Raw genomic sequence first — 121,068 nt, 5'->3', positions numbered from 1 at the left:
ATGCCACTAAGTGGCTTAAGTGAGAGCAAACTCTGTGGGAATAACTTCAGAGGAGATGCATGTGTAGGACTGCACTGTGAGAGACTGAGCAATGAACGTCGACATGAAAAGTTCAAAAATTGCCATGACCTTATCATATCCCTAATATTGGCCCCAAAGCCACTATCTGCAGTAGCCTTTCCCAAACTGGTGCCTCAAGAGGTTTTTGACTACTAGTCCCATCATCCCTGATCATTGGCTATGCTGACTATGGCTGATAAGAGTAGGAGTCCCAAAAATCTGGAGGGCACCAGATTGGAGAAGGCGGAGCAATGTTTGTTCTTCTGGATGTGGCTGGACTCCAACTCTCATCAGCCATTGCCAGCATTGCCAAGAGCCAGGGATGATAGGAGTTGGGAGTCTAGCAACTTCAGGAGGGTCACAGAGTCTCTCTCACTGATGTAGTGTGGTTGTATAATTCTGACTTTTCTGATTTATCTGCCAGGGGTTGTATTCAACATAGCACAAAGGACAACGTTATGCAATGCCATCTCTCTACCGCCCGCCCCCCTCCCGGGTGCTCTCCCCACACCAAAAATATGATATGGATCCCATTCTCTCCAGTTTTGTTTTGTTTTTTTATAAAAATTTTATTGGTTTTTCACAATTTTTATAAACACAAACATTACACAATACAAACAAACACACAAACAAACACGTATAATTTCAAATCTTTTTTTCTTAAACCTTACTTCGCCGACTTCCCCATACCTCCCCTTTCTGCATCCCGATTTCCAAATTTGTTTCAGCAAATCCTACCCCTTGGTTTTATCAAATTTTCCCTTATTTTTTCTTTTACTTAATTTTTACAGCTATAATCCCCTTTTTTCTAAAACCTCAACATTTTAGCATTCATTAATTTTACAATGTTTCTTAAGATACATTTTAAATTTCATCTAGTCTTCATCCGCTGTCTCTTTCCCCTGGTCACGGATTCTGCTGGTCATTTCAGCCAGTCCCATGTAGTCTATGACCTTCATCTGCCATTCTTCCAAAGTGGGTAGATCTTGTGTCTTCCAATACTTTGCAATGAGTATTCTTGCTGCTGTTGTGGCATACATAAAAAACGTTCTATCTTTCTTTGACACCAATTGGCCGACAATGCCCAAGAGAAAGGCCTCTGGTTTTTTAGGGAAAGTACATTTAAGTACCTTTTTCATTTCATTATATATCATTTCCCAGAAAGCCTTAATCTTCGGGCACGTCCACCAAAGGTGGTAGAAAGTACCTTCAGTTTCTTTACATTTCCAACACCTATTATCAGGCAAATGGTAGATTTTAGCAAGCTTGACTGGGGTCATGTACCACCTATAGATCATTTTCATAATATTTTCCTTTAAGGCATTACATGCCGTAAATTTCAAACCGGTGGTCCACAACTGTTCCCAGTCAGCAAACATGATGTTATGACCAATGTCCTGTGCCCACTTAATCATAGCTGATTTAACTGTTTCATCTTGTGTATTCCATTTCAGCAACAAGTTGTACATTCTTGACAAATTCTTAGCATTGGGTTCTAACAGTTCTGTTTCTAGTTTTGATTTCTCCACCTGGAAGCCAATTTTCCTGTCTTGTTTATAAACCTCCATTGTTTGATAATAATGGAGCCAGTCTCGTACTTTAGCCTTCAATTTCTCATAACTCTGTAGTTTCAGTTTATCACCCTCTTGTTCCAAAATTTCCCAATATTTTGGCCATTTGGCCTCCATATTGAGTTTTTTCACGGCTTTAGCCTCCATTGGTGACAGCCACCTTGGGGTTTTATTTTCCAACAAATCTTTATATCTGATCCAGACATTATATAGTGCTTTCCTAACAATGTGATTTTTAAAAGCTTTATGCGCTTTAACCTTATCATACCATAGATATGCATGCCATCCAAATAAATTATTGAAACCTTCCAAGTCCAAGATATCTGTGTTCTCGAGGAGCAGCCACTCTTTCATCCAGCCAAAAGCTGCTGATTCATAGTACAGTTTTAAGTCTTTCCTTTACATCCGTTAAAATCTTAAATTTTATTCTGGGTTTTTTGCCCTGCCAGACGAATTTCGAAATGTCCTTCTGCCACCCCTTGAAACAGTCCATCTTGTCAAGAATTTGCAATGCTTGAAACAAAAATAACATTCTAGGCAATACATTCATCTTAATAACTGCAATTCGGCCTAGCAAGGAAAGCTTCAAATTTGACCATATTTCTAGATCCTTTTTGATTTCTGTCCAGCATTTCTCATAATTATCTTTAAACAAATTCACATTCTTAGATGTCATATTAACCCCTAAGTATTTCACCTTCTTAACCACTGTCAAACCTGCTTCATTCTGGAACCTCTCCCTTTCCATGACTGTTAGATTTTTCTCCAAAACTTTAGTTTTTTGTTTATTCAACTTAAATCCAGCAACTTGACCAAATTCTTGAATTAGCTCTAAAACCCTTTTCGTACTAGTGTCTGGCTCTTGTAAAGTAAGTACTAAGTCATCTGCAAAAGCCCTTAACTTATACTGTTTCGCTCCGACCTGAACCCCTTTAACCAGCTGGTCACTTCTAATCATATTTAGCAAGACCTCCAGGACCACTCTCTCCAGTTTTGGAGATGGTGAAGGAAGGAGAGTGGATCCCATATGTTGTGATAGGGCAAAAAAATAAAATATGTAAATCACTTTGCAGATTCAAAAACCACAACAAAAATGCTAAGCATTTGAAAGTAAACATGGCACAGTGGCTGGAACAAGACCACTGGAGATCCAGGTTCAAATCCCTATCCATTCAGACATGAAGTGGCCATGAGCTGGTAATTCTCTCTCAGCCTGGCCAACCTTGCAGGCTTGTTGTACATATGAAAAGGGAAGGGGGAAACAATGCACAGCACCCCCAGCTCTTTGGTGGAAAGGCAGGACATGCATGTAATTAATGCATATTTCCTTTGCAGGCAGAATTAATGGCAAGAGCAAGCCGCCGTCTTGATACCCAATCCCTGCTTAGGAGTTGCTAGTGATTTCCCCAACGGAGTGGCAACAAAGAGGGTACAGTAACTCCCGCTCGGCTCCGTGGGGCTTTTTCCCAGCAGGATCGGGCACTTTGCTTAGCCCGATCATCTGCGCGTTTCTTCAGAAGTCGGCCCTGCTAATGGCAGGGGGTTTTGCTTTACCTTTCTTCCTTCCGGGCTACGGTTAAAGGCAGAGGAACTTTGGGTTTCTGTTTGGTTTGCAACTTGAGCAGGGTCCGCTTGCTGTCGGCGGCCGCCTGGTCGTCTTTGCGCGCGCTCGCGCCTCGCCGAGGATGCCCAGGTGAGCCCCCCCCCCCCGGTCTCCCGCTCCGACGGAGCGCTCGCTCTCGCCGCCGCCGCACCCCGGAGGATGGGCGGGCGGGCCGGCGCGCAGGCGACAGCAAGCCTCTGCGGGCGCTCTCGGCGCACCCGGCACTCACATCCGGGGCTGGCTTTGGCTCCGGGAACCAGCAGCAACCCGGAAAAAAGAGGCGCTGCTGAGGCGCGACGGGAGCTGCTCGCGGCCGCGCCGCCTCCGAGTGTCGCGGGCCATGTCCGGGGCGCGCCGGCCAGAGACGCAGCTGGGTGAGTGCCGGGCGCGGGAGCAGGCGCGCAACAGGCGCGGGCGGGCGGACGGGCGGAGGCCGCGAGGGACGCGCACAGCCGAGGGGGCCGGGGCGGGGGGATGCCCTTCGCGGGGAGGACGGGGCGCTTGGGACGGCCCGATGCTCCCAGAAGCAGCCGCCCGCTGGGGCTCAGCCCGGAACCTGTCCGGAAGGCCGAGGCACCGGGCCAAGAAGCGAGAGGGCCTCTGGGCATGTGCTGGGATCACCGGGACAACGAGGGCACCAAGTTCCTCACTAGAAGAAGTTTCTAGGTCAAAGGGACGGGAAAAGCTTTTTGAAAAGAAACCCAAGCACGCGTGGCGGGGCTCTTTGCGTCTTTACTCTGAAGTAAGCCCTGGGAACGCCAATGGTCCCGACTCCCATGCGACATCATGGAACTCCCGTTGCTGATCCACGCTCCCCGCGTGCAGTCTTAGTGGGCTAAGAAAATGCAAGAAACTTGCAGTCGGAGTTTTTGCAGCCTCCGAAGTAAACGCTCACACCCCGCGAGTTCAATGCGACTTTCCTCCCACGTCCGCGTGCAGACGGATCATTCCTTTCCATGCAGCGTCTCTGGAAGTCCAGGGAAGAGCGGCTGTGCTGCGCTTTGGCACTGGGCGAGGCAGAGGGGGGGGTGTCCCTTTCGGCTGCCCTTTGCGCCGGGCCAAGGCATCCTTTAAAACAGCAACTGAGTTCTGTCTCCTCTCCAGACCTTTAACTGTGTTCAAAGAGGATTAGACCAATTTGTGGAGGATCTCAGTGGCTGTTAACCCTGGTGAAATATGCTCTCCCTCACCATAGGCGCCGACTCCATGGGGCTTGAGGGGGCCCGAGCCCCCTCAAAAATTCGTTTGGGGGGGCTCCGCCCCCCCAATAATCTCCAGCGCCCCTCCAGCAGAGCGCCATCGCCGCCCCTCCCCCAGCCCAAAATGCACAGGATCGGGCTGCATGCCTCCTGCCCTCCCTCCCGAGCAAAAGCTCCCCCCAATTTCCGCTCCGGAGCTGATTAATAGGCGCTATTCGCTCACGAGGAGGCGGCGCCACTTTATTTGCATATTCATGAGCTTATTTATTATTCATGAGCTTTCCCGGGCCCCCCCAATATTTTTTATAAGTCCGCGTCCGTGTCCCTCACTATGGGAGGCAGAAGTGCTTCTGAATACCAGTTGTTGGGCATCCCAGGGTGGGAGGGCGGGGGGGCTGTTGGACTTTGGTCTGCTTGCGTGCTTCCCAGGGGCATCTGGGTGGCCACAGTGAGAACAAGATGCTGGACCTGATGGGCCACCACCTGATCCACCAGGGCTCTTCTAACGTTCTTACCTTACTTCTTGGAAGAGTTCTGAGCCCAGTCTGCGGTTGAGAAGCAAGGGTGGTGCTCCCAGGGGATCTCGCCTTAAGAAGCTCAAGGTCACAACTGCCTGCCCACACATTGTCCTGTTTGACTTTGTGGGGCAGCTCAAGATAGGTGCTGGGATTTGGTGATGGCTGAGAGGAGTGGGAGGTCCCAGGTCTGAATTTTAACTTGACTGCAAGCCAACTAGGTTGCTTCATTTGCAATAGGCACATGATAATACTGGCCTACTTTCCAGGGTTGTTGTAAAGATGATTCACACAAAGTATGTCAAAATGTGTGTGTGTGTATTCCATCCTGAAGAACATAGGATGTTACCTTGTATTGAGTCAGACCAATAGGGGAAAAAAGCCTGTTTCAGCTCAAAGTGGGTCCCAGGTCTTAAAACTCCAAACCCTTTGCATGGACTGTGAGGGGTTTCCTACAGGAGTCTTTCTCAGCCCTTCCTGAGAATTGAAGAGGGTGCCTTCTGCATGCCAAGCGAGTGTTCTGTCACTGAGCCCCAGTCTTTCTCTGCTTGGATAAGTACATCCACACCATAATAGACATCACAGTCATGGAGTTTAAAAGGGCACACACAGCCTGAGGATGCTTCAGGATGCATGTTTATTCTGGGGGTTGGTGCTCCTCATCTGTTTAAGTTTTTTTGCAGTGCAGCATGATTTTGCATTAAAATGCTAGCCTGGCCACCCCACCCCACCCAATCCCGATTTATACTTTGTGCTGGAAATGTAATAAGTAAAAACAAAGCAAAACCTGTCACAAATGGCCTGTTTGTGGTATCTTAAAAACCCATTTTGAGATGCGGGTGGCACTGTGGGTTAAACCACAGAGCCTAGGACTTGCCGATCAGAAGGTCGGCGGTTTGAATTCCCATGACGGGGTGAGCTCCCGTTGCTCAGTCCCTGCTCCTGCCAACCTAGCAGTTTGAAAGCACGTCAAAGTGCAAGTAGATAAATAGGTACTGCTCCAGAGGGAAGGTAAACGGCATTTCCGTGTGCTGCTCTGGTTCACCAGAAGCAGCTTAGTCATGCTGGCCACATGACCCGGAAGCTGTATGCCGGCTCCCTCGGCCAGTAAAACGAGATGAGCGCCACAACCCCAGAGTCGGTCACGACTGGACCTAATGGTCAGGAGTCTTTACCTAAAAACCCATTTGCACCAGTAAGCCTACATCGGGAGGCCCCCACAGAAAGCACCATAGAAGTGTTTTGCTATTGCATCTATGGTCCATGGAGAGTTTTATATAAAGAACAAGAGAAAGTAGACTCTTCAAATGAGGACCTCTCCACCTCTTCATTAGCGCTACTAGTATTAAAAATCCATTGCAATGTCTATTTTTCTACTCAATAAAATGCATTCTCTGTTCCCATTGGTATCTCTTTAGCTTTGTTACTGCTGTTCATCTGAAATAAAAGTTGCTGCCCTGGATGCTGATTGTGCCAAAATAGAAAGTCTGTGCCTTGAAACCTCCCAGAAACAGTTTCTCTATTGCATTTGTATTCCACTCATCTTCTAGGACAGGCACATCCAACAGGTAGATTGTGATCTACTGGAAAATCACTGGACGTCTGACGTCTGTGGGTAGATCACTGGTAGATCAGTGGCTCCCCCAAAGAAGCTGAACAACTTTGGCTCCCCTAAAAAAAGCTCAACATTTTGGCCCTTCACCCCCCCCCCCCAAAACGGGCTTTCCCTCCTTCCTAAAAGCAGATCAACAAGTTTGACCTGAACCCCCCCCAAAAGGGGGTAGATCACTGCCAGTCTTTAACTCTGTCAGTAGATGGCAGTCTCTTGGGAGTTGGCCACCCCTGCTCTAGGACACTTGGGGCACCTACACACTGTCCCATGTTATCTTCAACCAGAGAAAGGAGAGAGAAAGAGGAAGGTGGCTGGTCCAAGGTCATCCATTGAGCTGTATAGAGATCTGCCCTCTTAAGAAAGGAAACAGAGTCCTGCTGGATCAGGCCAGAAGCTCATTTGGCTCATCATGTGCTCTCTCGGTGGCCAACCAGATGCAAGCAGATCCTCTTGAGTTTGCTGCCAGATGTATTGGGATGCATCCTTGTGGCTTTTTATTCTCCCACCACAAAGTATTTGTGAACTTGGATAATGTGAAAGGACCACCATGCAGCCCTGCCAAACCTGGTGCCCTCCAGGTTCCCCTCCGCTCAGCCAGCGCAGGCGTGCGGATTGGAGCTCTTGTGGAGAAATTATGGAGAGCCCAGCTTGGGGAAGCCAACCCTTGACTTTTCCCTAGGGTGCGACTGGGTGGGGCTTAACCAGAACCAGAGAAAATAAGGCTTGCTTCTTCTTTTTATGACTGCTTGGTGTGTATTGGGCTGGAGTGAAATGTGATTTGGACATTCACTAGAGCATGTTGCAAACAGGTCTCTCTGTGGGTAATTGCAGAATCCTCTGTGCACTGGGTGTTTGAGTGAAAGGTATTAGCTGTGGGACAGAGGTTACCCAATCTGGGGATGGGGTTCTGCATCTTTGTGCTTATGGTCAATAAAATCGTGCAAACTGTATCCCCCACCTACCCATTATTTCCCAGGCTCAAGTATTCTTCATTATATTTAAGTTAGAAACCTATATGCATTATGCCTTGGAATAATTGGAGAACATATGATTGGATTCAGGATACTTAGCTTTTCTGGTAGTTTGCTTCAAATATTCAAAGCACCTCCCCTATATCGTCCGGCTAGTTTTGGTGTTATCCTTGTATTGCAGATGGGGAAGGAAGCTGCTGGTTTGCCTAAAGCAATCCTGTGAGAAGATATTTTAACTGGAACTATTATGCTGCATCAGCTCTTAAAATGGTTGCAAACAAACAAAAATAGAGTGGATGCTTTTTTCTTTGGCTACTTATTGAGCATTGTTAATGTTACCACATTCCTTCATGGAAAGGCTCGTCTGCCCCTACATTAGAGGCAGAATACTCCATAGCTGAAGATCGTCTCTTTTTCATCTCCATGCCAGACAAAAGCTTCCCTTGTTAAAATTCTGCCTACCTTACAAATGTTTCAGAAGCCTGTCGTAAGAAGAGCCTTGGCAACCATAAATACTGCAGAAGCTCTTACACAGGAACATCAGAAAATCTCAGCATGGATCATCACCTCTTTGCCTGTTCCTCAGATTTGGAAACATGTCTTGGCATGAGTTGAGGTTGAGGAGCTGCAGTGATGAGGGCTGCAAGGGTGCCCTGGATTTAAAGCACATTTTCCTCTCCCGTCCAAAAAACAATCCTGGAAATTATAATATACCCTTCACAGAGCTGCAGTTCCCAGCACCTTTAACAAACTAACAGTTCCCAGGATTCTTTGGAGGTGAAAATGTGCTTTAAATGCATTCTAATGTATGGTGTGTGCACAGCCAAAGTTGGCTTTTCCTCTTCAGATATGTATTTTGATTCACAAGATACTCTGTAATATCCATTGTCTGGATCTCTTCTGCATCAGTGGTCCTTGTCCCTTCCCCGCTTTATTGAAAAGAGATTTTTCTGGTGTGCCTTCCTCTTACACACAATGTAAGTCAGCATGTGCTTTGTGAGCACCCAAAGAGGAAGCTATGTAGACTGCAAGCACAGAGGAACTTGGCAGCCTTCCCAGGGGATGAGGTTCTGAAAAATAAGGGTCGGTGGAGCTGCTTGGCTTCATACAAAACAGCCTTTCTATCGCTGGAGGGTTGAATGCCTTGCCAGAACAGGGAAGCAATATTTTCTCTTTCTTAGGGTGTGCTTGTTTACTTGTGCATTTGCCCCCTCAAGGAATTACAGACACTGTAGTTTGTTTAAGGGTGCTGGGAATGGTAGCTCAGTGAGAGGTAAACCAAACTGCTCAGAATTCTTGGAGGGAAAGAATTTGCTTCAGAGGTGTGTTCAAGGTGTCGCACCTATGCAGCTTACCATTGCCAGGCCGTGTGTGCTGCATTTTTGTCCTTGTTCTCACTGAGATTGCATATATGTGTCTGTACTCAGTTGTTGCTCCAGGTTTGAGGGCGCTGTTAGCAAAATACCTGCTGGTGGGCCCCCTCTTACATTGCAGGGATCTCTGGCAGGCTAACCTGGTGGTTGTGGTAGTAGCAGGCAGCAACACTCAGATGAGAGCAGGACACACGGGGGGTGCTAGGACACAAACAGACACTGTTTTATTTACTTGCAATGTCCTGGGGAAATGCCATGTTGAGAGACTTAAATGCTGGCTCTGAGACTCCAACTGGAGGCTGCCATTTTAATTTCTCACACTGTCCTGAAGGGCATTGTGGATAATTTTATATATCATTGTATAGGGGCTGAGGTCTCTGCCTGCCAGCCCTGCCCACCCTTTTGTCTTTGCCCCACCCCAACCAAAGCCCCTCCCTCCCAGCTCACCTACCTTATTGCCTATCCCTTCACCTGCTCACCCCAAGCCCAAAAGCCCAAGCCCTTTTTAAGGAGTGGCCATGCAGTTGCCAGTGAGCCCAGTTGGTGAGGGCAAGGTGCTGATCATACCGAGGCCCCGGGCCTGATCCCCATATGGGTGCATATTTCTGCATTGCAGGGAGTTGGCCTGCGTGGTCCTTGAGGTCCCGGTTGTTCTATCACTCCACACCATGGCTTGCTAAACTGCTGTGTGAAGGGTCTTCCCCTACACTAAGCAGCTCTGCCAGTTGGTGGCCATTTGAACTGCAGAGCATTACAGCACCTTAAAGGTTGATGTGTGTAGGAAGAAAGATTTTTTTAGCAGCTCTTTAGCTGAAAAAGGCTCCCAGAGTGGCTGACAAATATCAAAAATAGGATGTAAGCAGCTGTCGTATGCAGACTCCAGATCATTGCACCCATGTAGCTCAGCATGGTCTGTACTGGCTGACAGACAAACACTGCCATCAGACTTAAAATGTAAAAGACATGACACAAAAGGAAAAGAGATGGGCAGGGAGGAGAAAAGTAGGGATTAGCCCCCTTTGTAACGGCATTCTTGTAATGCCCAGCTGCAATGGAAGAGTGCAAGGAAAGGAGCAGCCAAATGTGGCTGGTGTTCTGCTGAGTGACTAGAGAGGCCCTGCAGCCATCTTCAAGGAACAGCCGCTGCCACAGGAGAAGGAAAACGTGTCCAGAGGAGGGCAACCAAAATGGTCAAAGGCCTGGAAACGATGCCTTATGAGGAACGGCTAAGGGAGCTGGGCATGTTTAGCCTGGAGAAGAGGAGGTTAAGGGGTGATATGATAGCCATGTTCAAATATATAAAAGGATGTCACATAGAGGAGGGAGAAAGGTTGTTTTCTGCTGCTCCAGAGAAGCGGACACGGAGCAATGGAGCCAAACTACAAGAAAGAAGATTCCACCTAAACATTAGGAAGAACTTCCTGACAGTAAGAGCTGTTTGACAGTGGAATTTGCTGCCCAGGAGTGTGGTGGAGTCTCCTACTTTGGAGGTCTTTAAGCAGAGGCTTGACAACCATATGTCAGGAGTGCTCTGATGGTGTTTCCTGCTTGGCAGGGGGTTGGACTCGATGGCCCTTGTGGTCTCTTCCAACTCTATGATTCTATGATTACTATGATTCTATGACTCTTTGGCAGGGCTGGATCTAGGTTTGATGAGGCCTTCTGCTACTGAAGGTAACGGGGCCCTTTATATGCCCAGCTGCCCTTTGTCAACAACAAATTGTCACTGTTTTTTGTGTTGAATATATGCTGTATGGTAATTTATGGACCTAATAGGTATCTAAAGCCATTTGCACATGCAGAATGTAGACAACCTATATATAGAAAGGAGCAAGCAAGTGATATTTTAGGGAGCAGGCGAGCAGGTGGGGCCCATGACTTACATCATAGGAGTCTACACAACACAAAACACTCTTGCTGTATGTAGGTTTTATTTTATTCGTTTTTTATCTTATATTTTGGAAATGTACATCCAGTTTTTTCCCTTTATTTTTTGGGAGCCCCCCCCCCCAAGAGAGTGGGGCCCTAAGCTATAGCTTGTTTAGCTTATACATAAATCCGGCCCTGCTCTTTGGCCCCACTTTGGATAGAGAGAAGTTTTTCTCCCTCTCTCATCATACTAGGACCTAACGGGGCCATCTTGCGAAGCTGAATATTGGGAGATTCAAGACAAACAAAAGAAATAACTTCTATTCATCATGCATAGTTGAACTATGTAAATTGCTCTTACGGAATATGGTGATAGTTACCACCTTGGGAGTCTGTAAAAGAACTAGACCAATTCCTGGAGGATAAGGCTGTCCATGGCCACTGGTCAGGATATGACCCTGTTCTCCCTCCCCTGTGAGATGCCTTTGAATGCCATGTCTGCCAAAGAGGGGGAGAGAGCTCTTGGCTGCCATGGCCTGATCCAGGCTCTTTTTAATACCGCACCAAGCAAGCTAAACACAGCTGACCAGCTATCACTTGTGGCTGGTTGTAACACTTCCTCCTGCCCCCTGCCTCCCCCGCCCCTTCCTGCATTCACAGACAGGCAGGAGAATTGGGTGGTCTATCGAGCCCTTGGTGGGCTGCTATAACCTAGCTGATGGGCTACCCAGCTTGGCGTGCTGCAAGTTAAATCTTCTGGGAAAAGGGGGGGGGAGTTTGCAAATGCAGTAATATTCAAAACCAACATCCCTCTCGGATGGTTGTCCTAATAATAGTTTTAGTTATGGTGCCTCAGCATCTGCATTTGTGTTCTGCCAGAAATAATTGAGGATCTATTAATTTTAGCTTTGTAATTATTTTAAATTAAGTGTGTTTTCCTCCCCCCCCCATAAATTTATCCTTGCTCAACCTTAATATTCAGCACTCTAGTCCCTCAAAATTTGTATAAGCAAATGAGCAGTTAAGACACAGTCTCACCAAAGTGGGGATGAGGCTATTTGGGCCACAGTGTGCCTTTGGGTTGTGATTCATAACAATTGCGAGGTTTCCTCTGCTCTGCTCTCCCAATTCCAGCAGTCCCACATAGCACCATGAGGTCCTTAATACTTAGGTTGCTCTAGAAAATTACTGAGATAATATATACGAAGCTGGCACAGCCTTCAAAATGGGAAGACTTCTTGAATCTCATTTCTTGCTATAACTAGCTGAATACCTTAGAATCATAGAATCATAGAGTTGGAAGAGACCACAAGGGCCATCGAGTCCAACCCCCTGCCAAGCAGGAAACACCATCAGAGCACTCCTGACTTATGGTTGTCAAGCCTCTTAAAGACCTCCAAAGCAGGAGACTCCACCACACTCCTTGGCAGCAAATTCCACTGTCGAACAGCTCTTACTGTCAGGAAGTTCTTCCTAATGTTTAGGTGGAATCTTCTTTCTTGTAGTTTGGATCCATTGCTCCGTGTCTGCTTCTCTGGAGCAATTGTTCTAAAAAGGATATATCAAGAACTCTGGCCAAAAGTTTCAATATAAGGAATAATTCCTACTCAAGAGTAAAATGAAAAACGTGTGTATTCTGCTAAGAATAACAGTTTGAAGCTAGTAGTAAATTTAAACACAACGTGTAAGTACGATAGTTTTAAAGTAATGGTAAGTTTGGATACAACGTTTAAGTACAGAAATAATGTAGTTTCAAATATACAGTGATATAGTACAAAGATACATGACATACCAGTGCATAACAATTGTTTTATACAAGTCTCAATAGCAGTCAAAAAGAGTCCACATTATATAAAATCAGAATAAAGAATAAAGGATCAAATAGGGCCAAAAAGGAGTATCCGGAGTGTGAATCAGATGTACGACTCAGTAGTGGTAACCAGGACAGGGCCCTGTTTCGGAGTACACGCCTTCTTCAGCTGGTAATATCAAAAAATATGTCAAGATGGATCAAGGTGCTTCAATCCATAGATCATAAATATAATAAATTATATACATTCTAAAGTATGTTAACACATATCATGATATTTGGTTCCATACCTCGGTTTTTTGACGACTATAAATCTGTTGGAAGTCTGTATCATTTAATTATTTTATGTTTCTTTTTCGACATGCGTCTAGAAATAAGGATTTCCAAGAGTTATTATTTCCAGTCAAATTATTTGTGAAAAATGGACATCAGTTCAGTGTTTTCTCACCTTAGATAATTGCATCCAAGTTTTCTTGCGTTTCTCTCTGCGTTTTCTATTAGGAGTGAAATCATTGTCTTATATGTGTGTCTGTGGGGGAGGGAGGATAGGCTCTTCCTTCTTAAAGGTGTAAGCAGAGAAGGGATTTAAAGTCCAAGGTCATCTATGGTGGTTTATTAGAGAAAAGAACTGTAGTCTTGATGTTCATTCAAGCCCTTGGGGGACATTGTTTCAAACAAATGAATATATCGTGCTTCCTGTTGTAACAATAGTCTATCAATATTTCTCCTGGTATATAGATCTACTTTTGGTTTCCAAATAATAAAGAAGACAAAGTCCTCTTCCGTGTGTTTTTGTTGTATATAATGTTCCACCATTGGGGCTTCTCGTAGAATCATAGAATCATAGAGTTGGAATAGACCACAAGGGCCATCGAGTCCAACCCCCTGCCAAGCAGGAAACACCATCAGAGCACTCCTGACATATGGTTGTCAAGCCTCTGCTTAAAGACCTCCAAAGCAGGAGACTCCACCACACTCCTTGGCAGCAAATTCCACTGTCAAACAGCTCTTACTGTCAGGAAGTTCTTCCTAATGTTTAGGTGGAATCTTCTTTCTTGTAGTTTGGATCCATTGCTCCGTGTCCGCTTCTCTGGAGCAGCAGAAAACAACCTTTCTCCCTCCTCTATGTGACATCCTTTTATATATTTGAACATGGCTATCATATCACCCCTTAACCTCCTCTTCTCCAGGCTAAACATGCCCAGCTCCCTTAGCCGTTCCTCATAAGGCATCGTTTCCAGGCCTTTGACCATTTTGGTTGCCCTCCTCTGGACACGTTCCAGTTTGTCAGTGTCCTTCTTGAATTGTGGTGCCCAGAACTGGACACAGTACTCCAGGTGAGGTCTGACCAGAGAAGAATACAGTGGCACTATTACTTCCCTTGATCTAGATGCTATACTCCTATTGATACAGCCCAGAATTGCATTGGCTTTTTTAGCTGCCGCGTCACACTGTTGGCTCATGTCAAGTTTATGGTCAACCAAGACTCCTAGATCCTCTTCACATGTACTGCTCTCAAGCCAGGTGTCACCCATCTTGTATTTGTGCCTCTCATTTTTTTTGCCCAAGTGCAATACTTTACATTTCTCCCTGTTAAAGTTCATCTTGTTTGTTTTGGCCCAGTTCTCTAATCTGTCAAGGTTGTTTTGAAGTGTGATCCTGTCCTCTGGGGTGTTAGCCACCCCTCCCAGTTTGGTGTCATCTGCAAATTTGATCAGGATGCCCTTGAGTCCATCACCCAAGTCGTTGATAAAGATGTTGAATAAGACCGGGCCCAAGACAGAACCCGGTGGCACCCCACTAGTCACTCTTCTCCAGGATGAAGAGGAACCATTGATGAGAACCCTTTGGGTTTGGTCAGTCAGCCAGTTACAAATCCATTGAGTGGTAGCATAGTCAAGACCGCATTTTACCAGCTTCTTTACAAGAATATCATGGGGCACTTTGTCAAATGCCTTGCTGAAATCAAGGTAGGCTACATCCACTGCGTTCCCTTCATCTACCAGGCTTGTAATTCTGTCAAAAAACGAGATCAGGTTAGTCTGACATGACTTATTTTTCAGAAATCCATGCTGACTATTGGTGATCACAGCATTCCTTTTTAGGTGCTCACAGACTGTTTGCTTAATGATCTGCTCCAGAATCTTCCCTGGTATTGATGTCAGACTGACTGGGCGGTAATTATTTGGGTCCTCTCTTTTCCCCTTTTTGAAAATAAGGACAACATTTGCCCTCGTATTCTATTACGGATCCGTGATCGATGTTCATTTATGCGTAGTTTAATTGGTCTGGTGCTTTTGCCTATATATATCTTTTGGCATGGGCACATCCATGCATACACGCTATTCTTCATGTTACAGTTACTAAAATGTTCAATCTGAAACTTGAAGCCAGTCCGTATGTTGCTGAACACCTTTACTTGTAGTGCGTATTTGCATACATTGCAGCTACCACATTTGTAATGGCCTTTAGTCGATGTTTCCGGGTATGTAAGTTGATCCGATTTCACCAAATAATTCCTCAGTGATTTGGTTTTTTTTAGGCCAATTATAGGTGGTTTTTGACATCCTGGGATGTTGGATAACAAATGCCAATGTTTATATATGAGTTTCTTAATGCTAGAAGTATGTGGTGTAAATTGCAGTGATGTGCAAATACGATCTTCTCTAGGTTTATCCGATGTTTTTATAACAAGAAGATCTTTCCTGTTTTTCATTTCCGCTCTATCTTGAGCCGCAGCAAGAGTCCGTGATGTGTATCCTCATTGTAATAAGGACTGTGTGAGTTGGTAGGCCGCTATTTTGTAGTCATGTTGGGACGATGCATTTCTTTTTAGTCTTAAGTACTGTCCATACAGTAGATTATTCAATAAATGTGGAGCGTGAAAGGATGAAGCGTGTAATAATGAATTTCGTTCAATCGGTTTATGGTATGGGCGGATCTTAAGTTGTTGGGAATGATCTTTAAAGACTGTAACATCCAGAAAATTAACTGATGTATCATGAATGGTACCAGACAATCGTATATTTGGATCTTGGTCGTTGATCCATTGGAGGAATTGTGTTGCTGTGTCTTGATCCTGTATAATGAAGAACAAATCATCTATAAACCGATAATATTTGATTATTTTAGATCTAAAAGGATTGTTGTCATGAAGGATGAAAGTTTTTTCAAAGTGTATCATGTAAATATTCGCAATAGAAGGGGCACAGGAAGAGCCCATCACTACACCTTTGATTTGCAGATAGAACTGTTTTAAATAACGAAAAAAGTTATAATCCAAAATGATGTCCAGAATATCGAGCAAAAAATGTGTTGGAGGTTCTCTCGTGAGTCTGGAATCCAAAAGAGTTTCTATAATCGACCTGACTTCAGGTAACGGGACATTTGTATACAGCGACTCGACTTCTCTGGAGCAGCAGAAAACAACTTTTCTCCCTCCTCTATGTGACATCCTTTTATATATTTGAACATGGCTATCATATCACCCCTTAACCTCCACTTCTCCAGGCTAAACATGCCCAGCTCCTTTAGCCGTTCCTCATAAGGCATCGTTTCCAGGCCTTTGACCATTTTGGTTGCCCTCCTCTGGACACGTTCCAGTTTGTCAGTGTCCTTCTTGAACTGTGGTGCCCAGAACTGGACACAGTACTCCAGGTGAGGTCTGACCAGAGCAGAATACAGTGGCACTATTACTTCCCTTGATCTAGATGCTGTACTCCTATTGATGCAGCCCAGAATGGATATCCAAGGTATCCAAGCTGGATACCTTGAAGTGAGACCCACTCTCTCAAACACGTCTCTCCTCATAGAGGGGATAAGAAGACCGACTTGCCTTGCAAAGTTGTTGTGAGAAGGCTGGAAAGTGCTGAGTTTGTGCTTCGTTTTATTCCGTCCTGAATCCATAGATGGGAGAAGCTTATGCCAGAGAGAGAGAAGGAGAGGGGCAGAGGGGGAGGGAGGGAGGGAGATAATTCTCCCAGGTCAGACCGGGAGGTTGGACTTGTCTTCTCAGCTGATCCCAAGGGCTACAGTCAGTGACTAGTTGACTACAAGAAGCATCATCTCGGCCACAATTTAATCACCCAAAGGTTGTGGTACTTGTGGCAGGGCCTTCACATCTAGGGCTGGCCCCTTCAGCCACCTGAAGGAAAGGCAGTCTGGTGTAATAACCCAAGTTGCTGAGAGGCAAAGGCTACAAACCTGTCCTCTTCTGAGGATTGTCTTATTTCCAGGCTGTTCCATGATTTGAATATTCCTCTGTATGAAAAACCCCCAACCCACTTCCTCTGGAAAATTAATGTTGTGGGTAGAATGGGGAAGATTTTTTAAAAATTGTTTTATTTATTTACAACATTTATTTCTCCAGGGAGCTTAAGGCAATGCATGGTTCTCCCCCTCTGTTTTTCCTTCACAGCACCCATGTGAGGTAGGTTAGACTGAGCATGACCCAAGGTGAACTTCATGGCTAGTGGTTTCCTGGGGCTGTGATGCCCTTTGGGACGGGTGGGTCAGAAGGCAGGAGGCCCACAGTAGGTGGCGCCAGAGCCAACCATAGGGAGAGCCAAGCTGCTCTAGTTTCATTCCAATGCTGTCCCTGCTGTGTTCTACAAGGGCAAAGCTGAGACTCCCCTTTCTTGCAGTGAACCTTTTCCTGCATTCTGAAGTGACAGAGACCAGAAACAGGTTTAGCATACCAGTGCAAATTTGGTTGGGCTTGATTGAGTTCCTTCAGCTCTCTGAGCCCATCGCAAGTGCCTTCTGTTTCAACTTCTGAATGCCTGGTGAAAGACCTTTTACTCTTCCACCAGGTTTTGCAGGAAATTAAGAATACCTTTTCCCATAATTGTTAGCTGACTTCTGATTTAAACATTTTTATATGGGGTTCATGGTATTCTTTTGTGTATGGTTGTTGTTAACCACTCTGATTTTTTTATAAATAGCAGTATGTGTGTGTATATATATGTAAGTAAGTAGAAGAGACGCTATCAGACTTAAAGGACATTTTCCAACAGCACTGAGGGAAGTACAGAGTGAGGCCGGGGGGGGGGGCAGCTTAGGAGGGCATTTGTCTTGGAGGAATCCTGAGGGCCAGAAAGGGAACCTTGGAGGGCCACATGGAGCCCTGAGCCTGAGGTGCCCCACCCCTCATGTACATGGGGACTAGCAGCATGAATGTGGGAATGGGTCCCATGCAAAAGCGCTGTTTTTCAAGCGGGACTATAGCTTGTTGGTAGAGCTTTATGTGCCAAAGGTCCCAGCTTCCATCCCTAACATCTCCTCCGCCTATAGTTCACATCTACAACATATGTTCAAAGTATGTGACTGAACCCCAAAGAATCATGGGAACTGTAGTTTGCAAAAGATTCCAGGAATTGTAGTACTGTGAGGGTAAACTGCAGTTGTCAGGATTCTTTGGTGGAAGTCCTGTTCTTTGAATGGTTGCTGCGGATATGACCATAGAGGAGGGAGAAAGGTTGTTTTCTGCTGCTCCAGAGAAGCGGACACGGAGCAATGGATCCAAACTACAAGAAAGAAGATTCCACCTAAACATTAGGAAGAACTTCCTGACAGTAAGAGCTGTTTGACAGTGGAATTTGCTGCCAAGGAGTGTGGTGGAGTCTCCTACTTTGGAGGTCTTTAAGCAGAGGCTTGACAACCATATGTCAGGAGTGCTCTGATGGTGTTTCCTGCTTGGCAGGCAGGGGGTTGGACTCGATGGCCCTTGTGGTCTCTTCCAACTCTATGATTCTATGATTCTATGATTCTATGAGTGGTGGTTGGTAAAGTCTGCGTAGTGCCCTTCAGATTTTGTGGGCTACAGTTCCCATCAGTCCCATGCAGTGTGGACAATAACTATGAATGTTTGGAGTTGTAGAGGCATTTCAGGATATGGTACATTTGTTTCCCAACTTTCCCCCCTCTATCTTCAATATGCAAAGTGAAAAAATGGTCCCACAACGAGCATGACAAATCATTTACTGCAACCGGTTTACACAATATATGGTTCCTCCTTTTTACAAAATGTCAAGCTCCGTAGTCACTTTTGCTATGAACTCAGAAAGCCCATCTTCTGCGCAAAAGCTTTCAGGAGTGAATGGCTGGGGCACCAGGGGGCTTGTCTTTTAGGTAAGATGTTATTACTGGCAGTTCCTGCAGCAGGAGTCTTCAAGGGAATGAATGGGAGGCTTCAGCTGGGAGCCTGGTGGTCTCCTGCCTTTAGCAGTTTGGGCCCCTGTTTGCCAGTCCTCCACTCATGACCCAAGTTCCAATGGGGAAGTGACCTTGGGGACACACCTTCCTTTTGTCAGGCTTGTGCATGGTGGCCCTGGGCCTGCCTTCAGACAGTAGGTGCGTATCCAGATTCTGCAGCAGCACATGTAATTGCAGATCTGTAACCAGAACCGAATCTAGAAATGGAGGATGTGTTTGCATATATCTGCTTATTTCATGTGACTTCCAGGATGGAATATATTACAGCTGCTTTTAACTGTACAAGAGCTGAGGAAATGGAAGACAGAAGGGTCTGAAAATGTTTGCAAAGGTAGAAGTCAGGAAATATTGCCTCCTTGTAATCCATCTCCACCAGTTCTCTTGTCTTGTGAACCCTTTTGTTTTAAGAGGGAGGGTACAAATCCAGTAAATTAAACAAAATGAATGGAATTGCCATTATCAATTTAGCTAGAAGTTACTACCTCTAGGTCTTCCGGCAGCCAGACTTTATACAGGGCACTGCATGTTCTGCAGCTCAATGATCAGGAATGTAGTTTGTTATTGTACAAAAAAAATTGCATATTGAGAATCTAATCTTTCAGTACAAGTTTGTAGCCCTCCAGGCAGTGAAAGTGTGTTAGCAATGCATGACCTGGCAAAGTGTGCGGGGGGTGGGTGGGGAGTCAAGGTGCCTCTGTAGGTCCCTGACTGGCACACACAAAACCACACCTAATCCTTATGCAAAATAAAAGGATGCATGCAAATTATCTTAATTTGCATAACACACATTGGTTGTAAAATTGAACTCTTAAAGCAGAATTTTAATCTGAGCACACACGTGCACACACACACACAAACGCAAACACGGTGCTGACAAAATTCCTTTGGGAGTCTGCCACAGTCAGTGGTCTCTGGTTGACTGAATCATGTCTTCAGTTGGCCCCCTTAGTAAGCCAGGTGGCAAAATAAAATTGGAAACTGCAAATCTTGCAGCGTGAAGACAGTCTTATGATGTTAAAAACAGAAGCCTGCTTTTGTGTCTGGAGAGATTACACAAATCACTTGAATTCTCTCGGGTCCAAAATTGGGTAGTCGGCAGCAGGGTGAGAAGTCTGTCTGCTCCTTCCTTATCAGCCTCAGGCTTTCTCCCCATCTATTCTGGTCTGTCCTCGGGGAAGGTGTGCTGAGAGGCTGTACCACGTGCTCTAGAAGGCCTTGCTCTTTTTCCTCTGGTGGGAAGGAGCTTTGTCTATAAGGGGCAGTCTATGGTTTTCTTGCCTGCTGTGAAGTTGTACCATCTCAGGAGGACATGCCCTGTTCTGTTTTGGAACTCATAGTCCAGCTTTAAGGCAGAAGGCTGCAGGTCGGGACCAAACCAGCCAAGGTCTGTGTACACTTGTGGAGCAGGCTGTCGGCTGGGGTATGAACTCAGGTTCTCTGCAGTCACTGGCTTGAGCTGGAAGCTGAAATGCAGCAAGCAGAAGGAGACCAAGCATTGTTGGCCAGGCAGACAGTGGAATTCCTAATATTTAAGCTGAGGGTATCCAAAAGCTTCACTCTGCCCACAGCCACACGTACAGGTAAGCCAAAAACCTTATCTCAATAAAGCATAGTGTCCATCCTATCTGGCACAAGCAGCTAAACAAACCAGAAAGGAAGGTGGGTGCCCCCTCCATAACTCAGTTCCTGGAGGGCAAAAGGGTTGGTCTGCAGTGGCATCCTTGTGCTGTGAGTGCTGCTGCCCTGGGCCCACTTCTCTAGCATTTCTTTGAATCATAGAATCATAGAATCATAGAGTTGGAAGAGACCACAAGGGCCATCGAGTCCAACCCCCTGCCAAGCAAGAAACACCATCAGAGCACTCCTGACATATGGTTGTGAAGCCTCTGCTTAAAGACCTCCAAAGTAGGAGACTCCACCACACTCCTTGGCAGCAAATTCCACTGTCAAACAGCTCTTACTGTCAGGAAGTTCTTCCTAAGGTTTAGGTGGAATCTTCTTTCTTGTAGTTTGGATCCATTGCTCCGTGTCCGCTTCTCTGGAGCAGCAGAAAACAACCTTTCTCCCTCCTCTATGTGACATCCTTTTATATATTTGAACATGGCTATCATATCACCCCTTAACCTCCTCTTCTCCAGGCTAAACATGCCCAGCTCCCTTAGCCGTTCCTCATAAGAAGAAGAAGAAGAGTTTGGATTTGATATCCCGCCTTTCACTCCCCTTCAGGAGTCTCAAAGCGGCTAACATTCTCCTTTCCCTTCCTCCCCCACAACAAACACTCTGTGAGGTGAGTGGGGCTGAGAGACTTCACAGAAGTGTGACTGGCCCAAGGTCACCCAGCAGCTGCATGTGGGGGAGCGGAGACTCGAACCCGGTTTCCCAGATTACGGTTTCCCACTCTTAACTACTACACCACACTGGCTACACCATAAGGCATCGTTTCCAGGCCTTTGACCATTTTGGTTGCCCTCCTCTGGACACAAATGCCTGCAGCGCACTGCCGGTCACTCTGGGCATGATGGGCCTTTAAGTGGCTTCTGCCGGGCTCTCTTCAAAAGAGTGCTGCTGCTCTTACTCATTTGCAAGGCCTGCCTGTGGAACAGAGGAGGCTGCCTCATGCCAAGGAAGATCATGGATCCATCTAGCTCAACGTTGTCCGCACCAACAGGCAGTGGCTCTCCAGGGTTTCAGATAGGGGACATTCTCACCCACCCCACCCCCACAGATGCCAGAGATTGAACCTGGGATCTTCTGCATGCCAAGCAGATGTTCTGCCACTGAACTATGGGAGGGATGGAACCACTGGCCACCAGCAGGGCTCAGCAGTGGAAAACCCCATGTTGGGGACCCCCTCAAACCTGGAGCAAGCCCTGGTTAGCTCCCCTCTACGTGTGGCATGATCTCGATCCTACCCCTGCCCCTTTGCATCTGCTGTTTTTTTACAGACTCACACACACGGAGATGCAAGATACACAGTGCGTAATGTATCCCTTAGACCAGATCTTGGCCTCCACTCCCAAGCCTGTAGTTCAAGACCTCGCATTCCTGATGCTCAGTGCTCCCAAGGCAAGGCCTGTGCTTCTCTGCGTTTGTGTGCAGCATCTTGTTCAGTGGGTTCTCTTTCCACAGTGTGACACAATGGCTGTGGTAATGAAGAAGTGCTGACAAGCTCTAATGGAGCCAGGGTGGTGCCGCTGCTGCAGTGCTAAGGCTCCTTCCTTTCTGGACTTTGCTGAGAGAGATGGAAGAAGATCGTTCACGCTTAACCAAGCTCCTCCTGTACAGGAAAAGGCAGTGCTACCTCATATGGTGCTCAGAGATCTAGTGAGCCGAGGAGCTAACAGTTGCACCCAAAGCCTTTGTGTGCATTCCAGAATGCAATGTGCTGGAGTCTAACTTTGGCCAAAGAAATTAAGACTGTGGTGAACTCCTAAAACATGCAGGCTAATTGCCTCCTGGTGCCCCATGTACAATCTCTGGAGAATTTGTCATGCCTGTGATAACATGCCTGGGTTGTGCAAGCTTTCTGGAATGGCATTGCATCCGTAGACCTAAGACTCCGGTCATGGAGGGGCTGCAGTGAGGACTGCAGGGCCCATTGGGCAGGGCTGGACTCACTGAAGCGAACTCCTAGGGAAGTGCTGGGGGGGCACAATGACGCAGGTGTTCTGCTGTTGCTTCCCTGCTCCAAAGTGTCCATGTATTTTGAAATGTTCTTACGCAGTCAGTGGTGTTTTAAGTTGGGGGGGGGCGTTTGTTTGTTTTTTGCTGTGTTGGGGTGGGGTGGGTATTTGGTTGGGGCTCTGGATTGGTTTAGTTTTGGTATAATTGTATTTTTTATTCCCCCCCTACTGTTTTATTGGCTATTGTATCATTTATACTTCGCTCTTAAGGGGAGAGGGTCAGGGCTGCCTGGGAGTGGGCTCCAGGCAACAGAATGGCTGGGGCAGGTTCCACAAGGCGGAATGCACTGGTACACCTGATCTCAGGGATTACGGGCAGGAGGAGGGGTCACACTAAGACCAGACCATGGCATCGCCGAGGAGACAGGCTTAGTCGTTGTTTGAGGACTATCCCTGCCTTCGGGTCTGGTCTTGACTGGAATGATACTGGAATCAGCAAGGGAGACACACATGACCTGAAGGTGCTGCTGCGCAATGCCAGGTCAATGATTCATAAGCCCACTGCCCTCCATGACCTGATTGTGGATGGAGGCTTGTGACAGAGACTTCGTTGGATGAAGCAGATGGGCCTGTCCTTGCTGCTGCTTGTCTACCAGGTTTCTCTTACGCACAGCAACCCAGGTCATATGGGCAGGGGAGTGGGGGTTGCAGTGATTTTTAGGAAGTCATTAGTTTACACTGGGCGTCCTATTGGGAAGACCCAGTTTTCTGAGTGTATGTTCTGGAAGTTGGGCAATCGGGACAGTACAGGATTCCTTTTGCTGTACCAACCTCCCTGCTGCACCAAGAATTCCCTGCCCGAGCTGCTTCAAGTCGTGGCGGATTTTCTCCTGGAGACATCTAGTTTGATTGTCCATGGGGATTCAAACATCCGTGCTGACATTACCTTACAAGGGGCTGCTCAGGACTTCATGGAAAGCATGGCCTCCATGGGGCTGTCCCTGAATAAGCTTGGCCCAACTCACAATCGCATTAGACCCAGAGTTCACCTCTATAGATGTGGGTAATCTGACACTAAGTAAAAGTGAAACAAAAGAAGTGCCATGGTCGGATTACTTCCTGGGGCAACTGGACTTCTCTGCGACCCTTCTTTTCTGCAGGGAGGTGGGACCGATTTGGATGGTCTGCCCCCGTCACTTAATTGATCCAAATGGTTTCCAGAGAGTGGTAGGGGATGTTTTATTCCATGTTGATGACCTTTCAGCTGATCCACCAAGCTTGTAACTTCATCAAAAAAAAAAAATGAGATTTGTCTGGTGTGACTTGTTTTTGATAAACTCATGCTGGTCTTGGTAATCACAGCATCCTTTTCTAAGTGCTCACAGACCAACAGTTTAATTATCTGTGCTGGTATTATTATTATTGTCCTGGTATTGATGTCAAGTTCATTGGTCGGCAGTTACCTAGGTTTTCTTTTTTTCCCCTTTTTGAAGATGGGGAATAACATCTGCAGGGACCTCATCTGTTCTCCAAGAATTCTCAAAATCGTAGACAAAGACTCTGAGATTACATCTGCAAGCTCCTTTAGTACCCAGCTCTCTATATGTAGGCCATCTGCTTTCCATATTTATTCTTTTAACTGAAGTTGCTTCTGTTGCGGATACCCACCATGGCATTTTTGTTCTAATAGTTCTTTATATTTTCCCATACTTTATGATTTCCTAATGTAAAGGTTTCTAAGGGGTTGCTCGTGCGTAAGCAGGCAACTATCTCCCTGGTTGGGCACGAACGCCTGGCCTGGCTGCCTAAGTAAACTTTATCTGTCCGGACGCCACTCACCCGTGGCTGACTCAGTCGCTGGTAGAATCTGTCAGTGGGCGTTTCTTAAACTTATTCCAGCAAAGAAGCTCCTTGACGCCTAGTCTCTGCCTACCCTCTCTGTGCGAAAGCCTTCTGCGCAAGGAGGGCGTGGGCAACGGAGGACCCCTGCTCTCCCCGCTGGTCCCAGGCAAGGAGTCATGGGACCACCTCACTGCTTCCCCCATCTGCCCCCCTTCTCCACTGGTGCTACGCTGATTCTCTTCCCCAGAAGATGGGCTGCTTCTCCCGATCCCTGGACGCTCTCTGGAATCCCTCTGGCTTTTGCTCTCTCCCTCCGGCACTGATGGCAGTTCCCTGACACCTAATTATATGATTATGGAAGCCTTTATGTACCTTCCATTTATTATACCATAAATATGCATCCCATCCAAATCTGATGTCATGTTCTTCCAGATCTAACAAATCTGTATTGTCTTGTTTTTATTTAATTTAAACCCTGCAACTTGCCCAAACTTCTGAATCTTTTCTAACACTATCGGAAGAGAATTTTTTGGATCTGTAATTACCAGGTCGTTGGCATATGCTTTCAATTTATATTTTTTCCTACATTAATTCCTGTAATCCTTTCATCTGCCCTTATATTTCTTGTCAGGACTTCTAGCACCAAAATAAATAATAAAGGTGATAACGGACATACTTGCCTTGTTCCTTTATGTATTTTACATTCATCTGTTAGCACCTGATTGTCAATTAGTTTTGCTTTTTGATCTGAGTAAATAGCTTGAATTCCTTTTCTAAAATTATCTCCAAAATTCATTTCTTCTAATACTTTTTTCATAAATTCCCAAGAGACATTATCAAAAGCCTTCTCTGCATCTGTAAACATCAATGCTTCTTACTTTTCATTTTTCACTTCCAGGTATTCTATAACATCTATAGTATGTCCCCTGGAAGAAATCCTGCCTGGTCATAATGTATATATTCATTCAGTACTGTTTTCATTCTGTTGGCCATTATATTAGCAAACAATCATTATTTAATAGCGAGATTGATCTATAATTTTTTATTGAAGTCAAATTTGCACTTGTTTTGGAATTAATGTTGTTGTTTTTTTAAATAATTTTTATTAACCGACCAATCAAATCACATCACATAAATTCCGAATTACAAAGCCGAATTTTAAATTTTTGTTGTTTTTGTTGGGGGTACCCATATTTCAAGTTCCGAAGCGGATTCCAATCATCTTCTTACTGCTGCATTAATGTCCACAAATCTGTCCAAATAATATTCACAATTCTATCCAGTCCTATCTTGCTGTTCCCACATCTCATCTTGTTATTTTCATATATTTTTCTTTTTTCTTTGTGATCTCTTCTGATAATCTCCTTAAGCAGGTAAACAGAAATTGTAATCCTGTGTGAGTTTTTCCGTTTGTCCAATAACCATATCGAGATGGTTTCCATATATCATCAGTTCCATAAATAAAAGCACTCTTTCCATCATTAGTCTTCATAAATCTGTCACCTTCTTTAGTCCTCTGCTGAGGTTCGACCGCAGTATGAAAACAGATGCATTCCTCCTCCCAGACATAAATCTTTCGACAGAACTTGGCAAAATGGCGACACTGTTTTTTTACTGCGTCATCCCAAAGCTCTTGTACTTTCTACGGTCTCCTTAAAACATGGTTTTGGTTAAAAATTCTCTCCACACAGTCTTAAATCGTCCAGAAGAGGGCAACCAAAATGGTCAAAGGCCTGGAAATGATGCCTTATGAGGAACGGTTAAGGGAGCTGGGCATGTTTAGCCTGGAGAAGAGGAGGTTAAGGGGTGATATGATAGCCATGTTCAAATATATAAAAGGATGTCACATAGAGGAGGGAGAAAGGTTGTTTTCTGCTGCTCCAGAGAAGCGGACACGGAGCAATGGATCCAAACTACAAGAAAGAAGATTCCACCTAAACCTTAGGAAGAACTTCCTGACAGTAAGAGCTGTTTGACAGTGGAATTTGCTGCCAAGGAGTGTGGTGGAGTCTCCTACTTTGGAGGTCTTTAAGCAGAGGCTTGACAACCATATGTCAGGAGTGCTCTGATGGTGTTTCCTGCTTGGCAGGGGGTTGGACTCGATGGCCCTTGTGGTCTCTTCCAACTCTATGATTCTATTCTATTCTATTCTATTCTATTCTATTCTATTCTATGCTTAGATCATTTAAGCAGCATTTCTGACTTGTGTGTGTGTGGGGGGGAATTATTGGTTAATCACGTAGAAGAAAGAAAGGAAAGTCCCCCCCCCCCATCCAGTCCCATTGCCGACATACCGAGCCTTGGTGTGTCTTCTCATGATATATTCCTGTTTATCTGACCCGTCTTCTTTCTCAGAGATCCCTTCAATTAGCAGTCTTTACTCCCCATTCTTCCTTGAAATATGTGCATTTGCTTCATCCTAATTGTTTCTTTTGAAGTTGCTGCAGCTAGTGGCGCGAATCGGAGACAGTGTCCAGGAGAGTCGAAGTCCGCACAAGGGCTTTCTGCCTAGTGCCCCCACCCCCCTCGGGTTCGGGGATGGTATATGGGCACAGCAGGCAAGGGCAGTGCCCCCCATTCCCTTGGGGGGGGGGCAGGGAGGCTGCATACTCCCTCACAGCCTCTTAATTACCTCGTGTGGGTCGGAGAGATGTTATTGTCAGCCATCTTCCAATGCGCCCCTAATGCCCCCCCTGTTTTGGAATTAATGTTATATATGCTTCCTTCCATGTCTCTGGGACTTTCCCTAATTTTAAAATCTCATTCATTACGTTTATCCTGTAATGGTATTTAAAGTTGTTTGTTTAATTTCTTATAATATGTTGCTGATAGTCCATCTGGTCCTGGCGATTTTCCTGTCTTTGCTTGCTTGATTGCATCTAGTACTTCCTGAGCTGTTATCTGGGCATTTAAAATTATCAATTTATCTTCTTTAATTTTTGGTAAATTGTTGTTTGTTGTTTAGTCGTTTAGTCATGTCCGACTCTGTGACCCCATGGACCAGAGCACGCCAGGCATTCCTGTCTTCCACTGCCTCCCACAGTTTGGTCAAACTCATACTGGTAGCTTCTATAACACTGTCCAACCATCTCATCCTCTGTCATCCCCTTCTTCTTCTGCCCTCAATCTTTCCCAACATCAGGGTAAAGTCCAGGGAGTCTTCTCTTCTCAAGAGGTGGCCAAAGTATTGGAGCCTCAGCTTCACGATCTGTCCTTCCGGTGAGCACTCAGGGCTGATTTCCTTAAGAATGGATAGGTTTGATCTTCTTGCAGCCCATGGGACTCTAAAGAGTCTCCTCCAGCACCATAATTCAAAAGCATCAATTCTTCGGCGATCAGCCTTCAACGTTCTTCATGGTAAATTACTTACCTTCAAATATTCATCTCTCTCTATCCCCTTTTCAGATCCTTTCCTATATAAATCTGTAAAATGTTTAACAAATGTTTTCCTGATTTCTTTTAGATTATCTATTATTTTTCATTTCATTTCATTTATGGTATTTTTCATTTATGGTATTTTCATATATGGTATTTATGCAATTTTTTTGCTAATTTTTATTCATTTGCCATGCTAATAATTTCCCTGGTTTATTCATATGTTCAAAATATTTTTGTTTCGTTCTTTTAATCTTCTACTTAATTTCATTACTGATGATCATTGAATATCGTGTTTGTAATAATTTCATTGCTTGCTTCATGGATTCTTTATTTGGTTTACTTATTAATTCTCTTTCTTTCTTCATTAGGGCCTCTAAGATTTCTCTTTTCTGGCATCCCAAACTGTCTGTACATTGGTCTCTTTATTAAGATTTAACTCAAAATAGTCTCCTAATACTTTTTCTGCTTTTTCTAAAGAGTTCTGATCTAATAAATCTTCATTCAGTCTCCATCTTAAGGTGGATTGATTTTCATTTTGCAATTCTAAAAATAAGGGGTTGTGATCTGAAATTTTTCTTGGCCTTATTTCTACTTTCCTCACCTTTAATTCTAATTCTAATTCTAATTCACACCTGTTCTTGCACTGCTTTCATGCAGATGTGAATGGAAAGTGAATTCCCTATCTTATAGATGTTTGCTTCTCCAAATATCTATCCAATTTAAATTATCTACCATTTCAAAAAAAGTTTTGGGGAGTTTGCTTTCTTTGGTGTCTTTCTTCCTAATTGTTCTATCCACTTCCAGCGACCAGACTCCATTCAGAGCACCCATCAGTATAATTTTTTGATCTGCAAATTCCAATAAATCTGTTTCCAATTTCTTATAAAACTCTGCTTTTTTCTCATTAGGGGCATAAATTCCTATTAATAAGATTTTTTCACCATGCACTACAATCTGTACCGCCATAACTCTTCCTTGATCAGCTTTAAACATTTGTTTGGGCTCAAATTTTGGTTTAATGTTAAGGACCACTCCACATTTTTTTTTATTTATCTGCTGCTATGAATTCCATTCCTAATTTTTATTAATTAGGACTCTTTTATGTTTACTCGCAATATGTGTTTCTTAAAGACAAGTTACATCTAAATTTTGTTTTAAAATTACATGTTGAATTTTGTTCCTTTTGCATTATTGTTTAAGCCATTTACATTGCAACGCACAACCTTTAAATATGCCATTATGTTTTTACTGTGTCTTTTTCTCTAAGTCTTATCTATGCTTTCCCCTTGTCTTGATTATTTAATTTATCTACCACCCCTCCTATTGCTCCTACTATTGGTCCTTCCCCTGCTCCACCTCCTGCTCCCAGTGGTTCCGGTACATTATATGGATTGTCAAAGTCAAAATCTTTACCACATTTTTGCCAGAATTCCCAAGCTTGATCTTCATTTGCCAATCTGTAGTTCTTACTTTTGTACGTGAAGGAGATTCCCTCTGGGAATTCCCGTCTGAATTTGATGTTGGCTTTGAGCAATCCATTTGTTATGTAATGGAATTTCTGGCATTTTTGAAGCAATCTGGAAGGGATCTCTTTAAACATGGTGACCAGGTTACCATCCACCTGGAGTCTGTTTTCATAATTTTTTTGGACCATGGCGTCCTTAATTTTTTTAATTATTTTTTTAAACAAACATTACCAAACCGTCTCCAGGTTGCTTTCTAGCTTTAGCTGACTGACCCCGTAGCAGCTCTATATAATTCCTTCCACTGATCCTCCTCCAGCCACTCAGCAAATGTCTTAGCTATATATGTCATTAAGTCCTGATCCCCCTCAATTTCTGGGAGACCTCTTCTTCAGAGAATATTAGATTTTTGTCTCATTTCTAAAAGGGCAAGCTGGTCCTCAAATTGGTCCTGACTGCCAGATAGTCCTCTTATGTTTCACTTTATTACCTCTTGTTCTTCCTTTAATTATTCATTCACTTTTTCCATTTTTTGAGATTTGGTTTCCAAGTTTTTACCCATATACAGTGGTACCTTGGGTTACATATGCTTCAGGTTACATACACTTCAGGTTACAGACTCTGCTAACCCAGAAATAATACCTCGGGTTAAGAAATTTGCTTCAGGATGAGAACAGAAATCGTGCTCCGGCAGCAGCAGGAGGCCCCATTAGGTAAAGTAGTGCTTCAGGTTAAGAACAGTTTTAGGTTAATAATGGACCTCCAGAATGAATTAAGTACTTAACCTGAGGTACCACTGTAGTCTCAATCTGCTTTCCATGTTCCAGGTCATGGACCTCTTCACAAGTGTACACATTCTTTACATATATTGCTACTTCTCCTCCCTCCCTGTTTTGTCTATTCCTTTTGAACAGGTTATACCCCTCAATCCCTACATTCCAGTCATGGGTCCCACCAGGTTTCAGTAATGCCTACCAGGTCATATTTGTCATCTTGTATTAAAAGCTTCAATTCGTCTTGCTTGTTTCCCATACTCTGTGCATTTGTGCACAGACAACTGAAGCAGCAAGTTGTTCTATCCATCTGCTTCCTTCTGGTAGTTTCTTGCCCTTTAGCAGGTTTCTGGAGCACCACCTCAGTTTCATGTGCATCTAGGTGCAATGTTATCAGGTGTTCTTCTGTCAATGTAATGTTGTTGTTGTTTTTTTAAAGATTTTTATTGGTTTTACAAAAAATTTTTTAAAACAATACAAACATATAAAAAGACATACAAACATGTATAGTTTCGTACCCTTTTTTTCATAAAACTTGTTTCTCGGACTCCCCCATACCTCCCCTTTCTGTATCCCAATGTCCAAAGTTTTTCAGCAATGTAATGTTGTTTCCCTCCCCCTCAGGATCTTGCGCAGGTGAACTTTCAGGATGCTCTCTGCATAAAGTGATTCCTGGGATGGGGGTGGGAATACTGTTGGGGCTGTGGCTGCTTTGCCGGTTGTAGGGCCCTGGCCAGAGCTGCCCTGTGTTGCTCCTGTCACCTTTTGTCCTCTTGCTGTTGCATGTGAAGCTGAGAAGAGTCTGGTGCCCATCAGGGGCATAGGCAGTAATTTTAACTCTTGCTGGTTGTGTCTGTCAGAGTGTGACCACATCCTTCCTTTCTTGTGCATGTTTATCATATCAACACTTTTTATAAAAAAGAAAACCTTTTTATTTATAGCTTTTTAGTTCTGCCTTCAAAAAATGGAGGGTATCAGTTTTCTTTTCTTTTCTGTTTAAACAAGCATTCTGTCTCCATGGTTGCAAATGCCCTTGGGATACCCCAATTGCGATTCTGGCTGTATGGCAGCTGTTCTTGGTCAAAGTCCCTGATAAATATCAGCATTGCTAAGTGAGAAGGGATCTTGCCAGCTTGGAGGAGACACCAGTCAGGACGCTCCCACAAGAGGCAGTGACAGCCATCAACTCTGATGGCTTTAGAAGAGGATTAGACAAATTCACAGAGGAGAAGGATGTCAATGACTTCCAGCCACAACAGCTATGTATTACCTCCTCTGTTGGAGACGGTAAGCCTCTGAAAGCGAGTTTTGGAGAAATACAAGTGGGCAAAGTGCTGCTGTGCTCAAGTCCTGCTTCTGGGCTTCCCATGGGCATCTGATTGACCCCTGAAAGAACAGGATGTTGGACTCGGTGGGCCTTTGGCTTGACCCTCCAGGCTCTTCTTAGAGTCTTAAGTTCTAAGCTAGACACACGTTGTTGCTGCCCGTCTCAAGATCAGAGTTCTCCCAACCAAATATTGTGGGTGGGGAAGTCTAATGAGGATAGAAACTTACCTTCTACACAACCCTGTTCTACATTCAATGGATTATATAGGTTGTCTTTTTTCTTTTGTTGTTTATTTTACTGGATAGTGTGGTCAGGTCGGGTTTTTAGTTTTTTATTGTTTAGTTTTGAGGTTTTTTTGTTTGTGGGGGGGGGAAGGCATGTAGGGGAGTGGGAGAGAAATAGTAGAGATGTGAAAATGTATATAGCTGGGATGGAGAAAGTAGATAGGAATAAGTTCTCTCTCTCTCTCTCTCTCATATAGTGCATAATGAAAGCATGCAGTCCCCTCCCTCAGCAGGCCCACCAGTTTGGCCCCAGGACCTTATGCACATGTGCATCTGATATCAGCACACGCGGCCCCAGCGAAAAAAAATGTGGCTGCCTGGCCCCTTCTTGGGGAACGTTGTGGGGCCTGGGGCACCCAGCCCCCTCCCCCAGTGCCTATGTCCCTCAGGAAATGGTGACGGCCACCGGCTTGGATGACTTTGAAAGGGGGTTAGATGAGTTAATGGAGGGCACAGCTGCCAATAGCTGCTAATCATGATGCTTGTATATGACCTCCTGTATCAGACATGGTAAGCCTCTGAATGCCAGTCACTGGGAACAGGAGCGGGAGAGAGCCATGCTCCTCACGTCTTGCTAGTGGGCTGTTCAGAGGCGGCTAAGATGAGTCGCAACGCCAGCATGGTGTAGTGGTTAAGAGGGATGGACTCATAATCTGGTGAACCGGGTTCGCGTCTCCGCTCCTCCACATGCAGCTGCTGGGTGACCTTGGGCCAGTCACACTTCTCTGAAGTCGCTCGGCCTCACTTGCCTCACAGAGTGTTTGTTGTGGGGGAGGAAGGGAAAGGAGATTGTGAGCCGCTTTGAGACACCTAAAGGGGAGTGAAACGTGGGGTATCAAGTCCAAACTCTTCTTCTCTTCTTCACGTGCCAGAATGCCTCCCTCTATTGCACTTCTGCTGCCCGGTGCAGGTGCTCTCCCCACTTTACAGAAGAGTTTGAAGAGTTTGGATTTGATATCCCGCCTTTCACTCCCTTTAAGGAGTCTCAAAGCGGCTCACAATCTCCTTTCCCTTCCTCCCCCTCAACAAACACTCTGAGAGGTGAGTGGGGCTGAGAGACTTCAGAGAAGTGTGACTGGCCCAAGGTCACCCAGCAGCTGCATGTGGAGGAGCGGAGACGCGAACCCGGTTCACCAGATTACGAGACTACTGCTCTACAGGCAACCAGCTGGCTCTGAGGATGGCGCACAAGGCCGACCTAGCTGTGTCCGCTGTCCTTTTTGAGGAGGAAGAAGCAGTACCTGAGGCAGCCATCTTCCTCTGCCTGGTGGTGCAGCCGGCCCTGGCAGAAGGGGAGGGAATTCTCATGTGTGCTCAATAATTTGCTCCCACAATCCTCTGTCAGCCCATGAAGGTCCATAGGAACCACACTGGGTAGTTTGGCCAGAGAATTTGAAAACTGCCTCACCAGGGTAGAAATTCCATGTCACATTGTTTGGGAAAGCAAATGTGACAAATTCACAGTTGCCCTGAACTTTGTAGTGGTTTCATAATAAGCTCTTCAAAGTTTCCCTTTAGCAGGGGGATTCTTTGTGACTTTGCTTTGGGACTTGCCCTCCAATCACAGTGAGTGAGGAAGGAAATCGGAGAGGAAGACGCTGTCTTGGGTTGGGACAGGGTCTGAAAGCTAAGCAGGCAGAGCACTCTTGGTGGACGCAGGGACTATTCCTCTTTTTCTAGTGTAGTTGTTGGAAGAAGCCCATGTCACTAGGCCTAGGGTTTTCTTGATGCCCATGGAAATAAGTCGTGTTTGTGAATATCTACCTACCTGGTCATCTGTGGTGAATAAGAATATGAGACTTTTCAAAGCATTGATGTGGCTGAGAGACTAGGGTAAAGGTCAAGAGTCCAGTTAAAAGCTCATCTTGCTTCAGTCTGAGGGAGCCGGCGTTTGTCCGCAGACAGCTTTCCGGGTCATGTGGCCAGCATGATTAAACTGCTTCGGGGCAACGAAACACCATGATTTTCGTGCCCATAGGGCACGAAAATGCCATTTACCTTCCCGCCACAGCAGTACCTATTTATCTACTTGCACTAGTGTGCTTCCGAACTGCTAGATTGCCAAGGAGCTGGGACAAAGCAACAGGAGCTCACCCCGTTGTGCAAATTCGAACTCGGGGGGGGGACACACGGGTGGCGCTGTGGTGTAAATTACTGAGCCCCTTGGGCTTGCCAATTGAAAGGTCGGCATGGCTTAGAGACTAAAGCTCTGTGGGGTGCCTTGCCATGAATTGAATTTCCCTAGATGATCTAAGTGACCTTATAGACTGACCCAAGATGTTTCGGGGCTAGAAGCAGAAAAAGCAGGCATCATTCCTCACTCTATGATTCTATGATTCTATGACTAATGAACATGAGACATAATCCATTGGGAAGTCCTTCTTTGAAATTCACAGGAGGTATGCATGGTTCTGTAAGTGGAATATATGTCCGGTTCTCCTCCATCACAATATACATGGCATTTAAAAACCCAGTCAATTAATCAGATTCTGTTGTACAGTCACAGACTTGTAAAAAAACAAAATAATACTACTTCTAACATATCATGAGTTAAAATATATAGTACATATATAAAATAAGAAAGTGAAAAACAACCAAAACTGCACTTAAACAGACAAATCCTTTTATGAATCTTTGCAGCAGAAAAGATAAATTTAGCAAAAGTTTCCATTACTGTTTCTTGTATGGATTTGCCAATAAGTAGAATCATAGAATCATAGAATCATAGAGTTGGAAGAGACCACAAGGGCCATCGAGTCCAACCCCCTGCCAAGCAGGAAACACCATCAGAGCACTCCTGACATATGGTTGTCAAGCCTCTGCTTAAAGACCTCCAAAGTAGGAGACTCCACCACACTCCTGGGCAGCAAATTCCACTGTCAAACAGCTCTTACTGTCAGGAAGTTCTTCCTAATGTTTAGGTGGAATCTTCTTTCTTGTAGTTTGGCTCCATTGCTCCGTGTCCGCTTCTCTGGAGCAGCAGAAAACAACCTTTCTCCCTCCTCTATGTGACATCCTTTTATATATTTGAACATGGCTATCATATCACCCCTTAACCTCCTCTTCTCCAGGCTAAACATGCCCAGCTCCCTTAGCCGTTCCTCATAAGGCATCGTTTCCAGGCCTTTGACCATTTTGGTTGCCCTCCTCTGGACACGTTCCAGTTTGTCAGTGTCCTTCTTGAACTGTGGTGCCCAGAACTGGACACAGTACTCCAGGTGAGGTCTGACCAGAGCAGAGTACAGTGGCACTATTACTTCCCTTGATCTAGATGCTATACTCCTATTGATGCAGCCCAGAATTGCATTGGCTTTTTTAGCTGCCGCGTCACACTGTTGGCTCATGTCAAGTTTGTGGTCAACCAAGACTCCTAGATCCTTTTCACATGTACTGCTCTCAAGCCAGGTGTCCCCCATCTTGTATTTGTTCCTCTCATTTTTTTTGCCCAAGTGCAATACTTTACATTTCTCCCTGTTAAAATTCATCTTGTTTGTTTTGGCCCAGTTCTCTAATCTGTCAAGGTCGTTTTGAAGTGTGATCCTGTCCTCTGGGGTGTTAGCCACCCCTCCCAGTTTGGTGTCATCTGCAAATTTGATCAGGATGCCCTTGAGTCCATCATCCAAGTCGTTGATAAAGATGTTGAATAAGACCGGGCCCAAGACAGAACCCGGTGGCACCCCACTAGTCACTCTTCTCCAGGATGAAGAGGAACCATTGATGAGCACCCTTTGGGTTCGGTCAGTCAGCCAGTTACAAATCCACTGAGTGGTAGCATAGTCAAGACCACATTTTACCAGCTTCTTTACAAGAATATCATGGAGCACCTTGTCAAATGCCTTGCTGAAATCAAGGTAGGCTACATCCACTGTGTTCCCTTCATCTACCAGGCTTGTAATTCTGTCAAAAAACGAGATCAGGTTAGTCTGACATGACTTATTTTTCAGAAATCCATGCTGACTATTGGTGATCACAGCATTCCTTTCTAGGTGCTCACAGACTGTTTGCTTAATGATCTGCTCCAGAATCTTCCCTGGTATTGATGTCAGACTGACTGGGCGATAATTATTTGGGTCCTCTCTTTCCCCCTTTTTGAAAATAGGGACAACATTTGCCCTCCTCCAGTCTGCCGGGACTTCGCCTGTTCTCCAGGAATTCTCAAAGATGACTGCCAGTGGTTCTGAGATCACATCTGCCAGTTCTTTTAATACTCTTGGATGCAGTTCATCTGGCCCTGGAGACTTGAATACATCTAAACTAGCCAAGTATTCTTGTACTATCTTCTTAGTTATTCTGGGCTGTGTTTCCTTTGCTGAATCATTTGCTCCAAATTCTCCAGGTCGGGCATTGTTTTCTTTATCGGAGAAGACTGAAGAAGGCATTGAGGCAAAGAAGGCATTGAGGAGTTCAGCCCTTTCTGTGTCCCCTGTTTGCATTTCACCATCTTCTCCTCTGAGTGACCCCACTGTTTCTTTGTTCTTCCTTTTCCTACGAACATACCCATAGAAGCCTTTTTTGTTGCTTTCAACCTCTCTAGCAAGCATGAGTTCATTTTGTGCTTTAGCTTTTCTGACTTTGTGTCTACACGTGCTGGCTATTTGTTTGAATTCCTCTTTGGTGGTTTCCCCCCTTTTCCATTTTTTGTACACATCCTTTTTTAATCTTAACTCAGTTAAAAGTTCTTTAGATAGCCACCCTGGCTTCTTTAGGCACCTTCCATTTTTCCGGGTCATTGGTATTGCCTGAAGTTGTGCTTTTACTATCTCCCTCTTAACAAACTCCCAGCCATCATGAACTCCCTTTCCTTTTAGTATTACTGTCCATGGGATCTCACCCAGCACTTCCCTAAGTTTTATGAAGTCGGCTTTCTTAAAGTCAAGAAATTGAGTCCTAGTATGCTTGGCTGCTCCTTTCCGCTGTATAGTAAACTTCAGAAGAGCATGATCACTCGCGCCTATTGATCCTTCCACTTCTACCCCACTAACCAGGTCATCAACATTGGTTAGGACCAGATCTAAAATGGCTGTTCCTCTTGTTGCTTCTCCCACTTTCTGGACAATGAAGTTGTCTGCAAGGCCAGTGAGGAATCTGTTTGACCTTATGCTCTTGGCTGAGTTTGACATCCAACAAATATCCGGGTAATTGAAGTCCCCCATTACTACTATCTCCCTTCCTTTTGCATGCTTGACCATCTGTTCCAGGAAGGCATCATCTATGTCCTCCGTTTGGCTTGGGGATCTATAGTAAACTCCCACAATGAGGTCTCTGTTATTCTTCTCTCCCTTAATTTTGACCCAAATGCTCTCACTTTGGCTTTGAGGTTCTAAATCTTGGATCTCTTCACAGGTATACACATCCCTGACATATAACGCCACTCCTCCTCCTTTCTTGTCTGGTCTGTTTCTCTGAAATAGATTGTATTCCTCCATTATTACTTTCCAATCGTGGGACTTAGAATCATAGAATCATAGAATCATAGAGTTGGAAGAGACCACAAGGGCCATCGAGTCCAACCCCCTGCCAAGCAGGAAACACCATCAGAGCACTCCTGACATATGGTTGTCAAGCCTCTGCTTAAAGACCTCCAAAGTAGGAGACTCCACCACACTCCTTGGCAGCAAATTCCACTGTCGAACAGCTCTTACTGTCAGGAAGTTCTTCCTAATGTTTAGGTGGAATCTTCTTTCTTGTAGTTTGGATCCATTGCTCCGTGTCCACTTCTCTGGAGCAGCAGAAAACAACCTTTCTCCCTCCTCTATGTGACATCCTTTTATATATTTGAACATGGCTATCATATCACCCCTTAACCTCCTCTTCTCCAGGCTAAACATGCCCAGCTCCCTTAGCCGTTCCTCATAAGGCATCGTTTCCAGGCCTTTGACCATTTTGGTTGCCCTCCTCTGGACACGTTCCAGTTTGTCAGTGTCCTTCTTGAATTGTGGTGCCCAGAACTGGACACAGTACTCCAGGTGTGGTCTGACCAGAGCAGAATACAGTGGCACTATTACTTCCCTTGATCTAGATGCTATACTCCTATTGATGCAGCCCAGAATTGCATTGGCTTTTTTAGCTGCCGCGTCACACTGTTGGCTCATGTCAAGTTTGTGGTCAACCAAGACTCCTAGATCCTTTTCACATGTACTGCTCTCAAGCCAGGTGTCACCCATCTTGTATTTGTGCCTCTCATTTTTTTTGCCCAAGTGTAATACTTTACATTTCTCCCTGTTAAAATTCATCTTGTTTGTTTTTGCCCAGTTCTCTAATCTGTCAAGATCGTTTTGAAGTGTGATCCTGTCCTCTGGGGTGTTAGCCACCCCTCCCAGTTTGGTGTCATCTGCAAATTTGATCAGGATGCCCTTGAGTCCATCATCCAAGTCGTTGATAAAGACTTATCCCACCAGGTTTCAGTGATGCCTATTATGTCATATTTAGTTTGCTGTACCAAGAGCTCAAGCTCATCTTGTTTATTTCCCATGCTTTGCGCATTAGTGTACAGACATTGAAGTCCATTAATCATTCCCCCGTGTCTCTTATTTAAGGATTTTTTCCTCCCACCACTAGGTCTGCGTGCTGTTTGCTTCATTTGGTCTATGACATTTGGATGATCATCTTCATCAATTGATAGACTCCTACCTTCAGGAGCACTGTCTCCCTCCCCCCCATTAGTCAGTTTAAAGCCCTCCTGATGATGTTTCTGAGATTTTTGGCAAAAACATTTCTCCCAACCGTTGTGAGGTGCAGCCCATCGCTTGCCAGAAGTCCATCTTCAAGAAACTGCAGTCCGTGATCTAAGAATCCAAACCGTTCCTGTTTACACCATTTGCGAAGCTAGCTGTTCACTTCTACTATTTTTCCCTCTTTCCCTGGGCCACGTCGTTCAACTGGGAGGACAGATGAGATGACAATTTGTGCATTTAGTTGCTTCAATTTCCTGCCCAGAGCCTCGTAGTCTCTTGATCTTCTGGAGGCTATTGCTTGCAGTGTCATTGGTTCCCACATGAACCAAGAGGAAGGGGTATTTGTCAGTGGGTTTTATGATTCCTTGCAGTCGTTCAGTTACATCTTGGATCTTAGCCCCGGGGAGACAGCACACTTCCCGAGACATCTTGTCAGGCCCACAGTTCACTGCTTCTGATCCCCTCAGTAGGGAATCCCCTATCACCACTATACGCCTCCTCTTAGGTTTGGTTGGGGTTCTTCCGTGAGCTGTCCGTTCCAAGGTCGCCTGCACATTCCCTGAGGACTGACTTTGCTGCTCGTCTTCATATACCTGATCGACTGTAATGAGGGAGAGATCCTCAAATGGAGTCTGCTCTTCGTCTTCCATGCTAGGGGAGAGGACCTCAAAGCGATTGTGTATTTCTAAACAATCAGAACGAACCCTGGGCCTCCTACTTCTTTGAGTCACGTTTCTCCATATATCTGGCTCCTGTGTTGGTGAACTAGCCTCCTTCTCAGGGGAGTCCCCTGTCTCCTTCTTGGTGGAGACGGTGTGCTCTGTTGCTTCCAAGAAGAGCTGCAGCTCTCTAATTCTTTGGAGCGTAGCTACACGTTCCTCCAGTTGCTGGACTTTGTCTTTTAAGAGGGCAATCAACATGCAATTGCTGCAGGTAAAGCTGCCTGCAACCTTTGGCAAGATGGCAAACATTTCGCAGGAACCGCAGGCGACTGCAGCTGTTCCCTCCCCCTCCATCTTGAGAACGTGTCGTTGGGGGTGGCTACAGCGGTCCTCCATCATAAAAAGCATGAAGAGAGGACAAATAACTCCCCCCCCAAAAAAACCCTAGGTCTCCCCCAACAAACGTTTGAGACTAGCTCCCCTAAATCTAAAAGATGGATCAAACTGCACAGAGAGAGCAGCTAATCAGCCATAAAGAGACACACACAAAGAAAACCCTTTTTGCTCCTTCTTCAACCGCTGCCCTGCAATCTGCAAGGTGATCAGGCACTCCCATTTCTTTAAGAACTTGCCATAGTTTGCTGTGGTCGACACAGTCAAAGGCTTTTGCATAGTCAATAAAGCAGAAGTAGATGTCTTTCTGGAACTCTCTAGTTTTCTCCATAATCCAGCGCACGCTTGCAATTTGGTCTCTGGTTCTCTGCCTCTTCTAAATCCAGCTTGCACTTCTGGGAGTTCTCGGTCCACATACTGCTTGAGCCTTCCTTGTAGAATTTTAAGCTTAACCTTGCTTAAAGTGTTGGTGCTGACCTTTAAAGCCCTAAACGGCCTCGGTCCTGTATACCTGAAGGAGCGTCTCCACCCGCATCGTTCAGCCCAGACACTGAGATCCAGCACCGAGGGCCTTCTGGCGGTTCCCTCATTGCGAGAGGTGAGGTTACAGGGAACCAGACAGAGGGCCTTCTCGGTAGTGGCGCCCGCCCTGTGGAACGCCCTCCCTTCAGATGTGAAGGAAATAAGCAGCTATCTTCTCTTTAAAAGACAGAGAAGGCAGCCCTGTTTAGGGAAGTTTTTAATATTTAATGCTGTATTGTTTTTAACACTTGATTTGAAGCCTCCCAGAGTGGCTGGGGAAACTCATCCAGATGGGCGGGGTATAAATAATAAATTGTTATTCTTATTATTATTGAAAAGGGGTGAGGGCCTGCCGGCTCTGCAGGCAAGGGGGGGGAAACATAAGTGGGCTCCTGAGCCCCATTGGGAAGCTGCAGAAAGAATGTAGTTGGTCAAGGGAGCCGGGGACTCAAAAAGGTTGAAAACCTCTGCTTTAAGGTCATTGCTACCTGCTGCCCAGGAGGACTCCCTGAGTGAGTGCTTGAGGGCCCTGCTCTTGCCACTTACCACCTGGCCTGGGGCGGGGCCTGACAGGCCTCACTAGGACAGTTGTTACTGCCGGAGGGGCACATAGTGTTTTTAAAATGTTTTTAAAAATTTTCTTTGGATTTTTTGTATGTGGGGGGTGGGGGTGGGATGGATGTTTTGTTGTGCTTGGGGAATTATTATTTTTTTTATTTTGATGTTTTTGTATTTTTTACATTTTTTGTTTGTATTGTTTTATTGGTTTTGTTTGTTTGTTTAAGGTGTTATTTTGTTTTTAGGGGGAGGGTTCAGGGCTGCCGGGGAGTGGGCCCCAGCCCACAAAATGGCTAGGGCATGTTCCACAGGGGGGGATGCACTGGGACAACTGATCTCAGTGATCACGGGTAGGAGGAGGAGTTACGCTAAGACTAGACCATGTCATTACAGAGGGGGCAGGTTTAGTCGTTGTCTGAGGACTATTCCTGCCTCCGGGTCTGGTCCTGACCGGATGGATACTAGAATCAGCAAGGGATACCCACATGACCTGAAGGTGCTGCTGTGCAATGCCAGGTCAATGATTCATAAGACCACTGCCATCCATGACATGATCATGGATGGAGGACTTGACCTGGCATGTGTAACAGAGACTTGGTTGGATGAAGCAGATGGGCCTGTCCTTGCCGCTGCTTGTCCACCAGGTTTCTCTTACGCACAGCAACCCAGGTCATGTGGGCGGGGAGGGGGGGTTGCAGTGATTTTTAGGAAGTCATTAGTTTGCACCAGGCGTCCTATTGGGAAGACCCAGTTTTCTGAGTGCATGTTCTGGAAGTTGGGCAATAGGGGCAGCACAGGATTCCTTTTGGTGTACCGACCTCCCCGCTGCACCAAGGATTGCCTGCCCGAGCTGCTTCAGGTCGTGGCGGATGTTCTCCTGGAGACACCTAGCTTGGTCATCCTAGGGGATTTTAACATCCATGCCGACACGACCTTACAAGGGGCCGCTCGGGACTTCGTGGAAAGCATGGCCTCCATGGGGCTGTCCCTAAATAAGTCTGGCCCAACCCATAGCCGTGGACATGCCTTGGACCTGGTGTTTACCTCTATGGATGTTGGTGATATGACACTAAGTAAAAGCGAAACGAAAGAAGTGCCATGGTCAGATCACTTCCTGGTGCAACTGGACTTCTCTGCGACCCATCCCTTCTGCAGGGAGGTGAGACCAATTCGGATGGTCCGCCCCCGCCACTTAATGGATCCAAATGGTTTCCAGAGAGTGGTAGGGGATGCTTTATCCCATGTTGATGGCCTTTCAGCTGATTCCCTGGTGGCCCGCTGGAATGTGGAGTTAACCAGGGCTATTGACTGTTTGGCTCCGAAGCGCCCTCTCCGATTGCATGGAGCCCGGACAGCCCCGTGGTTTTCCACGGATCTGAGGGCAATGAAACAATCGTTGAGATGGCTAGAGCGCCGGTGGCGGATAACTCATTCCGAACCTGACCGGACACAGGTTAGAGCTCAACGTCGAGCCTACCAAGTGGCGATAGCGACGGCGAAGAAGAATTTCTTCACCGCCTCTATTGCATCTGCAGAAAACAGCAGCAGGAGACTTTTTCAGGTGGTTCACAATTTAGCGGAACCACCTGCAACATCGGGGCCCAGTACGGGCCACATGTTCTCCTGCAATGATTTTGCAAAGTTTTTTGCAGATAAAATCTCTCAGATTCGGGAAGAAGTAGACTCCACCGTGGGAGCAGGGCCGGGGCGGGAGAGTGCTAAGAGTTCTGTCTAGTCAAGTTGAGTGGGATCAATTCCAATCTATTACCTCCGAGGATGTGGACAGGCTGCTTGGACGAGTGAAACCAACCACCTGTCTCCTGGATCCTTGCCCATCCTGGCTTATAAAAGCTAGCTGGGAAGGACTGGGCGATGGGCTTCGTGGGGTGGTGAATGCTTCCCTCTGTGAGGGAGCCTTCCCAGACCCGCTGAAAGAGGCGGTTATTAAACCGCTTCTTAAAAAAACATCTTTAGATGCGGCCACGATGGCCAACTATCGCCCAGTCTCAAATCTTCCATTCCTGGGCAAGGCGATTGAGCGAGCGGTTGCCGAACAACTCCAGGCACGCCTGGAAGAAGCGGACCATTTGGATCCCTTCCAGTCGGGATTCAGGCCTCATCATGGGACTGAAACTGCCTCAGTCACACTGGTTGATGATCTCCGGCGGGCTAGGGACAAAGGTGAGAGCTGTTTCCTAGTTCTGCTGGATCTCTCAGCGGCGTTTGATACCATCGATCATAGCATCCTTCTGGACCGTCTTGAGGGGCTGGGAGCTGGGGGCACTGTTATACAGTGGTTCCGCTCCTTCCTCCTGGGCCGTGTTCAGAAAGTGGTGGTGGGGGATGAGTGTTCAGACCCCTGGGCTCTCACTTGTGGGGTGCCTCAGGGTTCTGTCCTCTCCCCCATGCTTTTCAACATTTATATGCAGCCGCTGGGAGAGATCATCAGGAGGTTTGGGCTGGGTGTTCATCAGTATGCGGATGATACCCAGCTCTACCTCTCTTTTAAATCAGAACCAGTGAAGGCGGTGAAGGTCCTGCGTGAGTGTCTGGAGGCGGTTGGAGGATGGATGGCGGCTAACAGATTGAGGTTGAATCCTGACAAGACAGAAGTACTGTTTTGGGGGGACAGGAGGCGGGCAGGTGTGGAGGATTCCCTGGTCCTGAATGGGGTAACTGTGCCCCTGAAGGACCAGGTGCGCAGCCTGGGAGTCATTTTGGACTCACAGCTGTCCATGGAGGCACAGGTCAAATCTGTGTCCAGGGCAGCTGTTTACCAGCTCCATCTGGTACGTAGGCTGAGACCCTATCTGCCTGCGGACTGTCTTGCCAGAGTGGTGCATGCTCTGGTTATCTCCCGCTTGGACTACTGCAATGCGCTCTACGTGGGGCTACCTTTGAAGGTGACTCGAAACTACAACTAATCCAGAATGCGGCAGCTAGACTGGTGACTGGGGGCGGCCGCCGAGACCATATAACACCGGTCTTGAAAGACCTACATTGGCTCCCAGTACGTTTCCGAGCACAATTCAAAGTGTTGGTGCTGACCTTTAAAGCCCTAAACGGCCTCGGTCCAGTATACCTGAAGGAGCGTCTCCACCCCCATCATTCTGCCCGGACGCTGAGGTCCAGCGCCGAGGGCCTTCTGGTGGTTCCCTCATTGCGAGAAGCAAAGCTGCAGGGAACCAGGCAGAGGGCCTTCTCGGTAGTGGCGCCCGTCCTGTGGAACGCCCTTCCAGCAGATGTCAAAGCGATAAACAACTACCTGACATTCAGAAGACATCTTAAGGCAGCCCTCTTCAGGGAAGTTTTTAACGTGTGATATTTTACTGTATTTCTGCTTTCTATGGAAGCCGCCCAGAGTGGCTGGGGAGGCCCAGCCAGATGGGCGGGGTATAAATAAATTATTATTATTATTATTATTATTATTATTATTATTATTATTATTATTATTATTTTAGAAACAGCACATCCCACTTAAGGAAATTCCACAGGTCACCACTAAAAAGGCCCTGTCCTTTGTGGCTTCTGGAATGACATTATTTGAATAGTGGACACTTAAGTGGGGCCTCTTCTGACCAGTCTTGGAGCCCAGAAAAGTTCACACAGTGCTCTGTCAAATAATGATGTCATTCTTGGTACACACAGACTGCATGGCGGGTTTTGTCACTCGACTGAGTCATGAGATGTAGAGATCTCTGTAGCAAGAATAAGGAAGGGTGGTGGGACATTGTACAGGGCACCTATGCTTACAAAAGGCCTGGTTCACATCTCTGTGTATCTGTGCTTCACAGGGTGATGCTAGAAGGAGCCCGGAATGCCTTATGTGGATCGTCAGAACCGAATCTGTGGGTTCCTGGACATTGAGGACAATGAGTCCTGTGGGAAGTTCCTGCGAAGATATTTCATCCTGGATACCCAGGCCAATAGCCTTCTGTGGTACATGGACAATCCCCAGGTAATGCCTGTCCTCAGAAGTAGACACCAGTGGCCCACCTGAAAGCAGCAGCCTTTCTGTGACATTCTTCAGGTCCTTTGTAGAGTCCCCCCTCCCCCAGTCCTGTTAGATTTATATAGAAATCATGTGATAAAAAGAAGAAGCACATTCCCAAGTCTCAGTGCCCCATTTGGTAAAACAATGAGATGGATGTTGAGGTGCTACTTCTTTATCACTGAGACTCAGCCCAAACTGGACTCAATGTTAATTGTATGAAAGCAGTTGATGTGCATGTTTAAGGATTTAAATACTGACCATTGGGTCTGGAATGTGTGCAGCATGCAAAAGCTGTTGTTTGCTCCTGAAGAGAAGCTCCCATTAGATCTTCATAGCATCCTACAATCCTAGATCTTGTTTGAAGGGTGCCAGCTGCAATGACCTGTGTGTATTTATTGCTTTAGCACTATCCTGTCTAAATCCAGCAGTAAGGCCAGCACTAATAGCTGGAACACATGGAAGGCTGGGAAAGAGGAGTGACCTTTATTCCCACTCCCAGAATTTCCTCCTCTTGGGAGACAGATGAGGGAGCCACCTGTGCGCAGTCAAGGGTGCCGTGTGCTTACCCAAGGCACCATTTCCTTGGAATGAAGGACAGTGGGAACTGGGGTATAGGGCCAAACTCTTGCATCCAACTCTCCCAGACACAGCGCCTGGCCTGTTGTTTCCCATCCATATAATGTTGTGGCATCCTGTCAGGTGAGGTGGGAAAAGGCCCATCCATTTGTATCTATGGCAACAGGGCAACCTCTTTGAATATGGTAAATAGCGTACTGAAGTGGCCAGCCAAAGTCATTGCCTTGACAAAGGAACCAATTTGGGTGGTTCAGTAACCCAGTGTTTCCCAAACGTTTTTGGGCAACGGCACACCTGTTTACCGGAAAAAAATCTCGCGGCACACCACCATTAAAGCCCCGCCCCGTGACGTCAGCGCGCAGCGTCACGCCGGGAGGGACGCACAAAAGTGAAAGTTTTTTCCCTCCCCCTTGCCGGGGTGGGAGGAGGCAGCAGAGCGAGGGACTGAGGGACGGCGGCAGCGGCTGTTGTGGTGGTGGCGGCGATAGCGGGCGGAGGAGGGGGCGGCGGCGGGGCTTGAGGAGCCGTCGCCGGGAGTTGCTGCTGCTGCTGTTGCTGCTGCTGCCCGGAGATGCCGGCCTCCTCCTCCTCCGCTGTCTCGCGCTCCTCCCTTTTGCGCGCGCTGCCCCGCCGCTCGGCACCACCACCGCGGAGCCGCCCCCGGCTCGACGCGGATCCTCGCCGCCGCCGCCTCTCGTCGCCCGACTCGCCCGCCTCCCTCCCACGGCACACCAGCCGATGTCTCACGGCACAGTAGTGTGCCGCGGAACACCGGTTGGGAAACACTGCAGTAACCTCTTCCACTAAGTTCTAAGCAGCCTTGGGAAGGGCCCAAGATATAATCTTTCCCCACAAACTTGTGACTGTATAGATCTCTGAACTATATTTAAGTCAGGTTGCTGTGGCCCTTGCAGTACAGGAGGATGAGCACCACCAGTGGAGGTGAGCTGTTAGATGTTTTCTCCCATTAATTTCCATGAATGGTCAGGGACGGTGGGACAATAGTAGTCCAACATGTCTGGAGGGCACCAGGTTGGAGAAAGCTGTTCTGCACATTCTTGATTCACCTGTACAGTGGGCGCCAGATAAAGACCTACTTCTTTTGCCCAGGATTTTGTGGGGCAGTAATCTCCATGGGATGTTTGACTGCTGCTACCGTGATGACCTATGGCTGGTCTTCTATCCTCACCCACTCTTGGTTCTGCTGAACTTGGTTGTATTTTAATGTTATGGAAATTGTTTTATGTTTTTTATTGTCCTACAACCTGCCCTGGGATCACACGATGAGGGGTGGGTAAATTAATATTACTGACAATGGAGCTTAAGCTGCTCATGAGATGTGATCCTGGCACCTGGTAGCCTCAGGCTGCTTGGCTCTTATTGGAGTGATGCTGCAGGTCTCCCCGCTTTCTGGTTCTGCCAGTTATGTGGGCAAATTTCTATCGTGGGCATGTGTGGAGAAGGTGGGTTGGACTCAGTGATGTTTAAGATAATTTCCAGTGTGAGGCTAAGAACCTAAGAGTATAGGAAGAGCCTGCTGCATCTGGCCAATGGCTCATCCTGTCTACCCTCCTGTTCTCAAAGTGGCTGACCAGATGCCTGTGAAAAATCCACAAGCAGGATTTGAGCACAAGATCCCTCTCCCTCCTGTGCTTTCCAGCAACTAGAATTCAGAAGCATTGTAAAACATAGCTCCATGAATTTGTCTAATCCTCTTTTAAAGCCATGCAAGTTGATGTCCATCACTGTATCCTTTGGGAGCAAGTTCCATCGTTTAACCATGTGCTATGCAAAGGACTTTCTTTTTTCTGTCCAGAATTGTCTAATGTTCAGCTTCATTGGAAGTCCATGTGTTCTAGTTTTATGAGCATGTCCCCATTGCAGCAGGTCCTGGTGGCTCCCTTTTGCAGTGTGGGCCCCTGGCAGATGCCTGACCATGCCACTGCTTAATGCCAGCCCTGCTGTCCATTGCTATAGCTGCAAAGAGGGTCCTATGCTAGAGCAGTTGCTTGGGCAGCAGGGAGATGTTTCTCTGTTGATGGGGGGGGGGGCAGAAAGCCAGGCTTCTCATATTTATAGCAGGGCTGGCCAATCCAAAGGCTCAGTTCGAGCTGTCAGTCAGCATAGTTGATGTTTTCCACCTCTGCTCCTTTCCATTCTCCTAAGGCCACAGCACTCACCTTCTATGGTAACTCAGACCCAGCTCCTGTCTCACACTCCAGAACACCAGACAGAACCCTGCAAACAGGATCTCAAGTCTGGATGCTGCCACCAGACATCAAAATAGACACTCACACACACCAGCTCTTGTGAAGCTCAGCTTCATGAGCTCAAAGAGGAAATCTGACCCAGCAGTTTGCTGTGACTCATATCATGCCTTGAACTGTCTGAGAATCTTTGCAAGGAAGCCACAACAAAAAGTCTTGTCTGGGAAACCCCCCTAGACAACTGGACTTTGCAAGCTGAGAACTGAACAAAGTCAGTTTAGAAGCTGGTATGGGATCTGCACCCCTTCCTTTGCACTCATCCATTTGAAGTAACTACCACAGATTTTATTCAGTATCTATCCATTTAGTATTTTTAAAGGAACAGTAGAACAAGGGCTCAGTGTGCTATAACACACGTGGGCAGAAGACTTAGACAAGAACAGTTGTCTATGAACAGTTGATGGGATTGTCCTCATGGGCTCTGTTCAGCCATGAAACATAATGTGTGATGCTTGGCCAGGTATTTTCCCTTGGCCTGATGCTCAGCAAATGTACAGATGACACCAAACTGGGAGGGGTAGCTAATGCTGCAAAAGACAGAATCAGAATTCAAAATGACATTAACAGATTGGAGAACTGGGCCCAGGCTAATAAAAATAATTTCAATAGGGACAAATGTAAGGTTCTGCACTTAGGCAGGAAGAACCAGGTGCACAAATACAGGTGAAACTCAGAAAATTAGAATATCATGGAAAAGTTCGTTTATTTCAGTAATTCAACTTAAAAGGTGAAACTAATATATGAGATAGACTCATGACATGCAAAGCGAGATATGTCAAGCCTTTATTTGTTATAATTGTGATGATCATGGCTTACAGCTGATGAAAACCCCAAATTAACAATCTCAGAAAATTAGAATGTTAAATGAAATCATCAAAACAAGGATTGCAAATAGAGCAATATTGGACCTCTGAGAAGTAGAAGCATGCATATGTACTCAGTACTAGGTGTGGGCCCCTTTTCCATCAATTACTGCCTCGATGCGGTGTGGCATGGATGCAATCAGCCTGTGGCACTGCTGAGGTGTTACGGAAGACCAGGATGCTTCAATAGCAGCCTTCAGCTCTTCTGCATTGCTCGGTCTCATGTCTCTCATCTTTCTCTTGGCAATGCCCCATAGATTCTCTATGGGGTTCAGGTCAGGTGAGTTTGCTGGCCAATCAAGCACAGTAATCCCATGGGCATTGAACCAGGTTTTGGTACTTTTGGCAGTGTGGGCACGTGCCAAAGTCCTGCTGGAAAATGAAGTCAGCATCCCCATAAAGCTTGTCTGTGCTCCAAAATCTCCTGGTAGATGGCTGCGTTGACCCTGGACTGAATGAAGCACAGTGGACCAACACCAGTTGATGACATGGCTCCCCAAATCAACACAGACTGTGGAAACTTTACACTGGACTTCAAGCATCTGGCATTATGTGCCTCCTCATTGTTCCCCCAGACTCTGGGTCCTTGGTTTCCAAATGCGATGCAAAAGCTGCTCTCATCAGAAAAGAGATTTGGGCAGCCATGCTCCAGGGCAGGCAGGCAGTGGGCCAGATCCTCCACAGCTGCCTTCTCCAACATGGTGCCTTCCAGTTGTCTCCATCTCTCATCAGCCCCAGCCAGCATGGCCAGGGGTTAGGGGTTTAGAGGACGCTAGACTGCTTGAAGAAGGCTGCTCCAGTCGCTCAATTTTAGCATCCTTGCCATTGGTCATCACTAATTCTAAATAAGCAATCTGAGGGTTTGGTTGTTCATTGCCACTTGACTGATTGACTTTTTAACCCATTTCAGAACTTGGCTGTGGGGGCCAAAGCAGTGGGATCTTTGCAGCTGACCTACATCTCGAAGGTAAGAACAAGGTGGAGATACGATTGGCGGGAACCTGGCAGAGCCTGTTGCTCTTCTCCACTTTTCTAGCCCTCAAGGTTTTGTTGCTATTGTTTTAAGCCCACCAGTTCTGTGCTTATAACTATGGGTGCACTTACTCTTATAACCATTTGAGCTTGTGACAGCATAGGCAAAATCTGAGTTTGGTTGGATGGGCTGTTTTCAGATCCCTGGTCAAGGATGGCACCATTCCTGCATTCTTTATATTGGTTTGCATGCCCCAGTGCTGCTGAGTAGGCATTCAGCTGCAATAGCAACGTATCCATAGCTGGACACAAAATGCCACCACTTCCACTGGGGACAAACCTGTTTCTCATTGCCCAGCATAACCCAGTGATTCACAAATCCTCAGTTGAGGAAAGTATAATTTCTCAGGGGAAAGAGGAAGCCTTTGCCTAATGTGGAGGAAGAAGGCAGAACTATGATGCTGCTGCTGGGGCAGAGAGCAGCCCAGGGGTCAGGGGGCCAATTGCAAAGTGTGCCATTTCTAAAATGTTAGCTTTACCCACTTATTAACAGCCAAGTTTCTGGTCCACGGGCGGGGGCAATTGTGACCCTCCAACTGTTGTTGGAGCCTAACTCTCCACAGCCCCCGCCAGCATGGCTGGTGCTCAGGGATTATGGCAGTTGTTGCCCTACATCAGGAGGGGCGCAGTCTTCCCCATTCATTCCTGTTCTGGTCCTTTGGCTGCAGAGCCCTGTGTTGCTGTCAATGAAGGCTCACTTAAGTACAGGGCCATCTTAAGTATATCCGGCGTCATGCTGCAAAGATCCCTCCGGCAGCCACCCCCCACTCCCCACCCCCGTTTCCCAGAGTTGCCAACCTTTTTACGGCGCTGCCAGCAGCTTTGTGGGGCTGGAGGAGGCGGGCAGTGGCTGCAGGGTGGCTCCTCCGGCAGGGAAGAGGCGAAGGCTCCGGGTGTGCTGCTGCTTCAGCAAGGCGGGCGAGGGCGGCAAGCGGATGCTGGGAGGCGCCGCGCCCATCCTCCGCCTCTTCCCTGGCACCCTCCAGAACTTGGCACCCTGGCGCCCCACGCCACTTGCCTCTATGGGCAAGATGCCCCTGGTTAAGTATCCTGGACCTGTGACAAAGGCTGCCTCTTGCCTGGATGGGGGGATGCAGAGGAACCTCTGTTTTAGATATGGCTGGAATGTAGCCTGCTATGCAAAGGAAAGAGTCACAGCTGTTGACCCACCCAGTTTTGCCTCTGGCCATGCCCACCATCAGCATGCAGCCACCAAAGATTTGTCTGCAAGGGAATGTGGCCCTTGGCCTTGCAAAAGATTTCCCCTCCTTTAAATGCTGCATGGTAGGAAAGGCTTCACCTGCTCAATCCTGCCTGAGAAAGGTTTAGGGTGCTGAGTGCTTGCCTGCTATGCTAAAGGCACCCTGGGAAAAACCTTTGCAACTTACCCAATAGCTAGGACAAAATTACTCAGGGCTGCGTCATCAGCCGTCTTACCTCCCTTTTTCCTTGCAGGTCAGTGTGGCTCCCCCCAAACAAAAGCCCAAAACACCCCTCTGCTTTGGTAAGTAGAAGGCATTCCAGGGAAGTGGGGAAGGGAAAGGGCTGGTTCACACATGCATGTAAGCCTTCAAAGCACAGTACACTTGAAAACAAGCAACACTTAATGTTACCTGTGGCTTTTTAACCTGTATGACTTAGGTTTATGTACACAAGTCATCACTCAATGTCACTTTCAGCCATCAATTAGGGGACGCTGATGCATAAGTTGTCCATCAAAGAGAAGATGGACACCAGTGATTCTGTAATATGGCTATTTAGTTCAAGTCTCCCCAAAAGGGCTCTAATTTTATTTCGTGGTTGCAGAGGAAAGCTAACACTATGCCAGTTAGATGGCGTGGGCTGAATGTTGGGCTGCATTCAGACTTTTGTCACTTCCTGTTTTCATCAAAGCATAATTTGCCATTACATTTGAACCAGCAATCCATGGTTAAGTTTATTTCCAAAACATAACTCAATGATTTAAGCCCAGTATACCCAAAGGAGCGTCTCCATCCACATCATTCAGCCTGGACACTGAGGTCCAGCTCCATGGGCCTTCCGGTGGTTCCCTCGCTGCGAGAAGTGAGGTTACAGGGAACCAGGCAGAGAGGCTTCTCTGTAGCAGCGCCCACCCTGTGGAACGCCCTCCCATCAGATGTCAAGGAAATAAACAACTGACTTTTAGAAGACATCTGAAGGCAGCCCTGTTTGGGGAAGTTTTTAATGTTTGATTCTATTTTTAATATTCTGTTGGGAGCCTCCCAGAGTGGCTGGGGAAACACAGCCAGATGGGCGGGCTATAAATAAATTGTTGTTGTTGTTGTTGTTGTTGTGCATGACATGTAAGGGGGGAGGCAGGAGAACAGAGCTCATCCTTTGTCAACCTGCTGCCCTCCAGATGTGTTGTAACAAAACCCCCATCAGTCCCAGCTGGCATGTGCTGGCTGAGGCTGATGGGAGTTGTAGTCCATAACATCTGGAAGGCACCAGGTTAGTGAAGGATGCTTCAGACCATAGTTTATATTTCAAGGAGTGCCTTAATGCACCTTTGAAGTGGATTCAGATTCCTCCCACCCCACCACAAGCTTATTCTGTGAATTTGATTCCCTCCTTTCTCAGCTACACTTTCAACCCTTGGGAAACTGACTTGGCTATCCCTCTGGTTTTTGAGAGGATTTTGTCCATGCAAACCCTTGCAACCGTAGAAGCCAGAAGATGTTTAAGGAGCTAATATCTGACTTTAAAACTGAGATGAATTCTGTGAACCATACGCTGCACTCCTCCTGCCCATCTGCAAAATGCATGATGGTCTTTATAGAATCATAGAATCATAGAGTTGGAAGAGACCACAAGGGCCATCGAGTCCAACCCCCTGCCAAGCAGGAAACACCATCAGAGCACTCCTGACATATGGTTGTCAAGCCTCTGCTTAAAGACCTCCAAAGAAGGAGACTCCACCACACTCCTTGGCAGCAAATTCCACTGTCGAACAGCTCTTACTGTCAGGAAGTTCTTCCTAATGTTTAGCTTGAATCTTCTTTCTTGTAGTTTGGATCCATTGCTCCGTGTCCGCTTCTCTGGAGCAGCAGAAAACAACCTTTCTCCCTCCTCTATGTGACATCCTTTTATATATTTGAACATGGCTATCATATCACCTCTTAACCTCCTCTTCTCCAGGCTAAACATGCCCAGCTCCCTTAGCCGTTCCTCATAAGGCATCGTTTCCAGGCCTTTGACCATTTTGGTTGCCCTCCTCTGGACACGTTCCAGTTTGTCAGTGTCCTTCTTGAATTGTGGTGCCCAGAACTGGACACAGTACTCCAGGTGAGGTCTGACCAGAGCAGAATACAGTGGCACTATTACTTCCCTTGATCTAGATGCTATACTCCTATTGATGCAGCCCAGAATTGCATTGGCTTTTTTAGCTGCCGCGTCACACTGTTGGCTCATGTCAAGTTTGTGGTCAACCAAGACTCCTAGATCCTTTTCACATGTACTGCTCTCAAGCCAGGTGTCCCCCATCTTGTATTTGTTCCTCTCATTTTTTTTGCCCAAGTGCAATACTTTACATTTCTCCCTGTTAAAATTCATCTTGTTTGTTTTGGCCCAGTTCTCTAATCTGTCAAGGTCGTTTTGAAGTGTGATCCTGTCCTCTGGGGTGTTAGCCACCCCTCCCAGTTTGGTGTCATCTGCAAATTTGATCAGGATGCCCTTGAGTCCATCATCCAAGTCGTTGATAAAGATGTTGAATAAGACCGGGCCCAAGACAGAACCCTGTGGCACCCCACTAGTCACTCTTCTCCAGGATGAAGAGGAACCATTGATGAGCACCCTTTGGGTTCGGTCAGTCAGCCAGTTACAAATCCACTGAGTGGTAGCATAGTCAAGACCACATTTTACCAGCTTCTTTACAAGAATATCATGGAGCACCTTGTCAAATGCCTTGCTGAAATCAAGGTAGGCTACATCCACTGCGTTCCCTTCATCTACCAGGCTTGTAATTCTGTCAAAAAACGAGATCAGGTTAGTCTGACATGACTTATTTTTCAGAAATCCATGCTGACTATTGGTGATCACAGCATTCCTTTTTAGGTGCTCACAGACTGTTTGCTTAATGATCTGCTCCAGAATCTTCCCTGGTATTGATGTCAGACTGACTGGGCGATAATTATTTGGGTCCTCTCTTTTCCCCTTTTTGAAAATAGGGACAACATTTACCCTCCTCCAGTCTGCCGGGACTTCGCCTGTTCTCCAGGAATTCTCAAAGATGACTGCCAGTGGTTCTGAGATCACATCTGCCAGTTCTTTTAATACTCTTGGATGCAGTTCATCTGGCCCTGGAGACTTGAATACATCTAAACTAGCCAAGTATTCTTGTACTATCTCCTTAGTTATTCTGGGCTGTGTTTCCTTTGCTGAATCATTTGCTCCAAATTCTCCAGGTCGGGCATTGTTTTCTTTATCGGAGAAGACTGAGGCAAAGAAGGCATTGAGGAGTTCAGCCCTTTCTGTGTCCCCTGTTTGCATTTCACCATCTTCTCCTCTGAGTGACCCCACTGTTTCTTTGTTCTTCCTTTTGCTACGAACATACCCATAAAAGCCTTTTTTGTTGCTTTTAACCTCTCTAGCAAGCCTGAGTTCATTTTGTGCTTTAGCTTTTCTGACTTTGTGTCTACACGCGCTGGCTATTTGTTTGAATTCCTCTTTGGTGGTTTCCCCCCTTTTCCATTTTTTGTACACATCCTTTTTTAATCTTAACTCAGTTAAAAGTTCTTTAGATAGCCACCCTGGCTTCTTTAGGCACCTTCCATGTTTCCGTCTCATTGATATTGCCTGACGTTGTGCTTTTACTATCTCCCTCTTAACAAACTCCCAGCCATCATGAACTCCCTTTCCTTTTAGTATTACTGTCCATGGGATCTCACCCAGCATTCCCTAAGTTTTATGAAGTCGGCTTTCTTAAAGTCAAGAAATTGAGTCCTAGTATGCTTGGCTGCTCCTTTCCGCTGTATAGTAAACTTCAGAAGAGCATGATAACCGAACCCCCATCCAAAAGGTGGTTGTGTACAAGCAGTAAGTAACATTTGCTCTAAAAAAAAAATTTCTTGCATTTCAACTTCCAATCTACATTCCCCAGCACAACGTATTTTTGTTTTGCTTTTTTTAATGCAGTTATCAGAGTTGTGAACAATAAAAATATATTCAATGAAATATCAATCTCACTCCCCCTAATAGCAAACTCTGGTCCCAAAGGAAATGGAGGCAAAATGAGACCACCCAGAATACAGAGGATGGTACTGGCCTGCCTCAGAGAACCCTGAAGCTGGCAGAAGTACCAAAACAAACAAACAAACAAACAAATCCCACCCCTTCTAAAATTCCAAAACAACCCAATGAGAATGAAGTATTCTCCAAAACCACAGAATATTGAGTGTCATTTGGAAAAATAAAACAGAAAACGAGGGGTCAGGAGGAGGGTGCATTGGTCTGTTTGGGACCCTAACAGAAAAGCACATCAGTACTAAACACGATTAAAACCACTCTAAAAACAGTTAAAAGCATTCTCTTAGCCAGTGATTTTGGTTTTGCCAGGAACAGCCATCAAATGCCTGCCTAAGCAAGAATGTTTGTAGATGCTTCCTGAATGTCAGTATTAAGGAAGGCAGACAAACAGGGGCCCACCACTGAAAAGGCCCCATCATAGGTCAGTGCAAACCAGGCAGCCCCCAGAGGTGGCACCACCAACAAGGCCTCAGCTGCCAATTGTACGGACCCATAATCTCTGGCCATTGGCCATGCTGGCTGAGTGGGTCTGGTGAGATTGTAGTCCACAACATTACTTCAAGGGGTACAGATTCCCCACTCCTGCCCTAACCATTTATACTACCTTGGAGGAGAGTGGGTCTGGCTGGCTGGCCAGAACCTTGAACAAGAGATCTTCTGTTAGAAGGGGAGCATACAGTGTGGCATTTTATTTCAGGTCCCACTTGCAGAATTTACCTTTATAAGGGAGGTAAAGGGACCCCTGACCATTAGGTCCAGTTGCGGACGACTCTGGGGTTGCGGCGCTCATCTCGCTTTACTGGCCGAGGGAGCTTGCGTACAGCTTCTGGGTCATGTGGCCAGCATGACTAAGCCGCTTCTGGTGAACCAGAGGAAACGCTGTTTACCTTCCCACCGGAGCAGTACCTATTTATCTACTTGCACTTTGACGGGCTTTCGAACTGCTAGGTTCGAAACCCAGCCATAAAAACCAAAGCCAAGAACTTTAGAGTGACATTTGGTTTTTGATTCCCTAATGTAGACACCCATTTAAATCTAAGTGCTAAGACCAGCAACTAGATCAGATTGGATTCTGTGAGGGCAAATGCCTTCCAGAACAGAATTGTTTTCTCCATCTGAAAGGGGGGGGGGATCAAGAGAGCTGTTCAGGTGAGCCCCAATGTCAAATCCAGTCTATACGATTGAAGCACATGGCATCTCCCAAAGAATTCTGGGAACCATTGTTTACTCTTCATAGAGCTAAATTTACCAATAGCCTTAACTACAATTTCCAGAATTTGGGATGGGGGAGAAATGTGCTATGCCAAACACTGACACTTATCTCTGTGTCCACAGTTATTAATGCGTTGTCTCAGCGCTATGTTTTGCAAGCCAATGACCAAAAGGACCTGCAGGACTGGGTGGAGGCACTAAATCGGGCCAGCAAGATCACGGTAGGTTTGCCCAGTGCTTTGGGTATCTTTTTGGTGTTCAGTGGAAAGAAGAGGTCATGTTGGTTTCCTTTTATTCAGGCTTTAATCTGGTTGGAATGTAGGGATTTCTTTCCTTTCCTTTCAGCTGAATTATGTGGGCATCTTGGCCAAAATCCTAAAACATAATTGAACAGGTGGAGTGCATTAATTTGGGGGAAGGGGAAGAAGAGGGGTCTGCACTTATGGTACAGGCAGTACGTCTTATCTTTCTCTCCCCCCCCCCAATTATTCTTTTATTCATCCTGATTAGTTTGCAGGTAGATCAGACAATGTTAGCTATTAAATGAGCATTCATTCCAATTTGCTTATGGGGAAGTTAAACAACATTGCATCAAAGCAAATGTTATTCCACACTTTACTTTGCTGTCACTTACCTTATTGCAAAAAATGTGGCCTTTGAGGAAGTCGGTTTGTTGTACAAGACCTCCCAGTCATAATTGTTGAACCAATTTTTGCTGGTATATGACTGAATCCCATCTGAAAACACTGATTATCTGGAAGTGCCCAATGTAAAAAGGCAGTGTAGAAAGTCTTGGGAAATTAATCCTGCCGTCCAGTCAGCGCTTCCCCTGTGCAGCTCTTGCTCGGAAGCTTGAGGCTGACCGGGGCAGGGAGCAGAGTCGGCAGCGGTCCTGCATCCGTGTGAGATGAGGGATAAATCAAGTCCAGATACAGATCGGTGCTTATCTCTTAGAAGCGTTTATTTACAAAGCAATAAATCCATTGGAACATTTCGGCATCGCTGTGCCCAAAAGCACATTCACGCAGCTTCTGTGCCAAGCTGCTTCTCTCAGTCTCACTCAGTCAGAAGTGAAAGCAAGTCTCACAGACAAAGCCTGTGACGCACTTCCCTGCGTCATGCTCCTCCCAGATACAGGACACCACGGAGTTTTAACTCTGTCAGTTCCAAACTCCACACCCCCTCTTGTGTTTTTTTTATAGAATATTTATTAAGAGATTTTAAACAGTTTAAACAACACAACAAACTTCCCATTCACAATCCATAAAAAAGAAAAACACCATACATCAAATAAAAACAAGAAAAACATACAAAGCATACAGAAAAAACAAGCAAAAAAGACATAAAAAGGCATAAAAAAGAAAAAGATTCAATTTCTTAAATATTATTTCCATAACCTTCTTTCGTGACTCCCTCACATCTCCCTTTTCTGTGTTCCTGTTTGTAAAATCTTATTCAGCAATACTTCACCTTCTTTCAAGTCTTATTTTATGTTATACATTTCAGCTATTACATCTCTAATTTTTCCCTTTTCTTATCAGTTATTTAGCTTAACATAATATTGTTCAAATTTCACCTTTGTTCTTATAAACCAATTTTTACATACCCTCTCAAATTTGTCACTAATGCCACATTATCTTTTTATCCTGCATCATTCTAACATTCATACAGTTTACAATGCTTTTGCAAATAATCTTTAAATTTCTTCCAGTCCTCTTCCACTATCTCTTCTCCCAGGTCTCGGATTCTGCCAGTCATTTCTGCCAGTTCCATGTAGTCTATCAGTTGCATCTGCCATTCTTCCAGAGTGGGCAAATCTTGGGTCTTCCAGTACTTTGCGATGAGTATTCTTGCTGCTGTTGTCGCATACATAAAAAAAGTTCGGTCCTTCTTTGACACCAATTGGCCGACAATGCCCAGAAGGAAGGCCTCTGGTTTCTTAAGGAAGGTATATTTGAATACCTTTTTTAGCTCATTATAGATCATTTCCCAGAAAGCCTTAACCCTTGGGCACGTCCACCAAAGGTGAAAGAATGTTCCTTCAGTTTCTTTACATTTCCAACACTTATTGTCTGGCAAGTGGTATATTTTTGCAAGCTTGACTGGGGTCATGCTCCTCCCAGATACAGGACACCACAGAGTTTTAACCCTGTCAGTTCCAAACTCCACACCCCCTCTTGTCCTGCATCTGGGGACAATAGCCAACAATGCTTTCCCCATACACAGACCCTCACAGAACTCCTCGTGCTTCTGGAAGGTTAATGGTTTTGTGAAACCATCAGCAAGTTTCTTGGTTGAGGGACAGTATTTCAGAGCAACTAGCCCCTCACGAACGCTCTGACATACATTCCAGAAACGTATGTCCAAATGTTTGGTCCTCGCCTTGAATTGCCCCGTCTCAGCCAATTTGAGGCACGGTTGATTGTCTTCATGCACCACAACGGGCAGACAATTCTCTCCACAGATTTCCTCGACCAAACACACATAGAACTCCAACTCTCTGCAAACCTCTGATAGCGCACTGAACTCAGCTTCAGTAGATGAAAGCGCTATGAGACTTTGCTTCCGGGACCTCCACCCAACTACTGAGTCCCCAAACTTCACCACTAGGCCTGACACTGATTTGCGGTCCTCAAGGTTAGCCCAATCCGAATCCACCCAGGCGGTCAGCTTGACACCGCCCTCAGCTGACATCTTGAGGCAAAAATATTTGGTATCTTGCAGGTAACGTAGCACCCGTTTAATACCATTCCAGGCCTGCACACTAGGACTTGAAGCCTCTCTACTAAGCAGATTGACAGCAAACGCAATGTCTGGTCTGCTCCACTGTGACAGATACAACAGACTACCTAGGGCTGACTGAAAGAGTTCAGTATTTTCGAACACAATGCGTTCTACTTGCTGACACTCCTTCACGTATCCAGCCTCCATGGGTGACCTAGCACTTGCACAATCAGACATTCTGAACTTCTCAAGCAACTGTTCAATCTTACCCTTCTGGCGAAGCAAAAAGCTTCCATCCTCAGTCCTCGCTATCTGGACGCCTAGGTAGGACTTGACATCTCCGAGCCGCTTCAACTTGAACCGCTTTCCAAGCTCCTTAGCAAACTTCTCCACCTGTTTACTAGTCCGTGCCATTGTCAAGATATCATCAACGAACACATGGATCGCTTCCTGTGTCTCTCCTGACCCCTTCAGGTACAGGCAACTGTCTGCAACACTTCTCCTGAAACCTAGCTTTTCTAAGGCTTCATGTAGGCACATATTCCAATTCCTGGCAGATTGGCGTAATCCATAGATGGATTTGTGCAACCGCCACACGACGCCTTGCTCACTGACTTCAAACCCTGGAGGCGGAAACATGTACAACTCCTCCTGGAGATCTGAGTTCAGGTAGGCAACATCTACATCAAAATGGTTCAATTTCCAACCTCTCTGTGCTGCTATCGCCAAAAGCGTTCTCAAAGTCTCTGCTCTCGAGGTAGGCGAATAGACCTCTGTGAAGTGGACACCCTTCCTCTGTGTGAATCCTCGGGCCACTAATCTCGCTTTATACTGTGGTTCTCCCGCTTCTGTGGGTTTAAGACGGTAAACCCACCTGCAACTAACAGCTTGCTTTCCAGCCGGCAGCTGTGTGAGTGAGAACACTCCAAGAGACTTCATTGAGTTCATCTCCTTCTGCATCGCCTCATGCCATTTGCTAGCTTCTTCCTGAGGCAACTTCTGAACATCCTCAAAAGATTCAGGCTCACATCTAGCCACACCAACCCAGACACTAGTGGCTTCATACCTGTCAGGAGGCTTACCCTTGGTTGACCTTGCTGACCTCCTCAGCGTGAATTCTGGAACTGCGCCTGATTCACCTGGATCAACCCTACCATCTCCTGTGTCAGAAACATCCCCCTCTGACCTGCTGCGCCTTTTTGGCCGCACAGCTGGGTCTGCTGGCGAGGATGGCTCACTCCTTGGCTCAGACTTGACAGAGACCTGTGGAGGGGTCTTAGGACTCCCTTTTGGAGAGGTTCGGAACCTCTGCCTTGGAGATCCCTGCTCTGGACTCTGTGGCTGTGGGCTGTGCACCTCAGCAACAGGTTCTGCCTCTTCCTCCTCCTCTCCCTCATCTGAGTCTAACAGAACATCCGGGTTCCCGTGTAGACGTTTCCACCCACTCTGCTCGCAAAACTCAGCACTGCCGCTAATAAGCAGCTTAGACTGGTTGCCAGTAGGGTATGCGAAACGCCACGCCTTTGAACTCGGCTCATAGCCTACAAAAATCATCTTCCTAGACCTTGGCTCACCCTTTCTGCGCATGGCCTTTGGAATGAGAACCCAAGCCTGACAGCCAAAAACTCGCAGAAAACCCACCTCCAGTTTCTTCCCATGAAGCAGAAAGTACGGTGTGTCTCCGACACTTGAATTGAACACCCTGTTTTGCAAAAAACATGCTGTCTTATAACTCTCAGCCCAAAAGCGCTGTGGCAAACCCGAGTCTGCCAACATAGCGTTCGCTGATTCCTGTAGGGTCTGAAACTTTCTCTCCGCCACCCCGTTCTGTTGCGGAGAATAGGGGGCCGTCAGTCGATGACTGATACCTTTCTGCCTGAAAAATGATTGCAGCGCAGAACCTGTGAACTCCCCCCCCCCGCGATCAGATTGAAAGGAAATCACCCTGGTAGAGAAACGCAGCTCTACCGCTGTGATCCAATCCCTGATCAGTGCAGCTGCCTCTGACTTGCATTTAAGCATGAACAGCCAGGTGTGTTTTGAAAAATCATCAATCAGAATCCATTTAGACCCAGCTAAAGAAGGTGTTGGCATGGGTCCTGACAAATCTGCATGCACAAGTTCAAAAGGTTTACTGGTTCTCTTCTCTGACCTGGGGTATGTGCATGTTGTGACCTTTGATTGCTTACAGCAGTGTTTCCCAACCTTTTTTGGGCAAAGGCACACTTGTTTCATGAAAAAAATCTCGAGGCACACCACCATTAGAAAATGTTTAAAAAATTAACTCTGTGCCTATATTGACTATATATAAAGTAACTCTCTTTAATAGGAATCAATGAAGGCATATTCTACATATGTAGCTGAAATAGTCGAAAAAATTCTGAGTTGTAAGAATGGGCTTGTATCATGCCAGATGGGGAAAGGTCACTTTTTACTTATGTAAAAAAAAATAAAAAATAGTAACAGCATAGAAGGTAATGGTTAGGCTAGCATCCCTCTTCCAAATATGCTAGGTTTTTATTTGCAGGGACTGTTCTACATGGGAAAGCATTCAGCACTGTCATTCTCCCATCTGCCATCTGAATTGGTACTATTCTGGGTCAACTTACTCTGCTGCATGTGTAGATGAAAATGGCACCAAGTGTGGGGGAGGGGGCAGAACAGGTTTCAGATACAGGATATTAAGCATACACGTACTTCAGATTGAACTGGTTGCTTGCTTTGCAAGTTTTCATTTCCCAAATGACTGCCTTGGCAAGCGCAATACCTACCAGGCTCAACACCGGTCTCGCGCTGCCGCTTCCCGCGCTCTCAAGGACCCGGGAGGAGGAAGGCGTGAAGGGAATCCCGAAGGCGCGAAAACCTCGCGCATGCGCAGGCCTTCCGCCTGCGACAGCCCAGTAGGCCGGCCGAAGCGAGCGGCAATGGGATGTGGGAGGGAGCTCGCTCGCCGCCCCGCGTGTGCCTATGTGGGGCACGTTACAGCCCCGTGACGTCAGCGCCACGCAGGCAGCCAGGCAGGCAGATGGCGAGAGCCCCGCGCTGGGCGGCCTCTCCTCGTCGTCGCCGCCCCGCCTCTCGCCGCCCGACTCGCCCGCCTCCCTCCCACGGCACACCAGGCAATGTCTCGCGGCACACTAGTGTGCTGCGGAACACCGGTTGGGAAACACTGGCTTACAGGCTTGACAATCTAGGTATTTGTCACATGCCTTGAACCTACATCCAATTGTGTTCTCTGCGGCTTTTCTCACAAGTGACCACCCAGCATGCGCAAAGCGTCTATGCCATAAGTGTAAACAATCATTGTGTGGTGGGACAGTTGCACACTGCACTTGGGCATCTTCAATGGACTTTCCACTAGCCCCATTTTCCACCAGCCCCATTTTACCAACAGCCCCATTTTCAATGGGCATCTCCACCAGAAAGAGCCTGTCTTTCCTCTCAACACTGTAGATCTTCTTCCCATCCCTGTAGAAGGAACACAAATTGTTAGAAAACAGAACATCAATTCCAACAGCCATAAGCTCTGACACACTTAAAAGAGAGTATGCAAGTTCTGGAACCAAAAAAGCTTGCACTTCACAACCTAGAAAAGAACAATGTAAAGACCCAGTTTCAGTCAGTGGTCTCTGAGACCCATCAGCTAATGTAACATAGCGTCCAGTTTTAACTGTCTTGCAGTTCCTCAGAAGCCCTCTGGAGTTCACGAGGCAATGCGACGCTTCCGAATCGATTACAAGAGATAAAACGTCTCTCTGGCTGTTTTCCAAAGATGCCATGGCGACGCTCGCACCCCCACTAGGGTCTCTGCCAGTGTCCTTCCTGGCTGCCACGGCTACAGCCTCCCCCCGACTAGGGCTTTCGCAGCTTCCCAGAGATACCAACGCAGCTGTGAGGTGATAAGACGCCTTGTTTCTGTTTTTCTCCTGGCCTGTTGCTTTCCCACGCCTCTGCTGGGAACCAGCACTGAAACTGCTGCTTATCTGCTTTGTTGACATTCCACGCCGGCCAGTGTCCTTGCCGACATCCTGGGCCTCTGCAGAACAATGCCCTTCGCTGTTGGACGTTGCCTCAAAGCACAAACAACTCTTGGAGACTTTGGCTTTCTCAGAGCTCTTGGATCGGCTTGCACGGCCTGCACCCCCACTGCTGGGTGCCAAGCTGCCTGAGGAACGGTCTGCAACTGCCTTCCTCTTCCCAGCTCTCAGCCTCTCTCCAGCACCATCACACAGACGTGTCGAAGCATGGAAACAGCTTCCAGGAACAGCCCCAGCCCCCTCTGGGCTTGCAGCTCTCTCAGCCCCCTCTGGCCTGGCTCCCACTGCGGCTTGACATGCCATCTTCAGTGCCTGCCACGCGACTCAGGGCTTACTCCCTTGCAGCATTGGCAACAGCCAAGCATCAACGCTGGCCCTTAAAATGGCTAGCACTCTTTGCTCTCTCCCCAGAGCAGCAGCCACGTCTGCTTCTGCTCCTGCAGACCTCTCACTGGGCTGGGCCTGGACTGGATAGGCCTGGGTGCAGTCCCAAAGCTTCCTTTCCTCCAGCCAGTAGTACATGCGTGTACTCCAGGCTTCCCAATTGGCCCCATGCAGCCTCTCACCAGGGTAGCTCTCATGGCCCTGCTGTGGCTGAGCAGCAGTCATCTTCCTCCCCCCAGGGCTTAAACGTACTCACGCGGTTGCCAGCTAGCTGGACTTCCGAAGCAGCCATCTCTCTTGGCTCTTGGCTCCGATCACCAGCATCTCCCACTGCCCTTCCTGGCAGGAGATCAAAGCAGCTCACAGCTGGCAGCCTTCCCTCCTCACACATGTCAGGAAACACGGAACCTCCATAACCTCTTGGGAAATTAATCCTGCCGTCCAGTCAGCGCTTCCCCTGTGCAGCTCTTGCTCGGAAGCTTGAGGCTGACCGGGGCAGGGAGCAGAGTCGGCAGCGGTCCTGCATCCGTGTGAGATGAGGGATAAATCAAGTCCAGATACGGATCGGTGCTTATCTCTTAGAAGCGTTTATTTACAAAGCAATAAATCCATTGGAACATTTCGGCATCGCTGTGCCCAAAAGCACATTCACACAGCTTCTGTGCCAAGCTGCTTCTCTCAGTCTCACTCAGTCAGAAGTGAAAGCAAGTCTCACAGACAAAGCCTGTGACGCACTTCCCTGCGTCATGCTCCTCCCAGATACAGGACACCATGGAGTTTTAACCCTGTCAGTTCCAAACTCCACAGAAAGTCTTTAAATAGTAAAGTAAGAAGTAATAACAAACAGGTTCCTCCTCCACTTTTTCCTTAACAACTCACCCCAGTTGTTATACTCACCAGTAAATGCAAAACAGATAGAACACCCGGGACACAAATAGGAAAAAGGCCCTATAAGCTGTCAGTATTTTATAGCCTGAAAAGTCATGGCAGGGAGGGGGCACCCACAGCACTTTGTTACGCTTCCCCAGCCATTTATTCTAGTTAAAGTTACTTCAGGAGAATTGCAAAAGCAACTGCAATTGGGCACCTGCAGACCAGCAAGGCTGAGCAATTTTACAAATTGCATGGATTTATAATTTATTCAGAGTAATTCTGAAAGGTGGGGTGAATTTGCAGGTTCTGAAGAACTTGAGTTCGTTTAATTGCCATTCTCACTCACCTAGCAGAAAACAGGAACAGGAGTCCAGTAAGAAGAAAGAGGGGTTAGACATTAGAGTAGCCTTCCCCAACCTGCCTCCCCCAGCTGTGCCCAACATGTAGTAAAAATTGTCCTTACCACTTGCCAGACCAATGCCAAACCAATCTGAGATACCCTGGCGTGTGATAATTCTCCCCAGGGCATTTTACCCATCTACATGTGTACTATATGCCATGAAAAAATGGGCTGCTGTTAATATACCCTCCTTTCCATGGTACATACATTGATTTATACCGTAAACTGTGATCTTTGTATGAAAGGCGGCATATACATCCAATTTGTTGTTGTTTACAGAATTTGAACAAGCTTTGCCCTGTAATTCATGACATGAGAAAAGCAAACATTTGTTCCCAGTTAGCAAAGATAGGGAACCTGGGGTCCTCCAAATGTTGTTGGACTACAACTCCCATCATGCCCTGACCATTGACCATGCTGGCTCGAGTTGATGGGAGTTGGAGTCTAACCATCTCTGGAGGGCCACTGGTTTCCCATTTCTTTTGTAAGAGTTGTTCTAAAAACAACAACAACCTGTAAAAGAACTACCCACATTTTTGGTGTGATCACCTGGAAGCAGTGTATTGTGTGAATTTAACTCCCTGACGGAGGGGGAAGATACTCTCTTTTGCTTTAGTGGTGACATGTATATGGAACCCGAAACTTCTCTAGCCGAGCCTAGGAAGCCCCTTACTTTAGGGGCCAGCTTAGAGGGATGTTTCCTTCTCTCCATGATGGCAGGTGTTTGCCACATCATATGGAACCTTGGGTTGAGGATGCCTTGCTCGGTGTGTTGATGGCTCTGGCACTGGGGAAAGGTGTGTGGTGCATCTTGTATCACTACCAACACCTGCGGTTGGAAGATCAAATGCCCCCTGCCTGCTGCCTTTTGACTCTCCTCCTGCATAGCTTACATTAGACCTGTTGCCAAGCTGCAGCTGCAGGGATCTAAGCCTGTGGGTTTTTTTGTCCAGCTTCCTTGGAGACAGGCCAGTGGCTCCCCACTGATCAATAGGGACGGAAAGGCAGCTTGTGTGCCATACAGCAGTTACTCTCTGCCATTGGTTGCGTTTGAAGGCCTAGAGGCATCTTCTAAGAGCATTGGGGAGATGCACATGGGCTGTGTAGCAAAGGGCAAGTCGGTCAGTTTCGGTGTCTCATTTTTCTTGTCTTAGAATCAGGCCTCCACATTTTTGAAGCAATTTTTGTGTCTTTTTTTAAAAAAACACTCTTGAAAATCCATCAGCATTTTTGTGTGAATTTTTCCTATTAAACATATTGTTGTGTGCAATTTTGACTCACTCACACATCTTTGAAAGTAATTTCCCATAATAAAATTCATTTTTGCATGTTGTTTGCACTAAAATAGGGTGGGTTGGTTTTTGTTTTGGTTTTTTGCACACTTTCCCCTAATATGATACATTTTGTACTCACGGGTTGGTTGGAGTAATTCAGAGTAGTATGAGGTTTGCATATTGGTTCAAGACGTGCAAATTAGGTGGCTTCCCATTGAAAGGCAAAGAAAATCAATGCCCCCCCCCCTATCTTGGGTCCCAATTGCACTATACATTTAAAGCAGTATCATAGCTGTTTAAGCAGTCATGGCTTCCCCAACGAATCCTGGCGTCTGAAGTTTGTTGAAGGTGCTGAGGGTTGTTAGGGGACCCTTATACCCCTCAAAGAGCAACAATGCCCACAGTGGTTTAGGAACCAATCCCTCTTCACAGGGAATGCTGAGAACTGCAGCTCTGTGAGGGCGATAGAGGTCTCCTGTCAACTCTGCCACCCTGCAAGGAGAAGGGGCAGGAAGTGTTTTTTGGTAGAGCTCTGTGGGCATGGCTTATGCCCCACTTGCCAGAATGGTTGGCCACTGGTGCCTTAAATACAGGGATGACTTGACAGCAACTTGACTAAATTCCCCATATCCACTCACCCTGTAAAATCGCTGTGCTGCTTCTGAAACAGGAAGATGTGCTCCTATTACATGCTTGTTTCCTGTTTCCCTGTCCATGAGGGCTGGCTACTTCCCCTTCAGCTGGCCAAACTTGACTTTCGAAAACTGGTTGCTGTTTTGGAACATGGATTATTATCTTAAGAACTGAGAAATGAATATGAAAGGAAGCCTTTTTAGATTCCTAAATCTAGGCAATAGTGGCTTCATTTGCATGCTGTGTTATGGTTATGCATACATCTAAGATGTATTAAATGTGAGCACCAAGTGGGGGCAAAGTTGTGTTTGCAAATATGGTGAAATAACTCGGAGTCGAGAGTAGATTTCATGCTCTTTATTCAGCTCATAGTGGAGGAATGGAAGTTCCCCCAGAATGTCTGCTTTATATACATTATTTACACAGTGGGCCCCACGTGATTGGCTAATTCCGGGATTCTCCTGCAGGCCAATCAGGTTGCGGATTCACTTCCACCTGGAGCTGGATTGGGTGGCTCCTGCGGACCAATCAGACTGCTGCATTCTGAATCCTATTGTTCTAGGACCAATCAGACTGCTGCATTTTGGATCCTATTCAATTCAGTACATAACATATGTGTATCATTAAAACACCAGAGGGGAGCAACCTCAGGCCGGGGAGCCAAACGTGGCCAGTCAGGCTTCTCTCTGGCCTGCTCATCCCTTCCTCAAAGGCCTTTGACTGCTCAAATGCTTCCTTGAAGTGTGATAATGCCAGGAGAGGGAGATGTGTGTAGAAACCTCTGACTTTTGTCACCATGTGGGCCCTGGAAGGTCTCACATGTGGGAATATGACCCTGATAGGCATTTTCTAGGGTCAAAATTGCCAATAGTTTCTTCCCCCGCCAAGTACAGGGTGAAGGTAATTGCTCTTTGCCCATCCCTGCATTACTCTGTGGCCTGAGGGCCACATGAGACCCTCACTCTAATTTTGTGCAAGTGGCGGTGGGCAGGTAGGGGACGGGGGAAGAAGTTGACAGAAATCAACAGTGCTCTCCAGCCACTTCCAGCCCTGTCCTTTCCCTCTACTGGCCCCAGCCCCAACCCCCAGCTGCTCCTCCTGGAGCTATCTCCAGGAAGGTCAAAATCTGATGAAATGAGCCGTTGATGCCCCTTTCTCATGTGAGTTGGTCTAATCCTCTTCAAGAAACACCTAAACTAGTGGCTTTGCTGAGAAGCAGAAGAAGGCAGTTGCCTTCATGCTGTGATGTGTCTGGATGGCCACCATGGGAAAAAGAGTGTCTGGGATTAGATGGAAGCTTCCCTTTGTTCCAGCAGAGCCCTTTTAACCATCTTATGGGGAACTCGCATGCAGACAGCCTCTGAAATTCCTTCCACGTATTAGCTGTTTGAGATCCGCTCTGGAATGTTATGTACCGGACCAGCTGAGGCGAAGATCTGGGTCACGTAGGTGTTAGCCTAGTAAAAGCCAGTTTTACCTGCCCAGCCCACAGAGTACCTTCACCTCTTTGATGGAAGGTTGGAAAGTGAATCCTCCCAGCATTTGCTACCAGATTGTAGATAAGAATTTCTGCTATTAGGCAGGGGAAACGCATGTTGAAAGCCACAGACTCCTCCTGAATCTGATATAGACCCACATTTAAGTTTGTACTCTGGCCAAGGAGCTGCTGAGAGCTGCTAGATATCTCTGTCTGCTTGGTACCTGAAGGGCCATGCTGCTGCTGCCACCGCCACCGCCATCCCCCCATCTGAAAGGACAATGCAGGGCAGGCATTGGGAAGGAGCAGAGGGAGGCACCTGAGAGGAAAGTTCAGGAAATAGATACATGGCTCCATTTGCTGTAGAACCTCCAGAGGAGACTGGGTATTGTGCTTTGCAAATCAAAGGTACTAATCCCTCAGAGAAAGAAGTTTTTTTTTAAATATGGAGGTTGTAGCAAGCTTGGTGTGAGGACAACGTTGGAAACAGAGTAAGATACTAATTTAAGAAGAATGGCTGTAGAAATCATGGGCAGTTCTGTCTAATTTAATACAAGGGAATTTTATTATTAATTTATATAATTGTTACTTCAGTGCGTTTTAGAATTAGGCAGAGTGAAGTCTATTGAAGGTGGTGCAATTAAACAAGACTTGGGGCTCATCCAGACTCCCCACCACTTTCCCCCAGGGAAACCCAATCTTTAGCACTCAGAGTAAACGCCAATCAGGTTTTCTCCAGATTGACATTTGCCCCAATTTAAGCAAAAGGGTAGGTTTTCCTGTGGCTTTTTTCAGGGGGAACTCACCGGAACTCATTTCTGGCCCCTCTCAGGTGCCATTCTATGAGAAAGAGGGAGGTGCTCATGGTGAGTTCTAGCACCTCTTTTGCTAGAAAAAATAGCACTAGGAAAGGAGCCAGGGAAGGAGCAAACCACTAGGACCCATGCCTAGAAAGTGTGGGTCAAGCAGAAGTGAAAGCAAGGCACTTTGGGAAGGAGGCGTGAGGCTCTGACAGGGTCCAAGAGTCCTCCTTCTTCCTTCCCAAATGCTAGTTTGTGCGTTCCCAGCTTTGCAAAGCCCAGCCAGCCAGTGTAAGGACTGGAGGGGGCGTCAAATTTTGACCTCCCTCCCCACTGCCTGTGTGACAAGGCTGTGGTATGAAAAGTTGGACCAGGGCTGAAGTACAAAGACATCTTTGCTAGTGCTGGAAAGATGATACATAGATCCCATTAAAGAGTTCTGGGTCTTTAAAAATGTACACTTTAAAAATACTATCAAGAATGTGCAGCACATATGCAAGATTCCACAAATCAGATTTTGTGCTGGGGTGGGGGCTCTTGTGTCATTCAAATCCAGCAAGTCCATCTGTCAAAAAATAATCGAGCAAAATAATTTGATCTTAAAGCACCAACTTTTTTCTTTAGTACAGGTATATCATGCAAATAAATGCAGCCCATTATTTCCAGTATGCACCCCTATTTCAAAGTGGAGTACTGCAGGAATTCTACAAATCAGCTGGACTCTTTGCTGGTCTTGGATAGAGCATGAGACTCTTAATCTCAGGGTCATGGGTTTGAGTCCCACATTGAGCAAAAGATTCCAGCATTGCAGGGGTGGACTAGATGACCCTCATGGTCTTTTTCAACTCTATGATTCTATGAAATCCTTGCTGAATGGGATTTCATATACATCCTCAGGTGTCACTCTAGCAATTGATAAAAGCACTTCAAAAAAGGGTACATTTGGAGGGATTTAGAAGGATGCTGTCTCTTGTAGCAAGAGCCTGGCAGATTTTGAGAAGGCAGTTGTTTGGTTTTGGGCACGAGACATAAGTTGTCCTTTTCTCTCTCTTAGGTTCCAAAGGGTGAAAGTTTCCCTCCAACTGCAGAAGTTGTCAAGCGTCCCTACAGGACTGAGATCATTGGTGGGGTGGTTGTGCAGACGCCAATCTCAGTCAACCAGGTGAGAAGCGAATGGCTGGTCAGCCAAATCTGTTGCTTTGGAAAAGGGATGGAGATGGAGAAGTTTACAGCATTTCTTTACAGCATTTCTACCCCACTCTGCAGCCAAAAAGGCCCCCAGAGTGGCTTACATAAGACCAGTTTAAAAGCACACAGCCTGTGTCTGCAGCCTTACAATCTAAATACATAGCACAAAAGGAAAAAGGTATGAGGAGGGAAGGAGAAAATAAGGAAACTTGGGCCCAGACAGGGCTTGTGGAGGCCTGGTGTACATATAATACGTAGGCATGAGCCCTTCTAATAATGGGTTGGTCCCTTGACCCTGATCAAAGATCCCACGGAACCATGGTTTTGTTTCCAGAAGGGTAGTTGCATGTAATGATCTCAGGCAGGCAAGCAAGCCCTGATAAGAGTTAACAAGTCTCTGGCAGTTTTATGGTACATTTATTTATAAATTACATCCAGAGCGTGGCTCCCAGCCTGCCGCACTTTGATGCAAGTTGGTCACTCTGAGTCTCCGCCCCTGTCACAGCACGAAGGGCGCCAAAGTCCAGCCCTTCCTCTCTTGCACTTCTGTTGCATTTTAACCCATTCAGCTCTTCTGGTTCGGGGAGAAGGTGGGTGGAATTCCACCCCCACCCCACCCCGCTCTTAAAAGAAGAGCCTTCTGAACGCTGTTTCTCACCTGGTTGCATAGCAACCTCCTCAATGCTGTCTATCTCTTCCCCTCCCTCTGCCTGCGAGCTGTCCGAGTCTGCTGCTCTATCTGAGTCTGGAAACTCTTGGTGAAGGGGGGGGGGGCGAGCTAACCCACTCCTGCTCTGTCTGCATTCTTTCATCTTCAGAGTTTGACTCTTCCCAGGCATTCGATTCAGTCACATCCCTGACACTGCATTAGTCAGTCTTGTGGCAAAAGTAAGTCTTGTGTCACTTTAAATTTTAACACATTTATTCTGGCATATGCTTCAATGGACTGGAGTCTTCTTTGTCTTCAGGTGCAGATATATTCTATTATGAGTTGGGGGGGGGGTCAGTCAGGATGATACCCTACATCCCAAAGTTGTGGTCCTGTTTATGTGGGGTAGAATCGATAAGAGGAAACTGACCCAACCAGTCCCTTAGTTAAGTGAATGGCTTTGGCTGGCCAGTTAATACTCTGATTAATAATAATAATAATAATAATAATAATAATAATAATATAAAATTATTATGATTTATGAGTCTGCAGAGGTTGCCCTAGAGACAAATGGTTGCCTCACCCAGGATGGAGAGCAATAGGTCAAGGGGGCACTGTGCATGGGGTGGGGGCCAGTGCTGGAAGCTGGAGACACAGAGACATGTCTTGTTCCGTGCTGGGCTTGGGCTAATGGGGAAGCAAGATCTGTGGGGGTGGTGATGCTGCAATCCCTTCCATCCTGTGCTTGCATTGCGTGCATGTGTACACAAAACAATACGTCCTAAAAGACACCACAGTCTGTGCTGACTTGCATTCTAAAGAAACTGAACCCTGGGGAAGCACCCCTGGAGTCTCTCACCACTCAGAGATTGGGGCTTGCGTGCAACAATGTGCACATTGCTTTGGGTGGAAACGTAAGCAGTGAGGGCAATGCAATGCAAAAATTCAGGCAATGACCCGGTTAGCTGGGATGCATGCCAAAAAAACACAACAACCTCTTGTAGTTGCAGTGAAGGGTGATAAAATGAACAGCATGGCAGTGAGTCCTGATCTGACTCAAGAGTGGGGAAGCTGTGGTCCTTCAGATGTTGCCCCTCCCAACTCCCACCAGCCAGCAGTCAGGGATGATGGGACTTGGAGTTCAGCAACAACTGGAGGGCCAAAAGTTAGCTACGGCTGCCATGAGGACCTAAACAAAGCCCAGTAAAATAAGTGCAAAGAGCCTCCCAGTGCATCACCTTATTTCCCAAAGTGGCCAGCCAGGTGTTTCTGGCAAGTTCCAGGTGATGGATGGTGCTGGCGGATGTGACTGATGGGAGCCAGAGTCTCGCAGCATCTGCAGGGCTGCAGCTTCCCCGCCGCCTGCTGGTACAGCAATAATACCACCCTGCCCAACCCCTGGGCATCACAAAATCTGGGGCGTAGCAGCTGCTTTGCCTCCTTGCCAAATGGCCTGTCATGCCTCATCAACTTGCCAGAGAAAAGTGTGCCACCCTCCTCTTTTTAGCAGTGTGTGCCTTTCTTAAAGAGGAGGCTGCCCATCCTGTGATGCAGGACTCAGAAGGTTAGGGAAGAGACTGGAGGAGCGTTTTCCTTTGAGCCATGACTTGAAATGTGGCTAAGAAGCAAAAAGAACACAGTGGTACCTGCCAAATAATGTTGCCATGCAGAGTGCTTCTCTCCAGGAAGCCAGCAGCCATGTCTTCCTCTCAAAAGCACTTTTCCTTCCTGTTCCCCCTAGTTTTCCATCCCCCCCATGCCTATTGGGCAGGTGCAGAATGCCTTCACCTTTACTAGTTGTGGAGAAGATGGAATTTTAGCAGCTGTAGTTTGCATGACAAGCTACACACCTCCTCAAATACGCTCTTCTATTCCTCTCCTATTGTGGTTTACTTATATGCTGCTTTTTGGCTCAGTGGGCTCCTAGTCATGAACTGCCTAGTGATACAGTGAAATAGGGGTTACCTGTGGGCATGTGCATCTTGCAGAGACCTTCCCTGGCGCCAGAGAGTCACATCCCCCAGCTGAAATTAGGCTCGAAAGAAGCCTTCTTTAGCCAACAGAAGCCGTCTTTACAATTGGTAGCCAAGAGTTGCAGCACACCTGTGGTGCACACAACAGTTTGCAAACGTTCCCATAGGTCCCAAAAGATTGCCGACCCTTGCAATAGCAAATGCAGTAACCCAGCCAGAAGGGTAGGGTATAAATAATAAATTATTAAATTATTATTATAGTACAATTAAAGCGCAATACAAAATTACACACACTGTAGGGATCATCTATGCAGTTGTTGAAGATGCAGATTCTGTGTCCTTTCTCTCTGTGTCTGTCTTTTACCTGGCCATCTTAGCATTCAAGCAAGTGGTTCAGTGCCAGGAAGGACTATCCTGTGTGCTTTTGCTGAACATGTAGATTGACTTCTGGTTCTATATCCCAGTATCCTAATTACTGGCTTTGCTGGCCTGTGGTTCTCAGGCTGCTATCCACCCTGAGCCCTCAGGACAGGGCAGGATAGGGCATGAAAGGAACAGTGCCAACCAACCCAATAGGTACAGAGTACTTGAACTACAAGAGGAAGTCTTTCCAGCTTTTCATTACACCTGTTGCCAGTTGCATGTCTCCCTTAATTAAGGCTTGGCCCCACATGTTTAATTAAATGGCTTGGCTGTGCATATCACACACTCACTCGACCTCTAGATGCTCTGCTTCATTCTGCTGAGAACAAACAGCAGGTATCCATAGTTTCTGTGTCCAATTAGCAGACCCAGTTTAATTGCTGACCTGGGACTGCTTTGCACAAAAGTAGAATGAGATGGTAGAGAAGACAGTGCCACTTTAGACTGCAGGGAGATGCCATTTTTTACCCCTCTCTTCAGTCCCAGGTCACTTTTAAAAGATGAGTATATAAGACAGTCCCTGCCCTCAGGCCCACAATCTAAAAGAGAGGAGACAAAAAGGAAGAGGAACTGTGAGACTGGGAGGTGGAAATCAAACTCAGGCCCTAGTTCTTTCTCATGTCCCGGTGGAATGAAGTGGAGGAGCCAAATGTCGCTGAGCTGAGTTGCTTCTTCTCATGCCCATGCTGAAGCCTGATGGAATAGGTGCTGCCAGGTGACCTTTGATGGGAGAAGCCTCGATAGAACGGGCTTCTTAGCTGAGCTGACAGGAGCCCAGCTTTCAAGCTCTTCCTCTTCTGCAGCCTGGTGGAATGGCTGCAGCAAGGCGGCAGCTGAGAAGGACAGAGGAAAAGCCTGATGGAGCTGGCTTCTCAGCAGAGCCAAAGGAGTTGAGCATCTAGCTTTTCAAACATAGTGCAATTCTGCTTCTTCCCTCTCTGAGCTGTGGGAAGAAGTAGGAAACAGGCAAGGAAACAGGCCCATGCAGCATGGCCACTGTCACCCTAAGGTAATCCCTTACAAGAAAATAATAACAATAAAACCACCACATCAATGAGAGAGCTTCCAGCCCACTGCTAGATTTCCACTTGTGGGGAATGTTTTACACAAGGGAGCATTCAAAAATAATTCCTACCACCTGCTCTTCAAAGAAGCATGCCTGTTGCCTGCTTTGCTGTCCTTCCGGTGACAGACAGAGACCTTTTATTTCCCCAGACTTTTAGTTTTAGGATGGAAACTGTTTCATTAACTGCTGCTGTTGCTTTGTATTGTTGTAAACTGATGTTTCCTCCTCCCCACGTCCAATGCTCTGCGCTGCTGTCAAGGTCTGGCCAGCTTGAGTGGGATTGTGAAGAATCCCACTCCCCAACCCACTCCTGGCTCTTCCCCAACATGGCACAGACACTGGGGAGGTGTGCTTTGTTGTGGGCCCTTCAGGCCAAGGGAGCCTGGTGCCCCAGTAGAGCACTTTGGCTACCTAAAATGTACCACACAATGGCGCCCAGTGTCTGCCCCCCCCTTTTTCCTTTGGGGACTGCATTTATTCAGAAGCAATAAGCAGGCACTCACCCATGAAATGCAGCCAGCAAAAGCCCACTTTCTTCTTTGGCTCCCATTCTGTAGAAGTCAAAGCTGCATCAGACGAACAGTTTGCTTCATTCACTCTCTCTTTAGCCAAGGGGAGCTTGTGGAAGCCTAGTGTTTTGTCACTGGCTTATTTTTCTGCATTTCTGTTAAGTGCGAGTGAAAAAATTCATTTCCTATGTCACACACCACTTCTCTCTTTCTCTTCTCTTCTCTTCTCTTCCCTTCCTTTCCCTCCCACTCCATGTGGCAAGGAAGCTGTTTTCTCAGGTTGGTTTTGAGCTTTGTGGCATCCTTAAGTGGTGTTGTCCTGAAAGGGACCCCAGAATCCCAATTTTAGCCAGGACACAATAGCAAGATTGGGCCAGGGCTCTGGGTAATGACAAGCAGACCTTGCCCTGATGGTTTCCAGGACCAGTGGCTTTATTTGGAAAGGACCGCTTTATTCACCAGGTTGGGATGCTAGAGGAATTTATTTGTTTGCAAATTCCACTCAAACTAATCTGATCTGTAATTCCAGACTAATATGCACACAATAATGCATATCTGGATTTCACACTCCTCAAAATTTTGCAATGCAATTATAGCCTCACACACAAAACCCCAAACTGCTTATAAAAATATTTATTTTAAGATAAAAGTAATGTTTAGAAATGTTTGAGAGAGAATACATATTATAATTTGAGTCTTCCTGCAATTCTTGTTATAAAGTTACAATTAAAAAATATTTATATTAGATCTTTTTTAAAAAAATGATTTTTGGGATAGAATACATCATTTAAAGATTATTTTTTGTGTGCAATTATTAAGTTACATTTTAAAATTTAATCTGAATTTTGTGTTGTTGTTTTTAAAAAATAAATTTTAAAAGTATTATTTTAACAACTGGATGCTCTGTCCATCCCTGTCCCCAGGAAAAGGCAAATGACTGGATTATTCATACAAGGCCCAGTCATTCCAGGAGCTTTGTTCTGCCACCACCGGGAGCTGGAGTTACACACTTGCATTCCTTTTCATGCCCAGAGAGGGCGCACAGCCATAGGCAAATTATTAAGCTGGGGAAATGCTGGGTATCACGTTGTATCCCATCCTATTGTTGCATGCACCCAGTCTCCAAACAGCGAAAGACTTCAGGGGTTCCAGTGCTTTTGCAGGGTTTGGTTTCCTTGGAATGAAGATCAACGGAGACTGTGGTATCCTTAGGATTTATGGTTTTGTTTACAACCTGACCATAAGATGGAAGGGCTCACAGCATTCACACTGCCAAAGAGCTTGCCTCCCATTTAGGTTCCCAGGGAGATCTCCGAACCATGAGCTTTGGGTCCAGCATGGAGCAAGACGAGCCTCTGTGCCGCCAGCTTCCAGCACTGGCCAAAGCTCACGCACAAAGCACAAGCTATTGCTCTTCTACCTTACAAGGTGATGTTGCTTCCAGTTGGGTGAGGTGGGAGAGGAAGGTTGCACCCATTTGTCTCTAAAGCAACAGGGCAACCTCTCTGGACCTGTAAATGGTGGCAAATTAGCTGGTCAGCTGAGGACACTATCTTACAAAGGAATGGATCTGACTGGCTCAGCGGCCTCTGATGCTAGTTTTGAAATCTCCTCGATACAGAATTATAGGCCTTGATATAATCCCAACTGATGTCACTCAGTCCAAGGTCTCATGCCATTCTCATGTCTGAGTTAGGCTGACCGAGAATGCCTGGCCCTGAGTCACCCAGGGAGCATTGTGGTTGTGCATGGATTGGGGACTGCACTTCCTTGTCCCCAAGGCCAGCAATCTCACCACTGCGCTTGGGGTAGTGGTGGCAGACATCAGGCTTGCAGGATCTACAAACCCCACAGGTCCACCCACCAGACCCATGTTCAAAATAGTGGTGCAGGTGGGGCGGGCTCACTTGAAAGCAGCAGGGAGTCTCTGAGCACATGCACACCCAGCAATTTGTTTTTCAGTATCAGTCCTTCTGCACAAAAATCAACTCCTGGTTTCCACCTAAACTTGGTTTGGGTCAGCAGCCTAATTTGGAAGAGGAAAATCTTTCAGTTCTTGGTATTGTTAATAATCTGGGAGTCAGAAGCCCTTGTCCGATGGACTGCAAACTGCTCCCAGCGCTCCCTTCTGCACCGCCTTGGCTTGGCTCTCAATTAATTTTATCCACATAAATGACCATAAAGAAGGGGCAAACTGGGCCAGATGCCATTTATTCAGGAAGCAGTGGTGCCATTACATGACTGGATTTTGCAGACTGATGCAAACTGGGACCCTGGAGTTAGGAGTAGCAGCCTTTGCTTCCTGCTTCCACCTATTTTGGGAAAGAGCTCAGTTAGGCCATCTGCTCTGCTCCAAGTAGGACTGGGAGAGACCCCTGTTTGCTACCCCAGAGAGCTGCCGCCCATCAGTGTAGACAGTACCGGATTAAATAGACCAGTCATCTGGCTGGGTACAAAGTTCCTATGCTGAAGTAGGAATCGGCTGCTGTTTGAATTGTGGGGAAGAGGGAGCTCTCATTTATAGTAGGTAAGGAGTAAGGCACCTATTAACCCCCACAAACCACGGTCCCAATCCTGACCAAGGCCCCTATGCCTGCAGTTTACATTTAATGACTAATTGCATACAAGTTTTGTATATAGTTTGGCTCTTGGGGTCTTGTGTGGCAGTTATGGGACTTTGGCAAAACAGATGACCAGTGTTCCTTTCCTGTCCAGCCTCAGTGGCAGCCTGATTCTTGGTGTGTGTGCTTTCTCCCTGCCCCCCCTTCTCTCCTAGAATGGAGGGGATGGCTCCGAAAGCGGCGAGCCAGCAGTGCATCCTCTTCTGAAACGGTCCCAGAGTTACATCCCCAGTACCAAAACGCCACCTGGGCCACCCGTCCTCAAGAGCGGCTACTGTGTCAAGCAGGGGAATGTGGTAGGTCTCTGCCCTGGCCGGCCTTGGTGATGAAGTGGGGCTGGGTTTTAAAACCTGGTGCTTCCGTTGTGGGTGATGAAATCGTCCAGTGAGGCTGGGGGGGGGGGTGACTGAACATGAAGGTGGTTGTGGTGACTCCTGGAGAGAATTCCAGGTAGGCACACAGCATTTTGCTGCCTGAGATGGAGTAGCAAACAGTGTCAGCTATCTAGGGATGGGGAAGAAATCCATTTTGGTTCACATCTGAAGCTGAGCCCACTTAATTTGCACTATCTGAAATATTGCATACCAAAACACAGTGTTTCTTTTGAAATTTTGAAATTCTCTGGGTTTTGCAATGACGCTCTCTAGCCAGGCAATGTGCACAAAAATGCATGTACTCAGGTAAAGTGTGCAGAGAAATGCACATACATTAGTGGGGGGAAATGTGAAAGTGTATATTTGGCAAAGTTAAATAAAAACAGTGTATATTAGGAGAGATTTGCACTAAAATGCTGATAAATCTTTATGAGGACTTTTAAAAATCTATTTTACAAACTCATGAGGAAATGTGGAGAACTGAACTGAAGACTGAGAGAGAGTGAAACTGAGAAATTCACCTATCTGTAGCCCCCACCCCACCCCCTCAAGTTATAGTCATGGTACCTAAGTTATCTTGGCACCTGAGACAGCACATCTCATAAGCACCTCCCCTCCTCATCTGGCAGTAAAAATACATCAATAGTAAATTTAAAATAGCTACCAGTTTTCGGTCATTTCAAGACAAAAACATTCCACCTGGGACAGCTGCCACATCCTGCCTAATGGTAGGGCCGGACCTGTGAGAGAGCCTTTTGAGTGGATACACTGGCCTCCAATTCCCATCAGCCAACCATCAGGAATGCTGAGAGCTGTAGGCCAACAACATCTGCAGGGATTCCCCCAGTCCTGATATGGGTCAGGCCATGCTGTCCTCTGCTTGTCCCAAACACTGACCATTCAGAGCCTCTGTACACAAGGGCTCCACTTCACTATCATGCCTGTGGGTGAGGAATCCCATCCCGAAACTATCCATTCTTGTACATTGTTTTGAAAAGCTATCTAACCTGGTGGCAGCAAATCACACAGGTTAAGTCTATATGGTGCAGAGAGCAAGATCACAGGCTCTTGTGAAATGTGGATGTTTGGGACAGCTGTGGAAGACTTTGATAGAATATATCAGCATCCAAAAGGGGTTGTTTCTGTCTTTTAGAGGAAGAGCTGGAAACGGCGGTATTTCACCCTGGATGACTTTTCCATCAGTTACTTCAAGTGTGAGCAGGTAAGCCGAGGGCACCAACCTTTTTGGACCAGTGGGCACATTTTGCATTTTGAGAGAGTGCTTTGGGGGCCAGTCACAAAATGGCTGTGATGGGGCTGGTGCACCACAGAAATGGGCTGCCACAAGGAACATGGCACAGCACAAAACTACAGAAACAGCCACCCTTGGCATCCTGCCCTTCTTCCTAAAGACAGCAACAGGGAATGTTCCAACTAAGAAGAATGTACTGGTTGGCTACTCCACATTCGCCTTCATTTTTCAGAAATTGCTTAAAACGTAATTGCACATTTTGCTCTGTAACTTTCTTTCTAGAAGGGCTAGAGCAGGGGTAGTCAACCTTTTTATACCTACCACCCACTAATGCATCTTTCTTGATGGTAAAATTTCCTTACTGCCCACCAGTGCTGAATGGAAGGAGGATTCAGCTTGTGCCATAGAACCCCCTACCGCCCACCTAGAACCCTGAAATGCCCACTAGTGAGCAGTAGGGACCAGGTTGACAACCCCTGGGCTAGAGACTTGATTTTTAAGTTTAATTTTTTTAAAAAGCTTAGAGTCAGAGTGCATCATTGAAAAGCTTTGCAGGCATTGTGTTCCGGCTGCTGCAGGAGCCAGAGTGGTGACCCCTGAGGGAAGCCAGGCTGCTGTGCCTTTTGAGAATTGCCTTTTGCTCTTGGCTGCTCTCGTGACTGGTGCAAGGGGCCCAGTTCCTTCAGGACAAATGCCTGTTTTCCATTAAGCAAAAAAGGGAGGCTGATGTGAATCTGCTATGTCTGTGGTGGAAAACTGCTGGCCACAACTCCTGTGCATGGTGGCATCAGGTGCAGGTGTAGTAAAGCTGCAACTGGGCTGAAAGCGGGTTTGTGCTGCCCGTCATTTGACCAGAGGTGCCTGCAAAGCTCTGCACGCAGTTTGTTTAGAAATGGCGCGGGCCAGAGCAGTTCCCCTGATGACAGTGACCTCAGCGGCTGGGCCCCCCCCATCCACCTGCCAAAGAGCCCATGGAGGGTGGGTGGGTGGGAGAGAGAAGGGTCTGGTCGGCCAGCTGGATCTCATTCTCCGCCCCATGCTGTCTGACTGCTGTGAGGGAGTCAGGTTTGGACAATTGAAGATTAAGGTGACTAAAAGGGAAGTTGCTTTATGGTCATAAGCACCAAAGAGTAATGCTGCTGTTTCAGGCTAATGGTACATCCAGTTAAGATCCTTTTCTCACTATGGGCAGCCAGATGCGAGCAGACAAGACATTTTCAAGACATCCAGTTGGGCAACATCTTGTGGTAGTGAATTCCTACATCTACATCAACTACACCTACACCTACATCCTACACCTACATCAACTACATCTTGTGGTAGTGAATTCCTTTGTTCAACTCAGCGCTGTGCAAAGGAGTTTTTCCTTTTGTCTATCCTGAATCTTCCAATACTTGGCTTTGTGGGATGAGCCCAAGGTCTAGAAAAGCTTCTGTTGGGTTTTTTTAAAATCATATTTATTGAAGTTTCCAAAACTCAAAAAAGAAAAAACAAAAGAAAAAGAAAAAATAAACCTTTACAATTAAAGCCTTACTTTCATTAACATCTTTCCAGGACTCCCCCATCCCCCTCCCTATTGTATTCCCCTTTCATTAATTTGATTCCACAAGTTCTTACTCCCAATTTAAAACTTATTTTGTTTAACCCACTATTCAATTTAGTTATATAACCACTTTCCCTTTACATTCCAACATCCCTCATCATTAAAAAAAAGTTTTCCCCCCAAGGTCCACCCCAATTTCCTTCCACGAATTCCCTTTTTTTGATAAACATGTCCAAACAAGGTAAAAAATATAAAAAGATTCAAAAAATAGTTGTACACCCTTTGGATTCCAGATCTCCCCCCACCCTTCCCCGGTTTCGATTCCCCATGTCCATCAGTCTATCTACCGTCAGCCTGGAGATCTCACGTCCATAGCCGGTTCCCCCCCCCCAGTTCCACCTTGCCGTTTTTTTTGTTTTTTTTAATAATGTTTAACTTCAGACGCCCAGTCTTAAAGAGGCCCCTGACAGGCCTTTAGTTTTCCTTGGTCTTTCACAATAATATGGCTCCTCCCTTGTTCTTTCCAAGTCGTCATCAGTCCTTTGTTCTTTTTTCTCACTTTCTCAGGTTTCTTTTCCTGTTCCGCTGCAAAAACATTCTAATTCAAAAATTTGATACCTCTACAGGGGTTGTTGTTAGTTCAGGAACAAAAACTTGCGTCCAGTCCCTTCCATTCTTCAATAGATGATTCTATTGTCTCCTTTAATATAAACACCTCTGTAGACAAAATACTGTTTCGTTTTTGCAGCTTTCCCAGAAGATAACAAGTCCTGTGCGGTTCCAAGAGTATTTTTCCACTTACGACCGTTCTTGTAATGTCCCAAAACCCCTCTAGGGGGATTATAGCAACTTTGTTTCCTCAAATCCAAAAGTCAAATTGTTATTCCTTATTTTCGACAATTTATATCCAAATTGTAACAAAACTAACCAGCAAAGTCCTCATAGCAAAGTTCTCTTTATATTCTCCAACTTTGACAGCTACTTTGACAGCTGTCAAAGTCTCTGTCTCTCTTCGCCAGGCTCTCTCACGGATCGCCCCGGTTCCCGGGGGGGTTGCACTTTCACTCTCACCATCCACTCTTCTCCTCCAGCACAGTTCTTATAATTTCCCATCGTGGAATTAATAATTTTTATCAATAAACAGAAGCAAGCTCCTTTCTCGACCTTAGTTGCCAAATCCTTGTTTTAAAATGTCTACAATAGGAGGGAGTCTGACTTCCTTTTTGGATCTCCTCCGCTCGTGCCGAATCCGAAAAAGAAAAAAAAAAATTCTCCTTTTAAGTCCGATTTCCAAATTACTCACGGGTTGTTGTTTATAGTCCAAATTTTCAATAGAAGAAGTCAGCGCTCTCCGTCAAATGGCATGCGGCTTCGCTCGGCAGGGAAAGCAGAGGACTCATAGCACCACGCCACCCCCATCCCCCGCTCCGTAGCCTTTAAAAAGGCTCCTTCGCAGGTCGGGGGGCGCTAACGGTGCCCGCCGAGTCAACCATGTCCACAGGCTCCGTGCCCGTGGTTTTTGAGGGTCCCCGCGTAGAAAAGCTTCTGTTGCCTCTTTGTACAGCTTTGTACAGTTCTATCATGTATACACAAGCCCCATAACTTAACTTTTTTCCTACTAAAATGCTCAAAAGTTGTAACCTTTCCTCCCAAGAATGTTACTCTTGCCACCAGCTCCCCAGAAGCTCATCTGCCAACTCAATGGCTCCATTAACTGCTCTTGCCTAGATTTTCTGCTCTCATTGCTGACAGTTCAACTACCTGGCGTCTCTTTTGCTTGTCTCCTCAGGACAAAGAGCCGTTGCGATCAATCCTCCTGAAGGATGTGCTGAAGACTCATGAATGTCTAGTGAAATCCGGGTATGGCTTTTGTTTCCAGCTGGGTTTTATATTTGGCATTGGCACTTGGAGCCAACTTCTGCAGGTTCTGTCTGTGAGGACCAGTGAGACCCAAGGTTTTGGGGGCCCCAGCACCTTACTGGAGAGATAGAGATAGCGGCAGCCCCAATTACTTGGCAATTGCACAGGGATGAAAAGCGGTATATACCCTGTAAATATGGGACTTTAAAAAGAAAAGATCGCTGCTAAGATTGGTAGGAAGAGCTCTGTCATCCCTTTGCAGTTCCTCTCTTGCCCGACACAAATGGAACTTCAGCTTGTCTAGTCAGGTGCCTCATCATAGAATAGTTAAGGAAAAGGCTTAAAGTGGGGGGAGTGATTTGATTCAGAGGGGAATAGAAGTTTAAACCCTCTCTCACAGACCATGGACCTAAACCAAGTCTCTCTCATTCCGTCTTCTTCTTCTTCAAATTTGTATACAGTTCACAAAATAAAATTACAATATAAAAACATAAGATACATAATAAAAATAAGAACAAAAAACAAACCAATAACCCCCAATACATTTAAATGTCATTTTTGACTGGTGCCTAAAGATGTATAAGAGCATTCCACAAATGGGAGCCACTGCAGAAAAGGCCTGTTCTTGTGTTGCCGCCTTCCAGACCTATTCTGGAGGAGGCACATGATGAAGAGGCTCAGAAGATGATCTCAGCGTCTGGGTAGGTCATAGGGGTCATTTACAGATTTATAGGTCAAAAGCAGCACTTTGCATTGGACCCAGAAACTAATTGGCAGCTGGTGCAGTTGGGCCAGGATCAGTGTGATATGCTCAAACCATTTTGTTCTGGTGAGCAGCCTGGCCACCAAATTCTGCACTAGCTGAAGTTTCCGAACTGTCTTCAGAGGCAGCCCTTTGTGTAACACATTGCAGTAATCTTACCTAGAGGTTACCAGAGCATTGACGACAATAGTTAGGCTGTCCCTGTCCAGATAGGGGTGCAGCTGGGCCACCTGAGCCTCGATCAACAGCAAAGGATCCAGGAGTACCCCCAAGCTACATACCCACTCCATGAGAGGGAGTGTAACCCCATCAAGAGCAGGCAACCTCCTAGCCCTCTGGTCTTAAGAACCACCCACTAGCAATGCAAATCAAGATAATTATTCCCTAGTGCATATAGGAGCAGAAACTGTAGTCTTTGGCTTAGTGTTTTGTCCAAACGGGGTTATGGTTTATTTGAAGAGAAACAAACTACCTTGTTCAGACATAAATTCTAAGCCTGGAATATTAGCTTGTGTTCCCAGTAGTGCTATATGGTTGCTCATAGGAACTCATGAATCTTTCCATGACATGCAAAGTAGGGCATTCTATTTCTCCCCCCACCCCAACCCCCATGCATCTGTTAGCTGTGAAAAGAAGAAGCACCAGCAGAATTTGCCTTACTTTACGTTCCCTTTGTGCAGCTAATACCAGCAGCTGAGTGTGTGGGGGAGAGAGGTTTGCACTGGGAACGGGTTCTTTCTCCTGTACCTTCACCCTCTTCCATCAGCCACAAAATTTGACTTGTATCTGCAACTTTGGGAAGCAGCCCAGGGCACCTTCAGACTGCTGGTATTTTGTAAGAGGGATTCAAGAGCATACCAGGAAAGTTAGGTAAAGGGACCCCTGACCATTAGGTCTGGTCATGGACGACTCTGTCTCCCCGGGGCTAAGATCCAAGATGTAACTGAACGACTGCAAGGAATCATAAAACCCACTGACAAATACCCCTTCCTCTTGGTTCATGTGGGAACCAATGACACTGCAAGCAATAGCCTCCAGAAGATCAAAAGAGACTACGAGGCTCTTGGCAGGAAATTGAAGCAATTAAATGCACAAATTGTCATCTCATCTGTCCTCCCAGTTGTACGACGTGGCCCAGGGAGAGAGGGAAAAATAGTGGAAGTGAACAGCTGGCTTCGCAAATGGTGTAAACAGGAACGGTTTGGATTCTTAGATCACGGACTGCAGTTTCTTGAAGATGGACTTCTGACAAGTGATGGGCTGCACCTCACAACGGTTGGGAGGAATGTTTTTGCCAAAAATCTCAGAAACCTCATCAGGAGGGCTTTAAACTGACTAATGTGGGGGAGGGAGACAGTGCTCCTGAAGGTAGGAGTCTATCAATTGATGAAGATGATCATCCAAATGTCATAGACCAAATGAAGCAAACAGCACGCAGACCTAGTGGTGGGAGGAAAAAATCCTTAAATAAGAGACACGGGGGAATGATTAATGGACTTCAATGTCTGTACACTAATGCGCAAAGCATGGGAAATAAACAAAATGAGCTTGAGCACTTGGTACAGCAAACTAAATATGACATAATAGGCATCACTGAAACCTGGTGGGATAAGTCCCACGATTGGAATGTAATAATGGAGGGATACAATCTATTTCAGAGAAACAGACCAGACAATAAAAGAGGAGGAGTGGCGTTATATGTCAGGGATGTGTATACCTGTGAAGAGATCCAAGATTTATAACCCCAGGTTTCAGAATGAGACAGGTTTAACAGTGGTTAAGAAAGTGAAATACCTGGGGATTAACATGACAGCTAAAAATGGGAATCTATTTAAAGACAATTATGAAAAAGGCTGGACTGAAGTGAAAAAAGATTTAGAAATCTAGTCAAATTTGAAGCTTTCACTGCTAGGCCGTATTGCTGCGATAAAAATGAATGTATTGCCTAGAATGTTGTTTCTGTTTCAAACATTGCAAATTTTGGACAAAATGGATTTCTTCAAGAAGTGGCAGAGAGATATTTCTAGATTTGTCTGGCAGGGCAAGAAGCCTAGAATAAAATTTAAAATACTAACGGATGCAAAGGAAAGAGGTGGATTTGCCCTGCCAGACCTTAAACTTTATTATGAATCAGCAGCTTTTTGCTGGCTGAAAGAATGGCTGCTTCTTGAAAACACAGACATTTTGGATTTAGAAGGTTTTAATAATGTATTTGGATGGCATGCATATTTGTGGTATGGTAAGGTCAAAGCACATAAAGCATTTAAAAATCATATTGTCAGGAAAGCATTGTTTAATGTCTGGATAAGATATAAGGACTTACTTGAAAATAAAACCCCAAGGTGGTTGTCACCGATGGAAGCAAAGGCTCAGAAAAAGCTCAGTATGGAGGCCAAATGGCCGAAATATTGGGAAATTTTGGAACAAGAGGGAGACAGATTGAAATTGCAGAGCTTTGAAAAACTTAAAAATAAAGTGCGAGATTTACTTCATTATTATCAGATAATGGAGGCATACAATTTGGACAAGAAAATTGGCTTCCAGGTGGAAAAATCAAAATTAGAAACAGAACTGTTAGAACCCAAAACGAAGATTTTGTCAAAGATGTATAACTTGCTGTTGAAATGGAATACTCAGGATGAAACGGTGAAATCTGCTATGATTAAATGGGCACAAGATGTTGGACATAACATAATGATGGCTGACTGGGAACAGTTATGGACCACAGGTATGAAGTTTACGGCATGTAATGCCTTAAGAGAGAATACAGTGGTGCCTCGCAAGACGAAATTAATTCGTTCCGCAAGTTTTTTTTCTTGCGAGTTTTTCGTCTTGCGAAGCACGGTTTCCCATAGGAATGCATTGAAAATCAATCAATGCGTTCCTATGGAGACCGTCCAGGGACAGAGGGGAAGCGCCGCGGGCCTTTCCCTCTGTCCCCGGACCTAGAATCATAGAATCATAGAGTTGGAAGAGACCACAAGGGCCATCAAGTCCAACCCCCTGCCAAGCAGGAAATACCATCAGAGCACTCCTGACATATGGTTGTCAAGCCTCTGCTTAAAGACCTCCAAAAAAGGAGACTCCACCACACTCCTTGGCAGCAAATTCCACTGTCAAACAGCTCTTACTGTCAGGAAGTTCTTCCTAATGTTTAGCTTGAATCTTCTTTCTTGTAGTTTGGATCCATTGCTCCGTGTCCGCTTCTCTGGAGCAGCAGAAAACAACTTTTCTCAGTCCTCTATGTGACATCCTTTTATATATTTGAACATGGCTATCATATCACCCCTTAACCTCCTCTTCTCCAGGCTAAACATGCCCAGCTCCCTTAGCCGTTCCTCATAAGGCATCGTTTCCAGGCCTTTGACCATTTTGGTTGCCCTCCTCTGGACACGTTCCAGTTTGTCAGTGTCCTTCTTGAACTGTGGTGCCCAGAACTGGACACAGTACTCCAGGTGAGGTCTGACCAGAGCAGAATACAGTGGCACTATTACTTCCCTTGATCTAGATGCTATACTCCTATTGATGCAGCCCAGAATTGCATTGGCTTTTTTAGCTGCCGCGTCACACAGTTGGCTCATGTCAAGTTTGTGGTCAACCAAGACTCCTAGATCCTTTTCACATGTACTGCTCTCAAGCCAGGTGTCCCCCATCTTGTATTTGTGCCTCTCATTTTTTTGGCCCAAGTGCAATACTTTACATTTCTCCCTGTTAAAATTCATCTTGTTTGTTTTGGCCCAGTTCTCTAATCTGTCAAGGTCATTTTGAAGTGTGATCCTGTCCTCTGGGGTTTTAGCCACCCCTCCCAGTTTGGTGTCATCTGCAAATTTGATCAGGATGCCCTTGAGTCCATCATCCAAGTCGTTGATAAAGATGTTGAATAAGACCGGGCCCAAGACAGAACCCTGTGGCACCCCACTAGTCACTCTTCTCCAGGATGAAGAGGAACCATTGATGAGCACCCTTTGGGTTTGGTCAGTCAGCCAGTTACAAATCCACTGAGTGGTAGCATAGTCAAGACCACATTTTACCAGCTTCTTTACAAGAATATCATGGGGCACCTTGTTGAATGCCTTGCTGAAATCAAGGTAGGCTACATCCACTGCGTTCCCTTCATCTACCAGGCTTGTAATTCTGTCAAAAAACGAGATCAGGTTAGTCTGACATGACTTATTTTTCAGAAATCCATGCTGACTATTGGTGATCACAGCATTCCTTTCTAGGTGCTCACAGACTGTTTGCTTAATGATCTGCTCCAGAATCTTCCCTGCTATTGATGTCAGACTGACTGGGCGGTAATTATTTGGGTCCTCTTTTTTCCTCTTTTTGAAAATAGGGACAACATTTGCCCTCCTCTAGTCTGCCGGGACTTCGCCTGTTCTCCAGGAATTCTCAAAGATGACTGCCAGTGGTTCTGAGATCACATCTGCCAGTTCTTTTAATACTCTTGGATGCAGTTCATCTGGCCCTGGAGACTTGAATACATCTAAACTAGCCAAGTATTCTTGTACTATCTCCTTAGTTATTCTGGGCTGTGTTTGCTTTGCTGAATCATTTGCTCCAAATTATTCAGGTCGGGCATTGTTTTCTTTATTGGAGAAGACTGAGGCAAAGAAGGCATTGAGGAGTTCAGCCCTTTCTGTGTCCCCTGTTTGCATTTCACCATCTCTGAGTGACCCCACTGTTTCTTTGTTCTTCCTTTTGCTACGAACATACCCATAAAAGCCTTTTTTGTTACTTTTAACCTCTCTAGCCAGCCTGAGTTCATTCTGTGCTTTAGCTTTTCTGACTTTGTGTCTACACGTGCTGGCTATTTGTTTGAATTCCTCTTTGGTGGTCTCCCCCCTTTTCCATTTTTTGTACACATCCTTTTTTAATCTTAACTCAGTTAAAAGTTCTTTAGATAGCCACCCTGGCTGCTTTAGGCACCTTCCATGTTTCCATCTCATTGGTATTGCCTGAAGTTGTGCTTTTACTATCTCCCTCTTAACAAACTCCCAGCCATCATGAACTCCCTTTCCTTTTAGTATTGCTGTCCATGGGATCTCACCCAGCACTTCCCTAAGTTTTATGAAGTCGGCTTTCTTAAAGTGAAGAAATTGAGTCCTAGTATGCTTGGCTGCTTCTTTCCGCTGTATAATAAACTTCAGAAGAGCATGATCACTCGCGCCTAATGATCCTTCCACTTCTACCCCACTAACCAGGTCATCAACATTGGTTAGGACCAGATCTAAAACTCAGAATCTTAGGGAGTCCCTGATCTTCCTCAAGGCAAGACTGTTACAGATGCAATCTGTCCTGGAAACATGAGCTAGAACCTTTGCCAAATTATCCTGATTCACCTTCTAATTTGGGGTACACACACAGGCTATGCATACCCATGGTATTCACGTCTCCAACGTGAGCGGAGTCAGAGTCAAGGAAGTTACAAAAGGCAAGAATGCCTATTTTCAAGAGGTGGACGTTTCCACTGTTGGAAAGCGACTTGGGCCTCTCCCAGCCCTGCCTGCAGATGCTGGGAAGGGAAACTTGGAATTTCTGCAGGCAAAGCAGCTGTTCTCTCACTGGTGGTTGCAGGTTTATTTTGTGTTCCAGAAGACAACTTAATAGTGTGGGAGAACTGTTGTTTTTTGCTGGCATGTGTGTGCATGTATGTATTACATGGTGTGTTGCACAGCGGTAAATTAATCAGCACAGAATCTTCTTCATAAACTGAATAAAACTTTTACTTAAGAAAATAAACTTGTTCAGAAACAGCAGGGATAAAGAGCATACACAGAGTGCTCATAGCAGCTACCTGACTCTTCACAGAGCCACAGTCATAGTCACTGATTAACTGGAGTCCTGGAGCCACTCTGCCTGCAACAAGACACACAGGCACAGGCACTACACTGGCCGGCCTGCAAACAGGATGCCAATCTATAGAGAGAATGAGTCATCCTGTAGATGAGTCATAATGATTCAGCAGTTTGCTGTTAACAGTTAGCAGTTAATGAATGATTGTGTAGGCCTTGTAGGCCTTGCCTTGCTGCTCCTGCTCTTAAGAACCTTTGTCTCGTGACATGGTGCATTAGCCATTTAATGTCTTGCCAAAGGAATACTGCAACACTTTTGTAAAATAACTCACATAAAGAAGAAAGGTGTGGTTTCAACATGTCGGCTTTTCCTTCTGTGTTTTCTAGTGATCTTCTAATGAGGGACAATCTCTTTGAAATCACAACGAGCTACAGGACCTTCTATATCCAGGTAAAATACCCTCCTTACTGACCAGTGGAAACTTGGCAGGTAGGGCAGTTTTGGGGAAGCATCCTAGGGGTTCCTTGGAGAGAAAATCCTTTACGAAGTCTGGCATCAGGGACCCTTTAAGACTCCTTTGCCTTCTTCCAGGTCAGACGGCTGCGCTGACTGGGGCTGATAGGAGTTGCAGTCCAAAACCATATGGAGGGCACCAGGTTGGAGAATGCTAGCATAAAGCTAGGACGGGGGAAGATGGCCAGGAGCTCTGGAATCTCCTCCGCTTTCTCTGACTTCCTCTTCAGGGAGACTTAAGAATTACCGTATTTTTCACTCCATAAGGCGCACCTAGTTTTTAGAGGGGGAAATCAAGAAAAAAATATTATTTCCCCAGCCCCAAAGAGCAGCAGACCGGCTGTGCGCAACCTGTCCGCTTCTCCCAGAGCTTCTTGGGGCTGCCAGGGGAAGCCCGGGTTCCCCCCCCCCCGCCCCAAAGAGCAAAGCCAGCAGGATCCCGCTCGCTGTCCTGGCTTCCTCTGGCTTCCAGGAGAGGCTGCGCGTGGCTGTGGATCCCGCTGGCTGGCTTAGCTTCTGTCCTGGCTGCTTTAGCTGCGCGCAGCCTCTCCTGCCAGGAGAAGCTGCACTCAGCTATGGCAGAAGCCAAGACAGCCAGGAGATGGTTCCTCTCGCTGTTCTGGCCGGAGAGGCGGCACGCAGCTAAAGCAGACCCTTTAAGTAGTGTGTGGCTCCTGCGGGCTTTTCTCCTTGGGGAAAAGCCCCCAAAAGCAGCGCGCTCTTTAAAGGGTGTGCGGCTCCTGCGGGCTTTTCTATGAGGAGGGAGAAGGGACTGACTGGCCGCGTCAGTCCCTTCTCCCTCCTGGGGAAAAGCCCCCAAGAGCCTTGCGGAGCTTGTGTGTGGCTCTTGGGGGCTTTTCCTGCCTGCCTCCCCCCTGCATTCGCACCATAAGATGCACACACATTTTCCCTTACTTTTTAGGAGGGAAAAAGTGCGTCTTATGGAGCGAAAAATACGGTACCAGCAGCCCAAAGAGCCTGGCTGACATGTGGCCGGCTGCTGCTCAGGCACCGACAGATGTAGCAAATGGGAAAGGGGAAACACGACCGAGTCTGCGGTTTTTTAGCCTTGGTCCCTCCCTGTCTATAACAACCGATAATTCATGTTTTAACTTTATGTGGTAGCATATAATGTAAATCTGCAGCTATAGAGGCTCCTGTGACAACTTTATCCTTGAAGTTGCGGCACAATGGAATTGATCTTTTAATTATTATAAATAAACACAGCATGAAGGATAAAGCTTGACGGCTTTGCTGTTAAAGGCATAATACTTATTTTCTGTCAGAAATACTGTTTCAGGTTTAAACAAGAACTCTTACCTATAATCCTCCACAACAGAACTGCTTCTATTAAGTCTATTTCTTCCTAGAATGGCTATCTGCTTTTACTCTGCCTGTAAAACATCTCTAGCCCTCTTCGCTCCACATGAGGAAATTAAACCAGTTAATTCTGCCCCAAACACCCTTAGCTACTTCCCTGGACCAGGCCTTGCCAGTTAGAATGCCAGCTTCTCTCTTTACCCTCCTCACTCTCTCCTGATGGGCCGTTTCTCCTCCCTGCTGTGATTGGCGAAGAGCCTCCAGGAGGAGGACCCAGTGGTCTGTCCATCACACCAGGGTCTACCTGCACCCCAGAACATCCCCCAGAATATCTCTGTGCTGCATTTGATGAGTCATAGACCTCAGAAGACTCCTCTGTGTAGAGATGGGGGAGAAATTCGATTCAGTTAATGTTTAAAAGTGAACCTAGCAAATTTACATTTTTCTAAAACACTATGAGAACTGAAACACAGGCATTCTTCAAAATTTACACTTCTCCAAATTTTGCATTGCAGTTCTCCAGCCAAGTAGCATGTAGGAAAATGCATATAATACAGTAAAGTGTGCATAAAGCAGTGGCGGACTTTAGGCTCTCAAATTTCAGCAGCACCCTGTTCAGTGCTAAAATTTAGTGCTCCCGCCCTTGCACTCTGTTCTTGCACTACTGGTCACGCTCCCCTAAAACTGCCTCTGCGTAAAGATACATGTATTGGGGAAAATAACATACAACAAATAACATACATATTTGGAAAGTCTGTGTTATGAATATATACGATAGATAGATAGATAGATGATAGATAGATAGATAGATAGATAGATAGATGATAGATAGATAGATAGATGATAGATAGATGATAGATAGATAGATAGATAGATAGATGATAGATAGATAGATAGATAGATAGATATAGACTGACTCAATGAAATTCCATACATAAATGTGTATATTAGAATAAATTTGCACTAAAATGCTGATGAATTCTCATGACTGGTTAAAAAATACCACAAACCAACGTGGAAATGAGAAACTTGAGAGAAGCCAAAATTGACAATTCCATCCATCCCTACTATCTAACCAGAATATTTCTATAGTGATAAATATACATCAGTGTGTAAAGGTAAAGGTAACCATTAGGTCCAGTTGTGACCGACTCTGGGGTTGCGGCGCTCATCTCACTTTATTGGCCGAGGGAGCCGGCGTACAGCTTCCGGGACATGTGGCCAGCATGACTAAGCCGCTTCTGGCGAACCAGAGCAGCACACGGAAACTCCGTTTACCTCCCGCCAGAGCGGTTCCTATTTATCTGCTTGCACTTTGACGTGCTTTCGAACTGCTAGTTTGGCAGGAGCAGGGACCGAGAAACGGGAGCTCACCCAGTCGCGGGGTGTGATGGCCTGGGAATCCGATTCAGAGGCTGAACCGGAGGAATCCCAGCCTGCACAGGAGTCCCCGCCTCCAGGGCCGGCTGAACTGGGGCAGGGCCTGGATTCTGAAGCGCCTGCACCTGTGCCGGATCCTCAGGAGCAGGCACCAGGTGAATCCACTCTGGCTCCGGAGGTGGTTGAGGACACAGTGCCTACAGGTGCGCCTCTCCCAGCCCTGTCAGGGGAAGGTGAGTCTCCCCCTGGGTCCAGTAATCCTCCAGCCTCTCCTGAGCTGCATAGGTTCAGGGCAGAGAGGCAGAGGGAACTGGTTTCTCCCAGGAGGAGGTGCTTGCCTTAAGGCCAGGAGAGGCGGGTCTCCTGGGGGCCGGGACCGCCCCTGGCCTTAGAGAAGATAAAGGCCTGTCAGCCCGGTCTCAGGTTGCGGGAGCAACGTCGCTGAAGAGCTGTTTCGGCCAGCACCTAGTCCTGTTCCTCCAGAGTTCCTGTCCTTGCCCGGCTCCTCGCTTTTGACCCCGCTTCGCCCATGGAGGACTGTCTGCCGACCCTCGACTCAGGTCCTGGACCTCGCCCCACGGTAACCTCCCCCGGGACCAGCACACGGGGATTCAAACCGCCAACTTTCTGATCGGCAAGTCCTAGGTTCTGTGGTTTAACCCACAGCGCCACCCGTGTCCCTACATCAGTGTATACTGGTCCTCAAGTGATCAGCACACATTATGCAATTTCAGAATTGGTTCCCAGTTGAGAGGACTGTGTTTGTTTTTAAGTTTATTTTTCTCTACAGTAAATTTAGCTCTTAACAGTTAACTCTGGTCTTGCCCTGCCAAACAGGATGCTTTGCTGACAACCTTTCAAGCAGAAAGGGTTGAGTGAGCTGAGACTTTGTACACAGTTCCTTTTTGGCCTCTGGGGCCCTCCATACGAAGGGCAGCCTGCTTTTGCAGCTATTTCACTTCTCCATTCCATCATATTTATAGTGAAAGTTATTTGTGCAGGTGCAAAAGAGAACCATAAAGATGGGGATTGTTCACATGTACAGTGTGTGGTAGAGCTGGTCTAGGTCTTCTTTGAAGAAGACTTCTCCATTTATGTTTCCTGTGTTATGCACCGTTGGGGAGGAAGCTTCCTAAATACACAATCCACCTGAAAGCTGCTTTGTGCAATCCCCACGGACGTGAATGGCAGAACTGTACATTGGAGAATTGCACAGGTCAGCCATTTCTAGTAGAGATAGGGAACAACTGGCCCTCCCACCATCTCTGCCCTTTGGCCACAATGCCTAAGGCTTATGAGATTTGTGGTCCAATGACACCCAGAGGGCAACAGCTTCCCTGTTTCCTGGCTTAGAGCCTTCAGCAACAAGTGAAAGTGGACAGAGTTGGGGTTTTGCACAGGGTGCTCAAGAGTCCAGCATATACCTCAAGCTGTGCAGTGCACTGTTCCTTTCTATTCATGGGCAGGCTGCTCTCTGTATGTGCACCTGTGGAGTCGTGCTAAGAGTCAGACTAGCCAAGGAGACCTGGGCTCAAAGCCCCACTCAACCAAGAGGCTCATGGGGTGATGTTGGATGGGCTGATGCTATCTTTCAGCCTAACTTGTCTCACAGATTTGTGAGGATAAAATAGCGGGGAATCCTGTATGCCGCCCTACGAACATAGGAAGAGCTCAAAGCCAATGCTCATTCGGCATCCTGTTTCCTAAAGCAGCTTATGGGAAGGAAGTCCACCAGCAGCCCTCTTCCACTTGTGTTCTCCAGCGGCTGGTATTCATTGGCATGTTCTGGCATATGGCCATTTGTAACCTTATCCTCTGTGAATTTGATTTCCTCTTAAGGTTGATTGGCCATCACCAGATCTTGGGGCATAATCCCATACCTGCCACCACCAGTATAATTAAAAATGTTAACATCATTTAGTATTAGTATTAAGATATTCTAGAAATTTTGGGGGGAGGGCAGGAATGGAGATTTTAGCACCTCACTTTTGAGACCATTAGGAATATAGAATAAGAGCCTTATCCTGAGTCAAACTCATTGGTCCCTGGAGCTCATTATTGTCCACACTGATTGGCAGTGGCTCTCTAGGATGTCAGGCATCCCTACCCAGAGATGGCCAGGATTGAACCTGGAACCTTCTGCATGCAAAACAGATGATCTTCCACTGAGTTACGATCCTTCTGGGTGAATTTTAGCATCTCAAGGTATCCTGCAAAGTCCAGAAATGTGGGCAGTAGTTTTTCCAGAGGCAAGTTCCAGAAAATAGAGACCAGCTGCTCCTCTTGGGACATGGGTGTCCCATGGACATAAGAAGAGCCTGCTAGACCATTCCAAAGGCCTGTCTAGTCCAGCATTATGTTCTGCAGTGGCCGCCAGATGCCCATTGGAAGCTTGCCAGCAAGACCTGAGTGCCACTCTTTCCGCTTGTGAGTCCCCTCAGCTGGTAGTCAGAGGGACACCTCCTCTGCTGCTGGGATAGAACATAGGCCTTGTGGTTAGTGTCCTTATCCTCCAGACACACCCTCAAAGGAACTGTAATGCAAGGGAAAATAACAAACAGGATCCATCTTCATGTTAAGGCAAATACAGGATGTTGCCCAAATCTGGCATCTTCACTTCATCATCTGCCTCCTTTCCCCATAATATATCAATGTATGTATCATTGGCTGCTGCTAGCAGGAGGAAGCCATGGGTGACTACAACTGCGTGTTCCGAGGAGGACATGGGCAGCATGACTCAAGGGTGCCATTACTGGTGACCAGCAGCCGCATGTCTGCATCAAAGCACAGCCCAGTCAGATCTCTGTGTGTGTTTTGCATGCATTGCGTTGCTGTCTCATGCCCATTCTGGAAGGGCCAAGGGACCACTGCCAGTCTGGAGAGGCCCTCTAAAACCTGGCTATGTAACATTTTAACTGCCATAGCTTCTGCGAACAGACTGGTATTCTGTGCACAGGGCTTCCCACAGCCTCCCAGTCTGCCAGTCTGGAGAGGCTCCAAGGTGCTCTTCTCCGGGGGTCCCTGGTGGACTGTGGGCCCTCGCTGGGTCCCCAGCCATGTCTATGCCTGACGCCAGCCATATGCAAACATGTGCTCCCCCTCTGCCCGGCTGTTTGTGAGGGGTAGTGGGGGTGTTCTAGCCTAGCATTTGGATTAGCCCCCAAGGGTAGAGAAGGTGGCCAGTTCAAGTCTCTGACAACTCAAGCAGCATCAGATGTTGGACAGCACCAGAGCTGTGTGTCAGCCCCCACCAGCCTCTATATGTGGAATATTTTCAGTTTGTTTTGATAGCGTTCACTCAGATTTGGAACATAGGAAGGTGCCTTGCGCTTAGTCATACTGTTGCTTCATTTTGCTCGGTGCTGTCAATGGCAGCAGCTCTTCAGAGTTCCTCCTAGCCCTACCTGGAGATGCCAGGGACCTTCTGCATACAAAGCAGATGCTCTAACCATGAGAGGAGATCAGAATAATAGGGGCAGGTGGAAAGATGTTTTTCAGAATGGTTTTTGCAAAGCAGATTACTGTTCTATGCACATGTCAAGGAGTTGCACCTGGCTGAGTTTTGTTTATCAGTCACATAACTGTGTGGCAAGGTCTTGTGCATGAGAGCGTGCCAACATCATGTTGGGCAGCACTTTGGTTGAGAAGCAAGTTTGGTTTGTAGAAGTAGGCAGATTCCATCCCTGGGGTCTCAAGTTAAAAATATATTGGTTAGCAAGACCTAAGGCCTTGGACAACAGCTGCCATTCAGAGCAGGCAGTATAGGGCCCAGCGGTTTGATTCAGAGCCCATCCATACCTCAGCTTAATATGGAACCCCTTGTGCCTCCTTTAAAAACCCCACTCCATGTGACAATTCTCCTGCAACTACTGTTCACACACACTTTCTCCGTCCTAAATCTGGAGAATCCCTATGCAATCGATGTAGCAGCCCCCTGTATCTCCTCTATCCAACCTGGTAAGGAAGCGTGTGGCCTGGGGAAGAGTCTGAAGGGCCAGATAGAAAGCCTTGGAGGGCCACATTTGGGGCTTATGCTTGAGGTTCCCCATTCTTGAGCTGGGCCAACAAGGTGGGAAAGTGCCAGGGACAGAGGCCTTCTGGGAATTCAATGGAACAGGAAGAAAAGGTTGATTCCTGCAGGCAACAAACCACAGGAATGCTTGGATTCTGATCAAAGTACACAACCCAGAGCTTCTTGGAGGAAAAGCATGATGTAAAGCAGTAGGTCTGGCTTGCTGGCCGGCCTGAACAGCAAAGAAGCTTCTGCTCTTGCTGAGTCTTGTACCTCCACCTCTTTGCCACTGCCATAGCATCTCCCACGACACCTGTTCACAAGAGGAAGTGGGGCTGGCCGCTGTGGTGCCTGCTGGATGCTGTTGACTACAACTCCCATCAGCCCCAGCCAGCATTATGGGCATTGTAGGGATTGTGGGCATTGTAGTCCAATAACACCAAGAGGACAGCATGTTGTCTACACTGATGTAGTACTTTGGCAGGAAAGGAACAAACACTTACTTAATCTGTATCCCACCTTTCCTCCAAGTGCCTCCAAGTGTGGCATCCATGGTTCTCTCCTCACCTGCCTAATTTTATCCCCTGTGAGTTAGATTTAAGCTGAGAGAGAGTGATGGGCCTAAGGACCCCCAGTGAGCTTCCTAGCTGAGCGGGGACTGACTCCTTGAGTCTGAGACTCTTATGCAGGGAGCTGCCAACCTTTATCTGCCTAAAGGCACATTTGGTGCCCCCCTTGGGTCACTTTACTCTTCCCAGAGATATTGGCAGAAGCTGGAGCTAGTGGAGTTAATCTGAGCCTTGGAAGGCAACTAATGATGATGATGATGATGATGATGATGATAATTTATACCCCACCCTCCCCAACCAAGACCGGGCTCAAGGCTACTAACAATCAATAATAAAAACAAGTTGATTAAAATACAATTTAAAAAACAAGATTAAAATACAACATTAAAACATTAAGATGCAGCCTTTTCACAGGAGGAGAAAGGAAAAAAGAAAGAGGGGGAGGGAATCAAATTGACTCCAAGCCAAAGGCCAAGCGGAACACCTCTGCCTTACAGGCCCTGCGGAAAGAGATCAGATCCTTTTTTTTTTATAAAATTTTTATTAGTTTTACAAAATTTTAAAGAACAAACAAACACTTAAAAAGACAAACATACACGTATAATTTCATAACATATTTTCATAAACCTCTTTTCTGGGACTTCCCCATACCCCCCCTTTCTGCATCCCAATGTCCATAATTTTATAGCAACTCCCAGTTGTTACTTTCCAACCTCTGTCATCTTAGTCATCTCTGTATTCTGACCTTATATCACTGTATCCCTTTGTTCCTGAAAACCACAACACTCTAACATTCATTAAGTTTATAATAGTCCTTAAGATAACCTTTGAATTTTCTCCATTCTTCTTCCGCCGTCTCTTTTCCTTGGTCACGGATTCTGCCTGTCATCTCGGCCAATGTCATATAGTCCATCACTTTCATCTGCCATTCTTCCAGAGTGGGTAGATCTTGTGTCTTCCAATACTTTGCGATGAGTATTCTTGCTGCTGTTGTAGCGTACATAAAAAAAGTTCTATCCCTCTTTGACACCAATTGGCCGACAATGCCCAAGAGAAAGGCCTCTGGTTTTTTAGGAAAAGTACATTTAAGTACCTTTTTCATTTCATTATAGATCATTTCCCAGAAAGCCTTAATCTTCGGGCATGTCCACCAAAGGTGGTAGAAGGTACCTTCAGTCTCTTTACATTTCCAACACTTGTTATCGGGCATATGATAAATTTTTGCCAGCTTGACTGGGGTCATGTACCACCTATAGACCATTTTCATAATGTTTTCCTTTAAGGCATTACATGCCGTAAATTTAATACCGGTGTTCCATAACCATTCCCAGTCAGCTGACGTAATGTTATGACCAACATCCTGTGCCCACTTAATCATGGCCGATTTAACTGTTTCGTCCTGTGTATTCCATTTCAGCAACAAGTTATACATTCTGGATAAATTCTTAGTATTGGGTTCTAGCAATTCAGTCTCTAATTTTGATTTTTCCACCTGGAAGCCAATTTTCCTGTCCTGTTTGAAAAACTCCATTATTTGATGGTATTGAAACCAATTTTGTACTTTATGTTTCAATTTCTCATGACTTTGTAATTTCAACTTATCTCCATCCTGTTCCAAAATTTCCCAATACTTCGGCCATCCGACCTCCATATTGAGTTTCTTCACTGCCTTGGCCTCCACTGGTGACACCCATCTAGGGGTTTTGTTTTCCAACAGATCTTTATATCTTATCCAAACATTGAACAATGCTTTTCTAACAATGTGATTTTTAAAGGCACTATGCAGCTTGATTTTGTCATACCATAGATATGCATGCCAACCAAAAGCATTGTTAAAACCTTCCAGATCCAAAATGTCTGTGTTCTCGAGGAGCATCCATTCTTTCAGCCAGCAAAAAGCTGCTGCCTCATAGTACAATTTTAAGTCCGGCAGGGCAAAACCCCCTCTTTCTTTAGCGTCTGTCAATATTTTAAATTTGATCCTGGGCTTTTTGCCCTGCCAGACAAATTTCGAAATATCTTTCTGCCACCTCTTGAAACATTCCATCTTATCAAGAATCTGCAAGGTCTGAAACAAAAATAACATTCTAGGCAATACATTCATTTTAATCACTGCAATTCGGCCTAACATTGACAATTTCAAATTTGACCATATTTCTAGATCTTTTTTAATCTCTGACCAACATTTTTCATAGTTGTCCTTATACAAATTCACATTTTTGGATGTCAGATAGACCCCTAGGTATTTCACCTTCTTGACCACCGTCAACCCTGTCTCCTCTTGGAATTTCTCTTTTTCCGTATCTGTTAAATTTTTCCCTAAAACTTTGGTTTTTTGCTTATTCAACTTAAATCCAGCTACCTGGCCAAACTGTTGGATTATTTCCAGGACCTTTTTTGTACTAGTGTTTGGCTCTTGCAAAGTCAGTACTAGGTCATCTGCAAATGCTCTTAACTTATACTGTTTAGCTCCGACCTGCACTCCTTTAACCTGCTGGTCATTCCTAATCATATTCAGCAACACCTCCAGAACTGAAATGAAGAGTAATGGGGAAATTGGGCACCCCTGTCGTGTTCCTTTTTCTATCTTAAGTTCCTCAGTTACTACATTATTTACAATCAATTTAGCTTTTTGTTCAGAATATATTGCAGCCATACCATTCTCAAAACCTTGGCCTACCCCCATCCCATGAAGATTCTTTATCATAAAGCTCCAAGAAATATTGTCAAAGGCTTTCTCCGCATCCACAAAAATCAGTACTGCTTTAGTATTTATATTCACCTCTAGCTTTTCCAAAATGTCTATTATATTCCTTACATTGTCTGCTAGGTGTCTTTTTGGGAGAAAGCCTGCTTGGTTCGTATGAATCTTCTCCATCAGCACTTTTTTAAATCTTTTTGCCAAAATGTCTGCAAAAATTTTGTAATCCACATTAAGTAGTGATATTGGGCGGTAGTTCTTCAGTTGAGTCTTTTCAGTCTCTGTCTTTGGTATGAGTGAAATATATGCTTCTTTCCACGATTCAGGTGCCTTTTTTCCCTCAAGGATCTCATTACAGACTTCTTTTAGTGGTTGAATCAACCATTCCTTCAGCGATTTGTAGTATCTTGAAGTCAGTCCATCTGGTCCTGGAGATTTGCCCAATTGCATATTCTGAATGGCAGCCTCTATCTCTTGTTCTGTTATTCTCTGGTTCAGATCCATCTTGCTTTGATGAGAGATTTTTTGTAATCCATATTTATCAAGGAATTTGTCTATATCTTCTTCATTTTGCGGGCCTTGAGTATAAAGTTTTTTAAAATAACTCAAGAAGCAATTTCTAATTTCATTAGGTTTAGATATATTCTTTCCATCCACTTCTAGGCTTGTAACTGTATTTAGTTTCTGCCTTTTCTTCAATTGCCATGCCAGAAGTTTGACACATTTATTTGCTGATTCAAATGTCTTTTGTTTCATTTGCTTTATCTTCCATTCAATCTGTTGGTTCATCAATTCCATATATTGTGTTTGATATAACTTAATCTCTCTTAAAATCTCCTGGGACTTTGGTTTTGCTCTTAATTTTTTCTCTCCTTCCTTTATCTTTTCCAAAATCTTTTCTTTTTTCTCATTTTGTTTTTTCCTCTTTATTGAGTTTTGTTGAATCAAGAAACCTCGCATCACCGCTTTGCTTGCGTCCCAGATCACTCTTTTCTCCACGTCAGCCCTCAAATTTATTTCGAAATAGTCTTTTAAGGTTTTTTGGGCCTTCATAAGGATCTCCTTGTCTCGAAAGAGGGTGTCATTCATTCTCCATCTAAATTGACCAGTTGTTGTAAGTTTCATTTCCATCTTCACGGCGTTATGGTCGGAGCAAGTTTTTGGGCAGATTTCTACCTTCTTAATCTTTGGAGCCATACCACTAGTAATCCAAATTTGATCGATTCTGGTCCAGGTCATCATTGCTTGGGAGAAAAAGGTTCCCTCTCTCTCCAGAGGGTTCCTTGTTCTCCATATATCTATCAAGTCCATGTTTTCGGTCATTTCAAAAAAGGTCCTAGGAAGTCTCCCTTCCTTAGTAACTGTCAGTCTTTGTGCCTTGTCCATGTTGGTGGAGACCACACCGTTCATGTCTCCCATAATTATCATATTGTAATCCAAATAGTCCGTCAGAGTTTCATGAAGTCTCTTGAAAAAGTCAGATTTACCTTCATTTGGTGCATAGATTCCAACAACTAAGAATTTTTCTCCTTGTACTTGTATTTCCACTGCCAAATATCTCCCTTGCTCATCTTTAAACATCATTTTTTGGGCCCATTTCTCTTTTACATAAATCACAACTCCTCTTTTTTTAACTTTGTCTGATGAGATAAATTCTTGTCCTAGTCTTTTGTTTGTAAGTAATCTCCTGTGAGCTCTGGTTATGTGAGTTTCTTGTAGACATATCAAGTCCAGTTGTTCTCTGTTCAAAATGTGAAAAACTTGTCTTCTCTTCAAAGGCCCATTGAGCCCATTACAATTCCAGGTAAGAAATTGCAGAGCCATTTTGTTATTTCTCTGACACTCCTCCAACAGCTCCAAGTTGTTGCTCTTCCTCTGATGGTGGTGGTTTGTGTCCAAGCGAGAGATTCAGAATGTCTAATGCTCTCCTCTGTTCTGCAATTGGGTCCACAGTCCCCTTCTGCAGGTCCTCTTGATTTCTTTCCAAAAATTGCTTTTTGCCCAATCTGAAGGCTGTTGTAATTTTAAATTCGTCTTCCTCCAGATCCCAACAATCAACAAACTCCTGTGTTAAAAACTGCGCAAGGTTGTCACTTTCGTTCTCTGGAATCAATCTCAATTTCAAATTTCTCTCTTTTCTCTGTAATTCCCACAGAGCCAAAGTTGCGTCGTGCTCATGGACCTTCTTGGCAATCGGTTCTAAATTCTCTTGTGTCTCACCAGCGATGGCTCTCGCTTCTTCAGCAATTTTACGTGTAGTAGAATTTTCCTCAACCAATTTGTTTATAGATTCTGTGTTCTGGTCTAATCTTGCTGATATTTCTGTTAATTTTTGTGTATTTTCTGAAGTCTGTTTTGTCAAAGACTCCAGGGATTGATTTATCTTGAGCAGGGCTTCTGTCACGGCTTCCATAGAGACAGCTGTCACTTTTTCTTGTCCTGTTATTCCTGCAAGTCCGGCAGTTACGCCTGAAATTGAGCCTCTTTTCTTTAACTGTTGTTGCTGCAGCTGGTGCTGTTGTTGTTTGGTCTTGGCCCTTGTGACTATCTCTTCTTGTGAACCACTCATGTCAAGGTCGTTTCCCACGGGAGCTATTCCCGACTGGAAAATTCCACTGTCTTAGGCTGTGCCAACCTTTACTTTACCCTCTAGGGGGAGCAAATCAAAATGGCCAAATATAAAATGTCCAAATACAAAGGCAAAGAGAATATCCAAATACGTAAGAAAGAGAGAAAGAGAAAAATTAAAGCAAGTGCAGCTGGAGGCTTGTAACTGCAAATTGCCACAATTTCCCAGTAGATACTGTCTAATATACTGTATCCAGGCAGTGCAGAAACTTTGTATCACAATGTAACTTTCACAGGGAAAAGCCAGTTCAGTGTCCTATTGTCCTAAAAGGCAGACCGTTTCACGCTCTTAGACAGCTGAGGCAGCAGAGGATTTTTCTTTTAAATAAATAAATCATGCAGTTGCCAAAGTCTCTTTTGCCTCCCCTCTGCCCTGCTAGCTAGAGGGGAGATCTAAAGTCCAAATGTCAGGCTTGATTAAATGAAAACGAAGTCTTTAACGAATGCAGCTTTAGAGTTCCGTTGCTTTCACTTTCATGCAGTCGGGGGGAGGCAGACTTCCTTGATTTTGACCTCCCCGCTTTCAGCCAAATCTCCAAATTTTAGATCCAAATAAAAGTTCCGTTTTACTCACGGGTTTTTTCTGTCCGTAATTTACAGGAAGGAATCGGCGCTCTCCACTAATAGCGACGCGGCTTCACCCTGCGGGCTGGGTAGCGATTCTCAGCACCGCGCTCCCCGATGTCATTCCAGAGCCTTTAAAAAGGCTCTTTCTGCGGTAAAGAGGGGGCGCTTTTGGTGCCCACCGAATCTCCTCGTTCACAGGCTTCCGCGCCTGTGATTTTAGGGGTCCCCCGCTTGCCGTAGCGGGACAGACCCGAACTCGCAGGGCAGTCCTTCTCCGGAGCTCGGAAAAAGGACCGCCATTAGCGCTGGCGCCGACCGGAAGTCTTCTTTATAAAAAAAAAAAGGAAAGAGATCAGATCCCGCAGGGCCCTGGTCTCATGAGACAGAGCGTTCCACCAGGCCGGAGCCAGAGTTGAAAAGGCCCTGGCTCTGGTTGAGGCTAATCTGACTTCCTTAGGGCCCGGGACCTCTAGGGTGTTGCTATTTATGGACCTTAAGGTCCTCCATGGGGCATACCGGGAGAGGCGGTCCCGTAGGTACGAGGGTCCTAGGCTGCGAAGGGCTTTAAAGGTCAAAACCAGCACCTTAAATCTGACCCTGTACTCCACCGGGAGCCTGTACAGCTGGAAAAGCACTGGGTGAATATGCTCAAATGGCAGAGATCCTGTGAGGAGCCTCGCTGCACATTCTGCACCCGCTGGAGTTTCTGGGACAGCTTCAAGGGCGAATTACAGTAGTGAAGCCTGGAGGTGACCGTCGCATGGATCACTGTGGCCAGGTCGGGGCGGGAAAGGTAAGGGACCAACTGCTTGATGCGGCGAAGGGGGGGAAATGTCGCCTTCGCTGTTGCTGTAACCTGCACCTCCATGGAAAGGGAGGCATCAAGGATTACACCCAAACTCCTAACGGAAGACAATGGCACTAATTGGGCCCCCGCAAGAGAAGGGAGTTGGTCCCTCATCCCCATACCATCCCGACCCAGTCAGAGGACCTCTGTCTTCGAAGGATTTAGTTTCAATCGGCTCCCACAAAACCATCCAGCCACAGCTTCCAAACATCTGGTCAGTGTGTCCGGGGCCGAGTCGGTATGGCCATCCATCAGCAGATAGAGCTGAGTGTCATCAGCATATTGGTGACAACCCAGCCCAAAGCTCCGGACAATCTGGGCAAGGGGGTTCATAACAATGTTAAAAAGCACCGGGGCGAGGATTGCACCCTGCGGCACTCCACACACCAAGGAGTGGCGCAACGACATCTCCCTCCCTAGTGCCACCCTCTGTCCCCGACCAGAGATAAAAGAGCACAGCTATTTGCGAGCTATGCCCTGTATCCCCACGTTGGCGAGGCGGTGGTCCAGAAGATCATGATCGACCATGTCAAAAGCTGCTGACAAATCTAAGAGAATCAGCAGTCCCGACCTGCCTTGATCCAGTTGTCTGCGGAGATCATCTGTTAGGGCGACCAGAGCCGTCTTGGTCCCAAAACCAGGACGGAATTAAGCCGATGTTTCCTCCAGAAACCTACCAAGCTGTTCAGCAACCGCTCTCTCAATTACCTTACCCAGATATGGAAGATTTGAAACTGGGCAGTAATTGGATAGATCTAAAGGATCTAGTGAAGTTTTCTTTAAGAGCGGACACACCACTGCTTCCTTCAGGTCCCCTGGGAATATCCCTGTGCCAAGGGACAAATTGATAATTTCAACCAGGGGTGTCCATGCGACATCTGGGCATGCCCTAATCAGCCAAGATGGGCACAGATCAAGGAGGCATGTGGTGGGCCTACCAGCTTGGAGGAGTCTGTGCACATCAGCAGGGAGTATCTGATCGAAATGGTCCAACACTGGACCCGAAGACAGTTGAGGGGAGGTCACAGTGGAGCAACAGGACGTTCTCCGCAAAAAAGCTCGCGAGTGCCTCACAGCTGTGGGTCGAATTTGTGCTTAGATTTGGTTGTCCTCCTAAGTATGTTATCGACCTAATTATTCTAAAAAGTTGTGCTGGGCGAGAGCTAGTGGATGCAATGGAAGCTGCGAAGTAAGATTTCTTAGCAGCTTTCATAGCCATCTCATAGGCTTTCATAAGCGCCCTATAAGATGTTCTTGAAGCTCCGTCACGAGTCCGTTGCCATACTCGCTCTAGCTGTCTGAGATCCCGCTTCATTTTCCGGAACTCATCAGTAAACCAAAGGAAAAAGTGGGTAGAAAAAAGATTTTTCCCTCCATAGCTCAGTGTCATCCAGTGAAGCTGAAGGTTGGAAGTTTCAGTACAGATAAAAGAAAGTTAAAATATGGAACTCCCTGTCACAGGAGGCAGTGATGGCCACCAACTGCAGGGCTTTAAATGAGGGTTGGACCAATGCATGGAGGAAAAGGCTGTCCAGGGCAACTCGCCACAATGTCTTTTTTTTTTTTAATAAACTTTTATTTCCAATATTCACTCTTTTAAAATCACAATAAGAAAGTAAAAAAAAAAGACATCGCAAAATAAACAGATGTAGACAATAAAATATCAAGACGTAAATACATTTCTCCAAAAGTATTAATTATCATAACATCATTCTGACTTCCCTCCACCACGATTTAAGCTATATTCCATTGATACCCTTCTTGCAGTTCCTTCTTTCTACCTTTATCTTTACTTCGCAGATTCTATAATTCACCTACTGTTATTTTAATGTTACCTAAGTTTTTCTCCATGTATGATATAAATTTATTCTAATCATTAATAAAGATTTTATTACTCTGATGCCTGATCTTCTGTGTCATTTTTGCTAGCTCAGAGTACTCAAATAGCTTGTCTTGCCATTCGCTAATAGTTGGGATTTTAGATGATTTCCAGTTCTGTGCCAACAGTAGTCTAGCTGCTGTTGTTGCATACTGGAACATGGTTTGATCTTCTTTTCTAATCTCCTCACCGACCATTCCCAGAAGAAATGCCTCTGTTTTTTTAGGAAATGTGTATTTCAGTATCTTTTTCAATTCATCATAGATGGAACCCCAGAACCTCTTCACTTCTTCACATGACCACCACATATGATGGAAGTCGCCCTCTTTTTTTTTACATTTCCAACATCTTTTGTCTCCAGTCTTGTACATTTTCCCAAGCTTAACAGGAGTAATATGCCAACGATACATCATTTTTTCCATATTTTCACGGAGGCTAACGCATGCTGTAAATTTCATGTCCTTAGTCCAAAGTTTCACCCATCTCTCATATTCTAAACTATATCCCAAATCTATGGCCCACTTTATCATGACCTCCTTCACCTCCTCGTCTTTTGTATCCCATTCCAGTAATTGATTGTACATTTTGGATAGAAGCTTACTCTTTCCTTCTAATATTTCCACTTGGAATTTTGATTTTTTCTCATTCATCCCTATTTTTTTGTGTTCATTCCATAGGGCATTAATTTGGTGAACCTGTAACCACCCTATTGACTTATCTTTTAGTTCTTCAAATGATTTAATTCTCCACCCCTTATCCGATTTGGTCAGGAGATCTTTGTAAGTCCATCTTTGGCTTCTCGTGTTTAAATTTTTAAGGGATGAGATATTAACTGGAGATAGCCACCAAGGTATGCCCTTTTCCAACAGTCTTTTAGTTCTATTCCAAACCTCTAACAACGCTCCTCTAACAATATGGTGGGAGAAACCCTTATGCACCCTGTCTTTATCTTGCCATAAATAGGCGTGCCAGCCAAATCTAGCATCAAATCCTTCCAGGTCTAACACATCTAAGTTTTCCAGAACTATCCAGTCCTTAACCCAACATAGGCATGCAGCCTCATAATATAATTGCAAATTCGGGACGGCAAACCCCCCTCTTTCTCTCCTGTCTGTGAGCAGTTTAAACTTAATTCTTGCTCTCTTCCCCTGCCAGATAAACCTGGACAGGGTCCTCTGCCATTCCTTAAACATTGTTGTTCCTCTAATTACTGGAATATTCTGAAATAAAAATAATATTTTTGGAAGGATGTTCATTTTTATGGCTGCCATTCGTCCCTCCCAGGAGAGTGTTAATCTACTCCAGATGTCTAAATCTTTTTTAATCTCACTCCAGGTTTTTTCGTAATTATTTTCCACTAAATTTATATTTTTTGTAGTTACCCAAATACCCAAATACTTCACCTTTTTCACTACCTTAATTCCTGTTTGTTGTTCTAATTGATTTCTTAAGTCTTCCGCCAAGTTCTTAGTCAGTATTTTTGTCTTATTTTTATTTAACTTAAACCCAGATAACTTCCCAAACTCTTCAAGCACTTCCAAGACTTTTTCCACGCTTTTTAATGGCTCTTCTAATGATATCACTAAATCATCGGCGTATGCCTTTAATTTATATTCTTTCACTCCAAGTTTAATTCCTCTTATTTCCGGTGTTTCCCTTATTTTATTTGCAATTATCTCCAGAACCATAATAAACAGGAGGGGGGACAGAGGGCACCCCTGTCTTGTACCTTTTGATATCATAAATGAATCTGTTAAGTTATTATTAATAATTAATTTCGCTCTTTGGCTCGAATAAATTGCTTTGATACCCTCCAAGAAGGGCCCCTCTATCCCTACCCTTTCCATACACTTTACAAGGAAACACCAGGATACATTGTCAAAAGCTTTTTCAGCGTCGACGAATACCAGAGCTGCAGGAATTTCATTTTTAAACTCTAAATATTCAATGATATTTATTATATTTCTTATGTTGTCCTTCAGCTGTCTGCCTGGCAAAAAACCGGCTTGGTCTTTATGAATTGATTTTGTCAAATATTTTTTCAGTCTTTTTGCCATTATCTCAGCAAATATTTTATAATCGTTATTGAGTAGTGATATCGGCCTATAGTTTTTTACATCAAGTTTATCCGCCTCCGGTTTTGGTATTAGGGTAATATGGGCCTCTCTCCACGAGTCCGGTATCCTCCCTCCCTGTAAGATGTTATTAAATACGTCACATAAGACAGGTGTTACATATTCCTCCAGGACTTTATAATATTTTTGTGACAGACCATCTGGACCTGGAGCTTTCCCTGGTTTCATTTTTTTAATAGCCTCCTTAACCTCATCCGTCGTTATTGGTTTATTTAGATGGGATTTTTCATCGTCTGTCAGCCGCTCCCCCCCCCCCGTTTTTCTCCAAATATCTTTCTATTTCTATTGTATCTTCATCCTCCTTTCTTTTGTACAAGGTTTCATAGAACTGAAGAAACTTTTCCTTTATTTCATTTGGGTCTTCTATTATATGTTCCTCTATTTTAATCTTATTAATCACCATTTGTTTTTTCCTTTTCCTTAGTTGCCATGCTAACAATCTCCCCGTCTTGTTTGCAGACTCAAAGTATTTTTGTTTCATTGATTTTATCCTCCATTCTACCTCTTGCCCTAATAATGTTGAGTATTGAGTTTGCAGCACTTTAGATATTTGTTTCATCTTTTCATCGTCTGGGTTTATTATTAATTTTTCCTCACATTCTTTCAGTTGTTTCACTATTTCTTCCTTTTTTAATTCTCTTAACTTCCTTCTATAACTATTCTGCTGAATCAAGAATCCCCTGAGGACCGCTTTACTTGCTTCCCAGACTATGTCAATTTTGGTTCCTTTGTTTAAATTCCATTCAAAATACTCTTTCAGGGTGTTTTTTGCTTTCTCAATAATCTCTTCGTTTTCTAATAGGTATTCGTTCATTCTCCACCTGTACTGTCCCAATGATCTACCTTTTATTTCCAAAATAATTGGGTTGTGATCGAAGAGTGTTCTAGGTTCTATCTCACATTTCCTTGTTCTTAATGATAACTCTCTTGAAATCCAAATCTGATCGATTCTGCCCCAACTCTGATGTGCATCTGAAAAGTGTGTAAATTGTTTTATTGTTGGGTTTTTGTACCTCCAAATATCAATCAGATCTAAATTTTCCTGTAAATCTTTAAAAGATTTTGGGAGTTTCCCTTGGTTCGTCTTTCTCTTTTTTTCACTCCTATCCATTTCAGGGTCGGGGACTCCATTTAGGTCTCCTAAAAGAATTAATTTGTGGCTCTCTAGTTCTAATAACATTTGTTCCAATTTTTTAAAGAATTCTGTTTTTTTTTTGTATTGGGGGCATAGACCGTTATTGCATTAAATTTTTCTCCTTGATGATTAATTTGAACTCCCAGAATTCTTCCCTCTTCATCCTTGCATATTAGTGTCGGTTCCCATTTCTCTTTAACATAAACCACCAGTCCTCTTTTTTTACTGACATCAGAATTAATAAATTCCACCCCCAACTTTTTATTAATCAATACATGTTTATGTTTTTTAGCTATATGAGTCTCTTGGTAGCATATCACATCATAATTTTTGTTCCTCAAAACTTTCATTATTTTATTCCTTTTGGATTTTTCATTTACGCCATTTACATTCCAGGACAAAAACTTCAAAGACATTACTAAAACTAAGTTCTGGTTGCTCCTCTTTCTCTTCCTAACCTTCTTCCTCCGCTTCCTCCGCTTCTTCGCCACTCTCTAGTCCCTCTTCATTCCCCCTCCCCCCGCCCTCTCCCTCCCTCCTCCCTCCCAACCTCCCTCCTTCCCCCCTCCCCCCTCCCACCCCACCTCCTTCTCTGTCTCTGGTATTGTCTTCTGCCTTGCCAAGTTCTTTCTCATATCTCCTCATAAATTTTTCCACTTCCTGTTGGTCTGTCAACTTGAATTTCTTATCCTTAAAGAAGAAAGCAATTCCTTCAGGAAATTCCCATCTGTATCGTATCCTGTTTCTTTTCAGGACTGCCACTATTTGTCTATATCACTCCCTTTTGCGTAAAATTCTAACTGGGATTTCCTTCAGAACAATTATTGGCCTGCCACCAATTATTAGCTTTTTATGATAACTCATTTTTAATATTAAATTCTTCATCTCAATTGAGTTAAATATTACTAAACAGTCTCCAAGAGGTCTTTTTGTCCTATTTTGGGCTATTCTCATTTTTATTCTGAAAGAGTTTTCAATTGTATATGCGACATCTTCCTCTTTCAGATCTAACCATTTTGCTAACTCTTTGATCATCTTTTCCTTTATGTTCTCATTTGTCTCTTCCTCTATTCCTCTAAATTTTAGATGTAATTGTTTCTGTCGCATTTCTGTCATAGCAATATTATCTCAGATTTGTTCTTGCGTTTTATTCACCTCTCTCATCTCTTCCTTTATTTTTTCAGTCTCTTTTTTCTGTTCTCTCATGTCTTTTTGCAGTTTTTTATTGGTTTCCTCAAATGCTTTGGATTTGACGGATAGTTCTTGAATTTTTATGGAGAGTTCTCCTACTGCTCCTTCTATCCTCCTATCTATCATCTCCTGCATTTCTTCTAGTTTACTTTCTAGATGGCTTTCATTTTGTTTAAACTCCTCTTTGATTTTAAGCCATAGAATATCAAGGTCTTTAATTTCCTCTTGTCTAGATGTCTTTCTATCCGTTGGGGTTCCTCCCCCCTTTTCCCCATTTCCCCCCAACATCTTAAACCTTATTTCCACTATATGTGTTGTCACTAGGTCTCTCCCCTTTAGGGGCTCACAATCTCCTTCTCTTCAGATAATCAAACTAAGCCTTCTTTAACATATATGTGGGTTTTTAACACTTAGGATGTTAAGGTGTCTTCTCAAGTTTATCTATGCTTTTTATCTCCTTCTGATCGATCCAATTTGATTTCTCCAAGCTTCAGCCACTTGCTGGCCTAATCCGTGTAAAGGAAGGTGTTGTAGATCTTGGTGATAACTCTCAAACCGGAGTACTTTGTCCCTTATTAGAGTAGTCCACTTAAACCAATAATAAACAAATGAGACTATTAAGCTTACTATATTAGGTGAAAGCTCCCCAGAGTCTATTAAGGTGAGAGCCAATAAATCTATTAGGCTATGAGACCGTTTTAGATTAGCTGTTTAGCCAATGTTGTCACGCTAAAAGTCTATTTTCCTTCCAGTCTAAAAGGCAAAGCCACTTTTAGGTTTTATAATCCATTTCTCTTTCCTCAGCAAATAAAGAAAGGTCCACCAATCTGTCCATTGCCTTAGTCAAATGTAGGAAGAGGAGTATAGAAGTGAGGGGCAAGGGGGACAAAGCAGAGGAGGAGAAAGGTCCAGCAGGGTGGGCGAGGACGTCGGGTAGCAGCAAACAATAAATCCAACTAGGGAGGAAATGGGCGAGGGAAGCAGAACCCACGTGGGGGAGTCCCCTTAGCGTTTAGTACTCTTCGCTTTATTTAATTCCTCCACGGTTTCTCCCCCGGAGCTCCTATTAAAGTATCCTTATTTGTCCCTTTATCTCTATGCCGCCTTCGGTCCCCTTCTCCTAACTTTTAAGTCCAAAATTTCTCTGCGGCTTTGTCCTCCGTAAAAAGAAACAGTGTATTTACAAAACATTAAAAAGGAAAAACCCATCCGACAAGCTTCTCATCCAACTGGCACCCTCTTTTGTCGCTTTATATCTTCTTTTTAGGCCAACTTTATGGCCAATAATTATTTCAAATTGTCAAAAATTGCCACAGCATTCACTACTCACTCAGTCCGGCCGTTTGTAGATATTGCCCTTTTAAACTGTCTGCGATATAATTGTCTGCGCCATTTTCTGCTCACCAACGGGTGTATTCCTTTTTGTAAATCCTTAATCATCCCAGGCTCTCTCAGTTTAGTTTCCAAATTCTCTAAATACCTCAGCACACCACACACTGGAGAGTCCCTTCTTATCTGACGAAGATTTATCGCCCTTCTCGGCAGAAGCTAGAGGCATTGCAGCACGGAGTCGGTGCTCTCCCTTTCTTGCGCTCGCGGCTCCACCCTGGGCGTCTTTCCACTGTTGTGAAAAAACTCCAAGCTGTGCAAAAGCCGCTCCCACGCTGCCGGGAAGCCTATCCCCCAGGGTTTCCCCCCTGGGATTTATGGGGGGGGTGCAGTGCCCTTGCAACTCCCCCAAGCCTCCGAACTGCTCAGAAAGCCCCTTACGAGGCTCTCCACGCTTCCTCGCCGTCCGCGATCCAAACCGGAAGCCACAATGTCTATGCTCCGCCTCCACAGCCGGAGGCCACCATGTTTCTGGAAACCACAGGAGGGGACAGGGCTCTCCGGCTCAGGTGCTGCTTGAAGGTTTCCCACAGGCGTCTGGTTGGCCACTATGAGATCAGGATGGTGGACTAGGTGGGCCAATGGCCTGATCCAGAAGACTCTTCTGAGGTTCTTATATAGAGCTGAAATGGGGGGAAGTGACATGCTTCCAACTTCCACTTTCAGCTCTATGTATTTTTCAGGGAAAGGGAAAGTAGGCAAGAGGCCAGGAGGTGGGGGCTCAGGGGCTTAGCGGGTGCCAGGGGAAGATTGCAAGGGTATCATTGTGCTGCCCGTGGTGACACATTGGCAACCCTTGCTCTGACCGCTTTGAGGTCGTCGTCCCCCCCAGTAAACTGGTGTATACATTTTATGAAATAAATAACCACTAGCTCACACTGCTTCTCCAGTGTCTTTCTTCAAGGCCAGGATGAGAACATCCCCTGCTACTCCGTGTTTGTTCACCCCTTGCTGTGATGAGCAGCAGTCAGTGACAAGAACTTTCCCTTCCCTTGATATTTGGGGTGAGATCTAGCTGTTATTTATGTGTGGGCAAATCCTGTTGACTTCAGTGGGGCTTACTCATGTAGCTGAGCTGTCATTCTCAGATTGTGCTGCCCATCTGGAAGGCAACTGCTTCCCTTTCTCAGAAAGCCTATTTTTTTTTAAAAAAAGGCCCTGGGGATTTGTTGCTTTTGTGGGATGTGTATGTATGTGTGCTTTGAAGAAATGTATTTCTGAAGTCTCACTTCTGTCCCCTGGTGGAAGTTTGCATGACAACAGGTGAACTTTGTGTGCCTGTAGTGTAGACTCTATTTTGCAGAGGGGATTTACATTTGCAGACAGGCCTTTGTCACCCCTGCGCAACAAACCCACTTAAAAACCAAACAAACACACTGACTTTGTAGTTTGGGGAGAGGTGAGAAAATTCATTGAAAAGTGTGGATGAACAAATGCCTAACAGAATGTAAACATGCTGCAAGCAAATCAGAATGAATGGGGGGCAAATGCTCATTGTCATATCACTGCCCTGCAAACAAATAAGAAGATTGCTCCAGAGAGACTGGAAACAGGCTAACTGCCACATAAGCTTCTTGCAAGCAAGTCCAGTTGAATGCTCAATAAGCAGGTCTATTGGAGTGGCCCTTATATTTTTCAAAACAGATCAACCATTGTCTAGCGCTTATCTCCAGCAGTCCTGGGTCCAACATGGAACTTACACAGAACCTATTAGAGTCTAATCTGATTAGGTCTTGCTGTCTCTTCTTCATGATGTGAACATTCAGCTTTTCACCCCTTCTTTTCACATTTAACACGATGGGAAGGAACTTTAACATGGTAGCCACTTGGCTAGTGCAGGAGTGGGGTATTGGCCCCACAAGGCAGCTCTGACTGGTGGATGAGGCTATCCACTTGTCAATCACTAGGTCAGTTCACCCGCAGACCCTCCTCCCGGCCTGAAATGTCATGGTGCAGCATAATCCAGCTCTGGGGATGGGAGTCTCGTGGGCTGTGTTGTTTTTGGCTGATGTCTTTATTCTTTCTCTCTGCAGGCCTATAGCCCTGAGGACATGCACAGCTGGATCAAGGAGATCAGCGGGGCTGTGCAGGCCCTAAAGAGCTGCCCTAGGGTAGGTCATATCCTTTGCATGCAGAATTAATTAGTTTTTTGTGCTTGTTTTCTTAAGCAGACATCATCCATTTTAATGTCTTGGGCAAACATTTGAGAAATATCTCACTTCCTGGAGGCAGCTTTCTAGTCTCTGGCTTGATCCCACAGAAACCGGGAGTGGAAAGCGGGTGAGATCGGAGAAATTAATGAGCATTATGCAATGGGAACATGTATCTGTCCGCCTCTCTACAACTGCTGCAAGCAACTTGGCAAAACTTGCTTAACTTTCCTGGGGGGGGGAGATATTAATCATAATTCTGTGTCTTAGAAATTAAGCAGAAATTGGAGCAACTTTATAACCCACCCCCATCCGATGCAGTTCAGTTTTGTGGGCCTGATTATTATTATTGGGCTGGGTGTTCATCAGTATGCAGATGACGCCCAGCTCTACCTCTCCTTTAAATCAGAACCAGTGAAGGCGGTGAAGGTCCTGTGTGAGTGCCTGGAGGCTGTTGGAGGATGGATGGTGGCTAACAGATTGAGATTGAATCCTGACAAGACAGAAGTACTGTTTTGGGGGGACAGGGGGCGGGCAGGTGTGGGGGATTCCCTGGTCCTGAATGGGGTAACTGTGCCCCTGAAGGACCAGGTGCGCAGCCTGGGAGTCATTCTGGACTCACAGCTGTCCATGGAGGCACAGGTTAATTCTGTGTCCAGGGCAGCTGTCTACCAGCTCCACCTGGTACACAGGCTAAGACCCTACCTGCCCGCGGACTGTCTTGCCAGAGTGGTGCATGCTCTAGTTATCTCCCGCTTGGACTACTGTAACACGCTCTACGTGGGGCTACCTTTGAAGGTGACCCGGAAACTGCAATTAATCCAGAATGCGGCAGCTAGACTGGTGACTGGGAGTGGCCGCCGGGACCACATAACACCGGTTCTGAGAGATTTGCATTGGCTCCCAGTACGTTTCTGAGCACAATTCAAAGTGTTGGTGCTGACCTTTAAAGCCCAAAACGGCCTCGGTCCTATATACCTGAAGGAGCGTCTCCACCCCCATCGTTCAGCCCGGACACTGAGATCCAGCGCCGAGGGCCTTCTGGCGGTTCCCTCATTGCGAGAAGTAAGGTTACAGGGAACCAGGCAGAGGGCCTTCTCGGTAGTGGCGCCTGCCCTGTGGAACGCCCTCCCAGCAGATGTCAAAGCAATAAACAACTATTTTACTTTTAAAAGACAACTGAAGGCAGCCCTCTTTAGGGAAGTTTTTAATGTCTGATGCTGTACTGTTTTTAATATTCAGTCGGAAGCTGCCCAGAGTGGCTGGGGAAACCCAGCCAGATGGGCGGGGTATAAATAATAAATAATAATTATTATTATTATTATTATTATTATTATTATTATTATTATTATTATTATTATTTACATAGGAACAAGTTGCAAGTTGGCATAACTTACTTCAGTCGCATTTCTTTTATTTAGTCCCCTTGAGGGATGGCTCTGCAAGGAGTCTTTAGCCAAGACCACAGGTGGAAGGAGCAGGGAATAACCACTGCACATCCAAAGCACAGAATAAAAAAACCTGTTTCTCAGTGGCCACGCTTGTTGCACCCTGTCCTAGATATTCTATCTCGTCCACCTCTGGTTTCCGTTATTAGATGCACCACTTTCAAATATTTTGCCCTTCATAATCAATGAGGGCTAGTAACTTGTTTTGCAGAGGGAAGAAGCAGAAGTAGAGACTCTTGTGATCAGAGAAGCCGGAGTGCACTGGAGGACCTGCATTGAGGAGGCTGACTCTTCCCACCTGAGAGTCAGAGCCTTTCAAGTCTTTTGCCTCCTCTTCCGGGGGGAGGAGCCATCCTGCTCTCCAGTTCTGCCTCTGGTTCCTTCTTCTGTGAGGAAAAAGATCCTTACTGACTCTGTACCACTGTCTTTGTGGTTTCTCTTTTGCTTTAGCTTTTGCTTCTTGTACAGTATGTTGTTGACTGTCATGTAGGAGTTGGCTGAGGCTTGCTTTTGTCTCATACTTCGTTAGACCCACTTGTCCATCTAGCTCATGATTGTCTACACTGACTGGCAGCAGCCCTCCCAGCCCTTCCTGGAGATGCCAGGGATTTCTGACTCCCAACTGTTTAACAATAACAACAATTTTCCTCCCAAATTAGGTTGCTGAAATGAAGAAAGCTGAGGGGTTGTGGTGGGGAACCAGGACTAGATTTTTATATGAAAGGGCTGTGATCTCAGTTCTGGTACTGAAAACAAGTTCATGGGATGATGTGCACTCTGAGGCGCTCTTTTCTTTAATTCTAAGTCAATGTCTACCCCTCTTTCTAAGCCACTATTTTCCCTTTGGCTCCTGAGCAGTGGACCTCAGGGTTGTTGGAAAAAGCAAAGATGCAAGATGGAAATCTACCCATCCCTGGTTTAGGTTATATTTTTGACCAAAACCCTTTCCCATCTCCCTCACCAGCAGCAAAGGGTTCATCTGAATGCATCTGTACAAGATCAGATCCATTTTTAAGGCAATCTGAAGAAGGTTGACTCAAATGTCTGCCAGGCATTCTGACCATATGGAAAACAATTTCACTGCAGGAAAGCTTCACTGCTCTGCACTGAAATATATTAATATTCTGCACCAAGAAATGTTGAATTCTTCAACCTGTACAAATTATGTATATTAAGCAACTAGTCATTGGGGAAGTTGAATCCAGTAGAATTAGTCTGAACCTTGAAAAGCACATAGATTGGGAGGATGACATAGGCTATGAGGTTAACCCCACTCAATGGATCAAAATGTGATCTAAACCCCCTCTTTAAATCCATATCAACAAAAAGAAAAGAACTCACTCTGAAAATCACCTACAGGTGGTACCTAACACCAAGAAAACTAGTTAATACGCCCAGGAACCTCACCAAAATGCTGGAGAGGGTGCACCTCCACAGGCACATACCTCCACATGTGGCAGGAGTGCCCCAAAATCCAACCATTCTGGACAACAACCATATGAGAAATAAGTAAAATAATCAAGCAAGTATTAGAAATCACCCCAGAATTGGCCTTACTAAACATCTTCCAAGACAATAATGCCCACTTAACACCACAAAGAACTCATAACCCACCTACTTTCAGCAGCCAGAAGCATCATAGCCAGACACTGGAGAGATCTGTCAGGAGTAAACATGGACCAATGGTACCAGATAGTATGGGAAACAGACCTCCTAGAAAAATTAACCAATAAACTGAAACTGACACGGGGACAAATAGAAGAAGACTCCTTCACTCCGGTATGGCTCCCCTTTATCACATACACAGCCCAGCAAGACAACAATAAAAATCCACCAACAGCATACAAATCAATATGGCTAACCTGATCCAAAACACCCACCCACCCCACTCATACATGAAAACAAAGACCCCCACAGCCAACCACAAATAAATAACCACACCCTAGGCCAACCCCAACCTCTCTCAGCAAAGGAACACAAGCAAACAGCAAAGAACCTGCACAAGCAACACTGACACCAAACCCTACATATAGTAAGTAAAATAGAAACATCGCCACCCAACCCCAACCCCACCCATCTTTCCCCCCCTCTACCTCTTTCCCCCTTTTCTTCCTAATGTCTCAACAAATGAAACTGATTTGTAAAAATGTTACGGGGGGGGGTGAATACGAGAGAGAGACATTGCAAACACTTTTGTAAATCAAGAAAATCTTTAATAAAAAATAAAAATAAAAAAGCACATAGAGATGAAGTAGGAAACAGTGTCACTTTCAAGGGAGAAAAAGGAAACCACCGCATTCCACATGACCAAGGGAGCACAGGGGCTTCATCGGTCCCTGGGAAGACTTCAGGGGCACCATTGCACCCATGGGCACTGTGCTGGCACCCCCTCTGGCATGCATAAGCTGTAAGGTGTGTCTCTTTTCTCCCTCTCTCACCCACACCCCTCCACCCATGCAGGACTTGGTGAGATCTGCTTCGGTGAACAAGCGCGGAGGCCCCAGCTCAGCCGTGCCTCCCATTGAGAGGCTGAAGCATCTGGGAGGGGAGCCCAAGGCCTCAGCCAAAAGCCCGTCGGCCTCGTGCTGGCTGCCTTGGATGCCGGTGCCCCAGTCGGAAGGGAAGCTGCAGCCTGCAGCAGAGCAGAAGGCCGGCCTGCCGAAGGACTCGGAGTTCTCCCCTCTGTTTGCCCAGCGAGATGCTAGAGCCACGCAGGGTGGGCGTCTCCGGCACAGGTCGGAGCCCCAGAACTTTAAAGAGCATCCATTTCCCTTTGACATGGATGACGAGAGCATCCGGACCTCGGATGTGTGACTGTGCACTGCAAAGCAGCGCCTGTCAATGTACATACCATGTTGATGCTTCCCTGGTCCTGACACATGGATGTGTTGGGGCAAATGCTAGCTAGCTTGCACATGCTTAGGAAGCTGGAGCTGGAGCAGTCACTGTGATGTGATGACCTTAAATATGGGAAGCACATGAGATGCAACCTCCAGCCCTGGAGTCATTCCTTGCACATTTTCAATGTGATGTGGTTCCTTCATCTCAGATGCCTTCCCATGTAGTAAAGGAGAGACCATCAGCTAGAAACCTGGTATGGGTGTTCTCTCTCTCTCTCTCTCTCTCTCTCTGTGTGTGTGTGTGTGTGTGTGTGTGTGAGTCACTCACTGGAGTCATCTTGACCTCTTCTGGCAATGTGCCCAGGTACACCCCCCTGTTTTTGTAGCAGCACACTGGTGGTCTGGCTTGCATGCTTGATCTGCAGAGGAGTTGAAGGCAGCACTCCTAACTTCTGTGGGAGAGGACTTTGAGGGTTCTTCCATAATTGTGGCTTTTGAAGAAATCCTGTGGAACAGTGTTGGACTGTCAGTTTTGATGTGAATGTCTAACTCTCTAGCTCTCACAGAAACCTGTGTGTGTAACAGATGCTCTTCATCTTCAGTGAGCCATGCTGCTGATGTGGGAAGGCCATACACTCTTTTTGTCAAGGTACAAGGGGTTGGAACAAAGTGGAGTTCCTGGAGAGCTTTTCCTGCAGAAGGGAGCATAGGAAGCTGACTTATCCTGAGACAACTTGTCCATCCAGGATTTCAGAGAGGGGCATTTCTCCCACCCCTACCTGGACATGCCAGGGGTTGAACCTGGGACCTCCTGCATGCTAGGCATTTGATCCAGCACTGAGCCATAGCCCTTTCCTACATACACAGCAGCATCAACTGCAGTTGCACAGAAGGTTGGGGCAGGGGGCAAATAAAGCAAGGTTATGGCAGGAATTCTTCAAACTCTGGTATGGGGACATTCTGGTGATCTACAGTGTGTTCAACTGGCTAAAGCTATATTTACACCAGCACAGGCAACCTATGACCCTGTAGATGTTGGATTCCAACTCCCATCAGCCCCAGCCAATTCAGTCAATGGTCAAGGATGATGGGAGTTGAAGTCCACCAACACCTGACTGTTCACTGGTTCCCCACCCCGGATTTACACAGTGTGCTTCCAGCTGGTGTGTGAGACCATTATAGTAATAGTTAAAAAAACAACAAGAAATCCATGAAGAACTTTTCCAGAACTGGCACAACCAAAAACTCAGTTGCATCTAAAACCAGGATGCTGTCTTGTGCCACAACAGACTTAGCTCATCTAATTCAACGCTGTCTACGTTATTTGTCAACGGATCTCCACGACTTCAGCCAAGATCTTTCCACTCCTACCTGGAAAGGCCAGGAACTTCAATTGCCTGCAGAATATGTTTGCCGCCGCTCTTTCCTCCACCCTGCCCTGCACTCCAATGCATCCATAGGTAAAGGTACCCCTGACCATTTGGTCCAGTCACGGACGACTCTGGGGTTGTGGCGCTTATCTCGCTTTACTGGCCAAGGGAGCCAGCGTTTGTCCGCAGTTTTTCCAGGTCATGTGGCCAGCATGACTAAGCCGCTTCTCGTGAAACCAGAGCAGCGCATGGAAACACCGTTTACCTTCCCACCGGAGTGGTACCTATTTATCTACTTGCACTTTGCTGTGCTTTTGAACTGCTAGGTGAGCAGGAGCTGGGACCGAACAACAGGAGCTCACCCCGTCACAGGGATTCGAACCGCCGACCTTCTGTGAATGCCTCACTGATGCTTATCAGGCCCAAGACTAGCAAGACCAACTTGCTACAGGAGGCCTGTCCTAGATGGCGTTTGTGCAACTGCGCTGCAGCCTAGGAGATTTAATTCCTAAGATTTTTTTAACAGCCTTCCTTGTGTTGCCTGGAGTATGACGAAATACAGAGAAAGGGCCAGACAGAATGTGATAAAAGTTAGTGCAACAGAATCAGTGTTCTAAAATTCAGCCCTTGGCTCTGGCTTCCTAAATGAGGACTGTCACACACAAACAATCTGGTTTCTATCACAGCCACACCATGCAATTACAGCCCTCTTGGAACACTTTAATAGCCATGGCTTCCTCCAGATAATCTGAGAACTATAGTTGGCCAAGGGTGCTGAGAGTTATTAGAAGACCCCTTAGGAAATGACAGTTCCCATGATTCTCTGGGGGGAGGGGTGCCATGACGGTTACAGTGGTATAAGGAGTGCTTTACATGTATGGTTTGGATGTGACATAGCTGCGTTAAGTGAACTTCTTAGCTCTGAATGTCCAGGACAGAAGGAAAGTCTGTCCTCACAGTGAGGACTAGCTCCTCTTTAAACGTTTCCTTCTCCCATATTTCCAGGTCACAATGTAGTCATCTAAATAACGTTTGCCTTTGCAAAGGGGTGGGGTTGTGATCATTCCCCCCCCCCCTAAATTGTTCCGGGTGCCTGACTAAAACAGAAAGCAAAGCAAAACGCAAATCTAGCAAGGAAAAATCAAACAGGATTTCGCTATGCGAAGACTACTCTCAAACAGTGTGAACGTCTGTGGTCAGAATATACTCAGGTATGCTCCCTTTTTATATGGCAGGTTTTTCAGGAGCACAAAAAGATATTTATTTGTTTTTTGAGTGGGCTGTGATAACTTGTATCAAGCTAGATTACTCCCCCCACCCCTTTTAATGCCAACATTGACCTGGAACAGATTCTCGTTAATATATGAAGCAATAAGGATACAGAGAATTAACTGTGTGTGCTGCACACACAAAAAATACTGTTTGCATATTTTTTAATAATTTATTTACTATCTGCATCACTTATTCTGGTTTTTCTCATCATAAAAGTCTTAAGACATTTTGTGTGATGCTTGTGCGACCCTCTGAGCAGCATGTGGGGAGGCCAGCAAGCATGTTGGCCACCAGGCATTCTCATTCATATTTTCATATTCCATGCACGACAGTCTGAAGTAGGGACAGGTATGCTTGGGCTGCAACTCCCCATCAGACCAATCCAGCATGGGCAATAGCCAGGGATGATAGAAGTTTTTAGTCCAGCAACAAATGGCTGGCCACAGGTGGGCAAAGGCTGCCCTCGGCTGTCCTCTCCCTGCCAGCCTGGTCTGAAGCTGTGCCCTGTTGGGATGGAGATATTGTGGACAGAGCTAATATGTGCCAGCTTGACCCTCCCTACACCAATTTATTTGAAATGTCCAAAGGGAGCTAGAGAAAAGCAAGGAAGTAGAAGAAAACTTGCTCAAGTATTACTTGCTTACTTGGAAGTAAGTCCTACTAAGTGAGGCCTACTCCCCAAGCAAGTGTGCCCAAGACTGCAGCCATGTTTTGCTCTTTAGCAGGCATTGCCAACACAGGCATTGCCAACACACTTTGTAGCTGTCAAAATATTGTTCTTTTTCTCTTGTCAGCCTCCAAATTTAAAAAGTGGAATTTCTCAAGAAGCTGAATTGCACCACGTCTTGATACCACGTTCTGCACTTTTTCTGCATCCCCCCAGGATCTCAGCATGCACATCACAGCCCTGGTCCTTTCTGCATGCACCCCATGTGCTCTGCTGCTGAGCTGTGGACCCCCATCCCAAAAGAATGAATTAATCAAATTAATAATGTTGAAATGTGGCCCGGGGCTCAAGATGGGAGATGTTTCAGGATTGTGCACCTTAACTCCCTACTCTTTTATAGGGAGAGAAGAGGCTTACACATTGCTTTTTCCTTGTGAATACATGCAAAATAATTATTAAAAGAGATCTATGCTGGAAAAGTAGACTTTGCTGGAAACTATGAAAATTCATTTGAATGAATGGAAGTAGTATTGAACCAGATGACCATTTGTCTTTTTCTTTGCTTACAAAAATGTACATTTGACCAATACCGTTCTGTTGTGTTTTTCAAAATAAGTATTCCTTTGCACTAACTTGTACTTTAAACACGTGAGTACCTTGTCAAGTTTGCCAATAATTTCCTGGGAATCCTTGTCTGCTTTTAATAGGCAGAGGGCAGGGGGCTGCAAAGCATTGTGCTCCAGTTCTTCCTCTGCTCCATTTCAATCTGCCCTACAACTTGCTAAAGGAAAAAGTTGTTTGGTCTAGGTGAAATGTGTGTAAATACAACAGGCTTCCTATATTGTGTTTGAAACACACATGCCATGTGATTCTGTGCATTTTTACTCTGAAGCAAATTCCACTGCATTCCACAGAGTAAGTATGTGTAGCAT

The 121,068-nt window shown here is 45.8% G+C and overlaps 1 protein-coding gene and 1 long non-coding RNA gene across 3 annotated transcripts; both read left to right on the top strand.

The window, feature by feature from the left end:
- The first annotated feature begins 3,464 nt into the window (after positions 1 to 3,464).
- PLEKHA2 (pleckstrin homology domain containing A2) lies at positions 3,465 to 120,676 on the top strand. Of its 2 annotated transcripts, XM_081171451.1 has the most exons (12): positions 3,466 to 3,608; positions 44,090 to 44,253; positions 48,906 to 48,962; positions 50,483 to 50,531; positions 55,628 to 55,725; positions 69,161 to 69,268; positions 76,691 to 76,831; positions 78,063 to 78,131; positions 81,494 to 81,564; positions 88,510 to 88,573; positions 112,423 to 112,500; positions 116,448 to 120,676. In XM_081171451.1, exons 2-12 carry the CDS (start codon positions 44,113 to 44,115, stop codon positions 116,799 to 116,801), a joined length of 1,230 nt encoding a protein of 409 aa, XP_081027577.1. In that variant the 5' UTR covers positions 3,466 to 3,608; positions 44,090 to 44,112; the 3' UTR covers positions 116,802 to 120,676. The 2 variants fall into 2 exon arrangements, with proteins under 2 accessions (XP_081027578.1, XP_081027577.1); XM_081171452.1 differs by lacking the exon at positions 76,691 to 76,831 and having other exon boundaries at positions 3,465 to 3,608.
- LOC308574002 lies at positions 50,538 to 54,455 on the top strand. Its single transcript, XR_014002292.1, has 2 exons — positions 50,538 to 51,817; positions 54,037 to 54,455. It is a non-coding gene; the product is annotated as an uncharacterized lncRNA (long non-coding RNA).
- Positions 120,677 to 121,068: the final 392 nt, after the last annotated feature.

The sequence above is a fragment of the Podarcis bocagei genome, assembly GCF_964188305.1.
Source record: "Podarcis bocagei genome assembly, chromosome: 15".
Lineage (NCBI taxonomy): Eukaryota > Metazoa > Chordata > Lepidosauria > Squamata > Lacertidae > Podarcis > Podarcis bocagei.
This window is presented reverse-complemented; position numbering and strand designations above follow the sequence as displayed.

Bases quoted from the DNA above. Each gene is read 5' to 3' on its own strand.
- PLEKHA2 (XM_081171451.1), top strand. From the start codon at position 44,113: ATGCCTTATGTGGATCGTCAGAACCGAATCTGTGGGTTCCTGGACATT. The intron at 44,254-48,905 runs GTAATGCCTGTC...AACCCATTTCAG, and splicing joins GGTACATGGACAATCCCCAG to AACTTGGCTGTGGGGGCCAA. The intron at 112,501-116,447 runs GTAGGTCATATC...CCACCCATGCAG, and splicing joins CCCTAAAGAGCTGCCCTAGG to GACTTGGTGAGATCTGCTTC.